The following is a 144,179-nucleotide window of genomic DNA, read 5'->3' on the forward strand; positions in this document are numbered from 1 at the left end:
TTCTATGGTTTCTTTGTTTAGTTTTTGTTTAGAAGATCTATCCAGTGGTGACAGTGGTGTGTTAAATCACCCAGAATTATTGTGTTGTGGTCTATTTGATTCCTGGAATTAAGAAGGATTTGTCTGATGTACACGGATGCACCATTGTTTGGGGCATAAATATTTACTATCGTTATGTCTTCCTGATTTATGGTTCCCTTAAGCAGTATGAAATGTCCTTCTTTATCCCTTGTGACTAACTTTGGCTTGAAGTCCACTTTATTGGAAATAAGGATGGAAACACCCGCTTTTTTACTGAGTTTGTGTGCATGGTAGGTTTTATCCCATCCTTTCACTTTTAGTCTGTGGATGTCCTTATCTATGAGATGAGTCTCTTGAAGGCAGCATATTGTTGGGTCTTTTTTTTTAATCCATTCTGCCAGTCTGTGTCTTCTGATTGATGAGTTTAGGCCATTAACATTCAGGGATATTATTGAGATATGATTTGTATTCCCAGTCATTTGGGCTTAGTTTTGGTTTTCAACTTGACTTGGTTTCTCCTTTGAATGGATTTTCCTTTAAGGTAGTTCCTCCCTTTGCTGGCCTGCATTGTTGTTTTTCATTTCCTCCTCATGGAATATTTTGTTGAGAATATTCTATAGCGCAGGCTTTCTATTTGTAAATTCTTTTAACTTTTGTTTATCATGGAAGGATGTTATTTCATCTTCAAATCCAAAGATTAGTTTTGTTGGGTATATGATTCTTGGTTGGAAACCATGTTATTTCAGAGCTTGAGATATGTTGTTCCAGGCCCTTCTAGCTTTTAGAGTCTGGGCTGAGAAATCTCCTGCTCTCCATATTGGTTTCCCCCTATATGTAATCTGATGCTTTTCTCTCACAGCCTTCAAGATCTTATCTTTATTTTGTATGTTAGGCATTTTCATTATAATGTGCCTTGGTGTGGATCTGTTGTGATTTTGTGCATTTGGTGTTCTGTAAGCCTCTTGTATTTGATTTTCCATTTCATTCTTCAGGCTTGGGAAATTTTCTGATATTATTTCATCGAATAGGTTGTTCATTCCTTTGGTTTGTATCTCTGTGCCTTCCTCAATCCCAATAATTCTTAAATTTGGTCTTTTCATGACTTTTCATGATGTCCCATAGTTCTTGGAGATTCTGTTCATGATTTCTTACCATCTTCTCTGTTTGGGCAACTATTTTCAAGATTAAATATTTTGTCTTCATTGTCTGAGTTTCTGTCTTCCAAGTGGTCTAGTCGTTTGGTGATGCTTTCCATTGAGTTTTTTATTTTGTTTATTGTTTCCTTCATTTCAAGGATTTCCATTTGGTTTTTTTTTTTTTTTTTTTTTTTTTTTTTTTTGAGAATCTCTAACTCTTTGTTGAAATGATCTTTTGCTTCCTGCAGGTGCTCTTTCAGCTTATTGGTATTATCATTCATTGCCTGCATTTGCTCTCTGATCTCATCCTGTGCTTCACAAATCACTTTAATCATGTATAATCTGAAGTCCTTTTCTGACATTTCTTCTATCATACTGTCACCAGATTCTATTACTGTAGAATCTAGATTTGTTTGGATCATTTTCTTCCCTTGTTTTTTTCATGTTGTTTGTGTATCTTCCCCTCTAGCAGTGCAGATCTGGAGTATTGCAGTTCCCCCCTATAGGCTTATAGTGACCTTATAAGTTTCTAAAACCTTTTATTTAAGGGGGAGATCAATATTAGCAGTGCCCAGTTCAAACAGTATGTAACCTGAAACCGAATAGCCCCTATGAGGATGTTAACAATATTGTCATAATAAACAGAATGAGTTCAAATATTATCTTCAGTATAACAAATAGATTTGCAATAAGGTCTACTATTTGTAGTGGAGGACAAAGAGGATGGGGAGGGGTGTAGAATGTAGCTGTAAATGGGATAAGAAAAGAATATATAGAAGTTTTTGATCATAGAGTGAGGATGTAATCAAAAGAAGTCGGTTGTTAGCATGGGAAAAGGGAGAAAGAGCCTCTGAGGGAACAAGTAAACAAAAGGAAAAGAGTGAGAAAAATAAAAAAATAAAAACTTAAAATTTTTCAATAAGGAGAAAAAAGAAAATCTACATTATAAGTGTCATATAGTATTCAGTTTTCAGTAGCCTGATGTATGAGAGGTACCTGACAATGAGCTTCCTGTCTCCAGCAGTCTCAGGATGGGATTTGCCCCACCTAAAGATGGGAGATACAGCTTCCAGGATTATCCAAGTTGGCCGCTCTGGCTTCCAAATGTGTTGGCAAATGGGGAGCTACAGCTGAGGGTTTGTGCATGGTTGGCTGGAGGTCCTAGGCAGGGTGCAATCAGTCGGTCTGGGGGTCCTGGTGGCGGGGAGCAGTCAGTTGATGTGAGGGCCACATCACTTAGACAGGGAGTGATCAGTTGGCCTGAGCGATCCTGGAGACGGGGCTCAGTCAGTCTGGCCAGGGGTCCTACAAGTCCTGGCTGTTGTCTCAAAATGGCAGCAGCCATGTGTAACCAAACCTGCAGGTACTGTGATAGTGAACTTCCAGGCAAGAGCAGGCAGCTGGTGTTTCACTGTCCGTCTGTGGTCAGTCTGTTGACTGCGGTGGTTTGATTGGGAGGTGAACTTCCGCAGGTGGGTGATGGGTAGGTGAAAGGAGGTGATGGACAGGCAAGAGGCAGGCAAATGGCGGATGGTAGGCGCCAGACAGTGAGCAACCTGCCCTCAAAAAATAGTGATATGTTGGCAGACTGCAGGTGATCACAGCATAGACAAATGGGGTAAACAGCAGGGGATCTATAAGCTGTAAGAACTGCCTCACCAAGAAACAGATATCCTCTGCTTGAAATCCGAGTTAGGCAGCGACAAGGAACGCAGCCTCCCTCTAGTCCACCATCTTCTGTGGCAAATCTTTTAATATTTGGCTTACTAGTAAGCAGCTAGATTATCACATCTACTTCTATATCCAATCTGCTGCAGTATGTTCCATGTAGCCTCCAAATACCTCCACTGTGCACTGGTGAGGTAAGACTATGAAAATCGTTTTGCCTTCAGAGACCCCCTGAAAAGATCTTAGAGACCCTGCTACAGTGCATTAAACAATAAATCGCGCATTCATACTTTTCAAAACCTTTCGATAGCCATCAGGAAAAGTGATATCTTCGGTTTGTACCAATGTTGGATACTGGTTCGTAGACTAGTTCTGGGAGAAAGCCTGAGTCACAGCGAGGAAAGCGGTGAAGCCGAGTCTCGGCTCCCTGGGTTACCCGCGCTGCGCGACCTTGGACTACAATTCCCGGCAGAGCTCACGACAGAGGCGTCTGAAGCCTCAGGGAGCGTGGGTAACGCAAGCTGATGACGGAAGCGAGAGGGGGTGTGTGCCTGTTTTTGGCAGCTTGGTGCCGCAATTGGAGGAGACGGGAGAAGGGGCGGAGCCTGTCTTTGGGTCAGCCAATGACTTGCCATCAGGCCGAAAAGGGGAACGGGGCGTGGCCAGGCCGATTGGCAGGCAGCGTGGGGCTCGCCGAATTGGGGGACGAGGGTTTGAGGGGTGTGGGGGGCTCTGTTTTGCGGCCACCGCGGCTGGGCGAGGGAGATGGCGGCTCGATGGAGCAGCGAGAATGTGGTGGTGGAGTTCCGCGACTCCCAGGTGAGCTGGCGGGTGGTAATGGAGCCGTCTGGGCATGCGCCCTCTTGGGTTCCCTTCCCCCACCCATGCTGCCTCACCTGCGGAGACCCCCTGAGCCGGGCTGGGGATGCCTGGGGGTGACCTGGAGCTGTCAGACTCGAGCGAGCGAGGGAGGCCTGATGACCGTTGTGGGCCGTTGGGATGGGCACTGATGGGTCCCCCGCCGGCGTCTGGGGAGTGGGGACTGCCTTGGGACGCTGGGGCAGAGGCTGCGCGCGAGCGAGGGCGGCTTCCCGCGCGCAGGGTGGTTTGCTGGCAGGTGTCCGCTTCCCTGGTTCAGGGCTTCGCGCGCTGACTTCGGCAAGTCGCGGAACTTCCCACAACTGCGTGGCCTTAACCCTGCCTCATAAGATTCGGGGGTGGGTTCGATGAAATACTGCTTGCAAAGTGCTTGTTTCAGCGCTCGAGCGATTAAGTGGTTGCTCATGTTCTAGTAATGAAAATAACGTGTAGTGGACAGGAGTGTAGGCACTGCCCAGGTTCGCAATTCTTTGCACAGTCCCTACGTGGTCAGTTACTCCCTGCACCCCCAGGTTTCTCACCTGTTGAAGGGATCATCGTATCTATTGCACAAGGTGGGCGCGAGGATTTTATGGGTCGCACCTTTAAAAAGTGTGACACAGTAACAGGCACAGGGCAAGAAGGAACGCTAGCAGGGCTGGGGTTGTGGCTCAGCGGTAGAGTGCTCGCCTAGCACGTGCGAGGCACTGGGTTCCATCCTCAGCACCACATAAAAATAAATAAAATAAAGGCATTGTGTCCAACTACAACTAAAAAATATATATATTAAAGAAACGTTAGCACTCATTGAAGAGTTTTACCATTTTTCTATAACGTGCCTCCTATATGCTAAGTCTTGTGCTAAGTGCATTTACCTATATTTACTTTTTGTAATTCATAAAAGAGCCCTGAAAAGTAAATATGTGATATCCCTTTATTCCAAAAAGGAAAGCCGATACCCTTGGCTAAGGCTTCCCAAAATATAGTAGATGCCATTGAAATTTGGACCCAGACTCTAACTACAGGGCCCCTGTTCAGCTTATTATACTGTTTTTCCTCATAATAAGTAGCTCAGAACCTGAACTACCTCAGTAATATCATGACCCCCTTCCCTAGCACTAAGAGCCTGTCTCCGCGATTCTCTCCATTTATTCAATACATATTTATTGGATATCTTCTGCCTGCCAGAATTTTTTTCACTCATTTGTTCAACAAGGGTTTATGGAGCTCCTATCAGTTGCACACTGTGCAGGCACTATGTTGGTTTACATTCAGGGAAATCTGGATTACAATAAGTAGGTGGGGTGGTTTCTTTCTAAAATTCTATCCTGTCTTTTGCCATAAAGATTAGTGCTTAGAGGAGCCACCCACCAGTCTTCTCTGCACTGCCCTCTAATAAGTAGCCCTCATGAAGAATTTGACCATTTTTGTTTTTTGGATTAAGGGATCCTGAAGCACTTCGCATTGTCAGCCAGATGTCTCTGTGAGGCTTGCTCTCCCAAGGGAGGTGCCAGACTCCTAGGGAAAAAGAACCATATTGCCGTTACCCTTCTTGTTAATTGCTTCTACTGGGGACTAGGACAGAACAGAATCATGTGTAGAGTGTCTGAGCCTGCTAAATTGGAAGATAATAATCTGCAAACCCTTGAATTCTCACAGATACCCAGGTAGTCGCACCCCTTCTTCTTTATTGAGATGTAATTCAAGAGACCTGCAGAGAGGGTGCTGACATGTATATTTAGAATGCCACAAAGTAGGAGCAAATAATTAAACAGCAGTTGTCATAGGAAGAGAACAAAGTAAATTAGGTAATTTAATTGCCTTATGGGAGTTTTTCTGTTTTTCTTTCTGATTTTTTAATTTAGTTTAAAGGGTACATCTGTTCTGTGAATTACCACAGGGTTGTGGTTGATTTTGGTAGTAATCGGGAGGGGCAGGAACCCATTTTATTAACTATTTCAACAATTTGGAAAGAAAAAGTTACCATTTTTCATATTGCCTCTCTGAGAAAGAAGACCAGAAAAATATATTTTTCAACATGCTCCACATTTAAAAAATAATAATTTTGGGGGTGGGCAGTACTGGGGATCAAACCCAGGAGTGCCCTACCTCTGAACTACTTCCTCAGCAACACCCCCCTTTTTTTAGACAGGGTCTCACTAAATTGCCCAGTGTGGTCTTGGACTTGTGATCCTCCTGCCTCAGCCTTCTGAGTAACTGGGACTACAGGTGTATGCTACCATGCCTGGCTTAGAAAATAATGTTTTTGTCGGGGGTGCTGAGTGTTGAACTCAGGGACACTCAACCATTGATCCACATCCCCAACCCTATTTCGTATTTTATTGAGAGACAGGGTCTCGAGTTGTTTAGTGCCTCACCAGTTGCTGAGGCTGACTTTGAACTTGTGATCCTCCTGCCTCAGCCTCCCGAACCATGGGGATTACAGGTGTGCACCACCACACCCGGCTTTAGAATAATTTTTTAAAAATTAATCTTTGTTTGTTTTTATGTGGTACGAACCCAATGAGGATTGAACCCAGTGCCTCGAGCGTGTGAAGTAAGTGCTCTACCACTGAGCTACATCCCCAGCCCCAGAAAATAATTTTTAAAACATGAAAGCTTTTAGGTTTTCAGAGGAAAATCCACCTGAAAGTCGACACTCTTGGTTATATAGTTTATACAGGCATAATTTTTATTTTATAAAATAATGCTTTAAGATACTGTTCCACTGATTAATAGTAAAGAACCTGTGCTGCATGGCAGTTGCTCTGAAGTGGTCCCCAGAACCATGGGTGTTAGCATTATAAGGAAACTTCAGGATACTCCTTTAGAGCAGTACTATCCTGTAGAGTTTTCAGTGATGATGGAAATGGGGCTGGTATGACCAAGACATTGTATTTTTATTTTAATTACAATTTTAATATATTTTTATTAGTTGTTGATCAAACCTTTATTTATTTGTATGCAGTGCTGAGAATCAAACCCAATGCCTCACACATGCTAGGCAAGCACTCTACCACCGAGCCATAACCCCACCCCTTAATTACATTTTAATGATTTACCATTAAATAGCTGCTTGTAACTGGGACCAGGGTAAAGAAAAGTGCTATTCAGAGTATTGAGAGGTGGGCATGGTGGCGCATGCCTGTAATCCCAGTGACTCTGGATCAGGAGTTCCAAGCCAACCTCAGCAAAAGTGAGGCACTAAGCAACTCAGTGAGAATCTGACTCTAAATAAAATACAAAGTAGGACTGGGGATATGGCTCGGTGGTCAAGTGCCCCTGAGTTCAATACCTGATGCCTCCCACCTCCCAAAAAAAAGTATTGAGAGGACTGGAGATTAAACAGCTTTTAGAACTGGAGACGAGAGGTGGTGGAGTGTGCGGTCTCCAGCTCAATAGCATGTGTGAAAATGCAGCAGTAAGGGAGGTGGTGTTAGCTCAGTGTTAGAGCACGTGCCCAGGGTGCGTGTGTGAACAGCCCTAGGTTCAGTCTCCAGCATCCAGTGCCTGCTCAAGAAAGCCATAGCATATGACTGTTATGAGGAAGATGGGAACCGTACAATCATAGCTGCAGCTTGCTTTAATGTCTCCGCTTCATGATTTGTGAGATCTCGCCAACTCAGTCAGTAATGTCCAAAGTAGCTGTGGAATCTTTTGAGTCTGGCTTTTTTCCTTTAATCGGTGTTTTTGAGATTCATTCACATTGAACGTACAGGTTAGTCCATCCTTTCTTTTTTTTTTTTTTTTTTTTTTAATGGTGCTGGGGATCAAACCCAGGATCTTTTGCATGCTAGGCAGGCACTTTACCATTGATCCACACCCCAACCCAGTCCATCCCTTTTTATTGCCAAGTGGTATTATGTATGGATAGACCATAATTTTTGTATTTTTTCATCTGTTTATGGACACTTAGGTTGTTGCCAATTTTTTTCTGATTCTATTTTTATTATTAGTTAGTTGTAGATGGACACAGTACCTTTATTTACTTTTATGCAGTGCTGAGGATTGAATCCAGTGCCTCACCTGTGCTAGGCAAGCACTCTATCACTGAGCTACAACCCCAGCCCTGTTGCCAGTTTTTGATGATTATGAATACAAGTGCTATTAAAAATTGCTATAAAAAGCAAAGTGATATTTGTTCATATCCCTTTCTATGACAACCCTTCAATGGCATCCTATTGTATCTAGAGTAAAATATAAATTCTTTATTTTGTGTACTGTGTCTATATGAAGCTGAACGTGAGTTTGTACTGCTGTCTCCAGTTCTAATGTGTTGCCACCTGGATCATTGTGGCCTCCTCTCCTGCTTATCAGTAACTTCCCACTCTGTTGTGAGGAACCTGACTCCTACTACCATCCTCCCTTCATCCTTCAGTTCCAGGGTATGTGGGAACTGGTTTCAGAGCTGTTGACCTGTACCCATAGACAATGTTATCAGCTCAGTACAGTCCATGTGCACCACCTTTTCCTTTTGGTCCTTCAGATTCCACTCAGTTTTCTACCTTTTTTTTTTTTTTTTTTTTAAACCCTCACTGCCTCTTTGATCAGGTCTTTTTTGTTTAGTTTTTGTAGTGCTGGGGATTGAACCCAGGGCCTCATGCATGCTGGGCAATCACTACTACTGAGCCACATTCCCAGCCCTGATCAGGTCTTTATTAAAGGTAAACTGTCCAGACTGGGGTGTGCATGTGTGAGGTCCTGGGATCCATCCTTACCACCAAGGGAAAAAAAAAAAAAAAAAAAAAAGAGCTGTTTGAAACCATTTGATCTTTATGGAATAAACCTAAAACAAATTTAAGAGTTTATTCAGCAGGCTGCTTTTCTTCTGTTTTTTTTTCCCCACTTACTGAGGTTCCCCTCCTCCACCCCCCCCACTTTACTGGGGTTGGAACCAGGGGCACTCTGCCACTGAGCTACATCCCCAGCCTTTTTTTTTTTTTTAAATACCAGGTACTGAACCCATGGGTGCTTAACTACTGAGCCACATCCCCTTTTTTATATTTTATCTTGAAACAGGGTCTCGCTAAGTTTCTTAGGGCCTTGCTAAGTTGCTGTGAGTGGCTTTGAACTTGTGATCCTTCCACCTCAGCCTCCCAAGTTACTGTGATTACAGGTGTGGGCCACCAGGTGTGCACCACCAAGCCTGGTAGTTTTCACCATTTTCAGCAGCCATTTTCTTTTCTCTGCATTGTGGTCTAGTCTTTCTGAGGCATTCTTTTAGTGAAAAAAAATTTTTTTTTTCCAGTACTGGGAATTGAACCCAGGAGCGTTCCACCTTTGAGCTGCATCTCCAGCTCTTTCTTTCTTTTTCTTTGAGACAGGGTGTCATTAAGTTGCCCCGTCTGGCTTGGTGTTTGTGATCCTCCTGCCTTAGTCTCCAGAGTTGCCAGGATTACAGGCATGTATCCTTGTGACTGTCTTAAAAAATAATTTTTGAAAATTAAAGCTGTAGATTTTTCAGAGAACATTCCCAGCCCAAAAGATGGCACTGTACTCAGTAATGCTCAGCAATGATTTGTTTTTTTATTAGAGCAAAAAAGTCTTTATCTTCCTCAAAGAGTTGTAATAATGCAGAGATTAACAAGTCATTATTCATCAGGGCATATTTTCTGCTGAGATGACTCATTTTCAATTTTGAGGTAACAGGAAAAATTAAGCAAAAGTATTGGGCAGGGGCTGTAGCTCAGTGGTAGAGTGCTTGTCTCATGTGAGGCACTGGGTTTGATCCTCAGCACCACATAAAATAAATGAATAAATAAAGGTTGTATCCATCTACAACTAAAAAAAGAAAAAGAAAAAAAAAGAAAAAATATTAGAGGATATCTTTACGAACATTGGGTAGGGACATTCTTCTACGGCGGATGAAAAAATACAATCCATATATTTAACTGCATAAAGACAATGAAGGGAAGCCACAGCTTGGGAGAATATATTAAAACATATGGAACCAATACAGGATTAGAATCAAGAAAACGTTTATACTCTTTTTAATCTTTAAGAAAGCAGTAACAACTTTAAAAGTACACAAGAAATAAACAGGTATTTTATAGAAGAAACATACATTTTCAATTAAACATGAAAAAATATTCATTTTCATCAGTCATCAGAAGAATACAAATTAGCCTCCCAAATTACAAACCATTTCATATGTACCAGATAGGTGAAAAATCAATGGACAACAAGACTGGTATGGGCAAGAAGTTTTATTTTGTTCCCTGCTGAATCCACAGTGCCTGGCATATAGTAGACTATCAATAAATAATTGCTGGCAGGATGAACAATATAAACATCTGATAATATCAGGTACTGATGAGAATATGGACCAACTCATTAATCACTGCTTTTGGAAGTATACAATTTAACCACTTTGTGAAACAGCTTGACATTTTCTGGTGAGGTTGAAGAATATGCTCATCTGAGAGCCCAGTAATTCTATGCCTATGCAAATACCATCTTTACAGTATTATCATCTATAATTTAAAAAATTGGAAACAACCCAAATGTGTAATGACAGATCAGCTGCAGCACAGTCATGCAATGGAAAACTACCTGAGAGCAAACAAGTGATCTATAACCTATCCACCTGGATAAACTTCAAAATCAATGTGTGTGTGTGGGAGGGTGGGGGTGGGAAGCAAATCACAAAAGAATTTACAGCATAGGATTCCATTTATATAATGGTCAAAAATAGTCACGATAAAACAAAATATTTTATTTGCACACATGTATAGTAAATTATAAAGAAAAGCAAGAAAATTAACCAAAATTTAATGCAGTCATCAACTCTAAAGGATCTGAGGAGGGATATATTCTGAGGAAACAACATTCAGGCTTTAAAAGTAACCAGAAGTGTCTGTTCTGCCATGTGGAGAGTACATCATCATGTGTGAGTGCGCATGGGATCAAATCCACGACCTTGTGTGTGCTAACCACGCACTTTCCACTGAGCTATATTCCTAGCCCATATTATTCTGTTCATGGTATCAAAATACCTCATATATATGTTATATTCCATAGCAAAAAAAATTTTTTTAAGAACGATTTAAAAACGTCATTAGGACAGGTGCAGTGGCACATGACTGTAATCACAGCCTCCTGGGAGGCTGAGAGGAGTGTGACAAGTTCAAGGCCAGCTTGGGCAACTTAGGAAGACTTTGTCACAAAATAAAAAATGAAGTGGTGGGTATGTAGCTTAGATATGTGTTTGCCCATTATGTGTGAGACCTTGGGTTCAGTTGCCAGCACCACAAAAAATAAAATGAAATCAGTCATTAAATTATCACATGACACTCCATAAATTTATGTAATTTTTGTGATTTTATTTATCAGTTAAAATTTATTATTTTTTTTTGTACTGGCGTACAGAAAAACTTTAAGGGTAGTTTACCATTAAGCTACATCCCCAGTCCTTTTTATTTTTTATTTTGAGGCAGGTCTTGCTAAGTTCCTAAGAATGGCTGTGATCCTCCTGCCTTATCTTCCCAAGTTGCTGGAATGATAGGTGTGTACCAGCACACCTGACTATCAGTTAATTAAATAAAGGAAAGAAGGAAAAACCTAAAACAAATCATGACACAATAACAACAAAAGCAATAAAAAACCCCAGCAAATTCTTTAAGAACAAAGTTATAAATAGTAAATAGCCTGTATATTTTCCTGGAGCAGTCCCACTTTGATCTCTGGTTTCCTGGTGGAGGAGCATAGTAGGAATATTTTTGGTGGAAGTGACTATTAAGATGTGAATGCTGTGAATTTCTTATTTTCCAGAAAACAACGTGACGATTCATTGATGATGGGAGGGAGGAACATAGCATCCACAGAGGAGGGTTTGGAACTAGAGTGCTGGGTTAGGGCCCAAGTAGTGTCACCCATCTGCCATGGGATTGTGGCTCACTTACTTCCTAAGCTTCAGTTTTTTCATCCACAAAACAAGGGTAATAGTACCTGCCTGGGTCAGGAGTTTCCCAGCCACCTCCAGGATGATGAGCCTCTAGAAGAGTCACAGTTGGCTTTTCAGTTATGATTTATTATAGAGAAAGGATACAAAATGAAATCAAAGAGTGAAGGTACATGGGGTAAGGACTGGAGAAAACCAGTCATGAACTTCCTAGAGTCCTGTCATGATGGAGACACACAGGACATGCTTGATTCCTCCAGCATCCAGTTGTGACAACACACATGAAATGTTATTCATTAGGGACTCAGTGCCCAAGGTGTTTTGGGGGGTCTGGTCACATAGGCACCTCTGTTTAGCATATACCAAGATTCTAGACTCCCAGAAGGAAAGCGGGTGCTCAGTGTGCAGCTCATTGCTTGGACCTAGAGTTTAGACACAGTGAGCCACTCTTATCAGTTAGGGATTGGTGTGATCACTTCCATCATTAGGGTTTAGGCTCTCAGACTCCAGCCAGCAGCTGCCCTGCAAGCAAGCCTTTGCAAGGATGGCAGCCTCAGGCCTGCTGTGCCTACTTTCTCCACCCTGCTTATGGAGTTGCTATGAGGATTAAAGAGAAACGTCAATGCAGAACAGTTAGCACAGTGCTCAGTGCATATTAAATGCTTGATTGATACATGTTGTTATTATTTTAGGAAACAGACCTAAGGAGGCAACAGGTGTGACCTGACAAAAGGGACTTACTGAGATGAGACTTTAGAAGATGTCTCATCTCCTCTCTTATTAACGGATGAGGAACCTGAGCCTCACAAAGATGAGGGGGTTCACCTAGCGATACCCAATGTGTGCCATTTTGGTTTGTGAGGAGATGAGAATGGTCCCAATTTTAAAGGGAGGTTTCCCAAGCATCGCCCCTCTTGGGGCGAACACGGGAACCAGAGCCTTGGATAGGCGGTTTGTAGTAAGCATTAAACAAGGATGGCTCAAAGGCAATTCGGCAGCAGTGTCTGTCTCTCTAATTTAAATAGAAAGCTTGTCATTTGAAATGGTCTGACCCTTTTTATATCAGTGAGTGTCAGCTTGTGGTTTTGCTGTAGGAGATCTGATAATGCATACATTAGTCTTTCCTGAGACCTCTGACAAACTGATAGTAAGGGAACTGACCCAGCTGTGATTTGCATTGATTGAATGTTAACCAGTTGCATAGATTGGAAGGATGAACTGGCAAAGTCCTTTCTTTTCTTTTATTTGAACAGCTCTTTTTTATTCAGCTGGGTTTAAAAGAGGAGGAGTTGATTTATTTCCTAGTCCCTTCAAATAAACAAACCCTAGATTTTGTTCTAGAGATAACAGAAGTTCTCTATAGTGAGGTGTTCCTTTGTATTGGATCAGGGTAGAAAGATACTCCCAGAAAGCTGTGTGATGAATTCTTCCCAGAGAGATTGACTTTCCGACAGAGCCATTTGTGTTTGTGCCAAAATTTAGCTGTAAGTGCAAAATGGATTTTGTAATGCAATCTGTCTCTAAGTTCAGCATCACTTGACTATTATAAAGTAAGTACCTGTTATTTTTTAAAAGATGAAAATGTTAAAGTGTGAGTTTTTTTGGTAATAACAGCTGTTTTGAGCTATAATTCACATACAGTTCACCCGTGTTAAGTGTACAATTCAGTGGATTCTAGTTTATTCACTGAGTTTGCAATGGTCATCATAGTCATTCCAAGAACATATTCATCTCCCCAATGTGAAGTCCTGTACCCTTTAGCCTTCTAGTCTGCTGGCACCCCAACCCTAGGCAACAACCACTAATCTACTTTCTGTCTCTGTAGGTTTTCCTATTCTGGAAGTTTCATGTAAATGGACTCGTAATACGTAGTCTTTGTGATGAACCTCTTTTACTTAGTGGTTTTCAAGGTTCGTCTATGTTGTCGTGTTGATCAGAAATTTCTTCCTTTTTGTAAGTCAGATCCATTGTTTGAATATACCACATTTTATATGTCTGTTCATCAGTTCTTAGATATTTGAGTTGTTTCTACTTTTGGGGTATCAGGAATAATGTTGCTATGAGTATTTGTGTTCATGTTTTTGTGTACCATAAACTTAAAGACTTTATTGCCTTGTACTAGCAGACACTGCTGCGTACCATGTGCTAGGCCTTGTACTTGTGAATTTACCCTCAAGGAAATTGCAACCTACTGGAGGAGATGCATCAGGAAGTAGATAATATTGCAGTTCATAAGTGCTATGCAAAGAAAAGTCCTGGATATTGTGGAAGCACAGAAGAAACTGCTAACTCATACAGGGTGACAGCAGAGATGGCCCATGAAAACCTGAGAAGAGTCTGAACTGAACATCAAAAGATGAGGAATTGATTTTAGGTAAAGAATGGAGGGGCAGGACTTAAGGGATCTCGTGAGGAACTTTGATTCTAGTTTGATTCTAGTCAAAGTAAAAAACCAACAGTGTTTTTTGTTTGTTTGTTTTTTGGGGACAGTGAATTGATATTATCAGAACTCTGTGTTTAGAAGGTTTAGCATTAGAAAGGAGAGAGGATGGGAAAGGGACACTTTGGAGTTTGTTGCTATAGACCAAGCCCTAGGCAGTGGCCAATGGAAGTGGAGAAAGAGACCCAGAATGCCTTTGCAAAAAGTATTTTTAAATTCTAAAATAATATGTATATGTAAATAATATGAAAATATAGACTCATGTACAAAAATAAAATTAAAACCTTGTAGGAACAACTACCTTTAAAAATAAAACTAAAACCCTGTACAACAATTATCTTTAAAATTTTTTAAATTGTATTATAAATTAACAATTGATAATTCTGTATATTAATGGGGTATAAAATATTATGATTTATGAATACAGTGTGGAGTAATTAAATTAACATCTGGGAACAAATACCTTTTAAACACTCTTCATATTTTTCCTTAAAGTATATTTACAAGTATCCAATTTAAATCTTAGTCTATATTCAGGCATAAAATACTACTTTTTCTTACTTCTATAACCTAATGTAATCCACAGCAAGCTAGTCTTCTATGAACTGATAAGAAAGTTACTACACAGGGTGTCTTTCTCTTTTTGGTACCAGGGGCAGCTTAATCATTGAGCCACATTCCCAGTCCTTTTTATTTTTAAATTAAAAAAAAATTTGTTTTAGTTGTAGGTGGATACAATACCTTTGTTTTATTTTTATGTGGTGCTGAGGATTGAACGTAGGGCCTCATGCATGCTAGGCGAGTGCTCTACCACTGAGCCACAACCCCAGCCCTTTATTTTATAATTTTTGAGACAGGGTCTCACTAAGTTGCTTAGGGTCTTGCTAAATTGCTGAGGCTGATCTCAAACTTGGAATCCTCCTGCCTCAGCCTCCAGAGTCACTGGAATTACAGGCATATGCCACCATGCCTAGCCAGGTTCCCTTTCTTGCAGTGGGATCAAACAAGAACCCCACAGTCCCGTTGTTCTTAACCTGTTAGCTTCTCTCAGCCATTCCCCATCTGGTGCCCTGGAGTGGTGAGACTGGTAGACTCCTGTCCCCACAAAGCACCTTTTCTCTGGTTAAATTGTTTCCACTTCCTCTGTTCAAACCCTTTCCTTTCTCCCTTCCTGCTTTGAGATAGCCTAGCAAAACCCTCTTAATGTGTTCCACCAAATATAGTGGTAACCTGTTTTTTTTTCTTAGGGTAGGGATGGGGAAAATCAGTTAGGTGGTTCTGTGGTGGTGGTGGTGATTTTCTTTTTTAAATAATTTCCCCTAATATGGTGAGTTATGATACTCTGCAGTTTTGACTAACGCTCTTTTTGTGTCATTTTAAAAATGCTTCCAGAATATTCCATCATGTAAGATTTGTATAACATATTTGTAGATAACATGAAATAAGTAGCTTTGTGCATACAATGTTTGCTGTTTTTGACAAATTCTTGAGGTGAATCTACTGGGTAAAAGGCATAACTTTTTTGGACTGTTGCCGATCGTGCTTTGTTGTGTCTATCTCTGCGTAGCATAGGTTAGCACCTTCAGTTACACTACTTACTAGCTCACAGTTCTGTAGGTCAGGAGTCCAGACAAACCAAGGCATCAACCAGCAGTGTTCCCACCTGGAGGCTTCACTTAGGGAGAATTCACTTCCAAACTCTCAGGTTGTTGGAAAATCCTGATTTTAGGGGTAGTAGGATTGAGATTCCTGTTTTCTTGTGGTTGTTATTTAGAGGCTGGTTGCTGTCAGTTCCCAGAGGCCTTTCAGGTCCTCCCCGCTTGACCCCTCCCACTTCCACAGCCAACGGTGAGCAGTCTTCATGTCCAACCCTTCTCCCTTCCCATTTCTGACTTCCAGATCTAGGTTTAAATGACTGATGAGATTAGGTCTCTAGGTCTTCCCCTCTTTTTCATTAGTTCCCATCTGTACTCATTAAACAATAACTCCCTATTCTGGGCTTCCTCATCTAGCCCCTGGTGACCTCTATTCTATTTTCTGTTTCTGTGAACTTGCCTGTTTCAGTTCGATTCATACAACTAAGTTTGTCTTTAATTTTTTTCTTTTTTTACAGTATTGGGGATTGAACCCAGAGTCTTATGCATGCTAGGCAAGTGCTCTGTCACTGAGCTGCTTCCCCAGCCCTTTTTAAAAATTTATTTTGAGACAGGTTCTTGCTGTCTTGTTGCACTGGCTGGCCTTGAACTTCCAAATGTCCTGCCTCAGCCTTCTGAGTAGCTGGGATTATAAGCATGTGCCACAATGCCCAATGTTTTTGTCTTTTGGGTCTTGCCTGTTTCACTTTGCATAATGTTTTAAGAATTCATCCCTTTCATATCAGAAGTTCCTTTCTTTTTAAGACTGAATAATATTCCATTGAATATTATACCACATTTTATTTTTACCCCACATTCATCCATCTTGGACATTTGGGTTGTTTCAGTTCTATCTTGAGGTCAGCCTATTTGTGACCTTAATTTATGCTTCTAAAATTCCTTTGCATAGTCCCTAGATTGATGTTTTATTAGCACTGAATAGCAGGGAGGAGGTGTGTGTACACCATGGCCCAGCATCTTGGGGGCCATGTTAGGATTCTCCTATCGCGCCGCCCTTGCAGGCGAGCCATCCTGTCTTCCTTGATAACATTCTTCTAGAAGCTGCACAGAAGCTTGCTGGCCTTGAAGTGGCACCTTGTTTCATGGCCTGCCTTTCCAGCTGTGTTTTTCTCTGCTTGTGACCGTAGTGCAATATGAAGGATGTACTTTTCAGCCTTCAGTGAGAGCACTCTGGCTTCTAGTCCCCAGTGTTACCTGTGACGTTTCTCCAGGGTGGACAAGTGTGTGAAATCCCTTGTAAGGCCAGTGAGGATAGGGAGAGAATTTCTGCTTGCCATTTGTGATTTTGACAGTATGTACAAAATGAATTCTCTCTTGACAATCTCTCAGAAATATCAAGACTTAGACCATTTAATAACCAAACAATGGCACAAGTAATTCGTGTTAATGATATGCAAATGCATTTGAACTTGTCCCAATAAGAGAATTTAGGACTCTAACTGCCAGGATTCAAAACAGCCTCCTGTTTCAGCCTAGTTGCAGATTCACTGGACTCAGCACCATCTTTTGGGAGTTAGGCTTTGGATTCTGCAGTGATGGTGCTCAGTAGGAATGTGGAGACCTAGTTAATGGAAACCAGAAAAATGCACTTGAAATTTCATCTTGAATGAACTAGGCATCTTAGTAACAAGAATATGACCGTGGATTCAGCCGGGGTGCTGTTGGAATAATGCCAGCCTCCCTATGGCTTGAGGCCTTGGGAAAGGCCTGGGTGTGTTGTGTGTGTGTATGGGGGCCAGTGTCCCAGGATAGTTTCCCCTTGGAAAAGGGTCTTTGTGCATCAAAGCTGTTGGTCATCATGCTGCTCAGACTCCCTGAGGGATAGTAACAGTTAGCAACTGCCATGCTGTCAACATGAAACTTGGGTGGGAACTAGAATGGGGTCAAAGTACCACTCTAGAGAACTAATCATACTTGCTGGCTGGGGGCTGGCTGGGACATGGGAAGAAGATCCAAAGGGAACACCTGTCTTCTCCACCCAGTCAGGGTCTGCTCGCATTACTGAATCTGTGTTCTCTCTCATAGGCAACTGCAATGTCTGTGGACTGTCTTGGGCAGCATGCAGTGCTTTCTGGGTAAGTGAACTTTGAGAGTATGTCTGCCACAATTTCTGGGGAACAAATTGCAAATCAAGTTTTTGGGACATTGGAAAATATCCTGGTATTTAGGAATTATGATCACAGGGTTTAGTTCTTAGAACCTAGTGAATACAGGACACACTTGTAGGGGTAACTCACTGTTTATTTTTGTTTTTGCCCTAATAAGTAAGCAGTAGAATTCCATTGAAATTTTAGTGACTGGTAGTTTGGTCTTGAAATTGCGATTTTCTGCTTATTACATAGATCCTTCGAGAAAGCTATCTGGTATAGTTAAATAGGTAGTGACTAGGATTGAGGGCATCTGGGTTCTGTTTTGGCAGTGCCACTAATCTTGAGCCCCTGGACTTTTTTTTTGGGGGGGGGCTGGCGGATACCAGGGATTAAGCCCAGGGGCACTCAACCCTTGAACTACATCCCCAGCCCTTTTAAATTTTTAAATTTAGGGCCTTGCTGAGTTGTTCAGCTGGCTTTGAACTTGGAAATCCTCTGCCTCCTGAGTTGCTGGGTTTATAGGTACATGCCACTGTACCCAGCAACCCCTGGACATTTGTTCAGTTGACATCACTGCATTTTGGTTTTCTAATGAAGGAATTAAACTACATAGTATTCTGTAGTATTTATGGCTATTTTTTTTTTTTTTTTCCATGGTGGGGATTAAACCTGGGGCACTAAATCACTGAGCTACATTCCCAGCCTTTTTAAAAATTTTTTAAATTTTGAGACAGGGTCTTGCTAAGTTGCAAAGGCTGACCTTGAACTTTTGATCCTTCTGCCTCAGCCTCCCATGTTGCTGGGATTACAGGCATGTATTATCACACAGGCTTTTGTAGTGTTTTCAAACTCAAAAGTTATAAGATTCTGACAATTAAGGTTCATCTCTGCCTTTGCTAATAACCCAGGCGATGTACCAGGATAAAATTTGATGGGCAGGGTCTTGCCTTCCCTTTCATATTGCTCTGGGTTATTATCCCTACCTCTCAAATTTAGCTGTATTTTCATTAACTTAGTTATTTACAAACCTATTTATAAAACAGTGAAAATATTTTATTTTCTGTTAGTTCATTATTTTATTTTGCAATTGCTTTAATTTACCTTTTTAAAAAGGCACATTCACATAGCAAACATTTAAATAGTTCAAAAGGATATATCGTGGAAAATTTTCCTCCTGCCTATGGACACCTCCCCAGAGACATTATTGACATTGTTTTCTTCTGTGATACTAGACACATGGATAAGGAAATACTGGTATTTCTCTCTTTCAGTTCTAGTTTCCTGTTTTTTTTTTTTTTTTTAACAGCTTTATTAAGATATAATTAATATACCATGTAATTCACTCATTTGGAGAGTATAGTTTAGCTGGGTATAGGGCTCACATCCATAATCCCAGTGGCTCAGGAGGCTAAGGCAGAAGGATCACAAGTTCAAGACCAGTCTCAGCAACTTAATGAGACCCTGTCTCAAAATAAAAAACAAGGGCCGGGGAGATAGCTCAGTTGGTAGAACGCGTGCCTTGCAAGCACAAAGTCCTGGGTTCAATCCCTAGCACCGCAAAACAAACAAAAATAAAAAACAACAACAATGAAAAAAGGGCTGGGAATGTTAGCTTAATGGTAAAGTGCCTCTGGGTTATATCTCCAGAGCTCCCAACCCCAAAAGAGTATGATTTAGTGTTTTTTTTTTTTTTTTTTTTGTATATTACATTTTTTTAAAAAGTTTTTTTAATTGTTGATGGACCTTTATTTATTTATATGCGGTGCTAAGAATGGAACTCAGTGCCTCACACATGCCAGGCAAGCGCTTTACCACTGAGCCACAACCCCAGCCCTGGATTTATCCATCCATCTTTATAAATTGACTCCTTACACCAGAAGGTGAGGATGGGCACTTTTACTGTGCTCTGTGGGTCCTTGCACACCTACCTGGCCTAACCCCTCTTTCCAGTACAGCTCCGTAGCAGTCATTTAGTTGGTTAAGTATTTGGGGTTCCTTTTCTCAGAATTATAATGAGATCCTATGCCATTCCGATTCTGGGCTCTTTGTGGCCTAGTTTTCTCTTTGGAAACCTAAAAATCCTATCTTTATCTCTAGAGTTTGTGAAATTTTCATCATGACTGCTTTGTCTATGTCTGGGTACTCAGGACCCCTTCCCCACTTCTTTACATTATTGTTTATCTAAGCCAATAGAGGCTTAACTCTCTTGGTATCATGTTGCTCTATTAATGACTCATAAAACACTCTCAAGTGCCTTGGAGTAACTGGGCTCAAATGTTAGATTTCCTAGTGTTGACTGATGTAGAGAGTGGTATCCTCTAGGAGAGGATGGAGGTATGTGACTGGAAGTCAACGCAGGTATCCCTTGTTCTAGTGTGCTCTTAGATATGTACGCATCTGTATTGGTTTTCAACGTGAACTTGAAGTGCTCTATTTCATTTTCTTATGCTGAATTTGAATATATGTATAAATTGCATGTAAAATTTTATACATAAAATAAGTTCAAATTTTAAAATAAGTATGGAGTGTACTAATCTGAAATGAACAGTTCAAATAAATTTCCAAGTATATTTTCATGTAATACCATTCAGATTGAGATACAGAATACTTTTTAGCACCTTGGAAGATTCTTCTGATCTGGAAGTCTGTGTGTTTCATTTGAAGACTTTTTCCTGCATTGTGTCTTGATCATTTTCTCCTCTCCCCTCTCTTCCTATTAGTCAGTGTGAGCTTTTCTGTGGCTTCTCTTCTGACCTTTTCGTCCTTTTGTTTTGCATCCTGGGAGTTTCCAACTTTAACATCTATCCCTTCTATCAGATTTTCTTAAATTTCAACTATTACTTTAATTTTCAGAAATGTTTAAGATTTTTGAAAACTCCCAACTAAAATTTTAATTTACACTCCACAATATTCTCTCTTAACTCTGAGAATATTGATTCCAAGCTTTTTCTTTCCTCTACATTATCCCTGTTCTCACTGAGATCCTTTCCCTCCTCTGTTGCTTTCTTCCAGGTTTCCTCAGTGACTGAGCTCATTGGCTCTGTTCACACTGAGGAGTGATCCGAGTGGCTACCTAGGTGGGTGGCTGTGGGACACTCTAGGGAGATCAGGTGGGAACTGGGCCTTCTTACTAGTGGCTACCAGGTGTCCTTGTATCCAGGGTATTGTTTGTGATTGTGTTTTGGGGGACCTGACGCGTGTTGTGAGTTGCGTCGTGAGTGCCCCATCCCAGTAGGGGAAAGGCCTGGAGGCCCTGAGCTCACTCTGCAGGGTTTTGAGCACAGCACCTTAATTTAGCATCTGTGCTGTGCTGCTAGTCCCAGGTTTGGGGTTTCTCTAGGGAAGAGCAGCACCCACCCTCCCTGGCTGTTTGAGGGCCACACAAACCTCTCTCTTTAGTGTACTTTCAAACAGTTCTTATATTTTGTTCTGTCTTTTTGTCCCTCAAAAAGTGCCCCCATGTCCTTACCTGGAGGCGTCATAGCGTCCTGCAGTGTGAGCCAGTGGGCTCCTCAGTCTCCTCCCCTCTCCAGCACTTGAAATTTATTTACCTTTCTTTACTCTAGATCAGTTAACCACCTGTCCATCTGCTTTCCATTTTCTCTCTCATTTTCTTTGTCTTTGTGTGTTTCTTTCCTTTCCTTTCTTTCTTTTAACTCTTATTTGAGTGGGGCTTCAGGGGAGTGAAGGTAAACGCAGGTTTGGCCGGCAGTGCTCACCTGAAGTGCCCGGTTTCTGCTCATCTGCCTTTGCTCTGTAGTGCCTCTGATACATCATGTGCAGAGCTCTTAGCCTCGTACTGTTTTTCTTTCTAACAGGAAGAAGCCAGCCTGTCTACTGCAGGAGCAGGTGTTTGCTTTGGGGGAGGCCAGAGGTTCAAGATCTTTGTTCTGCATTAACTTTCTTAGAAGTCCTGGAAGTTTTGTGAAATTGTATCTTGCCCATTATCCTTCTTTTGCCTTAAGCTCTTTAGGATTTCTCCTGCCATCTGGAGTTTTACATTCTATTTGTCTGAACAGGGGCTACTGATCACTTTATTTTTTGACCTTACCTGTTCTTATTGATAGTCAGGGGCTTGGAGCACTCTAATGAGGACTCAATAGAAGATGACTGTGGAATGTTGATTCAAATGCCAAGATTTTCTTTTTTTACTTGAAAGAAAAAATAGGTGAACACAGGACATCCTTGTTTTCAGATTCTTTATATGGATACCGTTAACATTAGTGGTACTTACTATGTTATTTTAACTATTATTCTTTTTTCGTGGGTTATTTTTTCCCTTCCTGATAGATTTAATTTAGTTTCCCGGTAGTAGACTTGTAGAGGAATTTGAGATTTTTCTGCAGGGATTGACTTAGTGATAAGTGAAGTATTTAAAGTGACACACATTTGGAGTGTAGAGCACCGTGCCTAGTGATGTGGAGCATACTAAGATATTCAAGACATGGTCCATCCATACTGCAGACACTGGGTTGAACAAGAGCCTTAATATTAGTCCTGCTCTGGAGGTAAATGTTGCCCATGCACCGGGATACAATGTGGAAGCAGTAACTGACCCTAACTTGGGCATTGGGAAGGGCTGGGAGAGGGGCAGGTTGGAGCTGAAGTCAGCAAGCAGACAGACTCTTAGGGATGGACATGGTTGGGAAGGCCACCTTTGGAGGTAGACTCTCACCCAGATGCTGCTCCCCTTGCTTAACTGCCAGTTTGAGTTACTCTTGTCACTTGTCACTTGTATATCTCTCAGAGTAGATAAATGTCTGTGCATCTGGGGTTTTTAGAAGCACTGCATGCAGACCATGTGTGATTCTAAGCGTGCTTCTCTGTCTTGGTGCCCGTGCGGCTGTGCTGCCTTATTGCTATAATGCTGATGTTGTTCTCCTAGCCGAAGATTCCTGTACATCGTCAATCTAGATGCCCCTTTCGAAGGTCACCGGAAAATCTCTCGTCAGAGCAAATGGGACATCGGAGCTGTGCAGTGGAATCCTCATGACAGCTTCGCACATTATTTTGCAGCTTCGGTGAGTTTACTTAAGGAATGTCGTCTTTTAAATGTGCCATCTTGGCTGGCAGGTTTGTGTCCTGTGTAAAAAAAGAAAATGTAGTTCTTGTTCCTCAGTCAGGAGAGAGTGTTGAATGGCTCTGCCAGAAAGAGGCAAATGGCAAGTTGAAGGAAGTAAACGTACGTGTGTATCACACCTGCATGCGTATGTGTAAATATGTCCGTTTGCTGGTTCCGTGGGTGTCAGGCCTTGTGTTTCTAGGGAGCGAACCTAGATTTTGAAAGGGAAGTAGGTAGATGCTTTCATCTGTGTGTGGTGAGAATCCATTTTCACTAGCAGCAGGATAACTAGCCTGATGGCAAATGACCGGAAGATGTTCAAGGAGGATACCTGAGGAGTTGGCCTGGGCTCAGCCCCCCATCACTCTCAGAGGGAGCAGGAGACTCCCTACACCCTTCTGCTCAGAGGAAGGGCTTCTTGATTGAGATTCATTAGATTGATTGGCCTCATTAAATTTGAGTGCCTGCTTATGCGTGAATTTTCCCAGGGAAAACATACATAAGTCTTAATAGGTTTTCTGAGAAATTTATGATCCCAAGAGATCCTGGGCTCCATCATCTCTGGCATCTTTCTCCAGATTCTATGTCATCATTCTTTTTCCTGTAACAACTAGCGATCAAAGCCTTTTGCTCCAATTGCACTGGGCTGGATAGTGTTTAAGTGAATCTTCTTATTAGCTTGGGGCGGGGCCTTTCTGCAGTGCTGGTCTATTCTTGTCAAGAACAACAGTCTGTGGGATTTAGCAAAGGAAGAAGAGCCACGTTGTCGGCTTGAGAAGGAAGAAAAACCTTCTTGTGAGGCCCAGTGGTGCACACCTGTGATCCCACTGTCTCTGGAGGTTGAGGCAGAAGGATCACAAGTTTGAGGCCAGCCTCAGCAATTTAGTGAGACCCTGTCTCAAAATAAAAAAAAATAAAAATGGCTGGGGATGTAGCTCAGTGTAGACTACTACCTCTTTGGTTCAATCCCAAATACCTCCACCCACCCTCCAAAAAAAGAAAAGTAAAAAGGGCTGGGGATGTGGCTTAGAAGTAGAGTGTTTGCTTAGCATGTGCAAGGCCCTGAGTTCAGTAGTTCAATACCCAGCACTACAAAAAACAAAAACAAAAACAAAAAAATGTTCCCTGGGAAGCAAAATTGCCTCTGATTGAGAGCCAATGATTTTAAGCTAACTACGTTTTTTTTTTTTTTTTTTTTTTTTGCATTGTGTTTCTATGGATTTACCTATTCGGAATATTTCATGCAAATGGAATCATATAATCAATGCCTTTTTGTGTTTAGCCTTTTACACTTAGCCTAATGTTTTAGAGTTCATCCATGTGGAGTTTATTCCTTTTTTTGACTGAGTAATACTCCATGGTATATATATATCATGATTCATTTATCCATCAGTGGATGGACACTTCACTGACAGTTTTGAAGAGTGCCCACCTGAACTTGGCGTGTAGATGTACTTGTTTTCAGTTCTGGACGTGTGTTTAGGAGTAAAATTTGAGGGTCGTATGGTCATAAATTTCTTTTTTTTTTTTTTTCTACGCAATTGTACAGTCTACTTTTATTTTATTTTTTTAAATTTATTTTTATTGTAAACAAATGGGATACATGTTGTTTCTGTTTGTACATGGAGTAACAACATACCATTTGCATATTCATAAATTTACATAGAGTAATGATGTTTGATTCATTCCATTATTTTTTTCCTTCCCCCCAACCCCTCCCACCTCTCTTTTCCCTCTATACAGTCCCTCCTTCCTCCATTCTTGTCCCACTCCCACCCCCCATTAAGTGTCATCATCCGCTTATCAGTGAGAACATTCCTCCTTTGGATTTTTGAGATTGGCTTATCTCACTTAACATGATATTCTCCAATTTCATCCAATTTGCCTGCAAATGCCATAATTTTATTATTCTTTATAGCTGAGTAATATTCCATTGTATATATATACCACAGTTTCTTTATCCATTCATCAATTGAAGGGCATCTAGGTTGGTTCCATAGTCTGGCTATTGTGAATTGAGCAGCTATGAACATTGATGTGGCTGTATCTCTGTAGTGTGCTGATTTTAAGTCCTTTGGGTATAGGCCGAGGAGTGGGATAGCTGGGTCAAATGGTAGGTCCATTCCAAGTTTTCTAAGGAATCTCCACACTGCTTTACAGAGTGGCTGCACTAATTTGCAGTCCCACTAGCAATGTATGAGTGTACCTTTCTCCCCACATCCTCGCCAACACCTATTGTTGCCTGTGTTCTTGATAATCGCCATTCTAATTGGGGTGAAATGGAATCTTAGTGTAGTTTTGATTTGCATTTCTCTTATTACTAAAGATGTTGAACATTTTTTCATATATCTGTTGATTGCTTGTAGATCTTCTGTGAAGTGTCTGTTCATTTCCTTAGCCCATTTGTTGATTGGGTTATTTGTATTCTTGGTGTAGAGTTTTTTGAGTTCTTTATATATTCTGGAAATTAGTGCTCTATCTGAAGTATGAGTGGCAAAGATATTCTCCCACTCTGTAGGCTCTCTTCACATTGCTGATAGTTTCCTTTGCTGAGAGAAAGCTATTTAGTTTGAATCTATCCCAGTTATTGATTCTTGCTTTTATTTCTTGTGCTATGGGAGTCCTGTTAAGGAAGTCTGATCCTAAGTCGATATGTTGAAGATTTGGACCTACTTTATCTTCTATAAGATGCAGGGTCTCTGGTCTGATTTCAAGGTCCTTGATCCATTGTGAGTTGATTTTTGTGCAGGGTGAGAGATAGGGGTTTAGTTTCATTCTGTTGCATATGGATTTCCAGTTTTCCCAGCACCATTTGTTGAATAGCCTGCCTTTTCTCCATTGCAAATTTTTGGCACCTTTGTCTAGTATTAGAAAATTGTATTTATTTGGGTTTGTGTCCGTGTCCTCTATTCTGTACCATTGATCTACCTGTCTATTTTGGTGCCAATACCATGCTGTTTTTGTTACTATTGCTTTGTAGTATAGTTGAAGTTCTGGTAATGCGGTACCCCCTGTTTCATTCTTCCTGCTAAGGATTGCTTTAGCTATTCTGGTTTCTTATTCTTCCAGATGAATTTCATGACTGCCTGCTCTATTTCTGTAAGGTATGTCATTGGGATTTTAATTGGAATTGCATTGAATCTGTATAGCAGTTTTGGTAGTATGGCCATTTTGACAATATTAATTCTGCCTATCCAAGAACATGGGAGATCTTTCCATCTTCTAAGGTCTTCCTCACTTTCTTTCTTCAGCGTTTTGTAGTTTTCATTGTAGAGATCTTTTACCTCTTTGGTTAGATTGATACCCAAGTATTTTTTTTTTTTTGAGGCTATTGCAAATGGAGTTGTTTTCCTCATTTCCCTTTCAGCTGTTTCATCGCTTGCATATAAAGATGCTGTAGATTTATGCGTGTTGATTTTATAGCCTGCTATTTTGCTGAATTCATTGATGAGGTCTAGAAGTTTTCTGGAGGAGGTTTTTGGATCCTCTAAATATAGAATCATGTCATCTGCAAATAGTGACAGCTTAAGTTCCTATTTTCCTATTCGTATCCCTTTTAATTTCTTTAGTCTGCCTAATTTGCTCTGGCTAGAGTTTCGAGGACAATGTTGAATAGAAGTGGTGAAAGAGGACATCCCTGTCTTGTTCCTGTTTTTAAAGGGAATGGTTTCAGGTTTTCTCCATTAAGAATGATGTTGGCCATGGGCTTAGCATAAATAGCCTTTACAATGTTCAGGTATGTTCCTGCTATCCCTATTTTTTCTAGTGTTTTGAGCATGAAGGGGTGTTGTATTTTGTCCAACGCTTTTTCTTCATTAATTGAAATAACCATATGATTCTTATCCTTAAGTCTATTGACATGATGGATTACGTTTATTGATTTACGGATGTTAAACCATCCTTGCATTCCAGGAATGAACCCCACTTGATCGTGGTGCACAATTTTCTTAATATGTTTTTGGATACGGTTTGCCAATATTTTGTTAAGGATCTTAGCATCTATATTCATTAAGGATATTGGTCTAAAATTTTCTTTCCTTGATGTGTCTTTTCCTGGTTTGGGTATGAGGGTGATATTAGCTTCATAGAATGAGTTTGGTAGGGTACCCTCCTTTTCTATTTCCTGGAATACTTTGAGAAGTATTGGAATGAGATCTTCTTTGAAGGTCTTGTAGAACTTGGCTGAGAATCCATCTGGTCCTGGGCTTTTCTTGGATGGTAGGTTTTTAATGGCTTCTTCTATTTCATTGCTTGATATTGATCTGTTTAAATCGTGTATGTCCTCCTGGTTCAGTTTGGGAGGAGCATATGTCTCTAGAAATTTGTCAGTGTCTTCAGTAGTTTCTATTTTGTTGGAATACAGATTTTCAAAATAGCTTCTCATTATGTTCTGTATCTCAGTGGTGTCTGTTGTGATATTTCCTTTTGCATCATGTATTTTAGTAATTTGAGTCTTCTCTCTCCTTCTCTTTGTTAGTGTGGCTAAGGGTTTGTGTATTTTGTTTACTTTCTCAAAGAACCAACTTTTTGTTATGTCAATTTTTTGAATAGTTTCTTTTGTTTCAATTTCATTGATTTCAGCTCTGATTTTAATTATGCCCTGTCTTCTACTACTTTTGCTGTTCTTCTGTTCTTCTTTTTCTAGGGCTTTGAGCTGTAATGTTAGGTCATGTAATTGTTGACTTTTCATTTCTTTTCTGGAATGCGCTCCATGCAATGAATTTTCCTCTTAGTACCGCTTTCATAGTGTCCTGGTCATAAATTTCTGAGGAAACTACCGAACTGTTTTCCACAGTGGTTTGCCTGTTTTATATTCCCATTAACAATGGACAGCTTTTCCAGTTTTTCTATATTCTCACCAACATTTGTTGTTGTTTAATTTAAATTATCTTTCCTAGTGGTTATGAAGTGGTCCCTTATTTTGTTTTTTTCGTTTCTATTTCTCTAATGACTAATGATGTTAAGCATCTTTGCATGTGCCTATTGGCCATTTATGTGTCTTTTTTTTGAAGAAATGTCTGTTCTGGTCCTTTGCCCTTTTTGGTTTGGTTAGTTTTGGGGGTTTTGTTTGTTTTTGCTATGCTAGGGATCGAACCCATGGCTTCTTGCATACTAGGCAGGTATTCTACCACTGAGCCACACCTCAGCCCTTTTTTTTTTTTTTTTTTTTTTTTTTTTTTTTTTTTTTTTTTTTGCAGAACTGGGGTTTAAACCCAGTACCTGGTGTGTGCTAGGCAGGTTAGGCAGGTGCTGTACCATGGAGCAACACCCTTAGCCCCTAGACCCATTTTTTATCTCTTTGTCCATTTTTGGATTGGGTTGTTTTTACTTTTGCTGTTGAGTTGTGAGAGTTCTTTGTATATTCAGGATGCTAGACCTTTATCAGCTATGTGTTTTGCAAATATTTTCTCCAAAATATCTGTCAAATAAATAGTTTTTTTCACTTTCTTGATAATGTCCTTTGATGCACAAAAGTTTTAATTTTGATGAAGTTCAGTGTATCTTTTTTTTTTTTTTTTTCCTGTCATTGTTCTTGGTTGGAAGGCAGCTTCTTGCAGGAGAAAGAGCTTTAGAGTTGGGCCGATCTGGAGTTGAAGACTAGTTTGGACTCTTTCGTCCTGAGCAAGGCACTCAACTTTCTGAGCCCAGTTGCATGGTGTGTACGTGGGTGATGATACCACCATGCAGGTGAAAAAGGTCAGAGATCAGATTGGTTAAGGTGCCTAGTACATGATTAAGCACTAACAGACCCTTTGGAAATAGTAAGAGTGTTATAGGATGAGGGAACTTTTCATTCTGTTCTCATTGAAAGCTATTTTTTATTTTTACTTTTAGTTGTTGATGGACCTTTATTTTATTCATTTATTTATATGTGGTGCTGAGAATTGAACTCAGTGCCTCAGACATGTTAGGCAAGCATTCTACCTCTGAACCACAATCCTAACCCTCAAAGCTATTTTGAATCCTAACCTTTTCACAAGAACCTTACCTGTTTAGATTTGGAAACTGGCATTTCAGAATAAAAATCTCAGAACTCTATTCAACTGTCAGCCTCTGAGCTAAAATGAAAATCATTCTATTTTATTTATCAGTTTAAAATGTATTACATGGCCTGCCGTTGTTCTCAGTCTGTTGTTGTCTTTACCCTCTGAGTGTAAATGCACAGTGCTTAGTGAACTGTTTCTTTTAAATGAAATGTACTTTGATAGAACCTTTTATTTTCTTCCCTTTCCCTGTGTTAGTTGAGTTTCTTCTGGTCCATTTTCTTTGTCTCTGTTTAACCCTTTAAGAAATTTGTCGTAGGCATATTTCAAGGAGTCTTGTGTAATTTTGCCTTCTTGCATGTCCTTTTGGTGGTATTTCTTTTTCTTTCTTGTGTATCTGTGTGTGTGTGTGTGTGTGTGTGTGTGTGTGTGTGTGTGTGTGTTTTCAGTACTAGAGATTGAACCCAAGGGCATTTTACCACTGAGCTATATTCCCAGCCCTTTTTATTTTTTATTTTGAGACAGGGTCATGCTAAGTTGCTTAGGGCCTCCCTTAGTTACTAAGGCTGATCTTGAACTTGCAATCCTGCCTCCTCCTGCTGGGATTACAGGTGTGCGCCACCATGCCTGGCATATATCTGTGTTTTTAAAGTGAGGTAGGTATACTCTGGGCATTTGACGTGGGAAGGGTAAGCTGAAAACATCCACTGTGACAGTAGCTGGGGAGTCAAGTGTGTGGCCTTCAGAGAGGGGAGGAGGTTCCTCTATGGTCAGGGCTGTCTCTGTGGCCCATGAGGCCTGTGCTCAGGAGCCCATCTCCAGCTTCAGGTCAGCTATGACTGTGAAGGATGGGTGCCTTGCCAGTTCGTGGTTGGCAGTGCCTAGGGGTGTGTGGAGACATCAGTGTGATGCCTTTCCATTTTGAGATTCATAGCCCTATGTACTGACTGAGGCTTGCTCAAGCTAATGTTTATTATGCTGATTTCTATTGGCTTTTTAGAAAGTTCAACCTATAGAAGTCTGCCAGTTGGCCACCTCTTCTTGCCTTAAGCATTGGGGCGAGAACCTGTATTCCAGTGGCATGTTGTGCTACCTGCAGCCTTCTCTCCCTTATTTCTTTTCAGAGTAACCAACGGGTGGACCTTTATAAGTGGAAAGATGGCACTGGGGAAGTTGGCACAACCTTACAGGGCCATACGCGTGTCATCAGGTAGGCACCAGCCCTCCACAGTGCCTTGGCCTCTCTGTCTTTGGTTAGTGAAATGAAGATGCTGTCCCCCTTGCATGGTGTGACCCTCTGCCTTGCACTGGCCCTGGGACCCAACAAGGAGCTCACAAAGAAACTAAGAACAGCCAGTATTTAGGAAGCATCACCCACGTAGAGGTTGACCCAAATCCCAGAAGACTTAATTCAGCCATCCAGTGTAAGGCAGGGCTGCTGTTTGCCGGAGAAGGCAGAGGAGGAACGCAGGGGAATCCCCAGGGCAGGATCCATGGTGCCTGAGTATGTGGAGACATCAGCAAGCAACAGTAGCCCTCGCCTTTTCCAGCAACTGGGCCACCCGACAGGGCTCCTGCACCACAGTCTATTATCCGTGTGCACAGTTGCCTTCCACTCAGGACCTTCCAGAGTGTTCTTGAGCCACTCTTTCCCTGGGCAACTATTTTTGGGTAGGGAAAACTTTTTCTGGGGAATAGCCTCAGGGAGTTCAGGGGAAGTGAAAGTGACCTGGAAGTGACGACATTGCGAGAGGCATTCTGTGGAGTGACCGCCTTTCTAGGACTGAGCCCCAGGGCTGCTGACTCTCCTGGAAGGTGGTGTGGGAACGTGGCTCTTCACCTCTGCTGAAGAGAGTTGGGTTACCCAAGGTGCCTGTGGTTGAGTCTGACGTAGAAAATGGTAATCAAAAATTACTTCATGTGATTTTCCTGTGTTTTGTCTGTGTCTACTTATTCAGGGAGAGTCCGCTTTAAGTTGTAGTGCTCCATTTATTTTCTGGATGCAGGTGGTAATGCAGTTGGTCACTACAAGGAGAAGAACCCGAATGTTTCCTTCAGAGCTCATGTAACTCTTGTTCATTCCTAAACCACTTTGGAGATCCACAGCCTGAGGTGCATTAAGAAGCGTTGATGGTGACATTCAGAGCCATTGGAGGCTAGATTTACTAGTGCTTTGGAACTAGACACTGAAGCTTTTTTCTTTTTCTTTCTTTCCTTTTTTTTTTTTTTTTTTTTTTTTTGTTGTTCTGTTTATTTCTTCTGTCCTAGCGACTTGGACTGGGCAGTGTTTGAGCCAGATCTCCTGGTCACCAGCTCGGTGGACACCTACATCTACATTTGGGATATCAAGTAAGAACAATGAGAAGGCTTAACCACTTGTTTGTGGGGTTATTGGGGACCTTCATTTTAGAGATTATGTCTTAGTTTGGTTTCCTCTAGATGCAGATCCTGAAACAAGGATTTGGGTTCAAGTACATTATGTAGGAGATGACAGAAGTGTGGGCAGGGGATGAAGAAGAGAGGCAGGTGGGGAAGGCTATGAAGCGAGGGAGCACGCTCCTCTGGGTGCCAGCATGAACAGGTAAAGCGGAATCATTGGGGGGTGCTTGGTGCTGGTGCAGAATTCCCTCCTCAGAAGCTTCCCACTGAGGGCCAAGGAAGCGTGTCTGACTCTGCAGTCATTGGTGAAGGCTGCCTCCAGGGGTCTGAATTCCCTGCATTTCAGGCCTGTCAGAGTTCTGCAGAGCAGGCCTCAGCAACCAGGGAAGTCCCCTTGGCAAAGCAACACAGTTGCTGCATTTGGAAGTTGAGCTGGAGTTCATTGATGTGGCGGGGGACAGTGACGGGTCACTGCCACACATCTGTTCAGCTCCTCACTGCCTCTTTGTGAAGCTTCAGCTCCATGTCTGTCAAATGGGACCTAAGGGCCACCTCCCAGCGTTATACCTCATGACAGAAAGAGTAAAGGAGCTCCTACCCCTGGCTTGGCACATCAGAAGTACGGTGTTTCTGCCAGGTATGGTGCACACACCTGTAATCCAGGGTACTCAGGAGGCTGAGGTGGAAGGATGGTGAAGCTGAGCCCAGCATAGGTAACACAGCAAGACTCTGTCTCAAAACAAAATAGAACAGTGTCCCTTTGTCCTATGGTTAGATCTGGTTGCTCTGAGGGAGTAGTCTGTAGAGACCCTTTCCCCTAGCTAGGTTGCTCTGCTTCCCTCTTGGTGGTAACTTTGGACTGTTTTACCCCAAAGGCTGGCCTATAGGCAGAAGACAAGCCAGGTATTGGGGTGGAACTGACCTGCCAGACCAGCAAAGTGACTCTGAGGGAGTGAGGAGCCTGTATCTGACTTTGACCATTTGCTGCAGACAGTTTAGCCCCATGGAGCCCATTGGTCTAAAGGCAGTGCCAGGGGAGACATTCTTGAGTTCAGTGGAAGGTAGAAGCTCTTAAGCAAGTCCTCAGGGAGCTGTGGGCAAGAGTGGAGTGTGCCTCCTTTACATAAAATGAGTGTTTTCATGATTTAAAGTCCTGAGCTCACATTCTTTCTTATTTAAATAGTAAACCAGAGCTGGAGATTTGCCTTCATTGGCCTCCTTGGCCCCAGGGTGCCACACAGTTCTATCATTGTACCACTGATGGAGAAATTGCCCCTCTGATTATTATTGTTTCTCCTCCTCCTCCTCTTTCCCCTTCCCCTTCCTCTTCTTCCTCTTCCTAGTAGTAGTAGTAGTAGTAGTAGTAGTAGTAGTAGTAGTAGTAGTACTGGATATTGAACCCAGGGGCACCCTACCACCAAGCTATATCCCCAGGCCTTTTTATTTTTTTCTCTGAGCAGAGTCTTGCTAAGTTGCCCAGGCTGGCCTGGAACTTGCGATCCTCCTACCTCAGCTGCCCAAATTGCTGGGGTTACAGGCGTGCACCACACCTGGCACCCCTCTGACTTTATAGTGAACTATGGAATCTCTCTCTGAGAGTCTTATTGTAACCAGAGTTGTTGTTTTTTATGCAGTAAAAAACTCACAATGCAAAATTTATCATCTTGACCATTTTTGAATATACAGTTCCGTAGCATAATGCATTTTTACACTGTTGGTGCAGCAGGTCTCCAGAACTTCTTATAAAACTAAAACTCTGTCCACATTAAACAATTTCCCATTCCCTCCTTTACCCAGCCCTTGGCAACAATGCTGCTTTCTGTTAAGCAAACTTTGACTACTGTAATTAACTCATGTGAGTGGAATCTTCTAAGCTTATCATTTTGTCACTGGCTTATTTCACTTACATTATGTCCTTGAGGTTCGCCCTGTAATGGCATACACCAGAATTTCCTTCTTTTTTTAAGGCGAATAATATTCCTTTATGTGGACATACCACATTTTGTCTATTGCTTCTGCGCCTAGGCTATTGGGAACAACAAGAGAAGATTTGTTTTTGTTTTTGTTTTTGTACCAGGGATTAAACCCAGGGTGCTTAACCACTGAGCCATATCCCCAGACCTTTTTATTTTTAGTTTTGAGACAGAGTCTCACTAAGTTGCTTAGGGCCTTGCTAAGTTGCCTAGGCAGGCTTTGCCTCAGCCTTCCAAGTCGCTGGGATTAAAGGTGTGCACCACTATGTCTGGAAGCAGAGAAGTTTTATAATCCACCTTTGAAATGCCGTTGGGAAGGTTCTTGGAGTTTCACTGCCATGACTGTCACATGTTGCCTCTAGGAGTAATAACCCCAGAAGGGGATTCTTTGACTTCTTCTCCTCCATATCAGGGCTACCCAGGCCATGCTAAATCATGTGATCTTTTTTGTGGATTCAACTGTTTGATTTGAAATTCAAACTCAGCCTCAGTTGAAGTGGCTTGGGAAAGTTCATCTATCTTGAGGGAAAATAGGTTTCTCTTTACACGTCTTTTTAAGGCCCTCACAGCAGATCTAACTCAAGATTCCCAGGAGAAGAAAGTGAAGAAAATATGTGCAGAGAGTAAAAAGCACCAGATGGCTGGGGCAGATAATTGGGCATTTGACTTCTGATTTTTATGTTTCAGAGACACGAGGAAACCTACCGTTGCACTGTCCGCTGTAGGTGAGTATGTTTGTCCCCTGGCATGTCTTCATTCCATTGCTTCCTGTTCTTTGCCCTTTCATGGCTTCTCCAATCTGACCACCCATGTCCTATGTTCTGCTGGGTGGGATTGCAAGTCCCACATTGCAAAGTGCTAGCTTTACTCAGGTTGCTCCTGACCCTAACCCTCACTTACCCTAACATACCCCTAACCCTCCCCTAGCCCTCTCCCTACCCCGCTGCCACCTACCCCTGGGCTAGTAACTGCCATGTGTTTGTCATCAAACTTCCAGTCTCATTTCATCTTTACCTCTATCCACTGCCCCACCCACCACCCTCATTTCCTTTGTGATTATTTTGAGCAAGACTTAGGTGTTATACCATTTATTCAATACATATTTTATTATGTATTTTAAAAGAAGAATCCCTAAAAATGAAAGTAATCACTGTACCATTAACATACTTAAGTTTTAATAATGGCTTCTTAGTATCATCAGATATCTGAGAAGTATTCAAGTTTCCCCAATAGTCTTTTTCTGAATTTCTCAGTTGTTGTCTCTGTTTCTCCTTCTCTCTCTCTTTTAAATTGGTGCTGGGGATCAAACCCAGGGCCTCATGCATGCTAAGCACACTCTTTACCCCTAGCCCATCGCTCTCTCCTCTCTTTCTCTCTCTCTCTCTCTTTTTTTTTTGGCTATGGATTGAACTCAGCAGCACTCTACAACAGAGTCACATCCCCAGTCCTTTTTATTTTGTATTTTGAGACAGGGTCTTGATAGTTTTCTTAGGGCCTTGCTAAATTGCTGAGGCTGGCCTCAAACTTGCAATCCTACTGTCTCAGCCTCCCAATGCTGGGATTATAGGCATGTGCTTTTGTGCCCTGCCCATCTCTCTTTCTTTTAAAAAAAAAAAAAAGTGTTGTTTGAGTCAGAATTAAAAGAAAGTCTGTACTTCAGGTGATTGATACATTTCTCATCTTTTTTAGTTGGTAGTTATTTGGGCTTATTTGTTCTTTTCCTACTTAGTGAAGAAACCAGATTGTCTTGTGCTTTCTCCACAATCTAGATTACACTGATTGTGTCCCTGTGGTGTCATTTGACATGGATGAATCGAGTCTTTGAAATCACTTTCTGATCTACCTGTTGTTGTTGCTTAGTTGGAGCTATTTTGGGAACTCTCATTTGGGCTGTGAGGGAATATTCCCCCTGTTCCCCTGAGTAGAATGTGGCTTTGAAACTGGTGTAACTTACATAGCGATGAAGCCCAGTCACTAGTATTTTGGAATCCTTTATAAAAACATATATTTTCTGTCTCTTAAATCCTGTTTCTTTGTATCTTCTTGATACACCTGAATACCCATTTGGTGTTTGTTCTAAAATGGTTACATGATTCTTCATTCCTCTGCACCCTTACATCTCATTATTTAGACATTTACCATGCTGATTGTATTTAAGCTGCTCTCTAGCTGATCTGTGTTATGTACGATCCATGGTATATATATGATATCACAGACATGGTCTCTAACCTCATGGTGTCTATACTTGTGCATTACAGGCTTTTGTGCCTGAGCCAAGGAGATGCTTAATAAATACTTGTTGTTAGCCAGGTGTGGTGGTGCATGCCTTTTAATCCCAGCAGGATTGAGAGGTTGAGGCAGGAGGATCTCAAATTTGAGGCCAGCTTGGGCAACTTAAAACCTGTCTCAAAATAAAATGAAAAGGCTTGGGTGTAGCTCAATGATAGAGCACCCCTGGGTTCAATCCCTAGTACTGCAGGGCAAAAAAAAAAAGGAGAAAAAAAAGTTTGTGGCACAGATAAACATAGGAATCAAGCACCTGAGCTATGCTAGGTGCTTAAGGCTCTGATCTGGTGCCTGACTCTAGGCACTTATCTGAGACAAATCTTGACTGCCAAAGACATACAACTGAATAAAAATACGAATGGTCTGTAAATGCCTAAATCACATTCCCCTCACTTCATTACTTATACCTACAGATTTCTAAGTTAGATTGGTTTTAGAGAAACCCTAAAAAATGAGTCATTTTTTCCAGCCCACTTGTTCTGATTGCTTTCTTTTCTTATAACAGGTTCTAAAAAAATAGAGGTAGGAGATTCCTTTCCTTTTTGTACCTCAATGAGGTTTCTCAGTGGTGTCAGAATTACCCTGGGAGAAAAAGGCAAATGATAGGCTTGTGATTCTTTATAAGCTGCTCCATTTAACATTCCCAAGAGGTGCAGCCTTGGCTAGCACCTGCTCCCCAGAGTCCATGGTCCCCATCTGTCAGTGAGCACAGTGCTGATGCCCTTTGAGGGGTCAGTGAGAGCATGTCTCTGTGTGCTCCAGAGTGCTCTCTGCTCTGTGTGAGCCCAAGTTGGATTGAGGGTTCCCAGAACCTTTTGGGAGCATTTGTGTTCTGATGGGACCCCACTGGGAAAGGCATGTTCATTGTCATGTAAGTAACTGTCCAGAGGAGATGGAGCGAGACCTTCTCTAGCTGGGCCCTTTCTTGCAAAGAAACTGACTCTCCTTCATGAGGTACCACCTTGGATCGTCTTTGGTGTTCTCCAGCTTTTATTCTTGGCTATTTAGGGTGCCCTGTGTCTTGAGAGAAAGCAAGACAAATTGGGGAGCAGGGGGATAGAGGCGGTTGGGTAACAGGTACCAGAACCTAGTTAAATAGGAGGATAAGTTCTAGTGTTTCATATCATGGTAGGGCGACTATAGGTTACAACAATTTATTTGTGTTTTATGAAGAGCCAGAACCAGAGGCATTTGAAAATCCCCATCACAAAGAAGAGATAAATGATTATGGATATGGAAATCTGATTATCCTGATTTGATCATTATACATTATATGTATCTATCAAATTATCACACTGTACCCCATAAATATGCATACTTAAAAATAAATTAAGCTGGGTGTGGTGATACACACCTTTAATCCCAGCGACTGGGGGCACTGAGGCAGGAGGATCAAAAGTTCAAAATTAGTCTCAGCAACTTAGTGAGACCCTGTCTCAAAATTTAAAAAAAAAATTAAAAAGTACTAGGGATGTAGCTTAGTGGTAAAGTTCTCCTGTGTTCAGTCCCAGTACCCCCCCCCAAAAATATAAATAAATAAATAAATAAAATAAATAAGTAAATAAAGATTCTTTAGTGAACCTAAAACAAATAAAAACAACAAAACAGCTGGAGAGGGGACTGCAGGGAAAGAAAAGAACAAACAAGACAAATGAACACTTCTCCAGACCCATCACAAGATATCCGTGGGCAAGGACAGACTCTGGCCTTTACTCTTTCCTGTTAGGTTCTGGGCTTCTTGGATCAAGTTGTTCTCAGAGCCCTGCACCTGCTGGGTCTCCCCAGGAATGGTCACCTAGCCAAAGGGAAAGGTGGCACAGCAGTCCTGTCAGTTGAGGTGTGGGCAAAGGTGAGAAGAGGCAGGAAGGAGGGCCAGCAGTGTGATGCTGGTTTACCTTGATGGACTTGGTTCATTTTACAGGACTTAGCTAGAAATGTCACTGTGTCCCAGTTTGCGCTGTCTCAGCCCGTCCTGGCATCTCTCATTGTGCCTCCCTGTCTTAGGTTCTCCCCCCCCACCCCCCTCTCTTTTTGGTTGTTGATGGACACCATACCTTTATTTTATCTATTTATTTTTAAGTGGTACTGAGGATCGAATCCCTGCCTCCCATGTGCTAGTCAAGCGCTTTGCCACTGAGCTACAATCCCAGCCCTGTAGGTTCTCTTCTGACACTGTTCTTGCCTCTCCGGATTGGCACAGAGGGTAAAGGACTGAGTTCACACCATCTTGACCCCCAGGCCCAGGGCCAGTGGCCTCTCTATCTGCTGATGGAGAGACAAGAGTCCTTGGGAACCCAGAACCTCTGAGAGCAGAATGGGACCACTCTGGGGCTGACTCTTCAGCTGGGCTTTGGCTTGAGGCCATTTTTTTAAGACTGACCCTCAAAAACAACAAGTATGACTAAGGGTGGAACAGAGCCACCACAGAGCTGAGGCTCTTTGGTGTGCTGGGGACGAGGAGGGCTCAGGTTGCAGTGTGAGTCAGTTACCAACCAGTGCTCCACTTGGTCAGTACTCAGCTGCCAGTCCCCTAAGAAGCTACATTTTTCTGTTGATTCTGCTCGGAGTAACGTGGATTTTTTCTGGAATTATTTCCTTGGTTAGGTGACTCTGATCCTGTTTCCGTGTGCTGATTCACTTCTTTTCGACTACTTTTTATCTATAATGGTGGAGCTGGTACAGTCATAGGAACTGGAAGGATTCTGTGCTCATTTGACCAGAGCTCATTGTCCCCCTCCCCTGGACGGCTTCACTCTGCTTCAGAAGGCAGTGAGGGCAGCAGCTTTCTCCTCCTGGTTTTTCTTTGCAGCTGGTGCCTCCCAGGTCAAATGGAATAAAAAAAACGCCAACTGCCTTGCCACCAGCCATGATGGTGATGTACGGATATGGGATAAGCGGGTGAGTAACCTTTCGCCTTTGTAGTTGGTCTTTAGTCCCTCCTAGAGGGTTTCAAGAGGATGTTCTGAGTCTAGGGCTTGTCTTAGCAATCTGGAGGATTCTGCAGCATGGCAAATTGTCATTTCAAACTCATACTACCAGATAGCATTTTCTTTTTAATCAAATTGATGTTGAAGAAAGGTAGGGGAGTGGGGCATTGTGATCAGAGGTTAAGACAATGAATTTGACCAGACCCTATGTTAGAGCCCCATTGTGCTGCTCCTCAGTAGGATTGTCAGGTAAGCCACCACAACTGCACTTGGTTTCTTTATCTTCCAAGTAAAGATAATAATAGTGTATCATTGAGGTCAAGCCCTGGGGACCCAACACTGTTCTACCTACAGTGATCCGCAGATTTCTGATCCCTATCCCTGTTGGAATGTGACTATTTACTCCAAGGTGTAGACCATACTGAATACTTCAATATAGATCAATGAGGCAAGGGACTTTTATACTCAGTGCCATCCCCCCAGAAGTCTAGATAGCCACCCAGCTTCAAAATAACCTTCAGGTTGATCACATATTCCTGCTGCTGTGAACTCTGCCTGTGCACCAATAGGGCCCTGGGTGTAATGGGAAGTCAGTTGGAAGTTTCCTATGTTGGCATCATTGAGAATATGATATATGGAAAGGGCTCCCCAGCATCTTACTGCCAGGTAGATGGATAATCATAGAGCAGTCAGCTTTTTAAGACCTGGAATGTAAATACTGCCCCCTGCTTTGTGAAACCTGAGGTTAGAGATCCTCAGAATTTTGCAGGGAGGGCTTATTCATGGAGGTCCCAACCCAGGTGCTGATTGTAAAATCTCAGCATCGCTTCTGGTCATACAGGAAATAGAATATTGTGGTACATTTGGAAGGGAAGAGGGAAGTGAAGCTGAGATTGGGTATGGCAGACCCTTCCTGTCTGTTGGATTAGACTGCAGGACCTGCTGGCAATACAGTGTGCTGGCAAAAGCCCCTGCCTTAGGCAGCTCTTAGAACAGGTGATTTTATAGGGGTTGCACAGGGGCATCTTCAGTGTGTTAGTTTCTGTCTTCTCTCTCTCTCTCTTTTTTTTCTCTATTTATTTATTTATTTTGATTCATTGTACACAAATGGGGTACAACTGTTGTTTCTCTGATTGTACATGAAGTAGAGTTGCACCATTTGTGTAATTGTCTTCTGTCTCTTTAGCCCAATCTGGTAAGGTCCATTTTCCCTTTTGTTTCTTAAATTGGTGATTGGCTTTATTCAATTTGTCATTAGAATAGCATTTCAAAATTCAAATGGTTTGCATAGAATACATCTAGTTAGTTTGCAGTGCTTTAATATTTGCCTTAGATTGACTCCAGAGCGGTAGGCAGTGTAAGCAATTTTGCATTTCACCCTGAACTCTAGCAGTATGTTTTCCTTACCTTTTTTTTAAAATAATTTTTATTTTAGTTGTAGATGGGCACAATACCTTTATTTTATTTATTTATTTTTATAAGGTACTGAAGATAAACCCAGTGCTTCACACATGCAAGGCAAATGCTGTACCACTGAGCCACAACCCCAGCCCATGCTTTCCTTATCGTAAAAGAACAGAGTGTTAGGTATTTCTTTCTAATCTCCCAATTGTTCCACTGATATCACTAGCTGTCTCTGCCTTTTTATCTATTTGGTTGAAAGGACTTTAGTTTGTTTTTGTTTTGTTTTCCTGTTGATACTTAGGACTTCTTGTTCAGGTGGGTTGTAAACTTGACTGTATTTTCACTTCTCTGGCACTTTCCAGTGTAAAGCAGCCCTGATGACAGCAAGCATCAAAAGCCTAAAAAGTGCAGGGGCAGTAGTGACACTGGATTTCCACCCAGGCTCACGGGTGACTAATAGCACTACCTGGGCTTCGGTGTTGTTCTAGGAGTGTCACATGTGTGGATTAGTTCTCTTTGTAATTAGCCTTTCCAGTAGGGACTGTTTTGATCCCTGTTCACAGAAGGGTAAACTGAGGCCCACTTTGTTGTCAGGATTTGAACTGAGTGCACCTGGAGTCTGTACTCTTAACTCATAGATTGATGCTAGTTACAGAAGTGCTTGTTTCTCCTTGTAGAGGAAATAAAAAGAAAAAACTGAAAATCATTCATACCCTTAGTACCCAGATATAAATGCTAATATTTTGGGGTTTTTGTTCCTGTGCATTTTTAAAAACATAGTTTGTCATATTGCTTATATACTCGTATGTACTTTTTTCACTTAACATTATAACTGATGCATTTTCTACATATTACAAGCTCTAAGTATAACTTTTAGTGGCTATATCATCTTCTGTCACACAGTTATAGTATAATTGGTTTAATTGAATTATTTCTCACTTAACTGTTTTTAGGTGGTTCCTGGTATTCTAGTATTCTAAATAATACCAGAATGAACATCTTTTATACAAAAGGTTTTTGTGAATTTGGATTATTCTGCTAAGAAAGGAAAAAAATTAAGTGTCAGGATAACTCTTGCTGAATTTTTTTCCAATAAAGGTTATACTATTTTATACATTTTTTTAAAATTTATTTTTATTGTAAACAAATGGGATACATGTTGTTTCTGTTTGTTTGTACATGGAGTAACAGCATATCATTTGCATATTCATTTACATAGAGTAAATGTATTCATTCTGTTATTTTTTTCCTTCCCCCAACCCCTCCCATCTCTCTTTTCCCTCTATACAGTCCCTCCTTCCTCCATTCTTGCCCCACTCCCACCCCCCATTACATGTCATCATCCGCTTATCAGTGAGATCATTTGCCTTTGGATTTTTGAGATTGGCTTATCTCACTTAACATGATATTCTCCAATTTCATCGAATTTGCCTGCAAATGCCATAATTTTATCATTCTTTATAGCTGAGTAATATTCCATTGTGTGTGTGTGTGTGTGTGTGTGTGTGTGTGTGTGTGTGTATATACACACACCACAGTTTCTTTATCTATTCATCAATTGAAGGGCATCTAGGTTGGTTCCATAGTCTGGCTATTGTGAATTGAGCAGCTATGAACATTGATGTGGCTGTATCTCTGTAGTATGCTGATTTTAAGTCCTTTGGGTATAGGCCAAGGAGTGGGATAGCTGGGTCAAACGGTAGGTCCATTCCAAGTTTTCTAAGGAATCTCCACACTGATTTCCAGAGTAGCTGCACTAATTTGCAGCCCCACCAGCAATGTATGAGTGTACCTTTTCCCCCACATTCTCGCCAACACCTATTGTTGCTTGTATTCTTGATAATCGCCATTCTAATTGGGGTGAGATGGAATCTTAAGGTGGTTTTGATTTGCATTTCTCTTATTACTAAAGATGTTGACATTTTTCATATGTTTGTTGATTGCTTGTAGATCTTCTTCTGTGAAGTGTCTATTCATTTCCTTAGCCCATTTGTTGATTGGGTTATTTGTATTCTTGGTGTAGAGTTTTTTGAGTTCTTTATATATTCTGGAAATTAGTGCTCTATCTGAAGTATGAGTGGCAAAGATATTCTCCCACTCTGTAGGCTCTCTCTTCACATTGCTGATAGTTTCCTTTGCTGAGAGAAAGCTATTTAGTTTGAATCTATCCCAGTTATTGATTCTTGCTTTTATTTCTTGTGCTATGGGAGTCCTGTTAAGGAAGTCTGATCCTAAGTCGATATGTTGAAGATTTGGACCTACTTTATCTTCTATAAGATGCAGGGTCTCTGGTCTGATTTCAAGGTCCTTGATCCATTGTGAGTTGATTTTTGTGCAGGGTGAGAGATAGGGGTTTAGTTTCATTCTGTTGCATATGGATTTCCAGTTTTCCCAGCACCATTTGTTGAATAGCCTGCCTTTTCTCCATTGCAAATTTTTGGCCCCTTTGTCTAGTATGAGAAAATTGTATTTATTTGGGTTTGTGTCCGTGTCCTCTATTCTGTACCATTGATCTACCTGTCTATTTTGGTGCCAATACCATGCTGTTTTTGTTACTATTGCTTTGTAGTATAGTTGAAGTTCTGGTAATGCGGTACCCCCTGTTTCATTCTTCCTGCTAAGGATTGCTTTAGCTATTCTGGTTTCTTATTCTTCCAGATGAATTTCATGACTGCCTGCTCTATTTCTGTAAGGTATGTCATTGGGATTTTAATTGGAATTGCATTGAATCTGTATAGCAGTTTTGGTAGTATGGCCATTTTGACAATATTAATTCTGCCTATCCAAGAACATGGGAGATCTTTCCATCTTCTAAGGTCTTCCTCACTTTCTTTCTTCAGCGTTTTGTAGTTTTCATTGTAGAGATATTTTACCTCTTTGGTTAGATTGATGCCCAAGTTTTTTTTTTTTTTTTTGAGGCTATTGCAAATGGAGTTGTTTTCCTCATTTCCCTTTCAGCTGTTTTGTCGCTAGCATATAAAAATGCTTTAGATTTATGCGTGTTGATTTTATAGCCTGCTATTTTGCTGAATTCATTGATGAGGTCTAGAAGTTTTCTGGAGGAGGTTTTTGGATCCTCTAAATATAGAATCATGTCATCCACAAATAGTGCAGCTTAAGTTCCTCTTTTCCTATTCGTATCCCTTTAATTTCTTTAGTCTGCCTAATTGCTCTGGCTAGAGTTTCGAGGACAATGTTGAATAGAAGTGGTGAAAGAGGACATCCCTGTCTTGTTCCCGTTTTTAAAGGGAATGGTTTCAGTTTTTCTCCATTAAGAATGATGTTGGCCATGGGCTTAGCATAAATAGCCTTTACAATGTTCAGGTATGTTCCTGCTATCCCTATTTTTTCTAGTGTTTTGAGCATGAAGGGGTGTTGTATTTTGTCCAACGCTTTTTCTTCATTAATTGAAATAACCATATGATTCTTATCCTTAAGTCTATTGACATGATGGATTACGTTTATTGATTTACGAATGTTGAACCATCCTTGCATTCCAGGGATGAACCCCACTTGATTGTGGTGCACGATTTTCTTAATATGTTTTTGGATACGGTTTGCCAATATTTTGTTAAGGATCTTCGCATCTATATTCATCAAGGATATTGGTCTAAAATTTTCTTTCCTTGATGTGTCTTTTCCTGGTTTGGGTATGAGGGTGATACTAGCTTCATAGAATGAGTTTGGTAGGGTACCCTCCTTTTCTGTTTCCTGGAATACTTTGAGAAGTATTGGAATGAGATCTTCTTTGAAGGTCTTGTAGAACTCGGCTGAGAATTCGTCTGGTCCTGGGCTTTTCTTGGATGGTAGATTTTTAATGGCGTCTTCTATTTCGTTGCTTGATATTGATCTGTTTAAATTGTGTATGTCCTACTGGTTCAGTTTGGGCGGAGCATACGTCTCTAGAAATTTGTCAATGTCTTCGGTAATTTCTATTTTGTTTGAATACAGATTTTCAAAGTAGCTTCTCATTATGTTCTGTATCTCAGTGGTGTCTGTCGTGATATTTCCTTTTGCATCATGTATTTTAGTAATTTGAGTCTTCTCTCTCCTTCTCTTTGTTAGTGTGGCTAAGGGTTTGTGTATTTTGTTTACTTTCTCAAAGAACCAACTTTTTGTTTTGTCAATTTTTTGAATTGTTTCTTTTGTTTCAATTTCATTGATTTCAGCTCTGATTTTAATTATTTCCTGTCTTCTACTACTTTTGCTGTTCTTCTGTTCTTCTTTTTCTAGGGCTTTGAGCTGTAATGTTAGGTCATGTAATTGTTGACTTTTCATTCTTTTCTGGAATGCACTCCATGCAATGAATTTTCCTCTTAGTACCACTTTCATAGTGTCCCAGAGATTTTGATATGTTGTATCGTCATTCTCATTGACCTCTAAGAATTTTTTAATCTCTTCCCTGATATTTTTTGTTATCCATGTTTCATTCAATTTTATACATTTATTAGTGGTGACAAATACAGCCTCAATGGCATTGAATATTATTTACAAACATCTTCTAATTTGATAGTAAAAAAAAATCTTATTTTAATATACATTGCCGAGGTTTCTTTCTGAGATGATTCATTTTATATATGCTGATCAACAGTTTTGTCAGTGTGCATTCATTCTGTTTGGGATCTTAGTGCTTAATCACTGTACAATTGATGATTTCACCATCATGGTTGAGGTTGGGTCCCGTTGGATGCCACAGCCCCTCTGGTGGGTGATTGTGAGGAAGGGGAGTGACAGTGATCAGATTGCACTGTCCTGGTAAAGAGCACCTACTACCTGTATTGTTCCTAGAAGTCATGCCTCGGGCCGGATTGTAGAACTAGGCTGACAGCATGTGAAGGAGAGCCAGAGAGGTCTTTTGTTTGTTTGGCTTGAACAAAAGAAAATGGGGTTTCCAAAGGGCAGAGAGTATCCGGCAGTATTTTTGTACCCCTCTGGCACCCAACCCACTGTCACATGGTAGACACTCAATGAGTTCTTTTAAACTGCCAAACTCAGTGCCAATCTGTTGCAGAAACCCAGTACAGCAGTGGAATATCTAGCAGCCCACCTCTCCAAAATCCACGGCCTGGACTGGCACCCAGACAGCGAGCACATTCTCGCTACCTCCAGTCAAGACAACTCTGTCAAGGTGAGTGTGCCCACTGCGGGGTGGCTGGAGGAGCTGTGTTTGGGAAGTGTCAGAGATGTGTGACAGCACTGGGGAAGAAAAGCTAGGGTGTGTTAGAGCATTCTCTGCACACTTCCCGGGTGCAAGTGCCTCTCGAAGAGCCGTGAAACTAAACCTGGTCGTAAGAACCTGCAGGAGTGAGGCTGTGGCATCTGCCTGAGATGCTTCTTAGAATTTGTTGAGAAGATTTTCTTTGCCTCTGTGAAATAAGTCAGAGATCAAAGAATTTAGACAGTGAAAGAAGTTTACTTGCTAGGAAGTCAGATATGTACAGAGATCTAAGTAAAGAAGAAAAGCCTGCAAAATTGTTAAGGTTGCCAAGTTTACAATCAATCTGTTCATGGTAGAAAAACAGCAGTTTTCTCCTGTGATTATCACATCTGCAAAAATGATGACATCTCAGACATCAGCATTGCAAAAGTCAGGGATGGACTTGTCTCGCTAGGTATTCTCTAGCTTACAGGAAGTGCCCAAGGCTTTACTCGCATCAGTGACCCAGTTATGGTTTATCTCAGAGCACAGTGTTTCTTGTTTGCCCTTCCCCACTGTGGGCTGTGCTTTGTACCCTTGATCAGAAAGGTGGCAGGAGAGGGTCCCTAAGGACGGAGATTTAACCACAAAAGTTGGTTTAGCAATTGAGTGATTCAGCATCATTAATTTAATGCTTTATTTACACAGCTGTGTACAGTCTTTCAGTATGTTTAGCAAAACTGGAGTCGTGCATAAGGCTTTACAAGTTAACTTCTGTCTTGAGGTTTATAATTCTTCTGGAGTTCTAGTTGGTTTTTGTTTGTTTGTTTTCATGCTACTGGGGATTGAACCCAGGGATTTGTGTCTGCTCTGCGGGCACTCTATCACTGAGCTACTTCCTCAGCCCTTTTATATTTTTTTATTTTGGGACAGAGTCTCCCCAAGTTGTCCAGGCTGGTCTTACACTTGTGAGCCTCCTGCCTCAGCCTCCCCAATAGCTGGAATTGCAGGTGTGCGCCCCCAGCACCTGGGTGTAATTTATTCTCATGTGCCAGAAGTGGCTTGTTTGGTTTTGTTTATTTGTTGTATTGGGGTTTTTGTCCCACATCCCCATCAGCTTATCTCCCATGTTCAGGAACCAGAAACCATCCAATTCTAAATTTGAAAAAGAGATTGAGAACATCTGTTCTATGGTTGTTGTAAAGATTAAATGGGATCAGAAACTTAGTTTTAAATATATGTCTGAAACGCAGTAAGTAGGGCATTTCAGCTATTATTATTAAATTACTTACATTGGTATAAAAGCAATATAGGATCAAAACTTGTCCCTCTAACCTTTCAACTACAAAGGTCATTTAATAGGCAGGTTGCCTGATAATGATCTGTCCCAACTGGTGGTCCTGGTGAGGTCCAGAAATTCTCCTATAATGTTTATAAATGTAAAAGGGAGACTCTTCTTGTCTGTCACAGTAGCATATTTATGGGGGAGGAACTAAAAATACACTATTGAAATGTTTCTTTGGAGGATAAAAAGCAATGAGTTTGGAGTTTTTAAAATGGCATTTATTTCATAAATTATCTTTTTTTCCCTCTAGTTCTGGGATTACCGCCAGCCTCGGAAATACCTCAACATTCTCCCTTGCCAGGTGCCTGTCTGGAAGGCCAGATACACAGTGAGTGAGATACCCCTTCTCTGGCTCGGAAACTTCCTGTTGGAGTTCTGGACACAGGAGACTAGGGGACATTTTCTCTTTAGTTTTATTTTGTGAGGCAGTTTTCTCTTTCTGTCTTAGTTTGGGGTACAGTAAATGTGGTAATGATGGCATAAATGCTGTTAACCCTTTTTTGAGAGGGGGTGTACTAGAAATTGAATTCAGGGGCATTGGACCACTGAGCCACATTCCCAGCCCTATTTTGTATTTTATTTAGAGACAGGGTCTCACTGATTTGCTTAGCGCCATGCTGTTGCTGAGGCTGGCTTTGAACTTGAGATCTTCTTGCCTCAGCCTCCTGATTTTAATTTCTTAAAATTTACTCTTGGAAGTTTGGATAGGTTCTGCATTAGAATTGCTGACCACCTAACTCAACAGACAATCTGGGTGGTGTGAAGGTGTCCACCAGGGAGGGCCATAGGGAAGATGGAGAAGAGGGTTGAGGAGCTGGAAGCCAATGAACTATGAAGGAAAGAACTCTGACTTTAAAACTCAGAAGACCTGGGTTGGGGCTCGGCTCTGCCATTTAATTTTTGTGTGAGCCTTGAACAAGCCACTTGATTTTGAACAGAAATTTTCTACTCTATAGAATATGGAGAATAATTTTTACTATGTCTTCCTTTTTTATTATATTAAAATTCTCCATTTTAAAGTGAATTATTTGGTACATTTAGTACATTCACAGTCTACCTTCCTTTTGAGATATGAAATATGCTTAATAATCATGAAATACTACAAGTAGAGAGGGTAGGCTATTATCAACTCACCAACCATTTTTCAGTGATAACATTGATAACTGCTGATGGGTGTTAATATATTTCCTTTAATGTCACAGGGGTGAGTAAAGTTATCTTTCTTTATTCATTAGTCTGTCACTGTGGGGCATTGGGGGGTAGTGAAGAAAATTGGGTATTAAGTCGTTTTTGCATCTGGGATCACTTTTCAAGAAATCAGACACTATTCTTATGAACTGATATACTGCTCTGGATTAGTGTTCGCTTTTAAAAATAAACAGAAAAGTCTAAGTGTGTTACCAGGGGAGGAAATAAAGATAAATAAATGTGTTCTTCTTATTCCTTAAATAATGGAATCTAGTTATCAACCAGATGGGCTTCTTAGGTACCTAGCAGTTTGGGTGTTGCTAGGTAAAACTCTTCAGTCCTGAGGTTACTAAGTTTCCCTTTGAGTAAATGTAGTACTGGGGTAGTGGAAGGTGGTGCTTCCTGTGAATGGTGTGCTTCTGACCTTGCCACATGGCAGGAATTACGTTTGCTACTCCATGGGTAGCCTCCAGTGCTTGTATTTGAGAGGGAACTCATGGAGAGTAGCTAGGCTGTGCCACATCAGTCAGAGCTTTGCTTGTATAATTTTCAAAGTTCTCCAAGCATTTGGCTTGGCCTTATTTTTCACTTGCTGTTATACCTTCCATAAGCAGAGCTCGATGTGATGGTCATTCCGCCACGTGGGTTGGGGCCTTCCATCATGTATGTATTTTAGTTAGGAAGAGTTCCACCTTTAGAAGCTGAGACTTGGCTGTTCCTGGAGTAATTATCGCTTTTCCCTATCTTGCCATAGCCTTTCAGCAATGGATTAGTGACTGTGATGGTTCCCCAGTTGCGGAGGGAAAACAGTCTGCTCCTGTGGAATGTCTTTGACTTGAACACTCCTGTCCACACCTTTGTGGGACATGATGACGTGGTGCTGGAGTTCCAATGGAGGAGACAGAAGGAAGGTGGGTGGGAAAGAAGATTGCTGCCTGACCTTCCAGAAAAATTTTTTTAGAGAGATTCTTGATCAGCCTGTTAACTTTCTTATTCTTTTCTCCAAATCTCTCTTGCTTCCAGAAAAGAAACATCATGCTCCCTGATCTTTATCCCACCAATTGTGTGCATGGCTTTTGGCTTTTGATTTAGTCTCTTACATTTTGCCATAGGAAATAGATGATATAATTACCCTACAATCTGTCAGGGAAGGGTTGACTTGTAGTTTGGATTCAAATAGTTTCCAACAACCCATTTTTAGTTATCGATGTCATCGTTAAGTGTGGGGACTTTCTGGCTAGTAGTGAAATTTTCATTATAAGTCATAGGTAATTTTTTAAAATTCACTTTTATTGTGAAATCTAGAAAATCACATTGAACATGTACAATTTAACTAATAGTTATGAAGTGAAAACCTGGGTAAATCCCATCACAATCAAGGAAGAACATTGCCAGGATCCCAGAAGCTTCCTGATCACATTCCTCTCCCTTTCCCCAGTGTTACCATCTTGACACCTAAGATAGCAATTTCTATTGTTTTCCTTTATTGTTTCGTCACCTATTTATGGTTCCTAATAATAGTTTAGGTTTGCCTGTTTATTAACTTTTTCTAAATTTATTATTCCTCTATGTATTCTTGTATTTACTTCCTTCTCAACCTAATATTGCTCTGATTTATTTCTACTGCTCCGCCTTCTTAGTCAATTTTTATTGAATCATGCTTTGATTTTTATTTTCTCTGAGAGGAAGGTTCTCTCAAAGAGGTAGGAAGAGAATCAGATGTTGTGGCCAAGGGCAAATGATGCATCCTGAAGGAAGTGGTAGTCATTGACTTTGGGTATTGCTGAAGGGCCAAAATGCAGAGTAAGGGAAAAGCATTTAGTTCAATGAAAAGGAAGTCTGTGATCATTAAGAGAGGAATGCCAAAGCAATTTGAGTTAGGGAGCCAGATCTTGAGGTGTCATAAACAGAGGCAGCAGGACCGGTTTTGTTACCTTCAAAGGCAAAGAGTGGAATGAGCCTCCTGGTGAAGCCTGCTGCCTCTCTCTTGGAAGGCAGGGAGAAGATGCAAGAAAGGAAGTCAGTAAGCTAGCAGGGGCCTCTTGGCAATGAGTGGGAATGGGGTGCAAGGTACAGATCGAGGAGCTGGGTTTATAAAGCACTTTAGCTTACCTTTTCCTCAGTCAGGATCATACAGAGAGACCAGAAAAGGGTCAGAAAATTGATGACCATAAACATGAGACTAGAGGTAGAACTCCACAGAAGTTCAGAATAGTTGCTGCCTTGTTAGATGAACCTAGGGGAGCTTTTGCTTGAAGGTAGTGACACAGAAAGGAACTGACAAGGAAGAGAACTTAGCCATGTTTTACCGCTCACCCACCCTGTTACCTTGGACATACCATTCTTCAGTTTCTCCATCCATAAAGTGAAAGAATTGGATGAAATTATTTCTGAATTCTCTGCTGTCTTTAATTAGTCATGGAGGAGATTCTAAATGTTGCATAATTACCTTGAGTATCCCAATCTTTCAGAAAGGACCCTGAACCTTTTTGGAATAATTTGCTTTGGGCCAGACCTGATATGTGAAAATCTGATTCAGTCAATTAAGAAAATTAAAAATTGATTATTCATTTTATAAAGAGATGTGTCACTTTACCAAAAAAACTTTTGAATAGTAAAATGTTATGATGCATTTAAAACAAGTTTTACAAAAAAATATATTCATCCCCAGCTCCCCAGGGGCACATAATATAAAGGGAAGAACATTTGCAGAGGTGAAAGTTTAGTGTGACATTAAATCTCAGTGTCATTCTCCGCCTGCTAATTTGCCAGTTATTATTTCACTTCATTTAAGCATTCGCTGAAATGGGACTTCCTCAGGGAGGCCTCTCTGAAAATAACTCTCCCGTCAGTCCCTGTCCTCTTACCCTGTGTTATTCTTATGCACTTAGCACTACCATTTTATTACATATTTATTTGCTTGTCTTTTTCCACCATTGTAATGTGAGATCTATAACAACTGAACTTATTTTACTCATGCTGTTGTTCTGGTGCCTAAAACAGTGTCTGGCATAAAGGAAATGTGTGTAATATTTGTTGGATGTATATACTTATGAATGAATGAATGAATGAATTAATTACACTCCATTGTGACCTATAACAAAACAGATGTCAAATTCAAAGGAATTTTTAGGTACCTTTTTGTTTTTTTGGTACTGGGGATTGAATCCAGGGGTGTTTAACCACTGAGCCATATCCCCAGCACTTTTTATTTTTGTATTTTGATACAGGGTCTCACAAAGTTGTTTAAGGCCTTGCTAAGTTGGTAAGTTTGGCCTTAAACTTGCCTCCTGAGTCAGTGGGATTACAGGTGTGTGTCATCATGCTTAGTTTATGATTCTTATTTGGTGATTTCTAGGGTCCAAGGACTATCAACTGGTTACATGGTCCCGGGATCAGACTTTGAGAATGTGGCGAGTGGATTTCCAGATGCAAAGGGTATGTATTCGGTGCTTTCATGGAGGTGTATAATTGGATAAACTAGAAAGTTAACAACTTTCAGTATTTGTGGAGTTAGAGGATACACTTAACATACATGACTGATTGGCCGAATGGTTTATATATGCCATACCGGCTTTGAGGTCTATCAGAGCTAAAGTATTTAGCATTTTAAGGCTGAAGAGCCTTTCATTGTCTTTTTTTCTCTTCCTAGTATGAGATAGAATGGGAATATACTGAGCAAGTGGCCCATGGGCTTCATTTCATTGTCTTTTTAATGGGCTAAGAAGTCCACCCTTCTTCTCTGTAGACATTGAGTCCTTTCTTCCATCAACACCACCTTTTCTATGAAACTGTTTCCAGTCTTCTCTATACACGATTTTTGTTTCTCACATAAACCGCAGTGGTAACTGGTATGAACTGCTCTCGTGACTCTTGTTCAACTCTGCCTCATCATAGGGCCATCTTTTTCTCCTTCAGTGGCTAAATCCCTTGATGAGGAGAAATAGGCCTCACTGGTATTGCATCCTCCACAACACTTGGAACACCACTTTGCTTAGAACTGATGGAAAGTTTGTAACACTACTTAGTGTAAGTCACTCTTGAGCATTTTGGCCAAGTCCCATCACATTATTGCCTTTTCAACTTATTTTCTCCAAAAGGTGTCATTTGCTCCACATGCTTTGAGGTTATTATATTTTTGCTCATGAATTAGTTGAATAACTTCATTAAGGCTTGGAATTTAATTTTCTCAGAGCCTTTCATAAACTCTGAATGTGATGAAAAATGTCTGGAGTAGAATAGTTGGTATTATTTTGTGTATTTAACTAGGGAGAGTTGGTGATAGTTAAAATCTATTTTGATTCTACCAGTTTTTGGCTAACACTTCTGTCCTTTGTTGAGTCCCATTTTTAAATCAGAACTTTTAGCCAGGCAGACTGATCATTTCCACTGATCTTTTGGTCCCTCATCTTCTACCCTTTGTTGCAGCTCTGTGCCAATGACATACTGGATGGGGTTGATGAGTTCATTGAGAGCATTTCTCTTCTGCCAGAACCAGAGAAGACCCTGCACACCCAAGACCCAGATCACCAGCATAACTCAAGCCACGGGGAGGAAGAAGGTAATGTCTTAGGAGAGGGGCCACAAGTTGTGCAGTAAATACTCCAGAACCGGGCTGGGGTTGTGGCTCAGTGTTGGAGCACTTGCCTAGTATGTGTGAGGCCGTGGGTTTGATCCTCAGCACCACATATAAATAAATGAATAAAATAAAGGTCTATCAACATCTAAAAATAAAAAATAAAAAAAAATACTCCAGAACCTACTCATCTTCAAAAACATTTTCCAACACTGACCATCTTTTCTGCCAGTGGTAAAGGAAGATCCCCCTAGCAGTCTCCTGGAAGAGAGGAAGTCAGATCAGCTGGGTCTGCCTCAGACTCTGCAACAGGAGTTCTCCCTGATTAATGTGCAAATCCGAAATGTCAACGTGGAGGTAAGTTGTAGTTTACTGAACAGTGCCTCATGCTTGATGATGGCTGTTTGTGGGAGGGGGGCTATTTCAGCTACGATTTTGACTGGCAGATAGCTTTGCTGCTCTTACAGGTAAGACTCTCTACTGCTTGCTTAATTCCTGGGTTTTCTAAAGATGTAGGTATTTTGCAAATGTGAACTCTTTTTCTGATCTTCTTCTCTTCTCCTAAGATGAGCAGAAGTTCATGTGCCTTAGCACCTCCTTAGATAGTCCAACACCTCCTTTTAATACACTTGGGATACTTGCTCCAGGTATCCCTGGGAAAGTTAAGGGCACAGCTGACCTTGGAATCAAAACCTCCTGACTCTCCCAGCTCTTTGTGCTGTGCTATACTCCCTTCTCTCACAAGCTGGTCCTTTCCTTGGTGTTTTAGATTCAAAGTAAAAGGGTCACTAGGTCCTCTTCATTCACTTAGCACTTGGCCTGATTTACCCTTTTCCTTTTGGACAGGTATTGAAACTTTTGCTTCAGAGAACTGAGTATCTAGGAAGCAGTTTTAAAGCTTGATTAGTTTTTCTTTTGCCCAGATTTAGTTAACTGTAGGCAGAGAGATGTGCTGTTACATAATTATCTCACTTGACCTTTAAAACCATTCTGCAGTGAGTGATTTTACCTCACTTTACAGATGAAGATATCAAGACACCAGAGATGAATGATTTGTCCAAGGTCAGCAACTATTTGGTGGAAGAGAGAATGTTGGAATCCAAGCCTCCAGATTTCCCATGTGTTTGGCTCTTTTCACTGCCTTGCAGCTGCCTTCTGTAGTTGGCAGCACAAGAAATCAACAGATCTGAAGGATTTTTTGATTAATTGGCTGTCTACATCAACCCTTTGGCCCAGTTGAGAACAGTGTGGCTAACCTAGTGATCTGGCTTAAGAAGGAGATCTAGGTTCTTTTCCTCAGGAGTATTTCTTAAAAATTATTGAAATATAATTCATATACCACAAAATTTGCCTTTTCAAAGTATACGATTAGTGGTTTTTAGTGTAGTCACAGAGTTATGCAACCATCACCACTGTCTATTTCCAGAACATTTTCATCATCCTAAAAAAAACCCATTAGTTTTACTCTCCATTGGCCCTCTCCCAGCCCCTGGCAGCCACTCATCTGCTCTGTGTCTATGGATTTTCCAAGAAGTACTTTTTTCTTTTTTGATGGTCCTGGGGTTGAACTCTACCACTGAGACACTGTGCCCCTGAGCCAACATCCCCAGCCCTTTTTATTTTTTGTTTTAAGACAAAGTCTCACTGAGTTACCAAGGCTGGTCTTGAACTTGTGATTTTCCTGCCTCAGTCTCCCAAGCAGCTGGGCTTACAGGTGTGGCCACTATGCCCAGGTCAGGAGTACTTTTTATATTGAGTCAGGTTATTCCTTTTAACTTCTTCCTGCTTTATTTTCTCATCTCAAAGTAAGTTTAACCAGTTTTAGTTAACCTCACAGCTTTGAATTGAAGCTTTTCAAGTCAAAATACTTTGAATTTATTAAGGCAGCACTAAGATTTTAAAATCTGCTTTGAAAATAAGTTATTTTCAAACTCATTTGTCTTTGTAGAATGTCTCCTTTTACCAGGAACATGGAGCATTCAGGTAGCTTATTTAAATCTATTTGCATCTTGCTGGGGTATAACTCAGTAGTAGGTAGAGTGCCTGCTTAGCATGTGTAGGGCCCTGAGTTTGATTCCCACAGTGTGAAGAAAAATACATGAAAATAAAAAATAAAAAGTCCATTTGCATCTGAAGATCTTTTGTAGTTTGTCTCCTGAGTAGTTGTGGATTTGTGTCTTACAGATGGATGCCGCAGATAGGAGCTGCACAGTGTCTGTGCACTGTAGCAACCACCGTGTCAAGATGCTGGTGAAGTTCCCTGCTCAGTACCCCAACAATGCTGCCCCTTCCTTCCAGTTTATTAACCCCACAACCATAACATCAACCATGAAAGCTAAGCTGCTGAAGGTGGGGATTTGGGTTCCCAGATTTTCTTTGCTTTTATAAGATAAGAGCTCTGCTCATGTGCATTAGTATCTATGCTGAGTAGTGAAGTTGAGTGAAAACTCAAAGATTTGGAATTCATCTGTTCCCTACATGCTGTGGTATTAGCAACATAACTTTTACATTGGCCTTTCACTTTGTGTTGACAACATTAGGGTAGTGATTTTTAATCTTTTTCTGAATCAGGGATGCCCTTTGGAAGTCTAATGAAAACTATGGATCCTTCTTCAGAAAAATTTGCACAAATTTTGCATATAACTTCAGAAATATTGCCTATTAGGATATGAATTGCATATAATCTACTCACAGATCATTAAAGCTATGCACTAATCCTGTTAATCCTGTAGCACTATTTATCTAGAAATAGGCAAGATGTATTCTGAAGCTAAAAGATATTTGATAATCAGAAGAAAAATGTGTATAGTCATTAAAATTTTCCATCCCATAAAAAGGAACCAGAGTTACTTTGGGGACAGACTGTCTAGCTGCACAGGCAAGCTTTGTGAAGGACAGTGGTGTGTGGTTGCCGGTGGCACAGCCTGGCAGTTGGTCTTCAACCCTGCAGGTTCAGAAACTTGATGTGTCAGTGAGATCTAATCAGGCAGAACCTCTGTCAGAAAGTGCTAGGAGCCAGGTGATGGCAAACATTCTTCAGTTTGAGCAATGCAACAAGTGAAGGAACCAAAGTGTCCTCATGAACCCAAGCTGACCTGAACATTGCTCATCTTTTACCCATTTTGGATCATGTGCACTTGATAGTTCTATCCTGTTGTGGTATCATATGTAATCAGACATTTTTTAAGTGACTTAAAGATCCCTAAATGCTAATTATTCAGATTTTGTTGTATTTGTCATTTTAAACTTGAACTCTGAATATTTCATTGCCTAGTTTGAACAAAAAAATGTAGTTTTTTTTTATTGGTATAAAATGATAGGCTTAAAATGAGAAGTGTCTTTAAAGGTCTAATTCAGTGCTAATAGCAGTGTAATGCAAGCCACAGGTAATTTCAAAATTTTCCAATGGTCACACACAAAAAACTAAAAGAAGCAGGTGGATTAATTTTAATAATATTTTAATTTAATCTAGCACATTCAAAATATTATATCAACATATAATCAATATAAAATTATTGGGATATTTTATACTTTCTTCAGTACCAACATTTACTGTGAATTTTACACTCACAGTGCCTTTGAGTTTGGATAAGGCACATTTCATGTACTTCATGGCCCCAATGAGTAGGGACAATGAGTCGAGTTCATAGGCCTGTCTTTATTGTGGGTGTCAGTTCACATCTGTAGTATGCACCTTAAAATGGTAGGACATATCATTTTAAAGAACAAAAAATAAGAACACATTATCATTTCTACAAGGAGAAATCTGTTCTTCCCCTGGCTTTTTCTATCAGAGCAGTTTTTAGTCCAGCCCAGTGGGTATCACTTCCAAAGTGCTGAGATTTCTCATGAAGGAGTTGGGTTCAGGGAGATGAAAGAGCCCAAATTCACTAGAAAGAAAGAGTGGCTGTTCTAATAGTAGAACCTACCCTCTCAAAACCAGGGTGTGTGACTGCCTGGGCTGAGGAAAGGGCTTCCCTAAGAGGTTCAGGATCAAGTCCTTCTCTTCAAGCTGCCGTAGAAGATAGAAAGACCTAACCATGCTCCAGTCCCCTGTCTATCATGCTTCTACCCACTTTGCAGAGTAAAGCCAAGCATGAGAAATGGGATGCTCCTCTTGACTGTGTTCTGGGTTTTTTCTAGATCCTGAAGGACACTTCCCTGCAAAAAGTGAAACGCAACCAGAGCTGTTTGGAGCCCTGCCTGCGCCAGCTCGTCTCCTGCCTTGAGTCTTTTGTGGTGGGAAACATGAAATTGTGTACTAACCTAGGATTTGGTGTCTTGATTCATATCTTCTCCTAAAATCCTGGGCTCCCTGATTTTCTAATATCATACCCCTGTTTTGTAACTCAACTTTAGGATAGGATATGATTTTTAGTTTGTTAAATTTTAAATTTCAGAACCAAGAAGACAGCACTTCTAGCAACCCATTTGCACTCCCAAACTCCGTCACACCACCTTTACCAACTTTTGCACGGGTGACCACGGCCTATGGATCATACCAGGATGCCAATATTCCCTTTCCTAGGACTTCTGGGGCCAGGTTCTGTGGAGCAGGTTGGTCTCTGGGACTCACTGATTCTAGATTTCAAGGGAGTACAGCCATGAGTGTCATGTATTCTGTATAAACATCTGCCTCAGAAAAGGCTTCTTTGTTTTTATTTCCTAAGAACTCAAAACTTCCTTTGTAGTAGTATTTTATATGTTGAGGCCTGAGTAGGTTCTGTGAGTATGTCCCACCAGAATTGAAGTTTCTATTTGTTTCATTCTGATGAGCCTGGATTTGAGTCTGTTTAGAGCCCCTATTCTTAACAGAGGCTAGATCCCCTATAGAGAATGTAAAGCACCTGTGAAGACTTGATCCAGTCCACATACATCCCATCCCTCCTGGATCCCGGAGATTCTGACCGTTAGGCCTGTACAAGATCACTGTAGTCATGAGTCTTTGCGATTTATGAAAATTTGTCTTATCCCTCAGGTATATTGAGACAGAAAGAAAGATTGCCCAGTCCTGCCTGGCACTTCCCACTGATGTGCCCATGTGCTGTCTCCTTTGTCAGGTTACCTAGTGTATTTCACAAGGCCCATGACGATGCATCGAGCAGTGTCTCCGACAGAACCTACTCCCAGGTGAGTCTAGAAGCTTCTACATCTACATCCAGAGGGCCAGAAGCGGGCAGAAATATGGGAAGGACCACTGAGTCTGGCTTTGGACAACTTGTTTTAGTTCTCAGTAAACTTCCATTATAAGATTCATTCAAGAGAGATCATGGTTCATTAAATTGCAGAAAAATCTGAGATTTCTGCTATAAGATTACTAACTACATGAAGGGGCAGCTTAATGAAAACTGTTGCGAAAACAAGGCAGATTCAGGGACTGGTGATGTAGCTCAGTTGGTAGAGTGCTTGCCTTGCATGCACAAAGCCCTGGGGTCAATCCTCAGCACCATAAAAAAAAACCAAATCCTTTGTTAATGTGTGTTTTCCCTATTGTTATTACTTTATTGTTATTTTAAAATTTTTGTTATTTGATTTACTGTTAAACTGAAAAAAAAATAACATGAAGATCATCATGTAGCACTGATACACCACGTCACATGTTATCAAAATACATGTGATTTTTAAAAGTTATGTAAGGAGTATGTTGGGAAAACTCAAAACAATGCAGAAGCTTTAGATTTAAGAATGAAAGCCCTTCCTTTCCTTTTCCACGTGCCAGGGGGAACTCTGTGGTTCGCAGAGCTCAGGCAGTGTATCTAGACTGCTTTAGTTTCTTCAGCGGTAGTGTGGTGATGCTGATAACACTCACCTCCAGAGCCTAAACTAGCAAGACCCTTCGAAAGCTTTGGAAAACCTTGCCAGCAGATGGGGAGTGCTCCTGTTGTGACCATTGTTTTTGTTTTTGTTTTTTTTTTCTTTATAAGATCATACAATAGACTTCTGGTTATGCAGCTTCAGTGACCAAGATAACCTAAACACACAGTATCCTTAGCTCAGCACAGTTAGGAAGGAATCACTGAGCAGTGTGTGAGCAGATGCTGCTGATGAACTGGGAGGTTGCCAGGCTCCACACTAATCCAGGCAGATGAGATCTTGACCCACAGGAACTGGTGGTTAAGTAACCAGGGAACCTACCTTACATTAGAGTCCATGTTGGAAAGGTTAGACCAGAAAAGTCACCTCCTTTCAGAGGGACACAGTGAAGATCTATACTTGGACTTTGGATCACATGTTCTAACAGGACCATCTTCAGCCAGTAGTACTGTATTGAGGTATAATGATCAGTACAAAAGTTTGAAGTGTACTGCTCAGCACACACATTAAGATGGGAAGCAATGTCCTTGCCCCTACAAATTCCCAATTCCTTTTCCCAGCTTCTCATCGCCCAGAGGAAATCACTGTCTGACTTCTATCATCATAGTTGAGTTTTGTCTGTTCCTAAAGGTTATTGAGATAGAGCCACGCAGCATAAACTCCAGAACTGTTTTATGGCCAGCTTCCGTTGCTCAACTTAATGATACTGAAATTGACCCACATAACTGCATCTATCAGTAATTGAGTTTTATGAATGTAATACAGGTTATTCCCCTATTCATGGACATTTGGATTATTTCCAGTTTGAGGTCATTAGGTACTGGCCTTTTTATGAACATAGGTATTAATTTCTATGCCCAAGGAGTGGAATTGCTGAGTCATAGGATAGGTGTATATTTAATTTTATTAGAAATTACCAGAAAGTTTGGGCACAGTGTTCATGTCATTTTGCCCTCACATCAGTGATGTCCAAAGCATTGATTGTTCCACCTTCTCTCTAAAACTTTGCATTGCTGATCTTTTCAACTTCAGTGGTTGTGGTGGGCATGAAATATAACCTTCTGGTTTTAATTTGCATTTCCATCACGATGACTAGTGATGCTGAGCTGCTTTTATGTATTTATTGCCCATCTTTTCTTGCCATGAAACTGTTCAGGTATTATGCACTTTTTTCTTTGACTGTATTTCTTATTTATTTGTGGTACTTGTCTATTTTGGTTGCAGGTCCTTTGCTGGAAGTATTTATTGATTTTTCTTCTACTTGGTGGCTTGTCTTTCTCCTTCCTTAATGGTTTTCAAAGAATAGCAGTTTTCTATTTCTATGATGTCCAAGTTCATTACTTTTTTACTTTATGGTTAGTGATTTTTGTGTTTCATCAAAAAATCTTTTCTTATCTCAAGGTCACCAAAATATTCTTCTGTTTTCTTTTGAATGGTTTACTGTCTTAAATTCCTTATTTAAGATCTGTGATCCATCTCTAATTTTTTTGTGTGTATGATGGGTAAGGGTCAAAGTTTGTTTTATTCAGTAGAGAGAAATGGTTGTTTTGGCACCATCTGTGTAAAGCTTTTTTTGTTGAATTGGTGTTGATACCTTGGGTGAAAATCAGTGGATGACCTACCTATCTGTGGTCAGTTTGGGGGCTGTCTTTTCCTTCAGCAATTGCTTCGACTCTCCTTATCCAACACTACACTCATGATGCAGCCTTGCATAGGAAGTCTTCACACCCGAAGGCATAAGTCCTCCAACTTTATTTTTCTTGTTTAGTTTTTTTTTTTTGGCGATACTGGGGATCGAACTCAGGGCCTTGTGCTTGCAAGGCAAGCACTCTACCAGCTGAGCTATCTCCCCAGCCCTCTTGTTTAGTTTTGTGTTGGATATTTTATAGATCTTTTTACCTTTTCACAAAATTACAAAATCAGTTCAGTTTCTACCAAAAAAACGCCCAAAACCCTGCTTATATTTCGATTGGGATTATATTAACTCTGTAGATGAGTTTAGAGAAAATTGACATCTTAACAATATGAAATCCCATAATCCACTAGCATGGTAAAACCCTCCATTTTTGTGTGTCTTCTTTAATTTCTCTCAGCAATATGTTGTGTATTCGATGCACAGTTTTTTCACTAGGTTTGTTCCTAGATATTTGTTGTGTTTTGACGCTATTGTAAATGAAATTTTTAAAATTCTTTATTTTCCAGATGTTTCTAATATATAGATATACAGTACATTTTAAATAAATTGATCTTGAGTCTAAATTTGCTAATTAGTGCTAGTAGTTTATAGCTTTGAATTTTCTGTTTATACAATCATGGGAGTATCCTGTGTTTGTGTAGATAAAGCATTTTCAACTCTAAAAGTTTTACTTGGTTCTTTTTTTGGAATTTTCCTTTTTCTTCCCATGTCTTTTCCTCTTGGTTTCATCAAATGCTGAGAATAGCACTACTTACAAATATGTGGGGGGGAATAGCCGGTGTAGAAAATTCTCATTTTCAACTGCAGATCTCTCTCCGCCTTGTCTGCTTATCATACTGGCTTGATTGCACCAATGAAGATCCGCACAGAAGCCCCTGGGAACCTTCGCTTGTACAGCGGGAGCCCCACACGCAGCGAGAAGGAACAGGTTTCCATCAGCTCCTTCTACTACAAGGAGCGGGTAAGTGTCCGAGCCATGCCTTTGCTTTTTCCCCTTCTGGATTGTTCTGTTTGCCTGCCATGGCAGCTAAGTTAGTAATCCCTTTATATCTTTCACTTTCATGGTTTGTTCAAAAGGTCATTGCTTTGTTCCTTTCCTTTGTTTTTAACACCATAAAGTGGAGGGAGGGGCCAGTGTACCTACAGTCTGTGTTTTTCACTCAATATTCAACCCAGTCCTTGGATTCCCCATTCATTGAGTTGATTCCCATTATTTCAGTCAGAATAATTAAGCTTCAGGTCTTCGTTGGTAGTCTGATGTTTGTCAACAAATTAAGGGATGCTTCTAAAGAAGCCTTGGAATCTTGATATAGTGGGAATTTCACAGTCATGAGAGTTTTAAAGTTGATTTCTAAAAGGTTTCCCGCTTCTGCTGAAAATACATTTAAGTTCCCATTGGAATGGATTGTTTTATACAAAAATCCACCTGAACTTACCCTTATGTTCTGGGGTTCTCAAGGAACTCACTGTCCTGAAAGCAGTTACCATTGTGCTGGCAAAAGCCTTGGGTAACAGCAGTGCAGAGAATAGTGGCAGAGTGTTGGAATGATTATAAGAACTCTTTTTGTGTTATCAGATTGAGAATCTGGCAATGACCGGCTTTAGCTGATGACACGATGTGGTAAAAACAGTGTTACTACTGAGCTACTGCACACACTCTGTGCTTAGGAATTCTTTGTTGTTGTCCCCCTTTAAATAATAAATAATGGATTGTTTATAAGTAAAATTTGGTTTTTTTTTGAGAAATTGAATTATTTTAAATTTAAAAAATGAATTTCTATTGAATATTAGAAGCGTCTTGGCTCCAGTTGCAGTATAATGTCTACCCTTGTCTTGCCCTGCTAAGTTGGCCAGCTATGCCTTTAACTAGTCTCAGGGTTGTTTGTGACTGAAACAAATGACAGCAACTGACGGAACCAGTCTTGGGTAAAACCATTCAGTTAAATAGGGAAAATGATTTCTTATTGCCTTCCTGTCCACCTTTCTACAGTCCCTTTCCACACAGCTCCTGGCTGACACAGACTTCCCTGTAGCATCTTTCAAACTGTGTCTTCCCCAAGCTTTTTACATTAAAAATTCTTAGCTCTCTCTCTCTCTTTTTTTTTTTTTTTAACAAGTTAGCATGTAATTGGATAGATGATTTGATGAACTGCTGAGAACTAAGACATTTTATTGCCCTAAAAACCATATTAGCTTGTGGCTAAATAAATGTGACTTTTATTTATTTATTTTTGCAGTGCTGGGGGTCAAACCCAGCCTCACACATGCTAAACAAGCACTCTCCCGCTGAGCTGTACCCCCTGCCCTTAGGTGAGAATTTTCTTTGGCATCAGGGCCAGCTCCAGGAGACAGTTTAGTCAGGGAAATTCTGAATTCCTCTCAGTTCATGCCACATGTTATCATGCTTGGGTTGAGATTGGGCAGAATAGATGGACTAGCACTTTTGAATTCATGATAGGGTGTAAAGTCTGTCTGTCAAGGTCACTCCGGTTCCCCGATGGGACCTCTTCTCTGCAGAAGTAGTAGTAAGGCCTGTGTTCTTGTTTATGATGCTCTGGCCCTTTTTACTCCACCACAATCATAAAGAGGGACCAAAGCATCTGCAAGCTATCCCTTAACAGGTAGCGTCTGCTGGGGAGTAGAGGAAGGAACATGACATTGTCAGTTTGGGGAGTTCCTACTGTGCAGCTTCTCCACAGAAGATGGGCCATTACAGTACCTTTGTCTGACATAGTGGTATTTAAGTTTTATTTTAAGTAGTGACCATTTAAAATGGGAGGCTGCTTTGTTATAATCTCATAGGAAACTTTCATACTGATGTATAAAATATATACAGAAGTGTTCACAGATCATAAGCATGTAATAGGGCATCTTAAGAAGCCCTATGGCGGGGACACACATTTTAATGGATGATGTGTAATAATTACTGGGTTAAATCATTTGAATTGCTGCTATTTGATCATTTTGGATCTAAATAGTTTTATGTGGTTCAATCTATTAGCTTAAGAAGGCAAAAATGAACAAGTCATTATTGTTGTGATGAATTTGAAATAAACTTACTTCTAGAAGCTCGTTTATGTCCGTCCTATTTAAAGAGGGCAGAGGGGGGGAATTAAAGCAATGGAATACTTCATGATATCTGGCAAAGGCTACTGCCTTCCTCCCAGAGGTCCATACTTCTTGAGGAGTATTTTCCAGTCAGCAGGAGTCTAGTTCCACCTGGCAAATGGTAGCACTTTATTATTACTTTTGTCCTGAAACTTTCCAGCTTACCAAATATTTTGTGCCCCATTTTTTTTCCTCCTGCATACCTTTATTCCCTTTTAGATCTCTACCACAAGAATTTTATTTTATTTTTTTTTAAATATACTTTTTGGTTGTCGATGGATCTTTATTTTATTTATTTATTTATATGTGGTGCTGAGAATCAAACTGAGTGCCTCATACATGCCAGGCAAGTGCTCTACCACTGAACCACAACCCCAGACCCCACAAGAACTTTAAATGAAGGAGAATGAAGGAATAGAATATGTTTGCATTAGCCAGGCGTGGTGGTACATGCCTATTATCCCAGCTACTCAGGAGACTGAGACAGGAGGACCAAAAGTTCAAGGTCAACCTCGGCAACAAGCTGGAACCCCTATCTCAAAAAAAAAAAAAAAAAAAAAAAAAAAAGATTATGCCAATTTTAAGACCTAGAAATGAAGGAATTACAGGGTGTTTTTTGTTCTATGGAGTGAATCCAAGAGCGCTTAACCACTAAGCAACATTCCCCAGCTCTTTTTTGTATTATATTTAGAGACAGGGTCTCACTGAGTTACTTAGGGCCTCCCTAAGTTGCTGAGGCTGTCTTTGAACTTGTGATCCTCCCGCCTCAGTCTCCCAAGTTGCTGGGATTACAGGTGTGCACCACCATGCCTGGTTACAGGGTGTTTTTGACATTGCAGAAGACCTTCATAGAGCTATTTGGAAACTTGTTTGCTTCTCTTTTTAATCTGCCCTACTTAGGTCATATTGTTATACTCACCCAGTGTTCTCCAGATGGAATTCCAAGGTTTGCTCCTAAGAGACCTAGAAACCTCAAATTTTATAGGAAGTCAGAAAGCCTAGAGATGCTAACATGAATGAAGATGACAAGTAGACCAGCTATTAATAGCTGATAAAATATTGTGCATTCTTAGGACAAATCAGAAGGCCCAGAACTTATATGGTAAACATTAAGCATTGCCCTTCAGGCACTTTTTAAAAAAATTCTCAGCCTCTCATCTTTGTCTCAGTTTGTTACTAAAATAACTCTGATGTGAATGACTGGGGAGGCCTTTCTGCTAGCAGAATCACAGCTGATCTCTAATCAGTGTCCTGTGCTCCCAGTTCCACGCTCAGGTGCTCTCACTGTTAGCAAGAATATTCCTCCTCAGCTTAGTGCCCCATCCTCTCAGTTCTCCAGGGCTCTCCCTTCTTCCTGGCCTTGCTCTGAAATTAGCCCTGCAGACCCAGGATCACCACACCCATTTTTCTCCTTGCCCACCAACCACACCCTCCCCCAAATTGGTGATGGAACCTACCAGAGAACTTCTTCCCTTTTGGGAATTAGAATATACTCTGAACATGTTCTCCTTCTCACCTGTCAAAGGGGAAAAGAGTCTCCCCCTGTTTCTCCCTGGCACTGTGATCTCAGTCCTTCCTTGTGTACCTTAAGCCTTCTTGTAGTTCCTTGTCAGAGTTGTGTTGACATTAGCCTCCGAATAGCCTGGGTATGACTGAAGGTGGATGAAATCGAAGCTGGGTTTAGAAGGCAATGGTGTGGGGGGCGGCGAGGGAATCCAAAAACTGCTGTGCTTAGGTCCAAAAAGGTTCATCATTCCAATCCCAGTTTTGCAGAATATATACCTTTTAATCCATCAGATGTGTGGGAAGCTTTCATTTTATTCTATATTTTTCCCTTTTAATTTTCTTGGTGTTTTTCTTCCCTCCTCCTGGGTGTAACGTTTTCACGCACAGATGTCTCCTCGCTCTGCCCGGCGACGTTGGTCCATACAAGCAATTAACGACTTCCCGGTACTGTGCGCTGTGCAAATGCTCTCCTTAACTAATCCTGTCTCTACCCAAAGGCCCAAGAATAAAATGCCACCTGCCTGGCTTTGAGGAACCTGAAATGACAGGCTAGCTGGTTTTCAGGACCAGAAGTAAATTCTTTACTCAGAGGAGTCAGGCACCAGGGACTGCCTCCTTCTTGAGTCTGGGTGTTTCAAATGGGTAAACACCATTACAGATCACGAATGGAGTCCTTTGCAAATGAAACAATACTGGGTTCTTGGGAGGAACCCTGATTAAATGTCTTTAGCTCCCCTGATTTCACTTGGAGCATTTGTCTAATTCCATGGAGCTTTCAAAAGCCTACCTTTGGCATGCGGGGAGCAGAGGAAGATATAAGAGGCTTCTGCCATTTAGTCTGTGTTTTTATAGTCTTGGTCTAGTTCTGAGAGGAAAGTGCCCACCTGCTTCATTGGCAGGATACAGAAGCAAGTTTTTTCCTTCAGGAATTTTCTGGAACAAATTTTTTCCCTTAGCCTTAGTATTTACATTAACAGTAAAACCTCTGCTTAGATGTCCCCCCTCCCCTTCTTCCTTTCTGACTCCTCCTATTGGCCATCTCCCCTCTTCTGTCTTCCTCACCCATTCCCTTCATGTTTCAGTAGTGCCAAGGTGACCTCAAGGCAGCCTTGAGGCTCTGTGTAAATTTTGTTTGGTATAAAGAATGTTTAGAGGACAGTCCTGTAGCCTTTGCATAAAAAACCTGTTGGAATCAGGAGCTGGATTACCAGGTACCAGCCTCTGCTGTCAGTAGCTTGCAGGTGGAGCCACCAACATGGCCACCTTTCCTCCAAAAGCCGGTCCTAGCCAACCCAACTGCTGAATTTCCACTGATTTTCCAGAAGTCCTCATTTCTGCTGCTCTTTAAATAGGAACTCATTTTGACTCATGCCACTCTGCTGATTATTTATTGTTGATGGGGTTGCTGCGAAGCAGTTGGTGGCTTATTCTTGGGCTGTTTTTACATTTTAACCCATTTTCTGGCATCGATGTTGCCTCCAATTGTAGCAGTAACACTGGTGATACAGTCGCGAGCTGGCTATTGGTTGTCATTCAGTGCTATTTGCACCAGTGCCTCCGTTCCCCCCTACCCTTCTTCCCTGTCCTCTTTGCCGTACTCCATGAACACCTTCCTGGGATGTTCAGAGGGACATCCTGGAACTCATCATGTAATAATTTGTCTGTCTCGCTTTGTCTCTCTTCCCTCAGTCCCTTCTCATGAAATCTGTGGGGAAGGGCATTTTGTGTTGATGGAGCATTGAAAAGACCTAAGAGAAATGCACAGTCCTTTTCTTTCAGAGGTACCAATATTACTGCACAGAGAAATCGCCACACTAAAGCCCATCAGAGTGGGATTGGAGCAATGCAGGAGGGCTAGGAGCTTTTAGACCACAGTGCCTTTCCTCATCCCAGACAGTAACCACACCTTAGCCTAGTGTGTCTTTGTTATTTGAAACCAAAGAATCCTAGGAGAAATCCATTTGTTGTTACCTGATAGTTGCCAAGACGAGAGAGCATCCTAGAATGTCCTGTAAGATGTTAAGTGGAAAAGCCTTCTTAGGGGAAATGTGGAGGGAGCAGGAATACTTTTTATTGCTGAAGCTCTGGAGGAAACACCCTGAAAAATGGTCCATCTTCTTGTTAGAGAGCAGCCAGGACCCAAGGCCCCAACTAGCATCTCATTTGAGATATTGCATATTGTCACTTAGGCAAACTTGTATTTAAATCTCCAGAATAACAGGCCATTAGACAGTTATTACTGAGTGACCCTCAGTAATCAACCCATTTAAAAAGTAACAACACCCAACCCCAACACTATCTTGTAGCCCTTTAAGGATTTTTGACAAAGTTTTGCAGTCATTTCTTCCTGGATTAAGAAAAATACTAGTGCAGTCCCATAATTGTTTTTACAGTTGGATTCCTGGCCAGTTAGAATTAGAAAGACCCCATTTTGGGGAACTCCTTCTGTTGTAGGCCCAGAGGCAACTGAGTGAAGTTCCATAAAGCATCTTCTATTTATCCAGTGCAGATTGAAGTTAAATTCCTCGAAGGCTGGTGTCTCAAGAAGTCCCAGAAAATACAAACTGTATTTCCATAATTCAATAAGAATAATTACCAAAAATTGTCAAAGATCGCTGCCTGTATTTTCATCAAGAATTTATTGGTGACTCGCATTAGTTTATTTCTACTGACCTTTGAAACACAAGACTGCAAATTGGGGAATAGTCCTAAGACATTTTTTTGAACTCTCAGTTTTCTTCTATCTGAATGTGCCTAATCTTAACAAATCTGTGGAAAGGAGATGTGGAGGTGCAGGCACTGAAGCCCAGCCTGAAGGAACAGTATCATGATTTGAGTCTGACTTGCCCCCCTGAAAGCTGTGTGGCTGCAGGAGCTGCAGCAGACCACTCTGACTTAGCTGAATGCAGTCAGTCATGATGCTCAGCAGAAGTGACTGAAGAAGGAGTGATATGGAAGGATGGTGTAGAGCAGGCATCACAAGGATCTAATGTTAACCTCCTTACATGAAGAAATGGATTCATTTAAAAGTGAACCAACTATTTCCTTATTAACAGGTAGCTTAGCCAGGTCTTAATTTTTTTCCTGGTTAATCAAAAATCATTTACAGTGAAGAGGGAGCAAGTTAACAAGAATGACAGTCCTGTTCAAATCTTGGCTATATGACCGTGACCTGGAATAAGCCCCATATCCTCACTGTTGTCGTGGAGCTTCAGTGAGGCGCTCAGCCCAGAGTGATCAGGCCAGCAACTAACATGATGGTAATAACAATAGACAAGACTTTAAATCCTAAGTCAAACATTTTACACTTGGACTTGTTTCATTGTCAGTTTCCAGATGAACTAGTCTACTTGCAAATGAGCTACTTTTGGCACATGAGCCCTCATATGATTAATAATGTGCTTTTTTTAGGTTTGCTTTAAAACCCAGAAAATTGTGGTTATTTTCAGTGTGTTCTAAAAGCTAGTAGGCCCCATCCTTCTCAAGGCCTCCATTTATTTAAGCTATGTTGTTAAATGAAGTATCCTGAGTTGCTGGATTGCTCAAGTGCTTCTCATTTTCTCTTTATAATAAGGAGCCAGAATGACTTCCTGCAACAGTATTTTAGAAGCCTTCCAACAACCCGGAAGACCAAATTAGATGGATCATATTCCATTCCAGGTGGAATCTTTTTAGCATAAGATTTTTTTCTTAATCTGGTACCCTAAGTCTTATTTGAGATGATCAATTGTGTGGGACCTGTGGGTATGTTGTTCCTGGCTAGTGAAACACCATGTGCTGTTCACTGTCACTGGAGGGTAGAGGTACATGAAATTACCCTCCCTACAGCAAGTTGTGCATAGTATTGAATGCACGCAACTATATCCATCTTACATCAGTTAACACTGCCTGCTCCAGCCCATTCTGACAGGTTGTTCACTCTTCAACATGTCCTTCCTTCACTTGCTTCCAAGTCAGGATGTTTGTGGCTAAAATGATAGTATTTTTGTGAATATGTCCATAATTCTTCTTTTGGAAAGAACCAGGGCACTCCACAGAATAGATTAAGCATCCCATTATGTTGAAGAATAATGACTTCTTAAGTAGTAAATAGTAACAGTTTCCTAAGCTCAGATGGGTTAAGGTTCTGATCTGATAGTGCAGCAGATCTGCTTACACATTATGGTGAACAATTCACAGATGCTTCAGCTAAACTTCATTTGCCTGCCTGAAACTAAGTCCAGGTATCCTGGATTTAGTATGTTCCAAGACATGTATTAATCATATAGGAAGTTATATGCAGTGGGCTTCTTTGGGATTAGACAGGACATCAGTGGTCAGAGTTTCTCGATTTAGACCAAGACTAATTCATGAATAAGTGATTATATAAAAATCACTTGCAAAAAATGAATTTGTGAGTAATCAATGATCTAATTTAGATTCCTGAGTTTATATATTCATATTAATTATATATTCTTAGGTTGCATTTTTTGGTTTGCACCCATATCTTTACATTATATCATTACTGACCTCATGAAATCGACAACAAAGTCCATCACTAGCCCCAGGTTATCAGTGAGCAAAGAAAGAGTAACATGCATGAGACTAAATCCATAGCAAATAATTAACTTGACCAGGGTTATATTGAACCAGTACATGTGGTAGTAACCGTGGTTTCTAAATCCAAATTGTCAGACCCTTTTCATTTGCTCCTTTTCCCTCCTTTGTTAATAAATATGTTCCTCCATTCCTTAGTTGAACCACTTTGGTGATCCCTTTTGAACTTCTGAACACGAAGTAGATTATTGCTCCTGTGGCTGGTCGTCATTTTGAAGATACCAGAGGGAGCTGCTGCACTCTAATAATTCTGGATTTCCAGGAAATTTCCCATTTCACACATACAGAAATGACTCTGGGGAATTGGGACACTTTCTCCTGGTCTCTCATGTCCATTATACAAATCCCCTGACTTAACTATTTTTGACCTCCTAAAATGATCACTTCTAGAAATAATTTAAGTTGCTAGAAAAATTCTTAAACTGCCAAGTTTCTCTGTCTTCCTCCATAAATTAAGGTTTGCAGAATCTGCACTGCTATGACTAAATTAAAATTTATTTTAAAATTTTTTTTAAAAATTAAAATTTCAACAAACCCTGTTAAACCTATCTGAGAAGAAGAAACACAAATACACACACACACACACACACACCTTTGAATAGTTTCAGGCAAGAACTTTAAACCTAGTACTGAACTCAATCTTAAAATTTGTTCTTTTCCCACATTTTTGGGGCCTTTACTAACTTATTTACCTGCTGTCTTAATTAATTAATTCTGGCTTCCTGGTATCTATTTTTGAGCACCTGCAGAATGTAGATAGTTCTGCATTTGGTGCCTATTTTCCTGTTAGGACTTTGGATCAAGAGCTCAGTGCCCTTTGTCATCCTTTTATTTCCTACAGATGCTGATTCATGTAATTGTGGGCATGATATAATTTAAAGTTTCTGCAAATTACCAATGACCCAAATATGATGTGCTCTGCAACTCTAGGTTTCCACTCTTCAGAGTCCTCATTAGTTATATCTGTCATCTCCCCCAGAAATCAAGGAGGTGGAAAAGTAAGCGTGAAGGATCAGACTCTGGCAATCGACCCATCAAGGCTGCTGGAAAAGTCATCATCCAAGATGTTTCGTGCCTCCTTCCTGTTCACAAATCACTAGGAGAACTGTACATGTAAGTTCAAGAGTTTAAGTATGCTGCACTTATTGCTTAGTCAGGATCAATAAACATTTTTGTAAGTGTTGCAAACTTTTCTTCAAAGCAGTGTTAGTAGAAGTTCAACATATTAGTGCTCTCTTGTTGTATAACAAATTACCACAGACTTAGCAGCTTCAGAGAGCATACCTTGCAGTATCCCTCTGTACACAGCTTCACTGGGCCCTTGCCCGGGGTCTCACCTGGCTGACATCATGACATTGGCCAGGTGGTGTTCTCTTCCTAATCCCAGGTCCTGTGCTAAGCTCATCAGTTGTTAATAGAATTCAGATCCTTGCAGCTATAGAAAGCTTATGTGAATTTCATCTTCCTTCAGACCAACAGGAGTGGCTCACGGTCCCTTCACCTTCCAAGGCCCCAGCTGATTAAGTAAGGCCCACCCAGGATAGTCTGCCTTTTGACAGACTCAAAGTCAACTGCTTAATGTAATCACAGGAGCAATATTCCATCAGTATTCACTGGTGCCACTCACTTTCATAGGGAGGATGTATATGGCAGCCAGCAGGAATCTTTGAATTACCTCTCACATCCAGTATATAAAACAAATCAAGGAGCTACCTTGGTTGATGGGGAGTGGGAGGTGAGTGACCAGCATACTAGTTAGCCTGTGGTTCTCCTGCTTCTTCCTGAACTTGAACACATAACAAGAAGTGTTTATTTTGTAGTAGCTACACAAACCAAGACTCTGTGTTAAATCACAGTATTGTATGTGTTTAAATCCCTTAAGACTTGGAAACTCAACATAAAAACTCTTTGGCAAGTTAGCATTTGAGTCTGGCTTCCTCTCCTGACTTCAAAACAGTGAGGAGTTCACCTTCCCTGGGTGAGAATCCATAGCCCCCTTAACATGAACTGTAGTTAATCCTAGTGTCAGATAGCAGGGAGCTTGAGGCTGACACAGAGTGAAAATATTGGAGTAAATAGCAAAGAGTCCATTGCTAGACTGTTAAACCAGAAGGAGTTGACTTAGGAAGTTAGACTGAAAGATACTTTTTTATTCTGTTTTAAAAATTTCAGATTGAATGTGAATGATATTCAGGAAACGTGTCAGAAGAACGCTACTTCAGCCATGCTTGTTGGAAGAAAGGATCTTGTCCAGGTAGCGTGCCTCCCTGTTGGTGGAGCTCTGATGTCCCTTTATCACCAGGTTGTTTTCACTTGATAGCCGTGGGTTAGCAATATTTGTACCTCTGATTTTGCAGTTTCTTTCCTGTTTTCTTTGCTAGTCTATAGCCAAAATCCCAGAGGTTTTTCTTACTAGTGCTTAGTTGGGAAGATCCTACAGAATTTACTAATTTTTTTTTTTTTTTTTTTTTTTTTTTGGTACTGGGATTGAATCCAGAGGTGCTCTATCACTGAGCTACATTCCCTAGCCCTTTTTATTTTTTGAGAAAAGGTCTTGGCAAGTTGCCCTTTGAGTTGCCCATTTTGGCCTTGAATTTATGATCCTCCTGCCTCAGTCTCCCCAGTTGCTGGGATTAAGGGTGTTCACCACCCTGGCCAGCCTGACTTTTTTAATTTTAAGTACATTTCTTTCCTCTTCCAGTACCACAATGATCATTGCATACCCTAATTTGGGTGTCTGTGTCTGCCATTTGTGCCCTTAATTTTTTTTTTTATTTGCTCTCTTTCTTTGTTTTTCCTTTTTCTTTTTCTTTTTTGGTATTGGTGATTGAACCTTCACATACTGAGCTACATCTCTAGCCCTTTTTTAAAAAATTTTATTTTGAGATAAGGTATTGCTAAGTTGCACAGTCTAGACTCAAACTTGTGATCCTCCTGCCTTAGCTTCCCAAGTGGCTGAGTGGTAGAGCACTTGCCTAGCATGGATGAGGCCTTGGGTGCAAACCCCAGCACTTGGGGGGAAGAATGCTTCCTTCATTAAAGTTTGCCAAAGTGTTACTTTAGAAACAGATGTTCAGTTTTAAAATATGATTTAATCTTAAAAAATTTAAATTTCCTTTATCACTGTAGGAACACATCAGTATATTAAAGCAGGGTGCTCATTTTATATATATATATATATATATATAATTTTGTTTGTTTGTTTTTGCCTGGGAGTAGGTGGATGTTGGAGATCAAACCCAGGAGCACATATAGTTTAACAGTAAACTATATCTCCAGTTCTTTTTAATTTTTATTTTGACACAGGGTCTCACTAAGTTGCTAAGACTGGTCTCAAACTTGTAATCCTCCTGCCTCAGATTCCTGAGTCACTGGGATTATGAGTATGTGCCAAGACACCTATTTCTATAAGGCCCCAGACTCCTAGATTTTGTGTACACCAAGAAGACAGCATGAGGAATTTATTTATAGAAGAAATTTATTTATACATAGAAGAAGCAATGTGGAATTTATTGTGGGAGACCTAGTTCACTTCCTTCTAGCAGAAGAACTCCAGGCAAGTTACCTCAGACTCAGGCTTGCAAGGTGTTTGTAAAATGAGAGCCTAAAAATGATTTCCTCATGTGGTTGGTGAGAAGATTGGTGAATTCAGTACTAAGGTAGACCCCAAGATCATGTTCTGAAAAAACATCCTCTAAGAAAAAAATTACTTCTTAAAGAGTTTTTTTTTTGTTTGTTTTTGTTTTTTAAGTGTTCAGTACATTGCAGGCAGAATTGACCTGTCAGGGCAGGCAGTCCAAGTACAGGGGGAGGACCATGTCCTCAGGCAGACCTGGGGTTCCCGCATCGTTGTGTGCTCCGAGGTCAGACACCAGATATCACCAAACCTCAAGTCCCTCGACTGTAAGATGGAGTGCCTCAGAAGCCACTCTGAGAACCAAATGATAGAATAACTGTAAAGTCTCATGACTGTATGTAGCAGATGGAAAAGGTCCACTGTGTGGTACCATCACTGCTGCTGTCTTATAATTATCATTGTCATCATTTGTGACATGGTACGATTTAAAGGGACTGAGAAATGACATCAGCGAGAATACTTGAATGATTTTCGTTGTTCCTTATACCCATGTTGAAAATGATGTGTTTACTGTTTTATACAAACAGAAGAAATGAATGCAAGTGTCCTTCTTTCTGTTGAAGAAATGATAAATGATAAATGATTATACTTTCTGTTGAAATGAGGAAATAAAAGGGTAGAAAACCTGTCCCACCCTGGAAAGTCAGCCATTCCAGTGGGTCCTTAATACCAGAGATACATGTAAACTTCAAGTTTCATCTCTTCCACACACTTGTTGTAGTTTTCAAGTATGTTGGTGCCACGTAATATTGATTTTGTATGTCTGATGTTTCTGTTTTTCAGCATTTTTATTTGCTTATTGTGTCTTCTTAGATTATAAACTCCTTGATTCAGAGTTAATATCTTCTCCCTTTCAAGCTTATCTCAGTCTAGAATAATGCTTTCTAGTAGTGGGCTACAGTCATGTATCCCTACTGCAAAAGATTCTCTAAAAGTAGTGTTCACTATTCAAAAGTATCAAGGGGATGGGGGCCTGCTTATAACGTGGTCTATTTAGTACATTTCTTGGACTTAATAGATACTGAGTGGACATTAGTTTCTGCTGATGATTCCAAGCCCCATGAGATTTCAGGATTGAAGGTATTCCTTAGATTTGGTGTCAACAAAAAGATGCCAGCTCTATTTAGTCTCACCCTGTTCTTCTTTAGCTTCAGAGGGTATATTAAAACTTTCATAATGAAAAGCAACAAACATTTTCATTATTTGGGTTAAGGACAGATCTTAAACATGATACAGAATGCTCTCAAACAGCGAAAAGTCATGAGTTAGTGGTTAAATAGACAACTCCTTGAAATTATTGTAGTCATTTCTATGAAATTCACTTTTTTTTTTCCAGGGATCAAACCCAGGGCCTTGCACATTCTAGGCAAGCACTCTCTCACTGAACTACATTCTCAGCCCTTTAATGATGTTTTAAGGCTAGTGTTTCTCAAACTTTATAGTGCATACAGGTCCCCTGAGGATCTTATAAAATGCAAATTCTGAATTGGTCAGTCTAAATGGGAGCTTCTGCATTTGAGCAAGTTCCCAGCTTTCGCTGCTCTCGACAGCAGAGTTTTAGGCTGTAGATGGAGAGTAGGTGGGCTTCCTTCGTGTTCTGTTCCTGTTCTCACCAGTCTGAATGTCTCTCATCTATCCAGGTGTGGTCGCTGGCTACAGTAGCTACAGATCTTTGCCTTGGTCCGAAGTCTGACCCAGATTTGGAAACACCCTGGGCTCGGCATCCATTTGGGCGACAGCTGCTGGAGTCCCTGTAGGTTTTGAGAGCTAAAAGTTAGAAAAATGAATGATGTCAATTTTTGGTCTGTAAACACATTAAATGTTATTGCCTCAGGGAAAGTTGCAGAGCCTAAGGAACGAGAGGAAGAAATAGGATCTTTTGTTTTAGTGCTGAAATCACCTCTGTACAGAATGAATTTTTTACAGCAAAAGGAACTGTATAGTACTTATCATTTATAACAAGGATTAGAGACCCCTGAAGGTACATGTGTGCTTCAGAGATTTGTGCTTTAGTCTGTGAATCACATCAGTGCAAACACAGCTCTGGAGATGAGTTTCTTCAGTGGATTTTGGCCCCAGGGAAGAGATTAGAAAATTGTGTGTTGGTGTCTATTCTCCCAATACCAGGGCGCTTTTACACTGATGGGCAACACATAAAAACATTGAATTTGTGTTCGATTTATTGCACTGATATATGGCAAGCTAGAATTATAATATATAAAATAATTCACCACCAAGTAAAGCAACCTGAATGTCCATAGCATGAGGCTCAGGCCTGGGAAAGGTTACTCCTTTATTGACCTGTCGAGGCGAGACCTGGGTCACCTGCTCAGGTACTCCCACTGCCTTATCATTGACACAGGGATTATAACATTTGTTCTACTTACTTGAGGTAAGGCTTCAGGAAGACAGCAAGTGTAAAAACAATTAAAACTGTTCAACACTGAGTGCTAGGAAGGTGTATTATTCCATTACAAAGGCAAAGTCCCTCTCATCCCTGGCTCACGTTCTAGGGTAGGGTGGTGCCAAAAGACAAAGGGAACAGGAATACCTAAAAGGTTAAAATATTTATTCTTGTCATTCTTATTTAATAGTTCATAGTCACAGTTCCATCTCCAGAGTCAGGGGCCTTTCCACTGAACCAAGGCAGTGGGGTGTTCTCTGGGCTCCTTCTGTAGCTTCAGGCTGTATGAATGAGGAATATGGGATCTGCCCCCAAAGCAGTGAGAGTCTTCCTTTGAGTTGGGGAGGCACAGACTCCTCACTCAGGCATGAGGTGAGCCGCACTGTTTTGGGGCTCTCGCCTCACTGCTGGTCGGGAGCTCTCAGGGTGGGGTTCTAGGCTATTCGTAAATCTGGCTATTCTGTAGCCAGATTCAGAGCAGGTTGGAGCGTAGATCTGCAGAAGGCCCTAGTTCCTGGCAGGGTTTGAGGCAGCATGGAGAACCTTCCACCTTCCTGTGGCAGAGACTGCAAGACGTCCTTCCTCTGTCCCCTGCTTGACTTGTTTTCCTTCCTGGCACCTGCTTTTCCAGGCTGGCTCATTATTGCCGACTCCGGGACGTGCAGACCTTGGCAATGCTCTGCAGTGTGTTTGAAGCCCAGTCACGGCCTCAGGGCATCCCGAACCCCTTCGGGCCTTTTCCTAACCGGTCTTCTAATCTCATGGTGTCCCACAGCCGATATGTAAGTTGTGGTTCTCGGACTCGAGTCTGATTTTTCCTTGACGTGAACTTTGGTGTGGACCAGTGTTCTGATGGCAGTGTGTTCCTCCTCCCATCTGTAGCCCAGCTTCACCTCCTCGGGTTCCTGCTCCAGCATGTCAGACCCAGGGCTCAGCACCGGTGGCTGGAACATAGGTTGGTGTGGAGTGACACAGGCCGCGCTGGGTTCTCAGTACTCTCGAAGATGTCGTTCACATGACTCTTCAGTTAGTGCGTCTTGCTCCCCATGTTTTTGTTTGTTTCTCATTTTACTCTCACTTTGGTGTGGGAGGGATGCTGTTCCAGCAAGGCCTGGCCTTGCATTTGGAAAGGTCAGTTTTAGAGGGTCTTGTGTTCCATATTGTAGCCTTGGGAAACGGACCGTGGGACTGCTGCTCTTCCCCCAAACCCCGCTCTTTTCCTTTCTCCTTAACATGGCCCTTTTCAGGATCATCTGCCCCTTCCCATCACCCACCTCTTCCTGAAACTACTTTCAGTGTAGAGAAATAAAGCTGGGCCGACTCCAGCTGGCTGTGAGGGTCTGTTTCATGAGTAGGTGTCTCTGTTTTCCAGGATTTTAAAAATTTCTCTTAAAAATAATCTTTATTTTCTTAATTATAAAAGTAGTGCATGAGCCAGGCGGGGTGGCACGTTCCTGTAGTCCCAGTTACTCGGGAAGCTCAAGGCTAGAGGATCGGCTCATCTCAGGAATTCTAGGTCAGCCTGGGCAAGGTAGCAAGACCCAGTCTTTTAAAAAGTGAATAAAAGTAGTACATGTCCAGGGAAGAAAAGCAGACAAAAAATAGTAGACAAAAAAATTGTAATTATTTATCTCCTTTACCTAGGAATAACATCCATTTACATTCCAGAATATTTTCTTCCAGTATGTATACACATGGGTGGTTATTCTATATATGCTAGATTGTGTTCGACTTTTAACTTTATCATGAGCATTTTCTCAAGTCATCTAACAAATCTTTATAAATAATCAATGCATTATATTCTATATCAATATGTTATAATTTGTAGTAAAAACTTGGACAAAGAGGTCGTTCTGTTTCTCAGAATCTTCAGCTTAGCTTGTTTTTCTTCCAGGGACTCAGTCGACACACTGTAGTCTGAGAGTTTCAGGTGTTCTAGGGCCTTCTCTGATTGCGTCTTCCCTTCCCATCTGCTCTTCTTCAGCGGGAAGAGAGGCAGAGCACATATCTTCACCTTGGGGAGAGTCTTCGCCGGAAGAACTCCGCTTCGGCAGTCTGACCTACAGTGATCCTCGCGAGCGGGAACGGGACCAACATGATAAAAATAAAAGGTAACAGCCTTCCCAGGCGGGAACTGCAGTTCCAGAACTCGGTTCTCCCAAATCAGGACTGTTGCTTTAAGAACAATATATAAAGTGCCATTTGGCGTGAGCTTGTGTTTTCGGGAACTGACAGGAAATCTCTTGAATTTTATCCAGGCTTCTGGACCCTGCCAACACCCAGCAGTTCGATGACTTTAAGAAATGCTATGGAGAAATCCTCTACCGTTGGGGTCTGAGAGAGAAGCGAGCAGAAGTGCTGAAGTTTGTGTCCTGTCCTCCTGATCCCCACAAAGGGATCGGTGAGTGTGAATTCCTTTTCTTCCCTGTCACGATTTCAAGGGTCCTGTCATTTACTTTGTCCACAACCTCAGACTTGGAATGAAGTCTTTGCTTCTCATTTATAGGCAGAAATTTCAGAAGCATTTTGAGTCTTATCTAAGTTTCCGAAGGCCCTTGCATTTGATATCAAGATTAATTTTCTGTGGTAACAGAAGCAGTCTTAGCTCCAGTCCTCAGACTTGATTGGCAGTGGGGGTGCTTGTCACTTGTTTGACTGATGCTCGTTGAGCCCCTGGAAGGCACAGCGCTTAGTGCTCACACATCATTTCTCCTCATGGAACTCGCAGCTGGTGGGAGAGAAAAATTAAATAATCACACATTGTGACAAATAGTAATTAGTAGACACAAATGATGTTGGGGCAGGGAAGGAAGGAAAGAGAATCCTAGGAGACTGGTCGAGGCAAGTTGGAAGGGCTTCTCCAAGGAGCCAGGCCTGAAGGCTGAGAAGGGGTCCCCTAGGAAGAGAGTGGGTGCCCCGTGCAGAGCAGTGGCCCAGGGAGGCCAGCGTGGCCAAAACCAACAAGTGAGAAGAGTGGTACAGAAATGGAGTGGGTTCAGGGGTGTGACTTTAATATTGTATAGCACGTAGGGTAACTGTTGAATATTTTTAAATTGCTAAGAGAGGCTCCTAAAGGTTTCTGACACAGAAATGAGGTAAGTCTCAGGCAATGCAGATGCCAGTTCCCCAGATGTGATCATTGCCCATTGTGTGTGTACGTATATTGAAATGCCACACTCTACAATTTCTTATGTGTCAATTAAAAAAAATTAATAAAAAATTTAAATAAATGGAAAGAGTTTTTAAAATTCAGACTGTGGAATTATTAGGGCCTTAGCCAGCAGAGACTTGTACATGTGGTAAAGGATTTGGGCTGTATTCTGAGTCTAGTGGTGAGCTTCGGAGGACATTAAGAAGTAAGCGACATGCCCTGTTTATATTTTAAGAGGATCACCTCGGCCGCTAGAGAAGAACTGGAGGAGGGCAGAGTAGGAGCAGGAAGACATTTGGCCTCTGGTATAATCCAAGAGCTCCGTGGCCTAGTCTGAGGGGTGGTGTCACTGGAGAGAGAGGGAGGGATTAAAATTATATTTTAGAGGTAGGCTCAACATGACTGGCTAATAATTTGGTTGTGGGATTGAGAACCAGAGACAAGGTCAGATGACTCCTAAATTTCCAACTTGAGCAGCTAAGTACATGACGGTATTTTCTAAGATGGAAAAGACGGGAAGAAAATCGTGAATTTAGTTTGGGATAGTCAGAGATGTGTGTGAGATTTGGGGCTGGAGGAGTGTGGTGGGAGGTTAGATGTGAGTCTGGTGCTCAGGAGAGATTGGGGTAGAGATAGGAATTTGGGGATCTTCAGCATGTGGACCATATTTGAGCTGTGAGAATGGGTGTGTTTACCTGGGAGCTGGGTGGGTGTGGGGAGCACAATAAGAGCCTGCCCACCCCGGGAGCTGGGCGCTGGGGGAAGAACCAGAGATGGAGACAGAATGAGACGTCAGTGAGTTTTGAGGAAAAGATGGGCAGTGATGTGAAAGAACCTCAACTGAAGAGAACTTTCCTGAAGAAAGTGACTGAACATAACATTGATTTCCCTTTTCTCCAGATCCCACCATAGTGTCTTTAAACAGCTTTTCTGAAAAGATTTAACTGTGCAAGGAGAAGTGATATTAGCAATGAAATTTGGGATCTGGGAATCAGTTGGGTGAGTTAGTGGTAGCTGTCTGCCAGGTATGTAGCATAATGGCCAGAGAAAGACAAGGGATTCAGAGGAGACCTGGAAACTCCTAGGAAGAAAAAACAGCAGGTCACATACAAAGCATAAGGAATATAAATGACATCATACCTCAGGAGCAGTTCTGAGAATGAGATGACAATGCAGCAGTACCTCCAAAATTATCAAGAAAATGATTTCTAACTAGTTGTCAATCATGCATGAAATTCAGCCTCAGACTATCTAAGGAGGACTGGATTCATTTCCATAAATAAGGAAGTTGGAATGCTGGTGGAGGGCACTCACCATTACAGACCTGGACATAAACCCGGCCAGACTGAGCTTCAGGAGCCCTGGCTCCAGCAAGAGAAAATTGAGAAGTTATCTACTATTCTCAAAATTCAGTGTATGTATAGAAGATTCAGATATTTGAAGGAGAGTTCAGAGATGAATTATTAATAAGTACATAGCAAACTAAACAAATGAAAAAATGAGACAGTCACTAACTCAGGGAAAAACAAAGTGTTCAAGAAAGGAAAAGTGGCATAGTACATGACTTGAATGATATTCACATAGAATGATGCACAAGTGGAATGTGACCCAGCCAGAAGAGAACTGCATGGGGGAGCCACGGGCAGGTGGTGTTCAGGTGTGGTTGGGAGACTGGGGAGTGAGTGTTTCCATGATGGACAGCCAGTGGGCAGTGCCTACATGTGCTGTTTAAGAAATAGTCTTACAAACATGTTGTTTAGAGATAAAGGAGGTAAAAAGAAAAAAAAACCATCAAATGAGCCCAAGGGGTTTCCTCTAGAGAGTGATGGGGTGTGGGTCACAGGAACTGCTGGGTTTTGTAATAAGATGCATAGAACCATTTGACTCTTTAAATTATGCAAATAGTTTCAATTAAAAAATAGCAGTAATAGATTTAGACGTAAATAATAAGAATTATTTGAATATGATATATTTTAGTATATGTACTTGAAGAAATGCAGACATGAAATGCTATTTGAGCAATACATTTTTTCATAGTATCTAACAGCAGGAAAGTATTCTAGAAAGAGATTAATGACAAGTTGCCTAGAGCAACTTGTCTTTTGAAATTAGTTTTTAGGAAAACGTGAATCACAGAGATATGGAACTGAGGTGTCAGTCCATCAGTCAGCTAAACCCTTATTGACTTGTACAATTCTGTGGGGCATACAGAGGAATAGGTGTTCAGTGAGTGGGGGCAAGAAGTCCATAATCCAATCAGAGTCTGAAACACGACCCCCTGAACACCTAAATGGTGGTCAAGAATTCCTAATGTATCCTAGTCCCAGTACAAACAGTATCACAAGATCTTTTAAAAGCAGTGGAAGAATCGTGGGAGAACACAGACAGAAACACTCCAAAGGACTGGGGATGCAGCTCAGTTGTAGAGTGCTTGTCTCACGCGCAAAACAAAACAAAACAAAAAAACAAGAAGTGCTTTTATCTGCAAAGTTCTACAACTTTAGAGGAATTGACTGTCCAGATATAGGACAGAAGGTTTTGAAAGAAAAATACCAGCAGACCCGCAAAGCCACAGGCATTGTCTTTATGGAGACAGCAGCGGTTTCCTCTCAGCTTCTCTCATCTACAAAGGTCATCCCAGATCTGCAGACCTCAGCGTAGCACATTCAAGGGATGAGGAACTCATTTCCATTTGGGAGGTTAGGTATTTATGAATGGGCTCCAGGCCTCCTCTATTTGGGATTTGGGGAGGCTAATGCTAGATGGGGTATTCTTTATGATTTTTGTTTTCTTGTTTTTTCCCCATGTGGTATGCAGTGCCTGGTCATAACAGTGGCAGAGCAAAGTGAGTGGTTTGCCTGCATGGCCTCCCCTGGGGATGATTCCTTCCTGCTTCAATTTGTTAATTCAATGTCTTATTTATTTGCCTGGGTCTACTTACATTTGTGTGTAGGTGATTTGGTGAATGTACAAAACTCTCCTTGTTGTGAGGTTAACACACGGAGCCAAACAATTAGGCCTTGAGTTAGCTTCTGCCTGGAGATTTCTTAAAGCCCTGGGATCCTAATATGATAGTTCTATGCACCAGAAGTATTTTTATTGTCCTTCATAGTTTGTTAGGCACCAAGAATGATGCATTTCACCTCTTTCCCATTTCAACTGCAAAACTTATGCTACAGTAGTAACCAGCCTCCTACCTGTGGTCCCCATATTTGTCAGTGTTCCCAGCCTGGCAGGACATGACATCTCTACTTTGCATCAGGCCAAAAAGTAGTTTTCTTCAAATATTTGTGGACTCAATGTCCACATATGAAGCACGTTCCTCCTCTTGTAATGGTTTATCCATAGCCAATTAAAACTTGAATTTAAATGTGACATTTGAGGTGTGACCTTGTCTATAAATGTGATTTATCCTTGTATAAGAAAGGCAAGTTTTTATTAAATTTTTTTTTTCATGAAAAGGTAGTTTGTGTGATAGCCATTGTTTTGAGAAGTTTTGTAGATTTTTATTTACTCCTTGGTAAGTAATCCTATCCAAAAATCGTCCCCATTGTCAGAGGTCAGGAAAGGACGCGTCGCCCTTGGAGACTCGCAGAGTGGTGGTGGGAAGAGGAGGGTCTCCACTCGAGGCTTCTGTTTCCTTAGGGAAGTGAGAGAGCCATTTCTTTTTTCAGAACCAAACTCATGATGCCTTTTGTTTTGCCGTCTTCATCCATTTCCAGAGTTTGGTGTGTACTGCAGCCATTGCCGGAGCGAGGTCCGGGGCACGCAGTGTGCCATCTGTAAAGGCTTCACGTTCCAGTGTGCCATCTGCCACGTGGCTGTGCGGGGATCGTCCAATTTCTGCCTGACCTGTGGCCACGGCGGCCACACTAGCCACATGATGGAGTGGTTTCGGACCCAAGAGGTGTGTCCCACCGGGTGTGGGTGTCACTGCCTGCTTGAAAGCACTTTCTGAACCTGCCTGTGGTGGTGTTGTACTCTGAGGACCCCATAAGTACTGGAAAAAGCCTGCCAGGAGGGAAGCTGCAGAACCCAGGCTTGTCCCCAGCGAGGTGGGAGGATGTTGCCCTTACCGCCGCTGCTCGCTGGCCTTCTCCTTCTCTACGGCTGCCCTGGCATGGACATCACTGGGACAGGGCGGGCAGGCAGGTGCACAGAGCTGAGCTACTGCAGGGAAGTTCCATGGGGAAGAGCACCTGCCTCCGGAGTCTTAGCCTGAACCACAAGCGGACGCTCCTGACCAAGTGAGCTGTGAAAGAGTCTCGAAGCCAAAGAACGGTGGACGCTAATTTAATTGACAAGTGGGCCTGTGACATCTGTGACTTTAGAAATTGATACATTTAAAAGAACAGATGGATAGCAGCCTTCTGTAGAATACTGAAATTGTAAATATATGCTGTACTTAAGGATTTTAAAGATGTATTTGTTTTCATTTCTTCTCCAGCTGCTTTCCCTTGACTAATACAACCCTATTAATTATTTGAAAGGAAAAAAAAAAAAAGAGGAAGTTGGAAGATCTCTGAGTCATTTTTGCCCTACTTTAAAATGTTTTTGATTTTTTATTTGTGCATATAATTATACAGAAGAGTGGGTTTCATTGTGGCCTGCACATCACATAATTTGATCAATTTCAATCCCCAGCACTTCCCTTGCCCTCCCCTCCTCCCTCCCCTTCCTCTCCCTTGCTAATCTCCCTTCCATCTTCACGAGATCCCTTCTTTTCCTTTTTTCTTTCTGGCTTCCACATATGAGAGAAAACATACCACACTTGACTTTCTGCATCTGCCTTTTTTTCTGCTAATGACATAATTTCATTCTTCTTTTTGGCTGAATTAAACTCCACTGTGTATATATACCACATTTTATTTATCCATTCATCTATTGATGGACACCTAAGCTGGTTCCATGACTTGGCTGTTGTAACTGTGCTGCTGTGAATATGGTTTTACCTTAGTTCTAACTAGAGTTAGCTATTTTGGATGTGACTAAAGTCAGTTCTCCCACTTTTATTTTTATTTTAATTTTTCAATGATTTGTTATTGGGGGTTGAACCTAGAGGTGCTTTGCCCCTGAACCACATCCCCACCCCTTTTTCTTTTTCATTTTGAGACAGAGTCTCACTAATTGACTTAGGGCCTTGCTAAGTTGTTGAGGCAGGCCTTGAACTTGTGATCCTCCTGCCTCAGCCTCCCAAGTTGCTGAGATTAATAGGCATGCGCCACCATGCCTGCCAGTCCTCTAGGTTTATTTGTTTGTTTTTATGTTTTTTTTAAGTTGTCAGTGGACCTTTATTTAATTTATTTATTTATATGCAGTGCTGAGGATTGAACTCAGGGCCTCACACATGCCAGGCAAGTGCTGTACCTCTGAACCACAACCCCAGCCCAGTCCTCCAGTTTTTAAAGGAAATGTTGATTTATTTGGTTCATCTGACAGGACAAAATGGAATTTTAAATTTAAGGTTCTTCACAGCTCTGAGAGTATTAAAATTATTTCTTCTAGCAAAAGGAAGATGAAATTGCATCCCCCGCATTGATCCTGAAGTCCCCTCTGCCTCTGTACAAGCCTCTGGCACCTAGTGAATGCCTCATTATTGTTTGACCTCCCTTCAAACTTTGCCCCAAATTATCTGTGTTCCAAGTGGTTACAACTCATATGTCCACCATTTCTTCAGAATGATTCTCAGCTCTTCACATTTTGTGTGTGCCAGGGTAGAGAAATTTTGTTTTGTTTTGTTTTTCTGTTGCAGTTCCTATTTCTTGGAATTTTGTGATTCCAGGGAACATGAATAACTATATGTCCCCTAAGAGGAGAGTGTTGTACATTGCTGTGTTTCAAAGTACAAGTCAGGACCCTATAATGGACTGTGAAATCAATTTAGTGGATAAAAACCAACATTTAAACAAATTGAAACAGTGTAGAAGCGTAGTTAAGGTAGATATTGATTCGTGTAACTTGTTCATGAGTGTACACACACATTTGCACACACACATGCTGAATCACAATGTAAATTCATTCCTTGCTCAAGGTTGGGGTGAAAACATTTTCAAAATACCATTTCGAATGATGCCTATACCTTGTTCTCGGTGCACCTGGTCAAGAGAGGCCATGACATAAGGAAAGGACTTAGAGGCTAGAGTAAGACCAGAGACTCAGCAGCTCTGACCCAAGCTTGGGTGCCATTGTCTCAAGAGCGGGCAGTGACTGGTGCAGTGGAATGAGAGGGGGCCCAGAGTGGCTGAGTTTCCTCCACTCTGATCTTTTGCCTGCGGCTGTAATAGTGATCCCAGGACAGGGTGACTTCCACAGAGATCCAGGATCTGTTGTTCCTCAGTGAACTCGCGTCGTTTGCAAAGGACGATCTTTTTCTGTTCCCCACTGCTCAAGCTAATGTACAAATCTGTCCCAGTGGAGAACACTGAGACGTTCTCTTGTCCTAGTTTATTGTTATAGGAATATTATCTTTCAAAACTGAAAGAACCTTCATAGTGGCTCTGAAGCAGTTTCAAGTATAAAATGTTCTCTTTCAGTATGTGAATTTCTTTTGAATTTTAAAATATATTTTTAGTTGTAGATGGACACAATACCTTTATTTTTATTTATTTATCTTTACGTGGTGCTGAGAATGGAATCCAAAGCCTTCCACATGCAAGGCAGGTGCTCTACCACTGAGCTACAACCCCAGCTCCCTTTTGAATTTTCAAGGTACCAGAACAAAAGTAATATTTAAAAAAAAAAAAAAATTGACATTGGAAATATGTAGGTCTGGATGCTGGCCATGGTTGATATTCTCTGCCTCAGAATGGATTAGTAGAAGCACCTCAGTCCTTTTTCCTGTTTGTTTTTAATAACAGTATAAGCTGTGTTCCAGAGTACCTTTGAACTTGGCAATGAAAACAGATCTGTTTCTTTGTGCACCAGAAACAAAAGGTTGCTTAGTCAGCCTGCTGGGAAGAATGGGCTAAGCCTTCTAGGCCAACACCAGCTTGATTTTGTGCTCCTGTCCCCCAAAACACAAATGGTATAATGCTCTCCTTGTTGATGCTACGTAGAAACATTGATGCTTAAAAAACTTTTTTACAATTATCATTTATTATAAAAATGCATTCAATCTGAACATGCTGAATTCTTATGCGGGGAGCTCCTTCCCCCATTCAGTGGTTTTCTGAGTGGCTGGCAAAACTGAGGAGAGCCAGCGTCGTTTCAGTGGCTTGCAGCAAGAATGAAGAGGCAGAAGTCATTCATTCTGCCAGCAGACGGCTGCCGTGGACACCCCTGGGCCCAAGTTTCGGGCACCCGTCAGTGGTCTCTGTGCAACGGAACAATCTCCTAGAAGGTCGATTGTGTTCGCTGTGGAAAAATGGTTCTGAAAGCAGGTTATAAATCACAGCCCTCCTTTATGGCCTCCCTTTTCATACCCTCCTCAAGGCTGGAGGCAGCGACAGGCTATCAGACACACTCCGAAGACAGACCCCCGGGGGGGAAACACTCCTTGGTATCCTCATTCTTTTTAGAATCTAACATCCTTGTCAGAGGCAGAGATAAATCTACCTTATTGGTATTCTACGATGTTGGCAAGCTTCTTGTCACGACAGTATCACTCATTTGGTATTTTTTTCTTAAATCTCTGAAGGCTTGCTTTTATTCTTCAAGTATTTAACGTGAGATGGGCACCGGGCCAAGATGAGCCACACAAGTGGATCTGTACTGCTGGAGGCAGAGCCTGGTAGGAAACTGACATGTGAGTGCCTGGGCCACCGTGTGCTGCTGGCCTCCAGGAAAGGAAAGAGACACTCGTGAGCCCAAGGTCCTCCAGAGGAGGACTCGGCTGAGCTCCTTTGAAGGCTGTTTTTGGATGGGGAGGACCGGGAGGGCACAGGGCAGGCTGTGCCAAGGGTGAACAGGAGCACGCAGCACTGGGGGCACTGAGAACAGTTTCTTAAGGCAGAGCAGAGGCTGGAGCTGATAGGTGCCTCTGGGAGGAAGCAGGAGACAGAGCACCGTAGCCTGAACGCTGTGCTGAGGAGCCTGCGCTTTCCCTGTGAGCCTGGGGTCTCTCTCCTCACTCCAAAACTGCCACTGGGTTTCCCCCTCCTCCCTACCCACTGTCCCCCAAGGCCTGCTTGGGTAGTGTAGGGGTGCAGTCCTCAACTGCTTCATTGCACAGGACAAGCAGCTAAAGCCAGTTGTGCTCCAACACGACATGCATCTGTGTCCAAAATGCGTGGGGACTTCTCCCCTATACCATCTCCAGCAGACACCCACCAAGTGTCCTCCAATTCAACTGATTCTGACACCATCTCCTGGTTTAGGGCTCAGTCTTACAAAACTGAGATCCCAGTCTCAAGCCTCAGGTTATGACCTGTGCTGCTGACCAACCAGTTATAAATTAGTTATAAATCCCTCCCACCAGGTTTAGTTAAGGAGGCTTCCAGAACTCAGACACACTTTACTTACATTTTCCCATTTGTGATAAAAGATATTAGAAAGCATATAGATGAAGAGGTACAGGGTAAGGTAGGTGGGAAGTGGGGAAGAGCTTCCATGCCCTTTCCTGATGTACCCCCCATGCACCTTCTGCAACCTGGAAGCTCTGTGAACTGGTCTCTTTGGGTTTGTATGGAGGCTTCATTAATTAGGAATGATTGATATCTCTACGGCCATTGGTTAAATGGCCTTTTTCCTCCCTGGAGGTCAGGGGGTGGGGCTGGAAGTTCCAGCCCTCTAATCCACCCAGGCAACAAACCCCATCCTGGGGTTATCCAGGAGCCCAGCAAGAGTTCCCTCATGCTGAGTTTGGTGGTACGCACCTATAATCCTAGCAACTTGGGAGGCCAAGGCAAGAGGATCACAGGTTTGAGGCCAGCCTCAGCAACTTAGTGAGACCCTGTCTCAAAAAGTGTAAAAAAGTAGAGTCTCCTCATTAGAACAAAAGATGCTCCTATCACCCATGAACTTCCAAGGGATTTAGGAGCTTTGTGTCAGGAAAAGACCAAATATTAGAACAAAAGATTCTCCTAGCAGTTCTACCGCTCAGGAAATTTCAAGAGTTTTAGGAGCTCTGTGTCAGGAATCAGGGCAGAGACTACATATGTACTTCTTATCATATCAGTATCCCACCCAGGGAAGGAAAGCAGTGTCTCCGTTCACACCCAGCTCCGTATTTAACCTACAGATCTTTTTAAGAAAAGACTTTTGTATCTGTATTTTTTGTAATTATAGGAATGTTTTCAATTCTGTTACTGTTTTGTCCTCTCCAGTCCCCCTGTGATCTTCAAAAGTGGGATTTACTGGATTTTCACAAACCAGAAAATACAGATGCAAGGCAGAAAGATAACCACCATCTATTTATGGAGGGCTCATCAACCCCAGCGCTGGTCCTGGGAACAGTGGCTGTCTTTAAGAAAAGCACAGGGAGCTTCGATTGCAGAGCAGGCTGCCTATACCATCATTGTGGTTCCAAACTGGTACTTCTAAACTTTTCATCCATACAGCATTGCAAATTTCATGTTGTTGTAAGAAATAATACTGAATGACCCATAAGCTCTTCACCCAGGTTCTCCCTATGGTAATGCCTCTCATGATTATAGTCCAATATCACAGCCAGAAAATTGACCTTGGTTCTGTCCATCACCCTTACTCAGATTTCAGTTTGAAACGCACTTTTTTGTGCATGTGTGTATGTGTGTAGTTTGTTCTCTTCAATTTTATCACATGTAGATTTATGTTGCCTTCACAGACACACAACAAAGATCCCTCTTAATACCTTTTTATAAAGACAGTCACCTTAGCTAGGCATGATGGTGCACTCATAATCCTGGCTACTCAGGAGGCTGAGGTAGAAGGATCATGAGTTCAAGGCCAACCTGGGCAATTTAGCAAGACCCCGCCTCAAAATAAAAAATGTTTTAAAGGGTAGGGGATGTAGCTCATGATGCTTACCTAGCATGTGTGAGACCCTGGGTGGAATCCCCAGCGCCGGGGGCAAAAAAAAACCCCAAGAATGTTCTAGAATTGGATAGTTTAGTGTATGACCTTTTGAGATTGGCCTTTTCACTCAGTGTCCTTCCTTTGAAATCCACCCACGTTGTTGCTTGTATCAATAGCTTGTTCCTTTTTCTTGCCGAGGATTTGCCATCATATGGATGTACCACAGTCCCCTTAACCATTACACAGCTGAAGAACATTAGGATTGTTTCCGGTTTTCAGAATTAACTCTTTTTTTTTTTTTTTTTTTTTTTTTTTTTTTTTGCGGTGCTGGGGATTGAACCCAGGGCAAGGCAAGCACTCTACCAACTGAGCTATATCCCCAGCCCTCAGAATTAACTTTTGAAAATTATTTTGTTCATTTCTTCTTCCAAAACGAAAATGTTTTCACTGCTAACAGTAAAGCAATACATGGGAATAAATGAAATTAATAATCTTTTTCTCCTGGCTCCAGCAACCAGCGTGGACAGCCTAGAGCTCACCCTTCCATGCTTTTCCTTTCCTACATACCTCCAAACAAATACAAACAGGGCATTTTTGCTAAGTAGCAAGTATGATTATATGCTTTACTGCAGTTGGCTTTTCTCACTTGAAAATACACTTCCCATCTCTCCAGTAGTAGTAGATGTCATGTCAAAAGAGTCACTTTCTGGAGCCCGCCCAACCCCCACACCCAGGTCAGACGCCATCGCTGAGGCTGCCATCCCCCCTACTGCTGAGGGACACTGCACTTGCCTCTGTGCTGACTCAACAAACCCTCGCTGGGGCTCCCCAGCTTCTTTGGAGGCTGGTGCAGGCATTTTGAATTATTCCTGAGGGTGTGGCCATCATCATCAGAAGGGCGGCTCCCTTTCTGAGACACCTACAGGAGACTGCAGGCACCTTGACAGGACTCAGGATTCAAGAAGAGGAGGTATTGAGAGACTTGGGACCAACTCAGAGCCGCCGGGTGAGTCTCTCCCATTGAGCGAGGTTCCCTGGATGGGCAGTAATCCTGGAACGCAGGGAACTTCATGGAGTAGAGTGGATCAGTGAGACTTCCCCGCTGGAGCCGGGAGTATTGTAGAGGAGGACCACACAGCAAGAGGCTTCGTCGCAGGGCGAGGCTCCCTGGCCCAGGCGGTAGCTCCGGTCCCCAGGGAATGTTGCAGAGGAATGCCGCTCAGCAAGAGAGTCCCTCACAGGCCAGGCTCCCTAGCCCAAGTGGTAGTTCTGGACTGAAGGGAACTTCTTGGAGGAGAGCTGCCCAACGAGACTTCCCCACTGGGTGAGTCTTCCCCGCTGGGCGAGGTTTCCCCACCAGGGTGGTAGAACCAGAGACACAGGCCCAGATCAGACGTGCCCCAGCCCGCAGTCTAGTCCCCCTTTCATCGACCATCGGTCAACAAGTGGAGGCACCTCTACCCACTAGCATGGAATACACCCCACCTGAAGGCCACCACCCCTAGAGGGGCAGCTTCCTTGTGGAACACTGCATTATCAAGTTCCTCCAAGACTTCAGGCTACTGAAGGCTAGGAGGTGAGTTATTGGAAATCTACAGGGACACTATAAGTCAAAAGAGGAAATCTGCAATATCCCAGAGTTTCACTACTACAGGGGTAGATACCTGAGCAATATGAGAAAACAAGGGAAGAAAATGTCCCAAACAAACCTAGATGGTATAGTAATAAAATCCAATGACAGCATGGCAGAAGAAACGACAGAAAAGGAGTTCAGAATGTACATAATTAAAATGATGAGAGAAGCAAATGATGAGATGAAAGCGCAAATGCAGGCATTGAATGATCCCACCAATCAACAGTTAAAAGAGCAAATGTGGGAAGCAAAAGATCATTTCAATAAAGAGTTAGAGATACTGAAAAAAAAAAAAAAACCAGAAATCCTTGAAATGAAGGAAACAATAAACCAAATTAAAAACTCCATAGAAAGCATAACCAATAGGATAGAACACCTGGAAGACAGAACCTCAGACATTGATGAAAAAAATTTAATCTTGAAAACAAAGTTCACCAAACAGGGAAGATGGTAAGAAATCATGAATAGAATCTACAAGAATTATGGGACATCATAAAAAGGCCAAATTTAAGAATTATTGGGATTGAAGAAGGCACAGAAAAACAAACCAAAGGAATGAACAATCTATTCAATGAAATAATATCAGAAAATTCCCCAAATCTGAAGAATGAAATGGAAAATCAAGTACAAGAGGATTTTAGGACTCCAGATATACAAAATTACAACAGACCCACACCAAGGCACATTATAATGAAAATACCTAACATACAAAATAAAGACAGAATTTTAAAGGCTGCGAGAGAAAAAAATCAAATTACGTTCAGGGGGAAACCAATACGGATATCAGCAGATTTTTCAATCCAGACCCTAAAACTAGAAAGGTCTGGAACAACATTTTTCAAACTCTGAAAGAAAACGGATGCCAACCAAGAATCTTATACCCAGCAAAACTTACCTTCAGATTTGATGACAAAATTAAATCCTTCCATGGTAAACAAAAGCTAAAAGAATTTACAAAAAGAAAGCCAGCATTACAGAACATTCTCAGCAAAATATTCCATGAGGAAGAAATGAAAAACAATGATGTAAATCAGCAAAGGGAGGACCTACCCTAAAGGAATAGCCAAATAAAGTAGAAACAAAGTTGTGTCAAGAAACAAAAATGAGCCAAATTACCGGGAATACAAATAATATCTCAATAATAACCCTGAATGTGAATGGCCTGAACTCATCAATCAAAAGACATAGACTGGTAGATTGGATTAAAAAGAAAGATCCAACAATATGTTGCCTGCAAGAGACTCATCTCATAGAAAGAGATACCTACAGACTAAAGGTGAAAGAATGGGAAAAAACATACCATGCACATAGACTCATCAAAAAAGCCAGAGTATCCATCCTCATATCAGAGAATGTGAACTTCAAGCTAAAGTTAGTCAGAAGGGATAAGGAGGGACATTTCATACTGCTTAAGGGAAGCATAAATCAGCAAGATATAACAATCATAAATATCTATGCTCCAAACAGCGGCTCATCTGTGTACATCAAACAAATCCTTCTCAATTCCAGGAATCAAATAGACCACAACACAATAATACTAGGTGACTTTAACACACCTCTCTCACCACTGGACAGATCTTCCAAACAAAAATTGAACAAAGAAACCATAGATCTCAATAGCACAATCAATAATTTAGGCTTAACAAACATATATAGAATATACCATCCAACAAAGAGCGAATAAACTTTCTTCTCAGCAGCACATGGATCCTTCTCTAAAATAGACCATATATTATGCCACACAGATACTGCTAGCAAATATAAGAAGATAGAGAAACTACATTGTATTCTATCAGATCATAATGGATTGAAATTAGAAATAAATGACAGAATAAAAAACAGAAACTACACCAACACCTGGAGATTAAATAATATGCTATTGAATGATGAATGGATATCAGTAGACATTAGGGGGGAAATAAAAAAAATTGTTAGAGGTAAATGAGAATAAAGATACATCATATCAAAATCTCTGGGACACTATGAAAGCAGTACTTAGAGGAAAATTTATTTCATGGAGTGCATTCAATAAAAGAAGAAAAAAATTGACAAATAAACGACCTAAAACTATAGCTCAAAGCCCTAGAAAAATAAGAACAGACCAACACCAAAAGTAGTAGAAGACAGGAAATAGTTAAAATCAGAGCTAAAATCAATGAAATTGAAACAAAAGAAACAATTGAAAAAATTGACAAAATAAAGAGTTGGTTCTTTGAAAAAATAAACAAAATTGATAAACCCTTAGCCACACTAACAAAGAGGAGAGAGAAAACTCAAAATTACTAAAATTCGGAATGAACAAGGAAATATCATGACAGACCCGGTTGAAATACAAAACATAATTAGAAGCTATTTTGAAAATCTATACCCTAACAAAATAGAAAATCTAGAAGACATCAACAGGTTTCTAGAGACATATGAATTACCTAAACTGAACCAGGAGGACATACACAATTTAAATAGATCAGTTTCAAGTAATGAAATAGAAGAGGTCATCAAAAGCCTACCAACAAAGAAAAGTCCGGGACCAGGTGTGTTCTCAGCCGAGTTCTACAAAACCTTTAAAGAAGAGCTCATTCCAATACTCCTCAAAATATTACATGAAATAGAAGAGGGAGGAACTCTCCCAAACTCATTCTATGAAGCCAATATCACCCTGATACCTGAACCAGACAGAGACACATCGAGGAAAGAAAATTTCAGACCAATATCCTTAATGAGCATCGACACAAAAATTCTCAACAAAATTTTAGCAAATCGCATACAAGAATATATTAAAAAGATAGTGCACCACAATCAAGTGGGTCTTATCCCAGGGTTGCAAGGTTGGTTCAACATCTGGAAATCAATAAATGTCATTCACCATATCAACAGACTTAAAGTTAAGAATCACATGATTATTTCGATAGATGCAGAAAAAGCATTTGATAAAATACAGCATCCCTTCATGCTCAAACCACTAGAAAAAATAGGGATAGTGGGAACGCTCCTTAACATTGTAAAGGCTATCTATGCTAAGCCCATGGCCAATATCATTCTAAATGGTGAAAAACTGAAAGCATTCCCCCTAAAAACTGGAACAAGGCAGGGATGCCCTCTTTCACCACTTCTTCAACATCGTCCTTGAAACTCTAGCCAGAGCAATTAGACACACCAAAGAAATTAAAGGGATACGAATAGGAAAAGAAGAACTCAAACTATCCCTATTTGCTGATGACATGATTATGTATTTAGAGGAACCCAGAAATTCCACCAGAAAACTTTTAGAACTCATAAGTGAATTCAGTAAAGTAGCAGGTTACAAGATCAATGCTCATAAATCCAATGCATTTTTATACATAAGTGATGAATCCTCAGAAAGAGAAGTTAGGAAAACTACCCCATTCACAATAGCCTCAAAAAAAAATAAAATAAAATACTTGGGATTCAATTTAATCAAAGAGGTGAAAGACCTCTACAATGAGAACTACAGAACACTAAAGAAAGAAATTAAAGAAAACCTTAGAAGATGGAAAGATCTCCCATGTTCTTGGATAGGCAGAATTAATATTGTCAAAATGGCCATACTACCAAAAGTGCTATACAGATTCAATGCAATTCCAATTAAAATCCCAATGACATACTTTACAGAAATAGACCAAGCAATCATGAAATTCATCTGGAAGAATAAGAAACCCAGAATAGCTAAAGCAATCCTTACCAGAAACAGCGAAGCTGGGGGTATCGCAATACCAGAACTTCAACTATACTACAAAGCAATAGTAACAAAAACGGCATGGTATTGGCACCAAAATAGACAGGTAGATCAATGGTACAGAATAGAGGTCTTGGACACAAACCCAAATAAATACAGTTTTCTCATACTAGACAAAAGTGCCAAAAATATGCAATGGAGAAAGATAGCCTCTTCAACAAATGGTGCTGGGAAAACTGGAAATCCATATGCAACAGAATGAAATTAAACCCCTAACTCTCACCCTGCACAAAACTCAACTCAAAATGGATCAAGGACCTTAGAATCAGACCAGAGACCCTTCATCTTATAGAAGGAAAAGTAGGTCCAAATCTTGAACATATCGACTTAGGATCAGACTTCCTTAACAGGACTCCCATAGTACAAGAAATAAAAGCAAGAATCAATAACTGGGATAGATTCAAACTAAAAAGCTTTCTCTCAGCAAAGGAAACTATCAGTAATGTGAAGAGAGAGCCTACAGAGTGGGAGAAAATCTTTGCCACTCATACTTCAGATAGAGCACTAATTTCCAGAATATATAAAGAACTCAAAAAACTCTACACCAAGAATACAAACAACCCAATCAGCAAATGGCCTAAGGAAATGAACAGACACTTCACAGAAGAAGATCTAAAAGGAATCAACAGATATATGAAAAAATGTTCAACATCTCTAGTAATAAGAGAAATACAAATCAAAACTACCCTAAGATTCCATCTCACCGCAATTAGAATGGTGGTTATCAAGAATACAAGCAACAATAGGTGTTGGTGAGGATGTGGGGTAAAAAGGTACACTCATACATTGCTGGTGGGGTTGCAAATGATTGGAGACACTCTGGAAAGCAGAGTGGAGATTCCTTAGAAAACTTGGAATGGACCCACCATTTGACCCAGCTATCCCACTCCTCGGCCTATACCCAAAGGACTTAAAATCAGCATACTACAGAGATACAGCCACATCAATGTTCATAGCAGCTCAATTCACAATAGCCAGACAGTGGAACCAGCTTAGATACCCCTCAATTGATGAATGGATAAAGAAACTGTGGTATATATATACAATAGAATATTACTCAAGCCATAAAGAATAATAAAATTATGGCATTTGCAGGCAAATGGATGAAATTGGAGACTATCATGCTAAGTGAGATAAGCCAGTCTCAAAAAACCAAAGGATAAATGATCTCACTGATAAGCAGATGATGACACATAATGGGGGGTAGGAGGGAGGGAAGAATGGAAGAAGGAGGGACTGTATAGAGGGAAAAGAGGGGCGGGGGGGGAAATAACAGAATGAATCAAACACCATTACCCTATGTGAATGTATGATTACACAAACGGTACGCCTTTACTTCATGTTCAAACAGAGAAACAAGATGCACCCCATTTGTTTACAATAAAAAAAAGAGTCACTTTCCATTTTCAGGCCTGTAGGAAATATGAAAAATGGATGTGGTGATGTGCTGGCCTTCTGGCCTGGACAAGATGGGGTAGACTTGATTTTCCATGTTCCTTCCTGCTAGGTCCCATGGTACCTAGAAATAATGCAAGAAGCAACAAAAGAAGGTGGAAAAAGAGAGGTGAACTGGGACCTGGGGCTCCCAGGGCTGGAGGAACCACAGACGGCAACGAGGTCCGGCGAGCAGTGTGCAGCAGTGACGTCCAGCTGAAGATGTCCTCTGGACTACCATCTAGCAGTCAAAAGGAGGGCACTGCTGAGACACTGACAACCTGGGTGACTCTCCAAGGACAGGGTTCAGCAAGGAAAGCCAATCCCCCGAGGTGGCGTTCTGAATAAGTTTTATCAGAACATTCCCGAAATGGCCAAACTCAGGGGCTGAGTGAGGTTCCAGGTTGTCTGGGATAGGCAGGGGCAGGAGGCAGGGAGACTGGAGCATAAAAGGGCAACACAAAGGACCCTCCTGGGGATGAAACTGTTTCACGTCTTGATTGTGGTGGACACGAATGTACGCGTGTGGTAAAATCTCACAGCACCGAGCACACACCCACACGTGCGCACGGGAGACCTGGGGGATCTGAGCAGAGTGGGTGGGTGTGTGAATGTCAACATCCTGACTGTGCTGTTTCTCTGGTTTTACAAGATGTTCTCACTGGAGAAAACTGCACAAAGGGTACTCAAGGGTGTCTTCGCATTATTTCTTAAAACTGTAGGTGAATCTACAATTCTATCAAAAATATATATATTGGAGAAAAAACTGGATACTGTGGTTCACAGTCACTTCTGATAGGTAATTATGAAATTTGAGTATCAACTTGGCTATGCTAGATCCTCTCTGGACCTAACTGAAGACTTTTTTTGACTAATCTTCAGTGAGACTTGATGTAACCAATTGCACAGAGGCTCATTCTGTCTAACCTGAGGAGTGAGAGTCTCCTTTCTTCTTCCTTTCTCCTTCTCCTCTCTCTTCTTCTACTGGGGATTGAACCCAGGGTGCTTTATTGCTAAGGTACATCCCCAGTTCTTTCTAGTTTTAATTTTGAGACAAGTTCTCACTAAATTGTAGAGGCTGGACTCAAATTTATGATCCTCCTGCTTCAGCCTCCTGAGTAGCCGGGATTACAGATACGTGCTACCATGGCCAGCAAGATTTCAATTCTTTTATTTTTTTTTAAGATTTCAATTCTTAATCAGCACACTCAACCTGTAACATGTTCCCAAACCACAGAGAGCTCCCTCCTCTAGCAGTCACGTGCTGGCATGTGCCCCCTTGCCTGGCAAGTGTAAAAACCAGGGACTTGTGTGGATTGCTGTTGGATTTTTGTCTTTCCTTTAATGAGGGCATGCAAAGTGAGCGGGTAGTGAAAGTGGGTGAGGTTTCCCTTAACATCCATGGGAGTGTGAAGGAGAATGGAAGAGTCTGCTACTTAGCAGTGGACTCAGGGAAACTGAGTTCAGCTCTGTACCTTCTGCCACTACAGGGGATGGCAGATACTAAATAATAAGCAAAATTCATTTCTCATTCCAATTTTGGTCTTTTGACTGTTCTCTTGTGATGGCAGTGATTATTTTCTGGTAACACTTGTGATTGAAAAAGAAAAAAGACTTCCAAGAATAGATGATAACTATCTTGTTGGAGATACACAGCTACTCTCAGGAGACCAGTTATTTCCTCCCAAATCAGATACAGAAATTCTTAATGCCTTTTAATAGGAATAATGCTGGTAATACCCAGGAGGGGCCACAGATAACTTCTCTGTAAATCAGGCTCACAGGAAGAAAAAGAAAGAAAGAAAGAAAGAAAGAAAGAAAGAAAGAAAGAAAGAAAGAAAGAAAGAAAGAAAGAAGGAAGAAAGAAAGAAAGAAGAAAGGAAGGAAGGAAGGAAGGAAGGAAAGAAGAAAGGAAGGAAGAAAAGAAAGGAGGAGAGGGAAAGAAAGAAGAAAGGAAGAAAGAAAGAAAAGAAGAAAGAAAGGAAGAAAGGAAGGAAGAAAGAGAAAGAAAGGAAGAAAGGAAGGAAGAAAAGAAAGAAAAGTACAGACATGAATACCCAGTTGAATACCCAGTTTTTCTTCTGTCCTAAAAATTTTACTGTAGGGCTGGGGCTTAGCTCAGTCACAGAGCAAGCACTTACCTAGCGTTTATGAGGCACTGGGTTTGATCCTTAGCACCTCATAAAAGAAAATAAATAAATAAATGCTGTCCATCTACAACTACAAAAAAATTTTTAAATTTACAGTAACGAATCACAAAACAACCTATAGTTACTATCTTTGTTTTGCTACATTAAGTTGAGACAATATAAAGAATGAAGGAACCAGTAAAATAAAACCTACAGATCTTTCAGCTGCTTGCTGTCATGGCTCTGAACTGTCACTCAGGAGAGCGGTCTTTCTTACTCAGTGTTCTGGAAGGCTGAAAGTTTTGCCGGCCTGACCCGGCCAAAGCCGCAAGTTACCCAGATGCCTCTGAACCCAAACTGGGAGCAAGGTAGGTATGAAGACCTGGAAGTAGGCCAGATGGTACTTTCTTCTGTCACTTTTCTAATTCAGAAAGAAGTGTTGATGGATAGAACGCACCCTTCCCCCCATCTTTTACTAATGGAGGTCAGGAATGAAAGAGGGAAAAGATTCATGCTGATATCCAAAGTAGGTGGATTTTTTTTCCTAGCAGGAAGATATCCCCACATCTAACGTTCTTACTGACTTTTACAAGGTGTGGGCCAATCTGTATCTTGCAGTACTATTTATATACTTTTACTGTTTAGCCCACAAAAGGCAAAATAATTGGACCTCCTGAAATGGAAGGCCAAAGGAGCACCAAGTGGTGTCTCTTGGAGCCAGGGCTTTCCATTTACATCTTTCAAGCCGAAAAATTATTGACACTAGGTGGCGGCAGAGACCTGGCCAATTTGAGCATTTCATCACAAAAGAAGTTGAGGACCAAGGTTAATTCAGACTGGTTAGTCTATACTTGTTTCTGTAGTTGTGAAATGAAACTGTTTACCTGTAATTTACTCTAGATTCATTCATACAGCAATTGAACAAATATAGTGTCAGAAAAGCCGATCCAAGTCCTGCTGATACCGCCAGTTACCTTGACAAGGCCTGCTTCCTCTGATGTTGAAGTGTAACACCAGAGAAGCACGCCCAGGAAAGTGTAGAGCAGAAAGTAAGAAGCTTTATTAAAAAGAAGTAGAACAGACTTCTCCCAGGTGGAAGAAGGGAACCCAAAGGCGGAATCCACAGGATAAGCAAATCTTGCCCTTTTTATGGGTTCTGTTCTGTTCCTTCTCCCTATGTCTTTCCTTCCTGCCTACGTGACTAGGCCCAGGAGATGCAGGTGAGATGGCAAAAGGAGAAGCAGATGGGCAGGAGGAGGGCCCATGGAGTGATTTAGGCAGGTAGGGGTCCAGGGGACATTCATTAACAAGTCCTTGCCTGCAGCCTTTTGAAAAGGATGGTAAGAGCAGGTAAATTTGATATCAATGGGATCTGGAAGTCTTTGACATTCCATTCTCCCAGGGGTGATCACCAATCTTCCAGACTGGTGATGGCTTCCATTTTCTTGATTTGACCCAATTTCCTATTCTACACTAACTGCCTGTTCTCAGTTCTGGCTTCACTGCCCTCTACTTTCTTGGGCATGAACCAGTCTCAGGTGTTATTGCTCCAAATGTAAATATTTTATTTTGTTTTGTTTTGTTTCATGGTGCTGGAAATGGAATCCAAAGGCAAGTGTTGTACCACTGAGCTATATCCCCAGCCCTTAAAGTTTATTTTAAAATGAGGAATAGTTAAAATATAATTATAAATAAGGAATATGGGTATGATCAAGTCAAATCAAATCTCATCATGAAGTGGTTCAGGGGAGTCTATCAGTACTAAGTCCAGAAGCAAATGAAAAAGGCAGAAGCAAAACTGAAGTAAAATCTATGCCCTTTTATGTATTTTCACTATTGACCTTCACACCAAACCTAATCAGGGACACTGCTTTTTTAGTAGTTGGCAAGAATAAGGCCCAGCATGGTGGCACAGGCCTGTATGCCAAGCTACTTGGGAGGTTGAGACAGAAGGATCACAAGTTCAAGTCTGGTTTGGGCAACTTAGCAAGACCCTGCCTCAAAATAAAAAATAAAAGGGGCCAGGCGCAGTGGCGCATGCCTGTAATCCCAGCGGCTCAGGAGACTGAGGCAGGAGGATCGTGAGTTCAAAGCCAGCCTCAGCAATGGCGAGGTGCTCAGCAGCTCAGTGAGACCTTGTCTCTAAATAAAATTCAAAATGCGGCTGGGGATGTGACTCAGTGGTTAAGTGCCCCTGAGTTCAAACCCCAGCACCCCCCCCCAATATTTATATATATATATATATATATATATATATATATATAAAATAAAAGGGGATGGAGTTGTAGATCAGTGGCAGAGCACCCCTTGTTTCAATCCAAATGTCACAGGGAAAAAGGAAAAAAAAGAATAAAGGTTTAGCAACTTTATGCTCAAGGTCACAGAACAACAAAGCTTGGATTAGAATCCACTTCACTATAGCTTAGCCTGAGTCATTGCACTTTGTCACATTGCTTTAACAGCAAGATTGTGCAGCAGTCTCTGACAGATGGCTCTCAGGAAAATGTATTCTTAGAAGATTGGTCAATGAAACAGCTGAGAGAGGTAATTCATAGGTGAGTTGATCAAATCGAGATAAAGATCTCAACAGATTATGAACATGGATCCAGACTGAAAAGGAAAGTTTTATGATTGCAAAGTCTGCATGAGTTATAAGCAATAAACAGAGGGAAGACCAGTAGAGTAGAAGAAGAGGAGGGAAAGAGGAAGTACTGGGGACTGAATGGGAGCAAATTATATTTCATGAAGTCTGAACTGTTCAAAATGAACTCCACTGTTATGCGTAACTATAATGCCCTAATAAAAACATAAAAAAGAAGTACAAAATGAGCATGTTCATATGAAAACAAGAAACCACCTAGGGATTTTAGCTAACTCCATGCTATCGCCATCAATGTGCATTTATGGTTCAAGAAAAAAACAAAAACTCAATGACATCTCAGAGTTCACTATCCAAATGGAGAAAGGAAATAGTCCTATTCATGGTGCTTTATTGGCCCACTGATGAATCCTTCTGTTCAATTCTGGAACATTGTTAGAGGAACAGTGTTCAAAGGATAAGCCAGATGGTGAAGAGTTTGCAAAGCATATGCTCTGAAGGGTTATACTACAAACTGGAAACTTTTGACCTGATAAAGAGAAGAAATAAATAAAGAGATGAAAAATGGACTTTTAATGGCTAAAACTAAACTAGATTTATTCTGAAGTTCCAGAAATCAAAAGTGGTATTAATGGAAGTTACAAGGAAAGTGGAACAAGTTATAAGGATAGTGATTTCAGCTCAGTGAGGGGGGTGGCAGGAAAAAGATTAAAATGGATTATGATGACTTTCACATATTACAGGTATAATATAACTCTTCTTCTTAAAGTTTTTCTCTTTGGGAAAATAACCGTAATGAGCCTCCTTGGATATTTGAGGTGAGCTGCCTCTGATGCAGTTAGAAGGAAGAAGATACAAAAAATAATAATAATAATAAAGCTAGATTTCCTGTCTAATAAGGACTTTCCTTGTTCCTCGGGGAGCTGTGGAAAGAAGGGAGAAAGGTGAGGAGGCTGGGAAAGGCCTAGTGCCCGAGGGACCTGCCAAGCGAGGAAAGTGCTGAGCTGGAGAACAGCTGGGACATTTCCTGGAGCGGCAATACTTCATTTGAAATTATTTCCTGTTTGGTGCCATCGTTACCTTCAACTACTACCGACCCTTCAGTGACCTTGTCTGTGTGATTTTGTGGGGAATGACGAGAACTGAAGGTTGGGATGGGGTGAAGCAGCCAGTGAGAGGTGGTAAGGAACGTGGGGGCTGCCCGCGGGTAAGGTGGATGGTCGGCCAGGGGGCAAGGTGGACAGCCGACCAGTGGCAGCCTGGACTGACTAGCTCAGCAAAACTAGCATGAATTTCTTTTCCCTTCTTCGCAACTTCACAGATGGGAGAATCATTCTTACTGTAGCTCTTAGCAACCTTGGCATGTGATTTTGTTCTTTCCTAGTAAAGTCAAGAACTTTCACCTTTTCACTTAGAGGAAACCGCTTCATGGCTTCTCTTCGGCATTGCCAGCATAACTACTCTTGTGCTATTAAGTAAAAGGGTTACTTGAACACCAGCACTATACCTTGCTAACTGCTCTGACATCTGAGACATCTGTGGATTGACTAAAAGTTGGGTAGCGTATACAGTGTGGATATGGGGGACAAGGGGCGATTCTCATGCTAAGTAGGATGGAGCAGGGTGGCCTGAGACTTCATCCCACTTTTTAGAATGGCATGCAAATTAAAACTTATAAATTGTTTAGTTACAGAATTTTCCATTTAGTATTTTTTTGACCAAGGTTGATCCTGGATAAATGAAATCTCAGAAGCAAAACCTGAGATAAGAGAGGGCTGCTTTATACCCTGAGGTGATTCTAGCTGTTGAGCCAGCTGTGCTGCCCAGCCCCTCTCTAAGCATAAGTTCCACCTCACTAGGTCTCTGCCAGCTCTGACTTTGAAAACCTCAGCCTCACTTTGAATCTGTTCCTCATGGCTCCTGCATTGTCTCACCTATCCGAATCAAAGTCTTAAAAAAAAGTCCAACAGCTGATATATCTGAGGAAAGATTCCCAGTCTCTCTAGCAGTCAGAGAAATGCAAGTTGGCAAGGCAATGAGCCCAGTTGTTAAGAGGCGGGACCACCAGGTGGGGTGGTGCACACCGTAATCTTAGCGACTTAGGAGGCTAAGGCAGGAGGATGGAGAATTCAAAGCCGGCCTCAGCAATTTAGTGAGGCCCTAAGCAATTTAGCAAGACCCTGTCTCAAAATAAAAAAACAAAAAGGGCTGGGGATGTGGCTCAGTGGCAAAGCGCCCCTGATTTAAATCCCCAGTACCAAACAAACAAACAAAATAGCAAATTACAGCAAGACCCCAAATCTAGTTAATATTCTAAGGCTTCTTTGTAGCCAGGTGCTGTGGTGCACACCTGTGATCCCAGTGGCCAGGGAGGGTGAGACAGGATGATCACAAGTTCAAGACCAGCTTCAGCAACTTAGCAAGACCTTTAGCAAATTAGTGAGAGACCAGCTCAAAAAACAAAAAGGGCTAGATGTAGCTCATGGGTAAAGTGCCCCTGGATTAAATCTCCAATACCAAAAAAAACCCAAAACAACAACAACAACGACAAACCCAAAACCAGAACTTTCTTTGCCAAAAATAAAACAACAAAAAATTGTCACAGTATAAAAGAAGTCTTTGCTGGCTGCTCAGTGCATGACTGGGAAGTATGTGTACGGCAGGGAGCCATCAGCAAGGATCAATTGCTACAAACTACTGTCCTCCCAACTTCGTTTTAAATGGCACTGCTGTTCCTGGGGCCACAAGTTTATGGGGGTCAACAGAGTGCACTCTCAAAGTTTGTGCTTATTATAGATTAATTTCTGGGTAATTTTTGTGGCTGTTTTACATTTCAGATGTATCAATTTGAGCTGATGTAACCTTTGAGATTAATAGCATAATTAGAGGGTAGTGAGAATTAAAATCATATTTTAAAATTCTTTCCTGAAGAGTTTTACCATGATGGATATTACACAGTCTTTGAAATAATAATGCCACTCAAGTAAACTTGACACTTCTTCCAAAATAGTCTCACAAGCTGATTTTGTAAAGAGTAAAAGATGAGATTTAACGCAAACAGGCCAGCTGAAATCAGTTCCAAGAAATGTAAGGGACCAATTTGGAGCAAATAATAAGAAAAAGAGATGATTTTTGTAAAGCTTAACACAACAACAACAAAAACCCAACTATACCTATTCATATTTGAAGTCATGGAATAAGAAGCCCATTTCCAGCCCCAACCATCTGCCCCTCCTACACAGAGCAGCTGCGAGGCCTATGGATGACCAAGCGTAATCAGGGCTTGGACCACACCACCAGTAAAGGCTTGGCTTTGGAGGGCCCTGTGACAGGGAGCCGGAAGCTCCCTGGACCCTGTGAGTGGAAGTCTACACTCAACTCATGGAGCACCTGGGTGTCTGGGGCCCCTTGAAACCACAGAATTGAAAGGTAAGCTGAGTGGAAGAGGTTAGCTGAAAAATGTGCTGGTTATTACCCAGATAAATGGGAAATGGGCATTGGGAAGGAAGAAATCACTAAATCCACCATGAGAAGCCATCATCAATGAGAGTTGACTTGTGCATATTTGAGACAGGACCCATTGTTTTTAAAGTTTTAAACCCCTGCCAATATCCAGCCAAGGACCACTAGGAGCACACCTGCGGCTGAACAAGTCGGGCTTATTGCTTGTCTTGGAGAGGGAGAACTGCACGCCATGGAATCCTGGGTATTTCCTCACACCCTGTTCGGTGTGATGAAGATCTTTTTACAGCATTTGCACTTCTGGTGGAGTTATTTGCAGATGAGTTCATGGAAGCAGAGGTTTGCTCAGGGCTGGGTGTATGTTGCTTCTGGGAGCAAGGGTAATTCTATGATTGGATGTCTTTAAATTAAATCATAGGAAGGGTAGCACAGAGCAAGGCTACAGCTGAAGTTGGTAGGAAGTAGCTGTCACTCATACTAGGAGAAGGGGATAGTTGGTGTTTCGTGGTTTGGATGGTATACAGGTTTGATCTGTGCTTTTAAACATTTACTATTAATATTTTTTTTTTTTTTTTTTTTTTTTTTTACTATTGAGTGACATCCCAGCCCTTTTTATTTAATTTTGAGACAGAGTCTTACTAAGTAGCCCAGGTTGGGCTCACATTTGCCATCCTCCTGAATCAGCCTCCTGAGTAGCTGGGATTACAAATTTTCAACACAGCGTCCATCTCTCAGTTTATTTTTTGAAGAGCATTTGTCCTGGAGAGTTTCCTCCATTGTAGATTTTACTGGTTGCATGCTTCTGTATTTCCTATGAACTGGTAGTTAGATCTAGAGTAGGATTTCCAGATAAAATACAGAATGCCCAGTTAAATCTGGGGAACTGGAGATGGAACCCAAGGCTTTATGCATGCTAGGCAAGTGCTCTACATCCCCCGCCTACCCAGCTAAATGCAAATGGCAGCTGAATAATAATTTTAATAATATTACTTTAATTAACAAATCATAATTGTATACATTTCTGGAATACAATGTGATGTTGGACCTACATATACAATGTGGAATAATTAAATACAGATAATTCATATCCATCACCCACTCACCTGTCATTTTTTGTGGTAGGCCATTTGAAATTTACTTTTATTATCTTGAAATAAATAATACATTACCACTGATTATTTTCCCCCTGCTGTGCAATGGATTAAAAACTTATTCTTCCTGTCTGAAACTTTGTCTCCCTTGCAATATTTGGGCATCCTGCATTTTTTATCTTATTTTCCTTTTTTAGTTGTAGATGGACACAGTACCTTTTCTTATTTATTTATTTTTATGTGGTGCTGAGGATTGAACCCAGTGCCTCATTCGAGTGAGGCAAGCACTCTACCACTGAGCTATGACCCAGCCCCTATCTTAAGTTTTTATTTGCTAAATTTGGCACTGTACTCTAGAGACTTGAACACATTCAGTGTTGGTTTTTTGGCAAGACTGATTTAGGTGTTTTGGTGTACTTCTGCCGGAAGACACATACTGTCTGGTTGTTGCTCATTTTGTGACATGAAGAAAGGGCAGCTGGCTCAAGTTTTGTCAGCTGGGCGTCCATTGTTAATGCAGCTCCTAAGCTTCTTGCCTGAGGGTTCTGGCAACCGACAGTGACTGTCTGTAAACATTACTCTATTAGGTTTTGCAGAATAATGACATTCCAGGTCCATCATCCTTCTACATTCATTCACTAGTATTCTTCTAGAATGAAGAATGTACCCAGTTGTACAGGTCATATATGAAAGTGAAGCTTTTTCATTAAGTCCAAATTTTGCAAGCATCTGAATCATAAAATCTTACTAGTGATTTAGATACTCTTATACATCAAATAAATACAAACCAAGGTACATTTGCAATCACACATCACTTAAAGATGTGGATACATTCTGAGAAATGCATCATTTGGTGATGTTATCGTTGTGTAAAAATCATAAAAAGTACTTACACACACCTAGAGGATAAGGCCTGTCCCACGCATAGGCTACCTGACAGAGCCTCTTCCTCCTATGCCAAAACCTGTAGAGCATGTTACCAGGCTGAGTACTGCAGGCAACCGTGACATGTTGGTAAGTGCCTCAATGTCTGAATGTAGAAAGGCACAGTAAAAATAAATGAAAAAGCGTGCACCTGTCCTGGGCATTTACCATGACAGGAACCTGCGGGACTGGAAACTGCCCTGGGTGCGATCAGTGAGTAAGTGGTGAGTGACTGAAGGCCCAGGTCATTCCCGTGCCCGACCGCAGACTTGATAAACACGGTGCACTTGGGCTAAGCTAAATTAGCAAAGAAAAACTTTATTTCTTCAATAATTAGTTAACTTTCACTTATTATAACTTTTTAATTGTATAAGGTTCTAAAATTCCTAACCTTTTGATGCTTCTGTAATAACACTTAGCTTAACACACATTGTATAATAATGCAAAAATATTTTCTTTCATTATACCCTTATTTTATAAGCTTTTGTGTGTATGTGTGTGTGTGTGTGTGTGTGAGATATACTGGGGATTGAATCCAGGTGTGCTTTACCACTGAGCCACATCCCCAGCCCTTTTTAAAATTTTATTTTGAGACAGGATCCCACTAAGTAGCTGAGGCTGGCCTTGAACTTGGGGTCCTCCTGCCTCAGCCTCCCTAGTAGCTGGGTACAGTTGTGTGCCACCATGTGGGGCTCTAGGAGTTTTTTTCTAGTGTTTCTTTTTCACTTTTTAAGCTTTTTAGTTAAAAACTAAGACACAAACACACACTTTAGCCTAGGTTTCTTTGCAACAGCATCACCACAAATACAAGTAATGTGCTGTTGCCCTACTCTGCTCTGATGGCTGTGATGTCACTATCCATAGGAATTTATTTTCAGCTTTATTATACTGACAGGACCATCACATGTATGGCCCACTGTTGACTGGGAACATCATTATGTGGCACGTGACTATAATAAGATCAACATCTTCAAATGAGATTTCAACCCAGAGTGTCAGACATTCTGGTTATCTTTTAAAGTTCATCCATGTTGACTTTACTATCCAGTTTTAATAGATGGAAGTCGGCAGCTCTCTCCTACCACTACCTGCCTTGCAGCCCATCTTCTGCTGTCTGTTAGGAGCTCATTGAAATCCGTATTCTTTTTTTCTTTTCCCCTGATTCAATCTTTTTTAAAAATAATTTTTTAGATGTTGATAGAGCTTTATTTTATTCATTTATTTATATGCGGTGCTGAGAATCGAACCCAGTGCCTCACACATACTAAGCAAATGCTTTACACTCTACCACTGAGCCACAACCGCAGCCCGAAATCTGTATTCTTTTCGTTTAGTGTATCCACCTCTGACCACTCTCGGTAATTGTGTGTTGACAAATCAAACTGGAGAATTCCTAACAACGTGTGAGAAGTGCCCCCTTGTGAAGTTTCTTACGCTTCCTGATTCTTTTCAGGTAAAGAAGTAGCCAGTGAGAAATGAAGCAAAGTCTCCCATGACGGGTTTTCAGCTGGAAGCCCCGCTCTACCCTTCCATCTTTCACTAGGTCAGCAAGAGCAGGTGAATCACAGAAACATCACCTGCTTTTGTGCGTTCCATGTGGATGCTTTGTCTACCTTTCAACTTTCTGCCTTCTCCTCCTCCGTTTCCTCACATCTACAGGTGAGAGATCATAGGGAAAAAATGAGCTCATCCACAAGAATATGATGATGCAACAAATTGATTGTGATATCTGTGTGCCTTGAACATAAAAATATTTTTACAGTCATTGTTCACTATGTGATAAAATACTGACATCCACGGACATGTTAGAATGAGCCTTGGGCTTTCAGGAAAAGGTAGTTAGTAACCTGTATTATCCACTTTACTATTAAGCAATACATTTCCCATACAGAGATATAGATTACTATTATCTCTTAGCTCAATCAGCACATTTCTTTTTTTTTTATTTGTTCTTTTTAGTTATACATAACAATAGAATGCATTTTGATAACCAGCCTATTTCTATTGTTGGTTTGTCCTTGTCTTATTGTGAAGTTTCTATTACATTTGAAATAAAAATGCTGGGAGTGCCTAAATGTAGAGAAAATTAAATGCTTGCCTAGTTCTATACAGGAGCTTTAAAACATTTTATATAATTGTTTAAAAATAAAAAGCAAGGCAGAATCTCCACTATGGCATTATAGCTGGGGTGTTAATATTTTCATAGGGGTCATTATAGAATTTTCATTTACCTTCCTGATTGTGATAGCTTCCTTTTTTCCTTGAGGAATCCAGTGGTTTATATTTATTAGTGCTTTTCATTAAGGATGTGGTGTGATCTTGGGGGTGGAAAAGTACTTCATGGTTAAATGAACCCCTATGGAGTAAAACCATCCATGCTTCTGTTCTGCCAGTTCACAGAGCAGAGAGGCCTGAGCACCCAGTGTCTCTTGCCTTTTTAAGCAATATTTGCACAGCTCAATCTCAAGGGGATTTGGCAAAATCTCAGAGGTTCCCATGACTGAGGCTTTGGCTACAATATGCCAGATTGGAAAACAAGTGACAAACTCATAAAAATCAAAACTAGAACTAAAGTATTATTTTATATTCACTTGTGAAAGCATTGAGATAGATAGTTTATAGGGTCCAGTCTTAGGCTTAGTAATGTCCCCTGTGAAGCAGATTCACTAGGCACTGGATGCCATGTCAGCCCATTGCATCTTGGGCTGCAATTTCTACTGCTTGCTCAAGCCCAGTGAGACATAACATCCACAAAAGATAAGTGAGGCAACTTTATTACTCACATACAGGCAACAAGGGTCAGTTGAAGCCTAGGATCTGCCTGGAGCAGATGGAATCTTGGCTGTGTGCACAAATTGTGCCACAGCAAGGGACTGTGGAAAGCAGCCCACCTTCATTTTGTACTCTGGTGGTTGCTAGACTTGCTAGGCCAAAGCACCATAGGATATCCTGTTCTAGGAGCTACAGGAACGGAGACCAGGCTATTTCGACCAGTTCCTTCTTACCCAAGGATGACGCATTTCCAGCACATTCTCCAGTTATTTCTGAGAACTATAGCAAGAAACAGGGATGAACTGGGTCTGTCCAAAGCTACCTGGAGAACTGTCTTGCATTCGCCGCTACTCCCAAAGACATACATATCCTAATTTCAGGAACCTGTGACTTTGCGGTCGTAGGTAAGAGAGACTTTGCAGATGTGATTAAATAAAGGATCTTCAGCTGGACCTGTCGTCCAGGATTAAGCAGTGGTCCCAGTGAAATCACAAGAGGCATTTTAAGAGGCCAGTGGGAGAGTCAGAGCAGCAAGGAGATATAAAGATGCAATTTAGACGTTGGAGTGATGAGACAAGAAATGTGCAAAGTTTCTAGAAGCTGGAAAAGGCCAGGAAACAAATTTTCCCCTAGTCTCCAAAGGAGACATAATTCTTCCAACTTCTTGATTTTATCTCAAAATACCCATTTTGGATTTCTTTTCTTTTTTTTTTTTTTTTAATTTTGTGCTGTGGGTCAAATCTAGAAGCATTCTACCCCCTGAGCCATTTCCCCAGTCCTTTCAATTTTATTTTATTTTGAGACAGGGTCTCACTAAGTTGCCCAGGTCAACCTGAAACTTGAGATCCTTCTGCCTCAGCCTCCTGTATAGGTGGGATTACAGGCATGTGCCACTGTGTCCTGCCCCCATTTTGGACTTTGACTTCTAGAATGGTGAGATAATAAATTTGCATGTGTTAAGGGTGGAAAAATCATTGTTTTAGGCTCTTAAAATCTAGCAGAAAGTCAATGAGGCCAAGAGCAAGAGAGCAAAAGAGTTTAAAACTCCCTCAAAGGCCTATTTGGTTGCAACCCAGGGAAGCTCTCAGAAGGAGAAATTACTGACCAAACACATGAGAAACAGGGTAGGTTTTCAAAAGACAAATCTGTAGCCAGGATCAGGGATCATGCAGATAGGCATGGTGGTGATAAGGTGGAAGTGACTTTGCCCAAGGAGAACAGTGAGTTTTACTCAAGGTCTACTAGCTGGTGGCTAACATAAGCCCTGGGGTGATTCTTTCTTGACTCCAGTTCTCTTTATGGTGCACCCAGCACTTGTTGAAGTTGGCAGTTAATTTACATACCAGAAAGTTTAGGCACCTCTACTGCCTAAGTGAAATCCTAATAGTGCGACATAATTAAGGACAAATCCTACAACAACTACTTCTCCACATGGAGGCAAAAAGGTACTATGGGGATAACGCAGGCCAACCAATTTGTTAGACTGTACTAGTCTAGTTAGAAATACTTATCAAAAAGAATAATTATGAAGAGTTTTTGATCTGTAGGAAAGCACTCTGTTCATTAAAACTGTAAGCCAGGCATGGTAGCTCATGCCTGTAATCCCAGCACCTTGGGAGCCTGAGGCAGGAGACTCCCACGTTTGAGGTCAGCCTCAGCAACTTACTGAGACCCTGTCTCAACCCCCTGCCAAATAAAATAAAATAAAATAAAATAAAAAGGAAAGACCTGGGGATATAGCTCGGAGGTGGAGTACTCCCAATATCCATCCCCAGTATCACACACACTCACAAAAAACATGACTGCTAAAGATCTCATGAGATTAGGCTTGGTTGATCAAGTTTGAGTAGCCAGTGAAAATCCAGGTTCTAAATGGGTGCATTTTATTACTGATTATTTACAACACGGATGTATTTAATAAGGAAACTGTTTCACGATAGGTCATTAATAAGGTAATAAAGTAAGGTAAATATTGCTATTTGTAGGAAGTTGATCCCTCACTGTCTCTCCTTTTCCCTAACTTATTCTAAGGGGTAAATCTTTAGTTGTCGTATAATCAGTGTGATTCTACTACCAAATTTGCAGGTACCTTTTGATCTTTTTGCATAGAACAGTATATCATGTAATTTTCAATAGTAATCTAAGGAAGATAGTATGTAGTCAGGTAAGGTGGCACACGCCTGTAATCCTAGCAATTCAGAAGGCTGAGGCAGGAGGATTGCAAATGTGAGGCCAGTCTCAGCAATTGAATGAGGACCTAAGCAACTTCGTGAGACCCTGCCTCAAAATTAAAAAAAAAAAAAAAATTAAGAGGGCTAGGGATGTGATTTATTGGATAAGTATCCCTGGGTTCAATCCCTGGTTTAAAACAAACAAACAAAAAAGACTCTACGTAGTGTTTTCCTTTACACTACATAGGCTCCTTTTTAGACTTATACAGAAACTTGCATGGTGAACATGACCTTGGGGAGGGTTTTCTGAGCTCTTAAATGAAATTTCTATAGCAGGGTCAGGGGTGACTTTCTGAAATCAAGAGAGAGGAGACCCATGGGTGCTTTCCCTCTGCCCCCAGGTAGGATGCCTCCCACCCACCTGCCTCCACTTTCCAAGCCCAGAGCCTGTTCCTGCCCACATTGCAGGTTCGCACATTCGCCCTTCTGCCTCAACCACACATTCCCCCAAGGCGAGGGCACCTCTATACCTGCAGGTCCTCAGGCCTGGCACAGTCCCAGGCATGTGGTAATGGCTTTAACAAACACTGGCTCAACAAAGCTTTGTAGAACAAAATGTAGAAAAATTTCCAGAGGAAGAAGGAATTAAAGTAGGAAAGCTATTTAGAGTACATTTTGTGCTTCTCAAAATCCAATCAGAGACTGGATGCCGAAAGGGGTCACATAAGCTGGACCAATGAAAATCCCTTGTCCCTAAGCATTTCTGGGGGATTCTGGAGGACATGCTGTATGTACCTGCATGTGTAATCCTTTTGACACCCACAAGTTGTCCACTTGGAGGACACTGGAGATGGGTACAAACTCATTCCCATTCTGCAGTGTCCCAGCCCCCCACATCAGAGCTGAGCTTGGGAAAACCTGACTCACCACATTCTGCTGCTGTTCCCACCAGCTGCCACCAGGATCCTAGGAGTAGACCAGGATCCCAGTGCTGTCTGGTGGCTGAGACAAAGTGGAGGCATTCACTGGAGGGAGCCGAAGCAGAGCTGCTTTGGAAGGAAGGACTAAAGGCAGGAAGGAGGATATGGATGAGTCTGGCCTAAGAACTGTGGTAAGCGATGGAGAGGAAGCTCCCCACTTAAACCCGTCTCCTTTTCACTTGTCGTCGCTGTGCTTGCAAACTTGGATAAAGACAGGGCCTGGTCAGTCACGAGAAAAATGCCTCTGCTTAAGTCAGAGGTTCAGGGTTTTCACTTCTTGGAGCTTCCTAGAAATTCCACTGTGAGTCCCTCTTCGCAGGTGCTTTTCAAACGCGATGACTTTGCCCTCCAGGTCTCCAGTTACTCAGCTCTCAAGGTGACATGCTTGCAGGAACTTGCCCTGTGCTCTACTTCCTCCCACTCCGATGAAGGACAAGGATTAGTGTGGTTCCATCTTTCATGAGATTAGGAAATAATTGAAACTGCTTTGGGCCATCAGCAAGAAAAGTATTCTATAAGGTTAATTCAGCGCTGTGATAATCCAGAAGGTGTCCAAGTAAATATTTGACTCCACACAAAATCAGGATGAATAGAAGCAATGTGAGCAGGAATGCAGGAAAATCTTTGAAATGTATACAGAAGCAAAATATTTACCTCTCTCACAACATAAAGGGCTGCGATGAGACTCAATGGCAGAGCACTTACCTAGCAAGCATGAGATTCCGAGTTCAATCCCAAAACAATAAAAATAAAAATAAAAATTATACTTATTCATTCAGAAAAGTTGTTCTTTTCTTGAATAGTTACTTGATGGTCTAAATCAAACCAGACTTTCCTTTTGTGGTTCTTCACATTGTTTACATTTACATCCATCAAGCTGTCCCCATTAGGAGAGAGAGGTACCCAGAGGCAGAGAGGCAGAGTCAGCAGAATCACCTGCACTTTTGTCCCTGGGACAGATTCTGAACTTCCTGTGATAACTTCAAGATTTTGCATGATCATTAGGATCATGTCCACATCTCCAACCTTATCTTTCCAACACCCCATTCTCTTCCCCAAGTTCCTGGTTCAGCTCACTCTTCCTCAAGCACATCTCCATTAGTGCCTGCACGTGTCTTAAGTAGATGTTTTCTAATGTGCCCTTTGAATCCCTTTGTTCTTTCTTTTCTCAGGATTTTTAAAGTTATTTTTTAGCGAATTACAATGACATCTTATGAGAATCTAAGTCTGATTAATACAACTTAATCTCAGGATTATAGAGACACTATGCTCCCAAATAGCTTCATCTCTAATAGTCTCTATTATTCCCCTTCCTTTGTGCTGTTATTGTCATAGAGATTATATCTTTTCAGATGGTGGCACATTAGCACTGATTTATAATTATTGTTTTACGCAATTACTTTTTAAATCAGATAGGCATAAGAGAGCATTAGCAAAGACTATATTAATCCTGTTTTTTTATGTTTACCTTTATAGTCACCTTTACAAGTGCCCTTTATTTCTTCATATGGTTTCAAATTACTGTCTCGTGTCTTTTCATTTTAGCCTGAAGGACTTTCTTTAGTATGTGGCATAGGTTAAGTTTGCTTATAACAAAATTTTACTTCTTGCTTATCTGGAAATATCTAATTTCTCTTTCATTTTTAAAGGATAAGTTTGCCTGGTATAAAATTCTTGGTTGACAGGATTTTTTTTTCTTTCATCACTTCTAATGTAGTTTCCCACTGTCTTGTGGACTCTGTGGTTTCCAATGAGAAATCAACTGTTAATCATACTGAGGGGCCGTGAAAGTGAGCAATCACTTCTCTTTTGCTGCTTTGAGATTCTTTGTCTTTCAACAATGTGAGTATAAAAATTGTCTCAATGTGAGTCTGTCTGTTTATTCTAATTGGAATTCGTTGAGCTTCTTGAGTATGTGGATTGACCTTTTAAAATAAAATGTAGGTAGTTTTCAGCTATTATTTCTTCATATATTCTTTCTGCTCTCTTTTTCTTCTGGAAGTCCCGTTTTGGAATATCCTACAGCTCTCTGAGGCTCTGTTTATTTTTCTCTATTCATTTTTGCTTTCCCTTCTTCAGATTGGAAAGTCTCAATTGATCTGCCAGATCACTGAATTTCCCCCATGAGTGCAGGCTTTTGTTTTACAAGGTCACCAGGAGCTGGAGAGAGGGGGTTTGGATTGGAACAAGTTTAAACCAGGTCAATGCTAGCATTTCTTTCCAAGATTCAGTCACTCTTCTTGAATAAATACTCCCTAGATTGAAGCAAGCACTTGGTTGATTTCTAGAATTTGGAAAAAGTTGGTTCTTATGATTTTGGCCAGTTTTCTCATTACCTAATGGAAGAGAGAATTTTGGAGGTTCTGTATAGTTTGGGGACCCTTTCCAAATATATAAAATCTTACAGAATTGTGAGAAAATAAAACCCTGCATTTACAAGCATCCCAGGTGATTCTCACCAAAATCAGAGGAAGTGCTACTTCAAAGACATTGTTTGGTCATTCCATAAAAATCAACCTTTCTAAGCAGACAAGTCAATGGAATTTATATAATACCAGAAAAAATATTTTTTTTTTGTAAATTAAATTTCAAATTTATTAGCGATTAAGAGATGTATACATACATATTGCACAACTGACTTTATTCACGATCAAGCAGAGATATAGTTGATGCCAATCAATTTTGTGGATACTCTTGTTCTTTTGTTCCAAGAAAAGTTTGCATCATAAGACTTGGACTTGGGTTTTGGAACTTTCCTTTCTTCAATGTTATAGCTCCATCCATTTTTTCTGCAAAGGCAACTGCATCTTCTTTAGTACTCAAGGTTAGAATCATATTGGACAAAGGATCAGTTGTTGATGCCCAAACCATCAAAGGATTTTTTTCATTGTTCCTGGTATCAAACTCCATCCTCCATTTCTTTGTGTTATTTAGACTACATGTTATTGTGAGCAGGAACAAAGATCCTGACTTTTCTATTTTTGACATACTCTTCTGCAACACCAGTTAATGTAGTGATATCCAATTTTTCATCAGCTGTTATAAGTTGAGTGTCTGGAGTTTGATCCTATGCCAACTTCCATGTGGATATGCTTAACAACCTGGTTGAACTCTGGAAAAGGAAATAGCAGCTGTAGCTGCTGTCCTTCTCCCCAACGTCTGCCTCAGTGCCATTGACATTGAGACTGCCGCCATCTTACTGCAGGCAAACAGCAGGATCTAATACCAGAAATTTTAAGGACTTCAGAACTTGCAATCAAGGACAATAGCTCTCTTGCTCTCTCCACCCCTCACCCAAAGTAAATAGAAAACATCCTTAATCTTTGACATTGCCATGTCCAAATAGTATAGAAATTGCCACAAGAGCTTGGGGTATTTGCTTTCCCTAAAAGGTTCCTGAATGATATACTTGCTGTTTGTAGCCTTTTTTTTTTTTTTTTTTTTTTTTGGATGCTGGGGATTGAACCCAGGGCCTTGTGCTTGCAAGGCAAGCACTCTACCAACTGAGCTACATCCCCAGCCCTGTAGCCATTTTTGTGTGGTGTGTGTGTGATACCCTGCATGCTACTGGAGGTTGAAGGCAAAGAAGTTTGGCAGATTTTAGCCCCTGTAAGAACTATTTAAATCACATTGCAAAATAGAAGTCAAAACAGACATTTCCTGTTCTGATCTCTGCCTGCAAATTAATAACTTGCATAACTGGAAATCATAAATTAAATTCAATAGGGAAGCAACTGATGGCCTTTAATTCCTAACAAAAGGTAGGTAGATGGATGGAACTTAGTTCACACCCTATTTCTTCATATTATTTCAAGCCATCGATGATGGGGGTGAGGATTCTGTCAGTCAAAACGTAGAGATGGAAGACATCAGCACTAAATCTTTACTGATGCAGTCTGAAAGAGTGGACAAGTCGGCTTATTTTTCAAAAAGATCAAATAAGAAGCTGCTTTCAAGTGGGTGTGGGGCTTCAGGGAGGCCTAAGGCTGTTCCTGAGGGCAGCTTCTGCCTAAGGCTCTCTTACTTAGCCCCTTTGCTCCGTAGTTGTGTGACATTGGACTGGTCTCTTAACATTTCTAATCCTTAGTTGCCTCATGTGGAAAGTGAGCGTAACAATGCTGTGTGTTCACAGGGTTACTGAAATGACTAAATGCAATAATCTAAGTGAAGCCCATAACATATCAACTGGTATGATGTAAGCTTGAAGCATAGAGCAGGCTGATTATATTTGTTTTGATTATGGCAATGTGGGTATAAAGCTCTTGGCCACTGTGTAGCAGACACCCTCCATCTGGACTGCTCAATACAGTAGCCACTGTCACATGTGGCTACCAAGCACTAGAAATGTGACTGATCTGAATTGAGATGTGCTGTGAGTGTGAAATAAAACACACACTGGATTTGAAAGAAAATAGAATCTTTTAAAAAGAATAAAGTATCTCATTAGTTGTTTTTCTGTTGATTACATATTACCTTGATAGTTTGGGGTAAATTGGATTAAATAACATGTATTATATAAATTAATTTCACTTGTTTTTTTTTAATCTTTTGAAAATGCAGCTGCTAGAAAATTTTTCTGTAGGTGGCTTGTGTTTGTGACTCCCCCCTAATTTCCTGTAAAACATCCTTTATCAGATTTACATTGAACCCACTAACAGAATATACTGAGTCAGGCCACATGGACATGGTCTAACAGAGGCCACAGGCTGGCAGGAGGTCTGGAGGGAGCTGTGACCCACGTGTCAGAGAGGTCTTCACAGAGGAGGTGGCATCTGAGCAGAGATTCACTCTCTCCTAAGAATTTCAAGGTCACTGTCTTGCTGTGGGCTTTGTTCCCTTTAGAACTTCTCTCTATGTTTTAGAAACGTAGAGATGGAAGACATCAGTTTGCTCCTCCACCCTATAGAAACCCAGACAAGTCCTGGCTTTCCTGCAAAGGGGCCAGGCCAGAGAGATTCTGAGGTCTGAACCTTGATCGTACCATTTGGCCTCATGTACCTGTTTATCCAGTTAGTGTGGAGTAGATAAACATTGCCAAAAAAGCTTTTTGTCCTTTGAGTTCTAGAGCACTTTGAAGACACACTACTATCTAGACCATTTTCTGTCTGTCAAAAACTGCTTAAAGAGTGGTATATTTAATAGCTCTACCTATAAGGAGTCCTACTATGCTGGAGAGGCAGGAAGAGAGGCGATGATGTGTTTGCTTTTAATCAGCTAAGGTTCCATGAAGAAGCAGTCCTGTCCCAACTACTCCTGAGACTGATGCAGGAGGATCATTTGAGTCCAGGAGTTTGAGACCAGCCTGGGCAAGAAAATGAAACTTTGTCCAAAGTGGAGACGCTTGGGGTATAATTCAGTAGTAAAGCATTTATTTAGCATGTGAGAGACCTGGGCTCCATCCCCAGCAACACACACGCGCACGCGTGCACACACACACACACACATAAAAGAAAGCAGGTTTGGTTTTCATAGGTAAGTGATAGGAGAGGTAATAAGATGCTATGCCTGTGTTCTCGTTGTTGTTTATTTTATTAATAGATTTGTATAGACAGGTTTCACATGCCATACAAATTGCCCATAGGAAGTGCACTGTTCAATGGCGTAATTCAGGATACCAATCAGTATGATCATTTTTAGAACATTTTCATCACTCCTAAAAGAAATCCTGTACCCCACCACCTCCTGTAGTGAGCTGAACTGATAAATTCCTAAAAGATTTGTCTACCTAGAATCTCAGAGCCTGACCATATCTAGAAAAAGGCTCTTTGCAGATATAATAGGTAAGAAGTTTGAGATGAGATCATCTTGGATAAGGTGGGACCTAAATCCAATGATGAGTGTCTTTATAAGAGACAGAAAACACACAGCAGCACAGAGAAAAGGCCACACGAAGACAGAAGCAGAGATTAGATTTATGAAATCCCAATCCAAGGCAGGCCATATAGCCCATCTCGTAGAGTGCCTGCCTCTCATGCTGGAGGCCCGGGTTCGAGTCCCCAGCACTCTGGGATTGGGGAAATAATAAAAAAATGAAACCAATCCGAGGGTCCCCACGGTTGCTGGCATTTTATGGACATACCACATTTTGTTTATCCATTCATGGGTTGCTGACCATTTGGTCTGTTTCCACTTAGGGGCTGTCCTGCATAATGCTGCTACGAACGTTCATGGACAAATTTTGGTGTAGACACGTGTTCTCATTTCTCTTGGGAATGTAGGAGTATGTAGGAGTACATGTTGGATCATATGATAACTCCACGTTTATTATTTTGAGAAAGTTTCAGGTTGTTTTCCAAAATGGATGTGCCATTTCACATTCCCACCAGTAGCGTATGAAGGTTCCAGCTTCTCCATATATTTGCCAACACGTGTTCTTTTTCTGTCTTTTTGATTAGATCTGCGTCCACACCACAGTTGCCGTTGGAGCACCCAGCCTTCTGTGTCCACACCACAGACCCTTTGGGATAACACAGCTTACTGTGTCCACTGCACAAGCAGTCTCATAGAACCTTCTGTGTGACTCCACCAGATACTTCAAGTACCTCAAATCACCTCCACGCCACAGACTTCCCCCAGTGCACACAACCTTCTTGTCCAATATGGGAGTCACCTGAGGTCCACATAGCTTTCTACTTGAGCACACAAGTCACATGTCCCCCTGGGGTAATACAAATCCAAACCAAAAGTCTCCTTGGACGCACAGCGATCTCTTGGACCACACCACAGGTTGCCTCAGACACACAGAGCCTTCCGTGCCTATCCCACAATTTTCCTGGCACATACACACCTGCTATATCCATGTCACAAGTACCCTTAGGTACTCATGGTCTTTTTCATTTACGCAGAAGCTTTCCTCAGCACAGGCCCCTGAGATACATAGTTTTCTATCCACACAAGAAGTCTCCTCAGGTGTGCGTGACCTCTGCGTCCACATCACGTGCACCCTTGTGTAACAGCCATCTGTTTTTCAACCTCATTAAGGTTTCATTGATGAATAAAAATTGTACATCTCATGTATGGTTACACAAATGGTGTGAATTTACATCATGCACAACCATAGAAATGAAAAGTTGTACCCTATTTGTGTACAATGAATCAAAATGCAGTCTGTAAAAATAAAAATAAAAAATTTAAAAAATCATACATATTTATGATGTACACTATGATGTTTTGATAGATGTATACTTTATGTCATGACTAGGTCAAGCTAATTAATGTGTCTATCACCTCACATAATTTTTTTAATAGCACTGGTATCAACAGACAGGTAGGAGGAATCGTTTGTGTTCTCTTTCTTTCTTCAGAGGCATAGACGGAGGTTTATTTAGGAAAGCGGATACACAGCCAGGGAGAGTGTAGGCCATCTCCAGAGGCAGAGACAATCCTAGCACAGTAGCTGGCAACCATTTGTAGTCTATGACAATTTATGAGACATTTTCAAAATAACTAGAAAAAGAGCCCGAGGTTTCCCAACACATACACGTGACAAATGTTTGAGGAAATGAAAATGCTAATTACCCGGATTTGATCATCACACATTACACATGTACTGAATCATTGTGCTTGGTAACAGCTTTCTAGGTCCACACCTTTGTCTTAGGAACAAAGAGCTTTCTAACCCCATTCCACAAGTCATGTTGGGTCTACCCGCCTTGGTGTGCACATCACAGTCCCTCTCAAATATTGTCTATGTCACCACTATCCTCACCTACATCCATAAGCTCTGGTGTCCACATTGGAAGGCCACCCATGTTCACACAACTTTATTTTTTTAAAATTCCAAGTCCCTGGTACCCTCAGGATTATGCAGTCTTCCACGTCTTCTGTCTATACCACAAGTCCCCTCAGGAACACACAATTTGCTGCGTCCGCACCACAATTCAAACCACACATATACAAAACCTTCTACTTTCATACCACAGTCCTTTTAGGGACACATGGCCTTTTTCCTTCACACCAGAAGTCCCCTCAGGGATATATGGGCATCTCTGTCTACACCACAAGTCCTTTCTGAACACACCATCTTCTGTGTCCACAGTCCAAGTCTCAGACACAGTCACCAGAAATGTCCACGCCACAGGCCCCCTAGGTGCACACAGCCTCCTATGTCCACACCTGCAGGGTCACACGCAAACTTCTATATCCACACCCCAAGTCATCTTATGTATATACACCCTGGAGGGAGCAAGCAATGTGTTTCCCAAGGGGCACGGAGCCTTCTCTGCCCCCTGGGGTACTTTTGTTCATGACAAAGTCTCCTCAAGTACACAAACCCTCTGGTGTCCACATGAGAAGTCCTCTCAGGTTCATCCAGCCTTCCCCGTCTCACCACCAGGCACCTCTCATATTTCCTTCTGGTCTCAGGACTCCGCAAGGATGGCCTTGGGCAGTCAGTCACCTAATTCTTAGAAAAACCAGGATGATTCAAGTTCATGGTGTTAGTGCATCTGTCAACACAGACGGGTATTCTGATTCAGTATATTTTAATTTTTCTCTTTCTTTCTAAATCTACCTTCAAGTCACATCTGGGGACAATTTAAGCATTGGTTACATATCAGCTGGCTTGTTGAAATGGATTTCCCATATGATTTTTTTAAAATTTATTTTTATTGTAAACAAATAGGATACATGTTGTTTCGGTTTGTACATGGAGTAACCACATACCATTTGTGCAATCATACATTTACATAGGGTAATGGTGTTTGATTCATTCTGTTATTTCCCCCCCCACCCCTCCCACCCCTCTTTTCCCTCTATACAGTCCCTCCTTCCTCCATTCTTCCCTCCCTCACACACCCCATTATGTGTCATCTGCTTATCAGCAAGATCATTTGTCCTTTGGTTTTTTGAGACTGGCTTATCTCACTTAGCATGATATTCTCCAATTTCATCCATTTGCCTGCAAATGCCATAATTTTATCATTCTTTATAGCTGAGTAATATTCCATTGTATATATATACCACAGTTTCTTTATCCATTCATCAATTGAAGGACATCTAGGTTGGTTCCACTGTCTGGCTATTGTGAATTGAGCAGCTATGAACATTGATGTGGCTGTATCTCTGTAGTATGCTGATTTTAAGTCCTTTGTGTATAGCCTAACCCCAGCTGACCCTGGGGAGCTCTGGAGTGCCAGTTCTATACTGAGGTTGTTCCCATCCTGCCTGTCCCAGGTGAGGGATCTGGGCTGTAACACTCACACCTCCATTAGTCATTGGCCACAGGCTGCCCCTAAAGGCAACACGTAGCTTTCCAGGCACCTGCAGCTCAGGCAAATCTGTTTGACAGGACAGAAGGTCTTGGGTGTGACTGTGGGCAGCCAACATCCCAGGTGCTGGAGAACAAGGCCTGCTTAGCCCCAAAAAGGGAAGCAGGGCAGGGCACCAACAGTTTGCTCTTTCAGGAAAACTGGTGAGCTCCAGTCCTGTTGGTGTCTCCTCCCCAAGGCTGCAGAGGAACTGCCTAATATTTGAAGCACCAGACAGTACTGGTACTGTCCCACCCGCCTCCTGGCCATGCCCGCTCCACATGCTCCATGGTCTCTAAGATGGAGATAAATTATGTTAGAGCTGCGGTATCAAGAGGAAGCAGAAACTCCATTATGAGGCTGTAAGACAATGGAGTAAGGGCAGACGGTTCTCCTCTGCATGAACCCATGTGCAGAGAGTAGAGAAGATTTCCTAGGGAAACTTACTTTTTTAAATAAAAATGTGAATGTTCTTGGTATGGAAGGAACAGATGGAAAGTATAGAAAAATTCTCAGTGCTCTGTGGTGGGGACATTGCACGGTCTGGTGGAGATGGGACCACTCAGCTTGACTTCCTGGGATGTGCCCCTTCAGATGCTGAGTAGGCAGTGATGCTTGGGGTTCTTGGGGTGGTTTGACAGGGAGCTACTGGCCGTGGGATGCCAGCTGTTGCAGAGGGCGAGAGGATGAGCGGTCAGCTGGTGGGGGTGGATGGGGGAATTAGTTCAAAGACTTAGTATTTAGCCCTGGTCCATGGGGTCTAGCAGGACACAAGCAGGCAATGGACACTGGCCCCTTTCTCTGGTTCCCACAACCAAGTTCACAAGGACCTCCTGAATCATCACGTGGTCAGTCTCCCACAAGTGACTGAGACAGCCCCTCATGGTGGGGTCAGACATGGTCCTAACTCAGTCCCAGCCTACTTGGCCTGTTCGGGTCACAGCAAGTCACCGGGAAGCTCCTTGTGGGTTCCTTTGAGTCACCAGCTCATGTTTGGATCTCAGACTCAGGCACAGGTTCCTCCAGGGAGTATCAGAGTTGTTTGAGGATGAGAATGAGGGGGTTCCAGGGCTAGACAGGGGAGTAGCTGGTCAGGAGGACAGTGCAGTTGCCCTGTCTGGCAGCTGTATGGCTTGGTGGTTCCAGAGTAGAGTGAGTGCTTCAGGGCAGAGGTCCTGTGCCAGGGAGGACAGAGTGCACAGCCAGTGGACCTGCTGCACAGCTTCCCCAAAGGAAGCTGGACACTGAACGGTGGAGATCAGATGCCCTATAAATGCCCCCAATGTTGATTAATTGACTCCCAAAGTTCCCTCCATTCTCCAGAGACTGAGAAATGTGAAAGGACACAGCATCTTCCTACACTTCTCTGACGTGACTTCTACGCACCCAGATGAGTGGGGTGGGACTCCTAGAGCTCGGCCCCCTCCCACCAGAGAAATTCTGGAAGATCTGCTGCTCCTCATTACTGTAGACCCCGTTGGAGGGGAGTCCCTGGAAGTAAATCCAGAATTGGACACCAGGCTAGAATGCTTTGTCTTGTACCATTTCTGGAAGGTCCACGGTGGCAGCCAGGAAGGGCTTAGAAGTCAAGTGCAAGTCTCCCAGGTGCAAAGATGTGGGGCTAGGCTGAGGCTGTAGCCTAGTGGTAGAGCACTTGCCTAGCAGGTGTGAGGCACTGGGTTTGATCCTCAGCACCCCATAAAAATAAATAAATAAAATAAAGGCATTGTGTCCATTTACAACTAAAAAAAATTTTTAAGTAAAAAAAAAAAAGATATGGGGCTGTTCTCATCCTTCAGTAGTTAGTCTTCTTACCACCTTCGTCCTTTCTTCTACTCCATCACAGCTCTTCTCACTTCCTGCACTTCTTTTCTGATCTCTTCTAGATTGGTCCACCCATAGGATATTCAGTTGACTTTCTTCTGCTTAAAAGAGGAAAAACCATGTGAAAAATCAAAACCCAGATCGAGGTGCCAGGTCTGGTGAGGGCCTTCTTGCTGGCTGGCGGGAACTCTGGAGAGTCCCGAGGTGGCAGTAGGTATCACATGGTGAGAGAGCTTGCTTTTATAATAAAGCCACCTCCACAATAATCCATTAATCCATCCACAAGTGCTGAGCCCTCATGACCCAGTCACCTCTTAACGGTCCCAACTGATCTTGCCTTTTGATACCTGACAATGGAGATTAAATTTCAACATGAGTTTTGGTGGGAACAAATATGTCCATGTATATATATAATACATAGAATCATATACAATTATATACACTGCATACATGATATATAATTTTATAGACATATACAACTACAGAGAGAATAATAAAACAAACAATTGGTGAATCTGGGTGAAGGAGATGCGAAAGTTCTTTATAGTATCGGGTATCAGAAGTTGCTTCCATGGTCCTGTGGCTACAGAGAAGACAATGAAGGCATTCTGTGAAATGTATTCCTTGGTCCCCTCAGTTTCCTGACTTTTCTTTCTGCTTCCTCTTGCTGTGATGTACATTCAGGCCAAGTGAGTAGCTCTACCAAGTGTCCCTGGATGGGTTGGTCTAGACATGATGCGTGACCCAGGACTTGTTTTCTTGAAGTTGTTCCTTGGTGGACTTTCCCTGGGTCTCTAATTAGGTCCTTCTTTTAATTCTCAGACAGCCTTGATAATTTAGGGTCAGAACCCTTGCTGCCTGACCATATGTGTAATTTTGTGGGGTTTTTCTTTTTGTCGTTGTTGCTATTTATTTTTTAAAATATTTTTACTAGTTGTTGATGGACCTTTATTTTATTCATTTATTTATATGCAGTGCTGAGAATTGAACCCAGCACCTCACACATGGTAGGCAAGTGCTCTACCACTGATCCACAACCCTAGCCCCTGCTGTTTATTTTTGAGACCAGGCCTCAATACTCAGCCCAGGCTGGTCTTGAGCTCATGGGCTCAAGTGCACAGTTATATTGTGTAATTTTGAATGATTTATGTAAATTGTCCCAAATCACACATATATCTTCCCTGTAGACCTGGGGGAAAGCTCATTTCTGCTGAGGATTCATTCTTCCTGTACCTCTGCCTTCCATTTTGGCCATGGAATTAAAGCAAAATTGAGATTCCTAGTTGACTTGTTTGGATGGCAAGTGAGGGATGGACAGATGGAGGAAAATAAACAATATACTCTCTCAAGTGAGCCAGGCAGCACCAACAGTACTAGCTGCTGCAGATGCCCAGCTATGGCAACTGCCCTTGTCATGTTCACACAAGGACCTGGTCTGATGACATAGGAGAGCTGGCCAGAGGAAGGTGCCGCCATCAGAAAACTGGACAAAGAAGAGCAAAGTGGCTCAGGGACCTTGTTCACCATGCTGTGCCCACTGGAGTTGACCAGCACTAACCAAGAAAGGTCTAGATAGGCAGAAGAACAAACAAGAATGGCAATGGTGCAGGTCACCAACAAATTTTTAAATTAAGCTGCAGATGCCGGGCATAGTGGTGCATGCCTATGATTCCAGGGGCTCCAGAGACTGAGGCAGGAGGTTTGCAAGTTGAAGGCCAGCTTCAGCAACTTAGCAAGGCCCTAAGCAACTTAGTGAGACTCTTTCTCAAAAAGGGTTGGGGATGTTGTTCAGTGGTTAAGCACATCCCTGGGTTTAATCCCTGGTACCAAAAAATAATTAATTCTTCATTAATTAGGCCACAAGGAGTTCTGACCTGATGAGAGGCAGAAAGGGAGAGAAAATCCTGCATGAATTACAGGAAGCGTCTTGAAGAATTACTATCTATGACTACTTACTGTCATGATTTTCTAAATCAAACCCCCTAGAATATCCCCAACCCCTCTTGTCTCCCCAGCCCCTTCCCAGGCAGCATGGCTTTGACCTGTGCAGGACACTCATGTCCTCATTTGTGCAAATTTGTGTCCCTGTGCATTGCCTCCCACCCTTGGGTCTCAGGGGACTTATGGTCACCATACCACATTGGGTTTTTTCATTGTTGCAATGCCACACTCCCTGACCTCTCACCCAGTGACTTCACTGAGTTTGTTCTTGGGCTCCTACCAAGAATGAGGTCCTTCCAGCAGTTTCTTTCCACATCCATTGTCCCAGGGTTTCCTTAGGCATCCTGTCAGAGAAGATTGCTTGACCCACATTTCTAGGTCACTCAGTAAGGTCTAGCATGCCTTTTATTATAGTATTTCCAACAGAACATCCATCAGACGAATACCTATTTCCAGTTGGGGTGGAGGACGTGGAGATTGTAGTTCCAGGTTCTGTTAACCCAGGCTTACCCCCTCTTCTTTCTCACTTATCACAAAAGCAATTAAGAAATATTTCTTAGTTACAGGCAGGGCCAACTTCATGAGCATGTGACCTGTGTGATCACACACGGCTCTGTGCTTGGCTTAATGCTCTGCCGTCCCCATCTTGAAATGACAAGTTTGAGGCCAACTAGGGAAGCTTGGACCCTGTTTCAAAATAAATACTTAAAAAAGGCTGGGGGGTGTAGCTCAGTGGTAGAGCACTTGCCGAGCACATGCAAGGCCTTGGGTTTAACCTGCAGCACTGAAAAAACAAAACAAGCAAACAAACAAAAACCCCATGAGAACATTTAAGTCCTGAATCACAGATGAACTTTTTCCACATACTCTCCCCTCTAAACCCTGACCCTCCAAAAATAGAATAAGAAGATAACCCCTGAGTTTCTGCTCGGGATGGGAATATGTTGGGAGAAAACAGTCCTCTGGAAATGGGTCCCTGCTGGTCTAGGGTGTCCCACTATTCCCAGATTGTAGTGTAATTTCTCCTCTTTAGCCAACTTCCTCTTCAACAGGTCTGTGTGGGCCAGGAGGGAATGGGCAGAAGGGACAGGGCACAGGAAGCAAGGAGTCATCATAGATAATTGGCATCCATCTCTTGGCCAGTGGTTGCTTGGAAGTCTGATAGACATCTCAAATGAACATATCAAGAGCTGGATTCCAGGGCTGGGGTTGTGGCTCAGTGGTAGAGCACTTGCCTAGCGCATGTGAGGCGCTGGGTTCGATTCCCAGCACCATATTAAGAAAAAAAGCAACTAAATAAACAAACAAAAAAAGAGCTAGATTCCAGCTCTAGCCGTCCATTTCTCGCCACTTCCACTGCTGCCACGCTGGTCTGAGCTGCCATTGGCTCCTGCCTGGACTGTGTCAGTGGTCTCCTGGCTAAGTCTCACTCTCCCTTCAGTTCAACCCAGCAGCCAGGTGATCGTGTGACTGGCTATAATTTACCATCCTCTTGGAACACAAGAAGGAAATACAAATAATTACAAAGGTCATCGGGGGAAGCCATCCTCAGCCCCTGCAAACCAGAACATGTAGTCACCTCGGGTAAAACCCAAGTGAGATTGTATTGTGTTGTGTTCATCTTCTGCTCAGAACATTTCATACCAGAGAAAACCGAATAATTGAGCCTGGAGATACCTTAGGCCTTGCCAATCTCCACTTACCAGGCCTCTGTCCAGTGCTGCCTAGTCAATTTCCTAAGGACAAGGCAGAGAGAGGGGGCCAAGGAGGCCCCAAGAGCCAAGGCTGGAGTAGACAGGAAATTGACAGGAAAGTTCCCTGTGCTCCGTTTAAATTTCTTCCTTTTCACTGCGATTTTCACTAGTTTTTTTTTTTTTCTTTTTCTTTTTCTTTCTTTCTTTCTTTCTCTCTCTCTCTCTCTCTCTTTTTTTTTTTTTTTTTTTGTTAACACCTGGTGTCCCCAGTCAGAATTCATGGGTTCTATTCTGAACTTGTATGGGGACAGCAAATCTACTCTCACCTCCAAGTGATACTTCAGGGATGGATGGAAGTAACAAGCCATAGTGGTGCTAGCAGTACCGAAAGAAACTGAAGTCACTGCAGCCATCTAGGAAAGCCACTTGTGCTCGTCATTCTTTTCAAAATTGATAGATATTCATATTTATTAGTTTACGAATTTGAAAACATTATTCAGAGAAACTCTCCACAGGGGTTATCTTCATTTCCGTGTGGCTCAAGCAACTCCAGGCTCTGGTTTGGAGCGAGCTGAAAATGACCCCCTCTCTGGAGGGCCCGCTGCCAGGGAACCGGGAGCTGGCAGACGGGTCCAGGACCCAGGGGCCTCGCAGCTCCGGGACATCGCGCATCCCACGCAGGGGGCGCGAGTCCGCCACCTGCTGGTGAAAGGTGGCGCTGTGCTTGGAGTCCCCCGCTGCTGTCCCCCGACCTTCACTCCGCTGCCGGCTCCCAGGATCCCCCGTGGTGACAATTTCCCACCCTCCCGCCACCTCCCGGCAGCCTCTCGAATTTAAATGTTCTCCTCTGCACCTTTATGTGGGCTCCGGCGGCGCGCATGGTCCAGACAACGTGACACTGTCCTTGCTTTTTGATCACTAAACACAGTCAATACTACCCTCGGGAATTTTGCCATCCTACTGTCATTTGAATAGCGAAAATTTTTCCTTCAATGACTTACTCGTTACTGAAATAAATGCATAACGAAAAAAAAACTTTACATCACTCTCAGATGAAAAACCCAGTATCCCTTGCCACAAATATAAGGAAACTTGAAAGACTTTCAACAAAGACAAAACAATTAGATGACTACCAATAAATTTCAGCTAGGCTTTGGCTGCCTGTCAAAGGATCTCGTCTTCCTCAAGGTGTGAGAGGTTTAGTAGGCCGTCTCTTTGCCATAATCAACAGGACTGGAGGGAATGAAAAGGAAATTCTTACTGCGCGGTATTCAGTATTGTTACAGTAAAATCATCCCATCCTTTGGTGACACTGAGGGAAGCCAGGCCCAGTCCCTGGTGGCTTCTCATACTCTGCACCCTTGAGCACGGGCGATGCATATTAGGTCCTGAGGTAAGGTTTCTGGGTGCTGGAGGGATCGGTTGTTCTAGGCTGTAGTATTGATGGGCATTTGGAGGACTTGCTGATTTCCTCCAGGTCGATCTGCAGAGTCCTGTCCTGGGCTAAAGCTGGGGAACTGCTTGGTATGTTCCCTGCGCGTGTGGAGGATTCTGTGTATGGTTAGGCTCAGAGAAGCTAGGGATGACTGTAAGCAGACGGGAGGGCCCAAGCTGAGGTCCAGGCTGCCCACAGACAGGTTTCCTATGTGGCAAATACCCTCCCTTGAGAACGCTCCTGTGCTTTTTGTGCCAGGATCTGTTGCTCCATTCGAGATTTACCCACAGGGTTTCTAAAGAAGAGGAAGAATTGGAGTATGGATTGGTGGAGCTGAGGATGAGCTAAGATAGAGAGAGAAAGAAGAGACAGAGGTTTGGAGACAGTTATGGAACTCGTGGCATATGATTGCATTAAATCTGTAAATCAATCTAGGGAGAACTGACAGTCTTGTTAAGAGCTCCAGTTTTTGAACATAGTATGTCTTCTCCACTTATGTTTTGTCCTTAACTTCTCTCACCAAAAGTTCTTATTGTTCAGTCCTTGAATGCCTTTGGTCAGTTATATCCCTAACTATTTCATTTTTTTAATGCTAAGGTAAATGGTATCACTCTTGAATTTTAATTTCTGGCCATTTGTTATTAATATGTGGAACTATAATTGATTTCTATACCTGGATCTTGTCCTCTGCAAACTTTCCAAACTCATTTGTTACCTCTGGTTGCTTTTTCTTTCTTTTCGTGGTAGATTTTTATTGGATTTTCTACAGACAGTCATATAATCTCCCAATAAAGACAATTTGACTCTTCCCTCCATAATCTGAATACTGTTGTTCTTTGTTTCCTGTTGTATTGACTATAACCTTTAGTATTATGGTATTAAAGGCAGTATTCAGTCTTTTACCATTAAATTTGATATTAGATTTTTTTTAATTGTAAACAATGGGATAGATGTTGTTTCTCTTTTCATTCGTGGAGTAAAGGCATACCATTTGTGTAATCATAAATTTACATTGGGTAATGTTGTTTCATTCATTCTGTTATTTTTTCCCATCCCCCCACCCCTCCCACCCTTCTTTTCCCTCTATACAGTCCTTCCTTCCTCCATTCTTGCGCCCCTCCCTAACCCTAACACTAACCCCTCCCACCCCCATTATGTGTCATCATCTGCTTATCAGTGAGATCATTTGTCCTTTGGTTTTTTGAGATTGGCTTATCTCACTTAGCATAATATTCTCCAATTTCATCCATTTGCCGGCAAATGCCATAATTTTATTATTCTTTATGGCTGAGTAATATTCCATTGTATATATATACCACAGTTTCTTTATTCATTCATCAATCGAAGGGCATCTAGGTTGGTTACACAATCTGGCTATTGTGAATTGAGCAGCTATGAACATTGATATGGCTGCATCTCTGTAGTATGCTGATTTTAAGTCCTTTGTGTATAGGCCAAGGAGTGGGATAGCTGGGTCAAATGGTGGTTCCATTCCAAGCTTTCTGAGGAATCTTCATACTGCTTTCCAGAGTGGCTGCAATAATTTGCAACCCCACCAGCAATGTATGAGTGTACCTTTTTCCCCACATCCTCGCCAACACCTATTGTTGCTTGTATTCTTGATAACCACCATTCTAATTGCGGTGAGATGGAATCTTTGGGTAGTTTTGATTTGTATTTCTCTAATTACTAGAGATGTTGAACATTTTTTCATCTATCTGTTGATTCCTTTTAGATCTTCTTCTGTGACGTGTCTGTTCATTTCCTTAGGCCATTTGTTGATTGGGTTGTTTGTATTCTTGGTGTAGAGTTTTTTGAGTTCTTTATATATTCTGGAAATTAGCGCTCTGTCGAAGTATGAGTAGCAAAGATTTTCTCCCACTCTGTAGGCTCTCTCTTCACATTGCTGATAGTTTCCTTTGCTGAGAGAAAGCTTTTTAGTTTGAATCTATCCCAGTTGTTGATTCTTGCTTTTATTTCTTGTACTATGGGAGTCCTGTTAAGGAAGTCTGATCCTAAGCCGATATGTTCAAGATTTGGACCTACTTTTTCTTCTATAAGATGAAGGGTCTCTGGTCTGATTCTAAGGTCCTTGATCCATTTTGAGTTGAGTTTTGTGCAGGGTGAGAGATAGGGCTTTAATTTCATTCTGTTGCATATGGATTTCCAGTTTTCCCAGCACCATTTGTTGAAGAGGCTATCTTTCTCCATTGCATATTTTTGGCACCTTTGTCTAGTATGAGAAAACTGTATTTATTTGGGTTTGTGTCCATGTTCTCTATTCTGTACCATTGATCTACCTGTCTATTTTGGTGCCAATACCATGCCGTTTTTGTTACTATTGCTTTGTAGTAGAGTTGAAGATCTGGTAATGCAATACCCCCTGCTTCGCTCTTTCTGCTAAGGATTGCTTTAGCTATTCTGGGTTTCTTATTCTTCCAGATGAATTTCATGATTGCTTGCTCTATTTCTGTAAGGTACATCATTGAGATTTTAATTGGAATTGCATTGAATCTGTATAGCACTTTAGGTAGTGTGGCCATTTTGACAATATTAATTCTGCCTATCCAAGAACATGGGAGATCTTTCCATCTTCTAAGGTTTTCTTTAATTTCTTTCTTTAGTGTTCTGTAGTTCTCATTGTAGGGGTCTTTCTCCTTTTTTGTGAGATTGATTCCCAAGTATTTTATTTTTTTTCAAGGTTATTATGAATGGGGTAGTTTTCCTAACTTCTCTTTCTGAAGATTCATCACTTATGTATAAAAATGCATTGGATTTATGAGCATTGATCTTGTAACCTGCTACTTTACTGAATTCACTTATGAGTTCTAAAAGTTTTCTGGTGGAATTTCTGGGTTCCTCTAAATATATAATCATGTCCTCAGCGAACAGGGATACTTTGAGTTCTTCTTTTCCTATTCATATCCCTTTAATTTCTTTGGTCTGTCTAATTGCTCTGGCTAGAGTTTCAAGGATGATATTGAATAGAAGTGGTAAAAGAGGGCATCCCTGTCTTGTTCCAGTTTTTAGGGGGAATGCTTTCAGTTTTTCACCATTTAGAATGATATTGGCCATGGGCTTATTGTAGATGGCCTTTACAATGTTAAGGAATGTTCCCACTATCCCTATTTTTTCTAGTGTTTTGAGCATGAAGGGATGCTGTATTTTATCAAATGCTTTTTCTGCATCTATCGAAATAATCATGTGATTCTTAACTTTAAGTCTGTTGATATGGTGAATGACATTTATTGATTTCTGGATGTTGAACCAACCTTGCATCCCTGGGATAAGACCCACTTGATCGTGGTGCACTATCTTTTCAATATATTTTTGTATGCGATTTGCTAAAATTTTGTTGAGAATTTTTGCGTCGATGTTCATTAAGGATATTGATCTGAAATTTTCTTTCCTCGATGTGTCTCTGTCTGGTTTAGGTATCAGGGTGTTATTGGCTTCATAGAATAAGTTTGGGAGAGTTCCTCCCTCTTCTATTTCATGGAATACTTTGAGGAGTATTGGAATGAGCTCTTCTTTAAAGGTTTTGTAGAACTTGGTTGAGAACCCATCTAGTCCCGGACTTTTCTTTGTTGGTAGGCTTTTGATGACCTCTTCTATTTCATTGCTTGAAATTGATTTATTTAAGTTGTGTATGTCCTCCTGGTTCAGTTTAGGTAATTCATATGTCTCTAGAAACTTGTTGATGTCTTCGAGGTTTTCTGTTTTGTTGGAGTATAGATTTTCAAAATAGCTTCTAATTATGTTTTGTATTTCACTCGTGTCTGTAATGATATTTCCTTGTTCATTCTGAATTTTAGTAATTTTGAGTTTTCTCTCTCTCTTTGTTAGTGTGGCTAAGGGTTTATCAATTTTGTTTATTTTTTCAAAGAACCAACTATTTTGTTAATTTTTCCGATTGTTTCTTTTGTTTCAATTTTGTTGATTTTAGCTCTGATTTTAACTATTTCCTGTCTTCTACTACTTTTGGTGTTGGTCTGCCCTTCTTTTTCTAGGGCTTTGAGCTGTAGTGTTAAGTCGTTTATTTGTTGATTTTTACTTCTTTTGTTGAATGCGCCCCATGAAATAAATCTTCCTCTAAGTACTGCTTTCATAGTGTCTCAGAGATTTTGATATGATGTGTCTTTGTTCTCGTTTACTTCTAAGAATTTTTTAATTTCCCTCCTGATGTCTTCTGTTATCCATTCATCATATATTAGTGTATTATTTAATCTCTAGGTGTTGGAGAAGTTTCTGTTTTTCATTCTGTCATTTATTTCTAATTTCAATCCATTATGATCTGATAGAATACAAGGTAGTATCTCTATCTTCTTGTATTTGCTTACATTAGCTTTGTGGCATAATATATGGTCTATTTTAGAGAAGGATCCATGTGCTGCTGAGAAGAAAGTGTATTCATTCTTTGTTGGATGGTATATTCCATATATGTCCATTAAGTCTAAATTGTTGATTGTGTTATTGAGATCTATGGTTTCTTTGTTCAATTTTGTTTGGAACATCTATCCAGTGGTGAGAGAGGTGTGTTAAAATCACCTAGTATTATTGTGTTGTGGTCTATTTGATTTCTGGAATTGAGAAGGATTTGTTTGACATACATGGATGAGCCACTGTTTGGGGCATAGATATTTATGATTGTTATGTCTTGCTGATTTATGCTTCCCTTAAGCAGTATGAAATGACCTTCTTTATCCCTTCTGACTAGTTTTGGCTTGAAGTCCACATTATCTGAAATGAGCATGGATACTCCAGCTTTTCTGCTGTATCCGTGTGCATGGTATGTTTTTTCCCATCCTTTCACCTTTAGTCTGTGGGTATCTCTTTCTGTGAGATGAGTCTCTTGCAGGCAGCACATTGTTGGATTTTTCTTTTTAATCCAATCTGCCAGTCTATGTCTTTTGATTGATGAGTTCAGGCCATTCACATTCAGGGTTATTATTGTGATATGATTTGTATTCCCAGTCATTTGACTCATTTTTGTTTTTTGACATGATTTGGTTTCTCCTTTATTTGGCTATTCCTTTAGGCTAGTTCCTCCTATTGCTGATTTGCATCATTGTTTTTCATCTCTTCCTCATGGAATATTTTGCTGAGAATGTTCTGTAATGCTGGCTTTCTTTTTGTAAATTCTTTTAGCTTTTGTTTATTATGGAAGGATTTTATTTCATCGTCAAATCTGAAAGTGAATTTTGCTGGGTATAAGATTCTTGGTTGGCATCCGTTTTCTTTCAGGGCCTGGTAAATGTTGTTCCAGGTCCTTCTAAGCTTTTAGGGTCTGTATTGAAAAATCTGCTGATATTCTTATTGGTTTCCCCCTGAATGTAATTTGATTCTATTCTCTTGCAGCCTTTAAAATTCTGTCTTTATTTTGTATGTTAGGTATTTTCATTATAATGTGCCTTGGTGTGGGTCTGTTGTAATTTTGTATATTTGGAGTCCTATAAGCCTCTTGTACCTGGTTTTCCATTTCACTCTTCAGATTTGGGAAATTTTCTGATATTATTTCATTGAATAGATTGTTCATTCCTTTGGTTTGTTTTTCTGTGCCTTCCTCGGTCCCAATAATTCTTAAATTTGGCCTTTTCATGATATCCCATAATTCTTGTAGGTTCTGTTCATGATTTCTTACCATCTTCTCTGTTTGGTCAATTTTGTTTTCAAGATTAAATATTTTGTCTTCGATGTCTGAGGTTCTGTCTTCCAAATGTTCTATCCTATTGGTTATGCTTTCTATGGAGTTTTTAACTTGGTTTATTGTTTCTTTCATTTCAAGGATTTCTGTTTTTTTTTTTTCAGTATCTCTCTTTATTGAAATGATCTTTTGCTTCCTGTATTTGCTCTTTTAACTGTTGATTGGTGCGATCATTTAATGCCTGCATTTGCTCTTTCATCTCTTCCTTCAATGCCTACATTTGCTCTTTCATCTTCTCGTTTGCTTCCCTGATTGTTTTAATTATGTACATTCTGAACTCCCTTTCTGACATTTCTTCTGCTGTGCTGTCATTGGGTTTTATTGATATAGTATCTAGGTTTGTTTGGGACATTTTCTTCCCTTGTTTTCTCATATTGGTCAGATATCAGTGGGACTCTGAGATATTGCAGATTTCCTCTATTGGCTTATAGTGTCCCTGTAGATTTCCAGTATATCACCTCCCAGCCTTCAGTAGCCTGAAGTCTTAGAGGAACTTGATAATGCAGTGCTTCTGAAGAAAGTTGCCCCTAGCCCGCTACTGGGTCCAGGGCTGGGGGCTGGTTCTGCGTGGAAGTCCTCTCACTGGGCAGTCCTTCTCCTAGAAGCTGGCTATAGACAGGGCCTGCCCCCATCTGAGGGAGCCAGGCTGCTCGGGGAAAGCTTCTCCCTGTCCTGCCTTGGTCCCAGAAGCTGCCTGCAGGCCGGGCCAGGGCCCGCCACTGGGTTGGGGGCTTGGGGTTGGCTCTGTGCGGAAAAGATCTCACTGGGCGGGCCTGCTCCAAGAAGCTGGCTGTGGATTGGGCCTGCCGCTGGAGGGAGCAGTGCTGCTTGGGGAAGTCTCTCGCTGCCCTGCCCTGCTCTGAGAAGCTGCCCCCTGACCAGATCTGCCGCCTGGGCGGAGCTTCACCTGGTGGGAGAGACTCACCCCGCGGTTCTATGTTGGTCCGAGTCTCTCACTACCTCCCCTTCTTGAATCCTGAGTTCTGGAGCGATGGGAGATGCAGTCACCCTCCAGTCCACCATCTTGGATCTCCTGATATTGGATTTAAATGTTTGTAGATACTCTTTATCAGGTTGAAGATGTTAACCTATTTTTATTTTGATGAGAAGATATGATTGGATGATAGAAATAGATTTGACTTGATTATATAAAGTAACTTTTCTACATTTATTGAGATGATCACATAGTTTTACATTTTGTAGTTTGTTAATATATTATAGTAGATATTAACGTTTCTAATGTTAAACCAAGCTTGAATTCCTACAATAAAATTGAAATGGTTATATCAATTTGTTTAAGTTTTAATACTTTTTGCAATAGTGATGATGAGCAATGAAGATCTGTAGTCTTATTTTCTTGTAATGTCTTTGTTTGGTTTGTGTATAAGAGTAATGTTGATCTCAAAGTATGAGTTGGAATGTACTGCCTCTTCCTCAATTTCTGGAAGTGTTATGTAGAATTGGTATTAGTTCTTCCTTAAATATTTAGTAAGACTATCAGTAAAACCAGTGTTTGATAGAATTAACAAGTCAAGCCATCTAGATCTAAAATTTCCGTTTTAAGTTTAAATCTATATATTCAATTTTGTGAATAAGCATAGTGCTATTCAGGCAATCTATTTCTTCTTGAATGACTTTTGGTAGTTTGTGTCTTTCAAGCAAGTAGTCCACTTCATCTCATTGTTAATGAAAAATTATTTTTAATGTACCTTTATTCACTTTTTAATAACTACTGTCTGTAGTGATCTCACCTCTCCCATTTTTGATATTGATAACTTACATCATCTCTTTTTTTCCTTTTGGTTTAGCTAGAGATTTGTCAATTTTAATGATCCTCCCAAAGAACTAACTTTGTTTTCATTATCTTGACTTTAAAATTTGTTTTCTATTTCATTGATTTTTGCTCTTATTGCCAAAATTTCTTTTCTTCTGTTTACTTTGAGTTTAATTTGTTCTTCTTTTTCTACTTTTCAAAAGTGGAAGCTAAGGTTGTTGATTTGGGAATGTTCATGTTTTCTAATATAAATGTCTGGGGCTATAAACTTCTAAGTTCTGCTTTAGGTGCACCAAGCATATTTCTATAAGTTGTGTTTTCACTTTCATCCAGTTCAAAATACTTTGTAATTTTCCTTTTGCTTTCTTTTAATCCATCATTTATTTACAAGCATTTCTTTGAGTTTTGGAATATTTGGATATTTTCATATATTTTCTTTTTTCAGTACTGTTTTCTCATTTAATTCCATCACGTTCAGAGAACATACTTTCTATGACCTAAATTCTTTTAAATGCATTGAGACTTGCTTTAGGGACCAGAATATGGTTTATCTTTGGCAAACATTTTGTGAAATTTTGAAAAACATGTGTAATTTGCTGTTGTTTCTGGAGTATCCTGTGAATATCAATTAGGGCAAGTTGTTTTTTAATATTGTTAAAGTCTTTTATATCCTTACAGATTTTTTATCTACTTATTGTGCCAGTTATTGAGAGGGGGTGCTGAAGGCTCTCGCTGTAATTATAGATTTGTCTATTTCTCCTTGAATTGCTCTCAACTTTTTAATTCTGGTATTTTAAAGCTCTATTATTGTGGATATAAAAGTTTAAAACCAAGTTAATAGCAGTATTATTCACAACAGCCAAAAGGAAGGACTAACTCAAGGGTCCACCAGGTGTCCATCAACAGAGGTGAATGAATAGACATAATCTGGTATATCCATGCAATGCAGTATTATGCAGCCATCAAAAGAGTGAAATTTTAATATATGTTATGACATGATGTACCTTAGAAATATTACGTTTGGTGGAACAATCCAGATAAAGAATGACACATACATGATTCCATATATATGAAGTATCTAAAGTAAACTTATAAAAACAGAAAGTAAAATAGTATTTTCCAGAGACTGAAGGAAGAGGATATGGGGACTTGTTCACTAAACATAGAGTTTCCATTTTGCAAGATGAAATAGTTCTGAAGACAGATGGTACTAAAGATTGGTTGCACAATAATATGCATTCATTTAACACTGCTGAACTGTACTTAAAAGTATTTAAGATAGTAAACTTTGTTACATGTATCCTACCACATTTTTTTAAAGTTTAGGATTGCTAGAACCTAAACTAACTTTCTGTTTCTTTTTAGCAGGATCTTGCTGTGTTGCCCACTCTGTCCTCAAACTCATGATCTTCCCACTTTAGCCTCCCAAGTAGCTGGGATTATAGGCATGCACCACCTCTTGATGAATTAACCACTTAATTATTTTATTATATATCTAATAATTATTATTATACCTTATGTATTCTTGGTAAGTTACTTTTCTCTGAAATCTGTTTTGCTTTATAGAGATGTTGGCACCCCAGGTCACTTGTCTTTAGTGTTTGTATAATATATCTTCTTTCATCCTTTTATTTTGAATTTATTTGTTTTCATATTTAAAGTGGATTTCTTATAGGTAGCATATAGTTGGGTCTTTTTAAAATATATGTCTTTAATTGTTGATAGACCTTTATTTTATTTATTTATTTATATGTGGTGCTGAGAATTGAACCTAGTGCCTCACACATGCTAGGCAAGCGCTCTACCACTGAGCTACAACCCCAGTCCCTGGGTCTTTTTTTTTTAATCTCATCTGGAAACTCTAGATTTACCTCTAATGTGATCATTGATTCAGTCAGGTTTAAGGCTTCCTGTCTTGTTTTTTGTTTTCTGTTTGTCCCACTTGCTTATTGTTCCCCTTTTGTTATATTTCTGACTTCTTTCTAAGACTCCATTTGTCTCATTTGTTACCTTACTAGTTATAACTCTTTGTTTTGTATTTTGGCAGTTGCTTTAAGGTTTATAGAATATGTACTTAACTCTCTGCTGTCAAGCGGTATTAGGAAACGTCACACACCATGCCTATTTTTCCTCTTCCTGCCTTCATAACATTCATTTTGTCATAGATATTACTTATAAATGTGTAATAATCCTCATAATGCATTTTTGTTATTTTTATTTAAATGATCAATTTCCTTTAAAAGATACTTAAATAATGATAAAAAAAATTATTTTCTATTCTCCCACATAGTTGTCATTTCTGATGTTCTTCATTTCTTTAAATAGATTGTAATTGTCATCTGGTATTATTTTTCTTCTGTCTGAAGAACTTCATTTAACATTTCTTGTAGTGTAGGTCTGCCATAAATGTATTCTTTGTTTTTATATGTCTGGAAAAAGTCTTTATTTCTCTCTCTTTGGTTCTTAAAGATATCTCTCTGAGTGTAGAATTTAGGTTAACAAGCTTTATTTTTCAGTATGCTAAAGATGTTGTTCCATGCTGGGCATGGTGGCACATGCCTGTAATCCCAATGACACAGGAAGCTGAGGCAGGAGGATGGCAAGTTCAAGGCTAGTTTCAACAAATTAGCAAGACCTTGCCTCAAAATAAAAAACAAAAAGGGTTTGGGAATTTAGCTTAGTGGTAAAACAAAAAACAAACAAGCAAAAATAATGTTGCTCCACTTTTTTCTAGCTCACATTGTTTTCAATGAGAAATCTGTTGTCAATCTTCTTTGTTCTTCAGTGTATAATGTGTCCCATACCCCCACCTGCCTTTAAAATATTTCTCTTTAATGGTAGTTTTAAGCAAATTGATTATGATGTTCCTTGGTGTAGTTTTTCTATATTCATGTGCTTAGGGTTTGTTAAAGTTCTTTTTTAAAAATATTTTTTAGTTGTAGGTGGACACAATGCCTTTATTTTATGTATTTATTTTTATGTGGTGCTGAGGATTAAACCCAGTGCCTCACACATGCTAGGTAGGTGCATTACCACTGAGTCACAACCCCAGCCCTATTAAAGTTCTTGAATCTGGAAATATATAGTTTTTATCAAAATTAGAAAATTATCAGCCTTTATATCTTCAAATATTCTTGTTTTCCTCCTTCCTCTGAGACTCCAAATACATGCGTATTAGTCCACTTGAAATTGTCTCACAGCTCACTGATTCTCTGTCAGATTTTTTCTGTTTTCTTTCTCTTCATGTTTAATTTTGTATAACTTCAGGGCTAGGGATATAGCTCAGAGGTAGAGCATTTGCCTTGCATGCTTGAGGCCCTGAGTTCAGTCCCCATTACTGCAAAAGTTTTTTTCAGGCATTTTGGATCATTTCTATTGCTATTTCTTCATGTTCACTGCTCTTTTTTTCCTGTAATTTCTAACTGGTTCTTAGTCTTCTCCAGTATATTTATCATCTCAAACATTACAGATTTTTATCTCAGAAGTTTGGTTTGGATCTATCTTCAGTGCATCTACGTAATATGTTCAGTATTTCCTCTAGCGTCTTGGACAAGTGGGATACAGTTATAATAACTATTTTAATGTCCTTCTCTACTAATTTTATGAGCTGTGTCATTAACAGGGCAATTTTTATTTTTCTCCTCATTATTACTAGAGTTTTCTTGATTCTCTGTCCTTTGGAAGTCTTGCCTTTAGGCTTTAAAAAAGTGATAAGAGAAGCTATCAATCTATGGCTAATTATTCTGCACTGCCAAGGTAAAAGTCTTCTGAGTGCTCTGATGGCCTGAGAATTATAAAGTCTCCTAGTCTTACCAATGGAAATAGAAACAAGGCTTGGCCTGAGTGAGCTCAAATGATTGTTTCCTGTAACACTTGTTTTTCACTGATCTCAGTACTTTCTTCACACAAATGTTCATCAATATTTAGCTGAATATTTGAGGGAGACCTCTGCAGATCTCCTAAGTGCTCTCTCTATATCCCTCTTTAGTCTGATATTTTCTTTGAGAAATCTTGTCACCTAGGTCTCCCCCACCTCTCACCTGTATCTCTTCAATGTAGGGGACCACTAGGCTCTTCCTGTAGTCCCATGCCATCCTACCCACTCCCCACATTATCACCTGGAAACTGAGTCGACCAAAGGCCTCACATAATTTATTTTCCCATTTCTCAGGGATCACTGTCTTTTGATGTCTGGTGAAACCAATGTCTTAAAACTATTGTTTCCTGTTTGGTCTATTATTATTATTATTATTGGCCATTTCAGGCAGGAGCGAAATAGGGATTTAGGATAAAGAGAGAGAAATACTCAATCTTAAAGGAAACACCCACAAGCCATTTAGATGTTGAAAGCGTAGTTGTAAATCTTGAGCAGCAAGCCCTTGCAAAATGAGGGAAATAAACAAGTGCAGGAGAAACAGGCATAAAATTGTGCAGTTCCATCCTGGATCCACCTCCAGTCTGGCCCCTGATACAGTCCTTCTATAAATATTTGACACCCAACCTAAGTCAGGGCTGCTTCTCACTCTTGAGCTGCCTGCATTCTCCCTTGACTATGTATCTACCTTCCTAAATAAACCTCTGTCTATGCCTTTGTCTGACTCAGGCTAAAATTCTTTTTCTTCATGTATGCCAAGAACCCCCTGGTCCAAGTTGAGTTCCCTCTCTTTTTGGAACTCCTTGGACCCTTCTCTGGAGACATCTCTTCTCTCATGACAGGAGGATACATTTTTTTCTATGACCTATTGTACAGCATATTAACTACAGATAATAGCAATGTATTAAATTCTTGAAAATCACTAACACAGTATATGTTGTCTTCTCACCACAAAACTAATAATTATGTAAGATAATGAATATGTTTTAAGTGCATAAAAAGCTAGATTTAGTTATTCCAAAATATACTTTAAAACATCATGTTATACATGATAAATAAATGCAGTTTTATCTGTCAATTTAAAAAAGTCCAGTGTCATAGAAAAACTAGCATTGACCTTGAAGTTAAAAAGAACTTGGCTGTCAGCTGTACTCCTCACGAGTTGTGTGATCTGAGGTCTAATTTTCCTCATCTACCAAATAATAAAGTTGAATTTTATACCCTCTCTTGGGTCATTTTAAACTCTAACATTTATAAAATAAAAAGAAGTAGAAGTTACAGAAGATGCATTTTTAAAATTTTGATTCATTGTACACGAATGGAGTACAACTATGGTCTCTCTGGTTGTACACGAAGTAGAGTCATATCATTTGCATAATCATACCTGTACATAGGGTAATGATGTTTGTCTCATTCTATTATCTTTCCTTCCCCTGCCCCTTCCCCACCTCTCATTTCCATTTGCATGATCCATTCTTTTCCATTCTTCCTTTACCTCCCCACCCCCTGTTATGTATCATCAACCACTTATCAGAGAAATCATTTGGCCTTTGGTTTTTGGAGATTGGTTTATTTAACTTAGCATGATATTCTACAACTTCATCCGTTTACCTGCAAATGCCATAATTTTATTCTTCTTTATGACTGAATAATATTTCATTGTGTTTATTTATCACAGTTTTTTTATTCATTCATCCATTGAAGGGCATCTAGGTTGGTTCCACCATCTGGCTATTGTGAATTAAGCAACTATGAACATTGATGTGGCTGCATCTCTGTAGTATGCTGATTTTAAGTCCTTTGGGTATAGGCCGAGGAGTGGGATAGCTGGGTCAAATGGTGGTTCTATTCCAAGCTTTCTGAGGAATCTCCGTACTGCTTTCCAGAGTGACTGCACCAATTTGCAACTCCACCAGCAATGTATGAATGTACCTTTTTCCCCACATCCTCTCCAACACCTATTGTTGCTTGTATTCTTGATAACAGATATTCTAATTGGTTGGGATGAAATCTCAGGGTAGTTTTGATTTGCATTTCTCTAATTACTAGAGATGTTGAACATTTTTTCATATATCTTTTGATTGCTCATAGATTCTCTTCTGTGAAGTATCTGCTCATTTCCTTAGCCCATTTATTGATTGGATTATTTGTATTCTTGGTGTAAAGTTTTTTGAGTTCTTTATAGATTCTGGAGATGAGTGCTCTATCTGAAGTATGAGTGGCAAAGATTTTCTCCCACTCTGTAGGCTGTCTCCTCAACATTGTTGGTTGTTTCCTTCGCTGAGAAAAATCTTTTTAGTTTGAATCGACCCCAATTATTGATTCCTGCTTTTATTTCCTGTGCCTTGGGAGTCAGAAGATGTATTTTTAAATGAATTTATTTATGTATTTATTTATTTTTCTGGCACTGGGGAGTTGAACCAAGGAGTACTCTACCATGGAGCTCTATCCCCAGTCCTTTTATTTTATTGTGAGACGATCTCACTAAGTTCTCCAGGCTGGCCTCAAACTTGCGATCTTCCTACCTCAGTCTCCTAAGTCACTGGGATTAGAGACATGTGCCACTGCACACAGCCAGGAATTGCATTTTCAAGAAGGATGCTATGACACAGGTTTCAGATCACTCCAGTGTTTTTCCTGTAGGGAAAAGGGCAAGCAATGGTATCACAGACAGAAAGAGGGCCATCTGAAAGGGGTTACTGTCCTAAGAAAAAGCTGAGTCCAGCTGTTCTTTGCAATAATTTTAAAATTTTCCCAGTACTAAGTTTGAACATAAAAAAGTAAAACATGCTTGGGTATTAGTGAGGTGTCAATGTAAATTCTTCAGCTGTAACAAGTATACCACTCTGGTGTGGAATGTAGATAATGGGGGAGATGATGTGTTGGGAGTGGTACATGGGAGGCAAATCAATACATGTATATGGTTTAAAAAATACTCTACCCCTACCAGAAAGCAAAGCAACTTTTAAGGATTACTAGGGTCATGTCAAAGGGACACAGCAGTCAATTTGAAGTAGCTTCCAGAAGCCAAATATAGGATAATCTGAGCATGAAAGAGAATAATAACTGCAGTGCATTGAAATAGCTCTCCAAAAACTACAAGTTCAAAGTACTTTACAAAAGAAGATATCAATTCAGCAAAGTAGCAGGATATAAAATCAATACACATAAATCTAATGCATTTCTATTCATAAATGATGAATCCTCTGAAAGAGAAATTAGGAAAACCACTCCATTCACAGTAGCCTAAAAAAAAAAATACTTGGGAATTAATCTAACAAAAGAGGTGAAAGACCTCTACAATGAAAACTACAGAACATTAAAGAAATAAATTGAAGGAAACCTTCGAAGATGGAAAGATTTCCCATGTTCTTAGATAGGCAGAATTAACATTGTCAAAATGGCCATACTACCAAAGGTGCTATACAGATTCAATGCAATTCCAATTAAAATCTCAATGACATTCCTCATAGAAATAGAGAAAGCAATCATGAAATTCATCTGGAAGAACAAGAGACCTTGAATAGCCAAAACAATCCTGAGTAGAAAAAGTGAAACAGGAGGTATCATAATGTCAGACATTAAACTATACTACAGAGCACTAGTAACAAAAACAGAATGGTATTGGCACCAAAATAGACAGGCAGACCAATGGTACTGAATAGAAGACACAGAAACAAAACCACATAAATACAGTCACCTCATACTAGAAAAAGGAGCCAAAAACATACAATGGAGAAAAGATAGCCTCTTCAACAAATGGTGCTGACAAAACTGGAAATCCATAGGCAGTAAAATGAAATTAAACCTCCATCTCTCACTCTGCACAAAACTCAACTCAAAATGGATCAAAGACATAGGAATTAGACCAGAGACCCTGCACCTAATTGAAGACAAAGTAGGTCCGAATCTTCATCATGTTGGCTTAGGATCAGAGTTCCTCAACAAGACTCCCAAAGCACAAGAAATCAAAGCAAGAATCAATAATGGGATGAACTCAAACTAAAAAGTTTTTTCTCAGCAAAGGATACAATTAAGAATGTGAAGCCTACAGAGTGGGAGAAAATCTTTTCCACACACACTTCAGATAGAGCACTTATCTCCAAAATTTATAAAGAACTTATAAAACTTTACACCAAAAATACAAATAACTCAATCAATAAATGGGCCAAGGAACTGGACAGACACTTTACAGAAGAAGGTACACAGGCAATTAATAAATATATGAAAAAGTGTTCAACATCTCTAGTAATTAGAGAAATGCAAATTAAAACAACTCTAAGATTTCATCTAACTCCATTAGAATGGTTATTATCAAGAATACAAACAATAATAGATGTTGGTGTGGATGTGGGGAAAAAGGCACACTTTCACATTGCTGGTGGAGTTGCAAATTGGTGCAGCCACTCTGGAAAGCAGTATGGAGAATCCTCAGAAAACTTGGAATGGACCCACTTTTTGACCCAGTTATCCCACTCCTCGGTTTATATCCAAAGAACTTAAAATAAGCAAAGTACAGTAACACAGCCACATCAATGTTTATAGCAGCTCAGGTCACAATAGCTAGATTGTGGAACAAACCTAGATGACCTTCAGCAGATGAATGGATAGATAAAGAAACTGGTGTATATACACAATGGAATACTATTCATATTATGACTTTTGCAAATAAATGGATGGAATTGGAGAATATCATACCAAGTGAAATAAGCCAAGCCCAAAAAACCAAAGGCCAAATGTCTTCCTTGATAAGTGGAGAATGATATATAATGGGGGTGGGGAGGTGAGAAGTGAGAGAAGAATGGGGGAACTTTGGATTATGTAAAGGGAAATGAGAGGGAGGGGTATATGAAAAATGGTGGAGTGAGATAGACATCGTTACCCTATGTACGTGTATGATTGCACGAATGGTATGAATCTACATTGTGTACAACCATAGAAACGAAATGATATGCCCAATTTGTGTACAATGAATCAAAATGCAGTCTGTAAAAATTTAAAAGATAAATTTAAAAAATTTGGTTAAAAATTGTGTTTGCATGAAGATGATGGCCACCTACCTATAACCTGAAAATTTAAAAATTTGTGTGGTAATTGTTGAATGTTTTAAAACTTCTGTGTTACAAGCACTTTTGCTTTAAAAAGGATTTTTTAATAGGCATTGAAAAGGAAAGATATTCATGAGCTACTCAAAGGTCCCATTCCTTCTCAACAAGCTGGAAAACCCATAAAACAGGAAATAACTCAGAAAAATGACTCAGAATTGGGGTCTAACATTAATTTCAACCTTTCCTCAGAAAAATTTTTGGATAAAATTCCACCAGAGTTCACTGTGAAAATAAAAAATTTTGAGGACAAAAGTTAAAAAAAAAAGAAGAAGAAGATATCAAAATGTACAATAAACACCACTGATCACTGAAATAAAGACAAAATAAAATCACAATGAATTTCTTCACCATAATAAATAGTCACTACATACTCATCAGAATGGCTACAAATGAAAAAAAAAACTGATATAAAACAAAATGTTGGTAAAAATGTGAAGCAACTGGAACTCACATTGCAGGTAGGTGAACTGGTAAAACCATTTTTGTAATAATTTTTCATAAAACCTAGTCAAGTTAAATACACATATACCTTATGCTACAGCAATCTCCAACATAAATGATAGCTATGTCCACCAAAAGGTAAGTACCAGAAAGTTCACCTTAATGTTTATTTATTAAATAAACCTTAACAGTTTCCAATTAAACTGGAAACAACTGTAATGCTGTGTGTGTATGTGTGTGTGTGTGTGACTCCAGAGCAATAAAAAAGAACAAACTACTGATTCACACAATAATAAGGATGAAATTCTTAAGA

General features: G+C 40.9%; 1 protein-coding gene and 1 pseudogene across 11 annotated transcripts; one reads left to right on the forward strand and one right to left on the reverse strand.

Moving 5' to 3' along the window:
• Positions 1–3,499: 3,499 nt before the first annotated feature.
• WDR59 (WD repeat domain 59) lies at positions 3,500–82,716 on the forward strand. Of its 10 annotated transcripts, none has more exons than XM_079119649.1 (27): positions 3,500–3,644; positions 17,704–17,753; positions 22,654–22,789; positions 29,939–30,024; positions 31,083–31,163; positions 33,854–33,891; positions 38,262–38,350; positions 44,795–44,911; positions 46,516–46,593; positions 48,208–48,364; positions 50,812–50,891; positions 51,882–52,014; positions 52,262–52,386; positions 54,214–54,378; positions 56,173–56,268; positions 56,430–56,586; positions 57,090–57,159; positions 60,347–60,500; positions 64,541–64,597; positions 69,729–69,862; positions 70,922–71,003; positions 74,027–74,139; positions 75,422–75,572; positions 75,673–75,745; positions 76,685–76,901; positions 77,049–77,191; positions 81,664–82,715. In XM_079119649.1, the coding sequence occupies exons 1-27, from the start codon at positions 3,591–3,593 to the stop codon at positions 81,897–81,899; spliced, it is 3,072 nt and encodes a 1,023-aa protein (XP_078975775.1). In that variant the 5' UTR covers positions 3,500–3,590; the 3' UTR covers positions 81,900–82,715. The 10 variants fall into 10 exon arrangements, 8 of the variants coding, with proteins under 8 accessions (XP_078975775.1, XP_078975778.1, XP_078975779.1 ...); XM_079119652.1 differs by having other exon boundaries at positions 76,775–76,901; positions 81,664–82,714; XM_079119653.1 differs by lacking the exon at positions 56,173–56,268 and having other exon boundaries at positions 81,664–82,716.
• A 30,757-nt stretch (positions 82,717–113,473) lies between these two features.
• Positions 113,474–114,018, reverse strand: LOC306647734 (NADH dehydrogenase [ubiquinone] iron-sulfur protein 4, mitochondrial-like; annotated as a pseudogene). Its single transcript has one exon. The product of its transcript is annotated as an NADH dehydrogenase [ubiquinone] iron-sulfur protein 4, mitochondrial-like (transcript).
• Between the last annotated feature and the right edge of the window lie 30,161 nt (positions 114,019–144,179).

This window comes from Sciurus vulgaris, assembly GCF_902686455.1.
Source record: "Sciurus vulgaris genome assembly, chromosome: 17".
NCBI classification, from domain to species: Eukaryota; Metazoa; Chordata; class Mammalia; order Rodentia; family Sciuridae; genus Sciurus; species Sciurus vulgaris.

Bases quoted from the DNA above. Each gene is read 5' to 3' on its own strand.
- WDR59 (XM_079119649.1), top strand. From the start codon at position 3,591: ATGGCGGCTCGATGGAGCAGCGAGAATGTGGTGGTGGAGTTCCGCGAC. The intron at 22,790-29,938 runs GTGAGTTTACTT...ATTTCTTTTCAG, and splicing joins CACATTATTTTGCAGCTTCG to AGTAACCAACGGGTGGACCT. The intron at 44,912-46,515 runs GTGAGTGTGCCC...TTTTCCCTCTAG, and splicing joins GTCAAGACAACTCTGTCAAG to TTCTGGGATTACCGCCAGCC.